This window comes from Cetorhinus maximus, chromosome 2 (assembly GCF_964194155.1).
Source record: "Cetorhinus maximus chromosome 2, sCetMax3.hap1.1, whole genome shotgun sequence".
Lineage (NCBI taxonomy): Eukaryota > Metazoa > Chordata > Chondrichthyes > Lamniformes > Cetorhinidae > Cetorhinus > Cetorhinus maximus.
The window spans coordinates 108,238,835-108,383,013 of record NC_135880.1 but is presented as its reverse complement, the minus strand read 5'-3'; the positions used below and the strand labels follow the sequence as shown (position 1 = coordinate 108,383,013).

The window sequence follows — 144,179 nt, the reverse complement described above, 5'->3', positions numbered from 1 at the left end:
GCTCTGGCTTGTATGGGACATCTGTGGTGTGCTAGCTGAAGGTTCGTTGGATTAAAGCCTGCCGGGTGTACCTGCCTCCTGGAGTATGCCCGGGTCAGCATCTACCCCGTCAGCGTACTCCTGTGCGTGCTCATCCTTGGACTCACTACTGGACACATCATGTGCATCCGGAGCAACTACACCTACATCTTCTTTGTCCAGTGCTTCCCCCCTTTCCAGCGCCAGATTGTGGAGAGAGCAGCATGCAACCACTATCAGTGACACACGATCAGGGGGCGATTGGAATGCGCTCCCTGAATGGTCCGGGCATCGGAAGCACATCTTGAGAAGACCGATGGTTCTCTCCACCATAGCCCTTGTGGAGGCATGGCTCATATCTGGTGAGAAGTGACTGAAGCATTCTGGGAGAAATCACCGTAGCCACTGCGACTCAGGAGGGAATTGAGGAGAACCCACTGTCAAAGAATGGAATTGCCCCAAACATTACATTGCTGTAGTGTTTCCATCCCTACCTCCTCCTCAAACCAAAAAAAAGAGAGAGAGGATGAGGCAGTGCCTTCAGGAGTGTACCAGATCTGCGAGGGACACTCTTCTGAAAGTGGATTTTAAAGAAAAAGCAGCGGATTGGTGAGTAAATCTTGGGAACAGACTCAGAGGGAGGAGCACCGGAGCGGTGAGTATAAATCTAGCTTACCTCAGGGATTCGCGGCCTTATCTCCAGGGAGCAGACTCGGTGGGAGGAGCACTGGAGTGGTGACCTCAAGGCACAGAGTAACTGAAGCCAAAACTGAAAAAGTGACGTCACAGGGAAGCTGTGACCTGATTGGTTGGTAGGAAATCTGCACCAAATTTGAAAAAAAAAACACTGCAAAGCTAATTAATAAATTAATTATCTAAGTTGAGTTGGCTGGGCAAGTGATGTGCTGCAGCTGTATGATGTGGGAGCTGGCAGATCCCATTGCGAGCCACAGTGACCACATCTGCAGCAAGTGTTGGTTGCAGGAGGAACTCCTGCTCAGAATTGATGAGCTGGAGTCCGAGCTCCGGACGCTGCGGCACATCCAGGAGGGAGAAAGTTACCTGGACGCTTTGTTTCAGGAGGCGGTCACACCCGGTAGATTAAGTACCTCAAGTTTGCTCAGTGGTCAGTGTCAGCAGGGTGTGACTGCAAGTGAGGCAGGTAGAGGGATCCTGTGTTCAGGAACAGAGGAGCCTCAGCTCTTGATCATGTCCAACAGGTATGAGGTACTTGCTCCCTGTGTGGATGAGGAACAGGGCTGTAGGGAGGATGAGCCAGCTGACCACGGCACCATGGCACAGGAGGAAATTCAAGAGGGGGAGCAAAAAGACAAGTGGTAGTTGTAGCGGATTCTATAATTAGGGGAATTGATAGCATCCTTTGTAAGCAGGATCAAGAGTCCCACATGGTACGTTGCCTGCCCGGTGTCAAGGTGAGGGATATATCTGACCGGCTTGAAAGGATATTGGAGAGGGAGGGGGAGGATCCAGTTGTTGTAGTCCACGTTGGGACAAATAACATAGGTAAGACTAGGAAAGAGGACCTGTTTGGGGCTTATCAGGAACTAGGAACTAAATTAAAGAACGGGTCCTCAAGGGGTATAATCTCCAGATTACTACCCGAGCCACGAGCAAATTGGCATAGGGATGCGAGAATAAGGGAAGTAAACACGTGGCTAAAGGAGTGGTGTGGGAAAGAGGGGTTCCATTTCGTGGGGCACTGGCATCAGTATTGGAACAGGAGGGATCTGTACCGTTGGGATGGTCTCCACCTGAACCGATCTGGGACCAATGTTCTAGCAAAAAGGGTAAATAGGGTGGTCAACAGGACTTTAAACTAGAAAGTTGGAGGGGAGGGAAGGGTAAAACTCCAAGAAGTATGACTAATGGGAAACAAAGCAGCAGGTTAGCGTGTGGGGGGGTGGATTCAACTTCATGGAAAATTATGAAAAAACTGAAAAGAAAGGAGAGCCCAGGAGAGGCTATTAAAGTCCCCAGAACATAAAATAGGACAGAGTATTTGGAAAGGGCTAGGATTCTAACTTCAAGCACATCAGATAAAGGGACGATAATGAAAAAGGGGACGGGAAGTACAGGACTGAAGGTGTTGTATCTGAATGCACGCAGTATACGAAATAAGGTAAATGAGCTTGTGGCGCAGATTGAAATTGGCAGGTATGATGTGGTGGGCATCACGGAGACATGGCTGCAAGGGGATCAGGACTGGGAGCTAAATATCCAAGGATATACATCCTATCAAAAAGATAGGCAGGTTGGCAGAGGGGGTGGGGTTGCTTTGTTAGTAAGAAATGAAATTAAATCGATCGCAAGAAATGACGTAGGGTCAGATGATGTAGAATCTGTGTGGGCAGAGTTGAGGAACCGCAAAGGTAAAAAAACCATAATGGGAGTTATGTACAGGCCTCCAAACAGTAGTCAGGATGTGGGGCACAAGATACACCAGGAGATAGAAAAGGTGTGTAAGAAAGGCAAGGTTACAGTGATCATGGGGGATTCCAATATGCAGGTAGACTGGGAAAATCAGGTTGGTAGTGGATCCCAAGAAAAGGAATTTGTGGAATGTCTACGTGATGGCTTTTTGGAGCAGCTTGTGGTGGAGCCCACTAGGGAACAGGCAATTCTAGATTTAGTGATGTGTAATGAGGCAAATTTGATAAGGGAGCTTAAGGTGCAGGAACCCTTAGGAGGAAGTGACCATAATATGATAGAATTTACCCTGCAATTTGAGAGGAAAAAGCTGGAATCAGATGTAATGGTATTACAGTTGAATAAAGGCAACTACAGAGGCATGAGGGAGGAGCTGGCCAGAATTGACTGGGAGATGAGCCTAGCAGGAAAGACAGTGGAATAGCAATGGCAGGAGTTTCTGGGAGTAATTTGGGAGACACAGCAAAAATTCATCCCTAGGAAGAAGAAGCATGCTAAAGGGAGGACGAGGCAACCATGGCTGACAAGGGAAGTCAGGGACAGCATAAAAGCTAAAGAGAAAGCATACAATGCGGCGAAGAGCAGTGATATTGGGAAGCCTACAAAGACGAACAAAGGACGACTAAAAAAAAAATGAGGGAGAAGATTAAATATGAGGGTAAACTAAGTAATAAACCAGTAATATAAAAGAAGATTGCAAGAGTTTTTTTTAGATATATAAAGGGTAAGAGAGAGGCAAAAGTGGACATTGGGCCCCTGGAAAATGACGCTGGAGAAGTAGTAGTGGGGAACAAAGAAATGGCAGAGGAACTGAATAGGTACTTTGCGTCAGTCTTCACGGTGGAAGACACAAGTAACATCCCCAAAGTTCAAGAGAGTCAGGGGGTAGAGGTGAGTATGGTGGCCATTACCAAGGAGAAGGTGCTAGGAAAACTGAAAGGTCTGAAGGTGGATAAATCACCTGGGCCAGATGGATTACACCCCAGAGTTCTGAAGGAAATAGCTGAAGAGATAGTGGAGGCGTTAGTGGTGATCTTTCAGGAATCACTGGAGTCAGGTAGGGTCCCAGAGGACTGGAAAATCGCTAATGTGATCCCCCTGTTTAAGAAGGGTTTGAGGCAAAAGACGGGAAATTACAAGCTGATTAGCCTGACCTCGGTCGTTGGTAAGATTTTAGAGTCCATTATTAAGGATGAGATTTCAGAATACTTGGAAGTGCATGATTAAAATAAGGCAAAGTCAGCATGGTTTCATCAAGGGGAGGTCATGCCTGACAAATCTGTTAGAATTCTTTGAGGAGGTAACGAGTAGGTTAGACAAAGGAGAGCCAATGGATGTTATCTACTTAGACTTCCAGAAGGCCTTTGACAAGGTGCCGCACAAGAGGCTGCTCAGTAAGGTAAGAGCCCATGGTGTTAGAGGCAAGGTACTAGCATGATTAGAAGATTGGCTGTCTGGCAGGAGGCAGGGAGTGGGGTTAAGGGGGTCCTTCTCAGGATGGCGGCCGGTGACTAGTGGAGTTCTGCAGGGGTCAGTGTTGGGACCACAACTTTTCACTTTATACATTAATGATCTAGATGAAGGAACTGAGGGCATCCTGGCTAAGTTTGCAGATGACACAAAGATAGGTGGAGGGACAGGTAGTATTGAGGAGGCAGGGAGGCTGCAGAAGGATTTGGACAGGTTAGGAGAATGGGCAAAGTGGCAGATGGAATACAACATGGGAAAGTGTGAGGTCATGCACTTTGGTAGGAAGAATAGAGGCATAGACTATTTTCTAAATGGGGAGAGAATTCAGAAATCTGGAGTGCAAAGGGACTTGGGAGTCCTAGTCCAGGATTCTCTTAAGGTTAACTTGCAGGTTGAGTCAGTAGTTAGGAAGGCAAATGCAATGTTGGCATTTATTTCGAGAGGACTAGAATATAAAAGCAGGGATGTGCTGCTGAGGCTTTATAAGGCTCTGGTCAGACCACATTTAGGATATTGTGAGCAATTTTGGGCCCCGTATCTCAGGAAGGATGCGCTGGCCCTGGAGAGGGTCCAGAGGAGGTTCACAAGAACGATCCCAGGAATGAAAGGCTTAACATATGAGGAACGTTTGAGGACTCTGGGTCTATACTCGATGGAGTTTAGAAGGATGAGGGGGGATCTGATTGAAACTTACAGAATACTGAAAGGCCTGGATAGAGTGGACATGGGGAAGAGTTTCCATTAGTAGGAGAGACTAGGACCCGAGGGCACAGCCTCAGAGTAAAGGGAAGACCTTTTAGAACAGAGATGAGGAGAAACCTCTTTAGCCAGAGAGTGGTGAATCTATGGAATTCATTGCCACAGAAGGCTGTGGAGGCCAGGTCATTGAGTGTACTTAAGACCGAGATAGATAGGTTCTTGATTGGTAAGGGGATCAAAGGTTACGGGGAGAAGGCGGGAGAATGGGGTTGAGAAACTTATCAGCCATGATTGAATGGTAGAGCAGACTCGATGGGCCGAATGGCCTAATTTCTGCTCCTATGTCTTATGGTCTATGGTCTATTGTACCGCTGCTCAGCTTCTGTTCTTGGATGGCGGAGAGGAGTCATGAGCCACCTTTTGAACTGATAGCCCTTGTCACCCAGCAGCCATCCATCAAGCCGGGCTGGAGCACTGAAGAGTCTCGGCACCTGGGAGTGACTGAGGATGTAAGCATCATGGGAGCTGCCTGGGTACCTTGCACAGACTTGTAGAATCAGCATCCTGTGATCACACACTATCTGCATGTTCAAGGAGTGGAAGCCCTTCCTGTTGACGAAGGCACCGGGCTCACTCACTGGAGCCTTGATGGCCACATGTGTGCAGTCTATTGCACCCTGAACACGGGGGAAGTCAGTAATCGTTGCGAAGTCTCTGGCTCGCTCTGTCTGGCTGGCCTTATCCCAGCGGTAGTGGATGAAAGTCAATGCACGCCTGAGTAGAGCGTCTGTCACCTGCTTGACACAATCTGGACAGCCGATTTGGGGACTCCACAGAGATCACCTGGAAAGAGCCGGAGGCATAGAAGTTGAGAACAGCCATGACCTTCAACGCCACTGGTATGGGGTGCCCAATCACACAGTTGGCGCAGATCTCAGGGCCTATTATCTGACAAAAGGAGGTCACTGTCTCCCTTGAGAGACGGAGCCTCCTTCGCCACTGCACCTCAGACATATTGAGGTTGCTGCATCGCCACCTGTATACCCTGACAGCAGGATAGTGGCATCTTCTGCGGCCCCTTCAGCCTTGGACTTCCTATTGGCCCTGTGCCCCTTGTGCCTGCACCTCTCCTCCCAACGATTGCTCCACTGGAGGCTGAATGTGGACTGCTGGCCTCCTCCCCCTTCTGGCTGTCCCTTCCTCTTCAGAGGAGGTGCCTCCAGTGGAGAGAACAATTCCCATTCCCAGGCTAATGGAAGGCTTCCTGAAACCAGCAAGGCCCCAGAAATGATGTTTACTGTAGAGTCCTGAATTGAAGCCTGTTACTCCTGTCCAAGTAGCTGTGAAGAGTTTTGAAGTATTCCTGCTCACACAGGCAAGTACCAGTAATTTTAAACATTAAATGTCTGACAAATAACACACGTGACCCACACTTGCCCCTCTTATCCCACCCATGGATGAGGTTTATAAAAATGTGGCCTACCCGCTTGCCCGTTACACCTGTGCGACAACCTGAAGATCTCACAGGCCCTGAAAAATCAGCATCAATTGATGCCTCAAGGGCCTTAAGTGGCCCGTTAATTAATGGCGGGCGCGCATCAGAGATCATCGCATGCCCGCACACCTAAATATCGCGATGATGCGCGGTGACATCGGGATGCTCGCCTTACATCACCACGCGTCATTTTATACGTTGATGTGCGATCCCGCCCCCACACACCGACGAGAAAATTCTGGCCATGTGTTTGGTCGGGTGAGGTGAGGTGAGGGTCTTCATCTTGTGACCAGATTTTCAGGCACACAGTCATCTGTAGTTAACAAAGTTAGTGGCAGCATCTGTTACCTTATCAGGTAGTAATGTGATATCTGGTGAATGACAGCTGTCCAGAGCATGTTACTGTACATGCCTGCATCACCAGAACAGGATTCTGATGATCTGATAAAATGTGAGAACAAGTTCAAAACTGTACTCCACCATTAACTTGTTATGGGGTGTGACATACTTTCCTAGATAAATCTGCTGAGTTCTGCCATTCAGGTTCACATCACTTAATACGTCCCACTCCTGAGATTTTAGCACAAAATCTAGCCTGACAACTGCAATGAGATCACCCAACTGTGACCTTTTCCACCAGTGATGGCTTCTAACTCCATTATCCTGAACAGGTGATTGGGACATGTATGCTCCATAAGACACTCTTAACTCCACGGATAACTGAACAGCCGATAAGGATAAACAGCGACATCAATCATGATCTTCGGACGAAGCAGCTAGGTCCCCATCATGGTAATGACATCCTGTCAACATACAGCAGTCTCCCATGAAAACACCAGTAGACTGATTCTAGTGGAGTCTTGTTCCAGGACTGAGAACCTGGAGAAGCCTGTTTGAGTGAACATCTAACAAATTTAGCAAGATAAATCAGAACTTTGTTCATTTGGGCGACCCTTCATACCGTGTCCCCCCTTAACACAGGAGGTTCAGGTGGACCCATCCTTCCTGACTTGCATTTTCAGCAGAGGTCACTAGATAGTGATCAGGAATGCGATCTCTGGCTGATTTTCACCCCCCCTCCCCCTCACCCAAGAATGCTACAGTGCACCTATCAAGTGATGGATGAGCAGAAATTTCCTTCGATTAAATATTGGGAACACCAAAGCCATTGTCTTCGGGCCCCGTCAGGAACTTCATTCCCTAGCCATCAACTCTATGCCTCTCTCTGGCCACAGTCTAAAGCTGAACCAAGCCTTTTACAAACTTGGTGTCCTATCTGACCCTGATGTGAGCTAACAATCCCACATCCTCTCCATCACCAAGGCTCCTCATTTCCATAACACTGCCTGACTCCACACCATCCTCAGCTCATCTGCTTCTGAAACCCCCATCGATGCCTTTATTGCCTCTATATTTGTCTATTCCAATGCTCTCCTGGCTGTCCCCCAACCTTGTACTCTCCGTAAACTTGATCTAATCCAAATCTCTGCTGCCTGTATCCTAACTCGTACCAATACCTTGCCCATCATCCCAAGCTTGCTGACCTACATCAATTCCCAGTTCAGCAACGCCTTGATTTTAAAATTCTCATCTTTGTTTTCAAGTCCTTCCATGACATTGCCCCTCCCTATTCCTGTAATTTCCTCCAGACCTGCAACTCCCTGAAATCTCTGCACTCCTCTAATTCTGGTCTCTTGACAATCCCCAATTTTAATCATTTCACCATTAGTGACTGTACCTTCAGCTGTCTAGACCTTAAGCTCTGAAATTCCTTCCCTAAACATCTTCTATTCTCTATCTTTAAGATGCTCCTGAAAACCTACCTCCTTTTCCCAAAGCTTTTGATCATCTGTCCTAATATTTCCTCATGCAGTTCAGTGTCAAACTTAGTTTGATCAAACTGATGTGAAGCACATTGGGATGTTTTTCTCTGCTAAAGGCACTATATAAATACAAGTTGTTGTTGTTGCACATATCACCACTCAAGATGAAACTAGTCAATTCAATACAGGCTGAAGACTTTTCTGGTCTGAACTACTCACCCAGTCAAAGGACAGCACTACTGAGCCATGAAGCAAATTGAAATCTTCTAATATGCCATTTTTAAAAGCAGAAAGTTGTAGCCCTGGATGAAGAACATGACGAATTAAATCACAACTTACTGCAAAATAAACCCCTATGAAGACAATCCCTGAGTTGAAAGGATGAGCTGGCAAGCAGCGGTTTATTTCACACAAACCACATCTCACCGCTTGTTTTAGCTGAGTTATGCCAGAGTATTCTGAAATGAGGTGTAATTCGTCTTGAAAAAAGTTAACTGCCATTTCCTTCACTATACCCATGGGGCAAAATTATTTCTAACAGCTCTTGAAGGCTAAAACCTCAATTTAAAAAGTTTGTGAAAACTAGAAATTAACTGAAGCAGACAACCTGCAATACAGTTAAAACATTGTCCTTTTTCTCTGGAACTTGGATCTGACTCCAGAACAGAGTGATGTGCTGAAAGTTTCCTCGCTGTTTTGTGTCAAAGTTCCAAGGGGTTAACCTGGGCAGTTATAACTAGTGCAATGAAGATGTGAACTCATGGCCTAAATGTGTTTACAATTTGCTCTGACTAGTATTAAATATGACACCCAGGGAAGCTGTAAGGATGACTGCTGTAAGAACTGCAATGTCTCATTGATACAAGTGGGGTGCTCCTCCAAGTTATGTTAATCTGGGAGTATAAAGGAAACCCTGCTTTGCATATGACCCCATTCTTGCTGTCTTGAGAGACCTTTGCAAAATTGCTCTTCAACAATAATGTCCTCTTCATTATTACAAAAAAATAAAATCAAGGATAAGCTTGTGTTAATATGGGGGTAGGGGTATGGTATAGTGGGGCTTTAGGAGGGGAGGAGGTTGTAGAGGAATAGTTGACCTAATGCTTTTTCCTCACTGCTTTGAAATGCAGCTGTTTCAGCTTAGGCAATACAGAGGGTGACACATACTGTAGTCAATTGTTCCATACACACATGTTATAGCACAGCTGGTACTGTTGGCAAACACTGCAAGCAGCTGGCTTCATTGGTCCACTGAGGACTGGAAATTTAGTTAACCTGTGGGAAACGCAGCAGACTTTCTGTCATGTATTTCTTCCACCTTGAAAAATAACACGGAGCAACAGGAGAATGAGTGGGCTTAATTCCCCCTGGTAGTATCTCTGTGTGCTATCTAACGCATTTATTTGCTCAATTATTTTAAATGAAGCACATCGCTAGTCAGTATGGACAGGTGCCATTAAAAGTAAAATGATGGCAAAGTCGCTGGAGACAAGCATTCAGACTTATTCTCTGTTCAGTTGTCTCCGGAGACGTAGGGAAATCACTGTACGACTTAGTATGAATTATAATTGATCCACCATTGGTGACCGCACCTTAGGCCCCAAGCTCTGGGACTGTTCTCTGGGAGAGCTCTGAGCAGTCCTCTCTACCTCAATTTCTTCCTTTATGACACTTCTTAAAACCTACCTCTTGGACCAAACTTTGGGTCATCTGAATTAATGGGCCATATCTTCTGGTCTGCAGATCATCAGAGACCAGGCATATGGTCTGAAGATGCGCATTAGGACTCTGTGGAAGTCCTGACCTTCAGGCCTCCGTGGGAATTGCCGATGAGGTTTAAACTACCGCTGGACAATTCTCCTGTTCCCCAGGACCCTGGACAAATTTCTCCGTCTGTGTGTCAGAGTTGGAGACTTGGAACAGTTCTGCAATACTTACTTCGGTAGTTTCCCAGGAAATGTTGCACAGATTAAAGCCTAGTCTAATACCTGGGTAACCCCACAACCAACATCCCTAATCAACCCTGCGATCTCACCATCACCCCCCTGGCCACCTGACTACCCCTCAACTCGACTTGACTTGACTATGCCTGCAACCACCCAGCTAACTCCCCGACCACTCGACTGCCCTTCCTGACTCCACCTACCACCTCATCCATCCTACCCACCTCACTCACCTACCATATCACCCACCCTACCTACCTCCTACCCACTTACCTACCTCACCCACCTACCCATTCACTTACTCACCCATCCACTTCATTCACTAACATTCAAATTTGGAGATTTAAACTTACCATACGGCAGTCAGTGCCATAAAAAAGGAGGCATGGCCTGCCTTCCCCCAACTCTACTCTGCTTCAATGGAGTTCCGATGGATGCTGCGCTATGCATTTCTGAGGAAGCGGGGTTTGGAAGGTCTTGGTAGAAAGGTGCAGCAACCTTGAGCTGGGTGAATTTTCCATCACAGCGGCAATTGAATGATCATTGCTGCTGCTTGGAAGATCTGGACCATTACCTCCTAGTAGCTCGGTGTCATACTTTATTTTATAATGCTTTTGTGAAGTGCCTTGGGATGTTTCATTACAATAAAGGTGCCATATAAATATAAGTTGTTGTCAGCGCTTCTAGAGGCAGCAGTATCACCTCAATTTGCCTTTCAGATAAACATTAGGAAATTCACTGGTGGTAATGCTGCAATGGAGAGGTAATATTGCTGCACATTGCATTTAGTTGAATCTATTGTAGATAATACAATTTTTATATTATTTTAAACTTTGAATAAGTCTGAGGGTCTTTTCACGCTTATTCCCAGCTTCAAAGGGTTATATACGTATAGGCTATCACTAACCAGGCTCAAACCACATTTTCCCAGGATCAGTCATTTGTTCAGCCACATGTTGAATCCATTAACAATAACAAGTAAAAGATCACTTTTACATACAGCTGTTGCATTTGACTTTTTAAAATTATTATAGTTAATGATCTATTAACAATACAGGGATAGCTTTAAAAATCAAACAACCTTTCCACAGTCATCATCTTCACTTCCTAGCTTTATTGTTTATTTGTTCTTTGTAGGAAGACGGTGACAGGGCAAGCCAGTATTTATGGCCCATTCTCAGTTGCCCTGAGGACATCAAGAGTCAGCCATGTAAGGCAGGCTGGGTAGGAGTGGAAGGAACCTTCCCTGAAGGACATTAGTAAACAAGTTAGATTTTTACAACAATCTGGCAGTTTTTATCGTCATTTTATCTCGTGCCAGTCCACAAATTACCAGATTTACTGAATTCAATTTCACAACTGGTGGGAGTAGACTCACAACCTGTGGCTTGTTAGTCCAGTGTCATAATTAACCTTGATGTATGTTATTTCTCTATTACACTTTACTTCTCTGTCAGCCAAAAGAGCATTGTAATAATGGAGTCTGGACGTGTCAAAGACATGAGTGGGAATTTCAGAAACAGCTGGGTTTAGGCAGGAGCAGATATGAACACTGGTGCAGAGGTGGAAGTAGGTGGTCATTTTGATGGAGTGATATTGGGGCGGAGTTCATGGTGGCCGGGGACACTAAAACGCAAAAGGCTGCGGTTATAACCGAGACTCGGCTGCCCGTGGGAAAACCTACCGCGCTCAAGTCGGAGGTAGGATGAAGTTTATGCGGACAACTTGCTCGCTAGCGGCAGTAAGGTAATTAGGCTCATTAATGAGCCTGTTAAAGCAATTTAAAAGTGAACCCACCGCAATTTACCATTGCCTTTGCAAAAGCCACAGATTTCCCGTGCGTGCTGAAACACGCCCAGGGGAACCGAGTGACTTTTAAGCGGTTTAGCTGACCTGTATTATAGTTGACTCTTTTGCTCTGAGCTTGTGTCCAGGCAGAAAAAATTGGAAGTGTAAGGGCTTGACCTGAGAGGAGCAGAGCCCCTTACAGAAAGCTGTCCTTTGTGATTCAGAGGGCCAAGCCCTTAAAGTGGCCATGCTCACTGAAGGAGCAAAGGTCCACCTCTTAAAGTGGCAGCCCACAACCTGGTCTGTGCGTCATCAGCTTGGAGGAATTAACAAGGGGAATCATACAGTGAGTAAGATTGAATCCACTGGCATTTGAAGGGATGCACGATGAAGTTGAAGACAATGCTATGGAGGCACCAGAACAGGTCCCCCACCAGCAGGCTGCAGGAGACAGGGCAAGGTCAAGAGACCAGGTAGCGGGGGGAGGGGGGGTAGACAAAGGCGCCCAGCAAAACCTAGAGTCTCCCCCACTGGTGTAACCTGCCTCCAAATGGCAGGGAGGCAGTGCCATAGGAGACTCTGCCTCTCTCAGGAGACAGGAGACATTAGTGCCCTAATGCAGGATGACTTGTGCCCAAATGACTATGGTAGTAATCTAATGCCAGTAGTGCTTAAAGTGACAGCCAGACTGAACTTCAACGCAACAGGTTCATTCTAGATATAAAAACAAAAAACTGCGGATGCTGGAAATCCAAAACAAAAACAGAAATACCTGGAAAAACTCAGCAGGTCTGGCAGCATCGGTGGAGAAGAACAAAGTTGATGTTTCGAGTCCTCGTGACCCTTCAACAGAACTAAGTAAAAATAGGAGAGGGGTGAAATATAAGCCGGTTTAAGATGGGGGTTGGGGGGAGAGAAGTGGGGGGGTGGGGGTGGGGGGTGGTTGTAGGGGCAAGCAAGCAGTGATAGGAGCAGATAATCAAAAGATGTCACAGACAAAAGGACAAAGAGGTGTTGAAGGTGGTGATATTATCTAAAAGAATGTGCTAATTAAGAATGGATAGCAGGACACGCAAGGTACAGATAGCTCTAGTGGGGGTGGGGTGAAATAAGACTAAAAGGGCATAAAAGGTATAGATTTAAAAATAATGGAAATAGGTGGGAAAAGAAAAATCTATATAAATTATTGGAAAAAACAAAGGGAGGGGGAAGAAATGGAAAGCGGGTGGGGATGGAGGATGGAGTTCAAGATTTAAAGTTGTTGAACTCAATATTCAGTCCCGAAGGCTGTAAAGTGCCTAATCGGAAGATGAGGTGCTGTTCCTCCAGTTTGCGTTGAGCTTCACTGGAACAATGCAGCAAGCCAAGGACAGACATGTGGGCAAGAGAGCAGGGTGGAGTGTTAAAATGGCAAGTGACAGGGAGGTCTGGGTCATTCTTGCGGACAGACCGAAGGTGTTCTGCAAAGCGGTCGCCCAGTCTGCGTTTGGTCTCTCCAATGTAGAGGAGACCACATTGGGAACAACGAATGCAGTAGACTAAGTTGGGGGAAATGCAAGTGAAATGCTACTTCACTTGAAAGGAGTGTTTGGGCCCTTGGACGGTGAGGAGAGAGGAAGTGAAGGGGCAGGTGTTGCATATTTTGTTTATGCATGGGAGGTGCCGTAGGTGGGGGTTGAGGAGTAGGGGGTGATGGAGGAGTGGACCAGGGTGTCATGGAGGGAACGATCCCTACAGAATGCCGCTAGGGGGGGTGAAGGGAAGATGTGTTTGGTGGTGGCATCATGCTGGAGTTGGCGGAAATGGCGGAGGATGATCCTTTGAATACGGAGGCTGGTGGGATGATAAGTGAGGACAAGGGGGACCCTATCATGTTTCTGGGAGGGAGGAGAAGGCGTGAGGGCGGATGCGCGGGAGATGGGCTGGACACGGTTGAGGGCCCTGTCAACAACCATGGGTGGAAAACCTCAGTTAAGGAAGAAGGAGGACATGTCAGAGGAACTGTTTTTGAAGGTAACATCATCAGAACAGATGCGACGGAGGCAAAGGAACTGAGAGAATGGGATGGAGTCCTTACAGGAAGCGGGGTGTGAGGAGCTGTAGTCGAGGTAGCTGTGGGAGTCGGTAGACTTGTAATGGATATTGGTGGACAGTCTATCACCAGAAATTGAGACAGAGAGGTCAAGGAAGGGAAGGGAAGTGTCAGAAATGGACCATGTGAAAATGATGGAGGGGTGGAGATTGGAAGCAAAATTAATAAAATTTTTCCAGGTCCCGACGAGAGCATGAAGCAGCACCGAAGTAATCATCGATGTACCGCAGAAAGAGTTGTGGGAGGGGGCCGGAGTAGGACTGGAACAAGGAATGTTCCACATACCTCATAAAGAGACAGGCATAGCTGGGGCCCATGTGGGTACCCATAGCCACACCTTTTATTTGGAAGAAGTGAGAGGAGTTAGAGGAGAAATTGTTCAGTGTGAGAACAAGTTCAGCCAGACGGAGGAGAGTAGTGGTGTATGGGGATTGTTCGGGCCTCTGTTCGAGGAAGAAGCTGAGAGCCCTCAGACCATCCTGGTGGGGGATGGAGGTGTAGAGGGATTGGACGTGAATATCCATTACAAGCCTGCTGACTCCCACAGCTACCTCGACTACAGCTCCTCACACCCCGCTTCCTGTAAGGACTCCATCCCATCCTCTCAGTTCCTTCGCCTCCGTCACATCTGTTCTGATGATGTTACCTTCAAACACAGTTCCTCTGACATGTCCTCCTTCTTCCTTAACCGAGGTGTTCCACCCATGGTCTTTGACAGGGCCCTCAACCGTGTCCGGCCCATCTCCCGCGCATCCGCCCTCACGCCTTCTCCTCCCTCCCAGAAACATGATAGGGTCCCCTTCGTCCTCACTTATCACCCCACCAGCCTCTGCATTCAAAGGATCATCCTCCGCCATTTCTGCCAACTCCAGCATGATGCCACCACCAAACACATCTTCCCTTCACCCCCCCAGCAGCATTCCGTAGGGATCGTTCCCTCCATGACACCCTAGTCCACTCCTCCATCACCCCCTACTCCTCAACCCCCACCTACGGCACCTCCCCATGCATAAGCAAAATATGCAACACCTGCCCCTTCACTTCCTCTCTCCTCACTGTCCAAGGGCACTTTCAAGTGAAGCAGCATTTCACTTGCATTTCCCCCAACTTAGTCTACTGCATTCGTTGTTCCCAATGCGGTCACCTCTACATTGGAGAGACCAAACGCAGACTGGGCGACCGCTTTGCAGAACACCTTCGGTCTGTCCGCAAGAATGACCCAGACCTCCCTGTCGCTTGCCATTTTAACACTCCACCCTGCTCTCTTGCCCACATGTCTGTCCTTGGCTTGCTGCATTGTTCCAGTGAAGCTCAACGCAAACTGGAGGAACAGCACCTCATCTTCCGACTAGGCACTTTACAGCCTTCGGGACTGAATATTGAGTTCAACAACTTTAAATCTTGAACTCCATCCTCCATCCCCACCCGCTTTCCATTTCTTCCCCCTCCCTTTGTTTTTTCCAATAATTTATATAGATTTTTCTTTTCCCACCTATTTCCATTATTTTTAAATCTATACCTTTTATGCCCTTTTAGTCTTATTTCACCCCACCCCCACTAGAGCTATCTGTACCTTGCGTGTCCTGCTATCCATTCTTAATTAGCACATTCTTTTAGATAATATCACCACCTTCAACACCTCTTTGTCCTTTTGTCTGTGACATCTTTTGATTATCTGCTCCTATCACTGCTTGCTTGTCCCTACAACCACCGCCCCCCACTTCTCTCCTCCCACCCCCCCACCTTAAACCAGCTTATATTTCACCCCTCTCCTATTTTTACTTAGTTCTGTTGAAGGGTCATGAGGACTCGAAACGTCAACTTTGTTCTTCTCCACCGATGTTGCCAGACCTGCTGAGTTTTTCCAGGTATTTCTGTTTTTGTTTTGGGTTCATTCCAGAGTTTGACTGAGGACTTGTTTGGGATCTCCCTGGCAACCATCCACTTTGCATAAAGGAGGTCACCAAGAGGGCTGGTGACTTCATTAAACACTGGACAGATGAAGACAGCCAGGCTGAGTAGTCAATGGGCTTCGCGGCCAAGGCTGGTTTTCTGCGGGTGCAGGGTGTGATCAACGGCATAATGACATCAAAGCACCATTTGATCTGCCAGAGCTTTCGTCAACAGGATGGGGTCCTACTCATTAAGTTTGAGTGTGAGCATTGAAAACATATTCTGCAGGTCTATGCAGGTATCCAGGCAGCAGCCATGACACCTGCATACTTCAACACTCACAGGTACCACAGCTGTTTATTTCACAGCAGAAGCTGAATGGATGGATCCTAGGGTATCAGGGCCACCCTCTCCACACCTGGCTCATAATGCCTGTGAGAAACTCTCGTCCAGGTTCCAGGGAAAGACATAACACTGTTGCATTCCATGAGGGCCATCAAGCAGACTAGTGGTCTATTCAAGATGCATTTTTGTTATCTGGCCAGGTCAGGGGAGCACTTAAGTATGATCCACACCTACTGAGACATCTAAACCCTGATGAGGAAGAGGCAGCACAAACCTAATCAGATGAGGACGATGGGGATGAGGAGATTGTTCAGGAAGAAGGACCAGAGCATCTACGTGCTACAGATGCCTGAGTGGTGGAGATGGATGCAAGGCAGGCAAGGAAAATTCCTCATCCTCCCTTGATATCAGCAGCTGGGTACAAAATGAGGGCCAGCCAGACAAAGGTCCTCCTCTGTGGCCATTGAAGTCAAATATCATTCAGCTCAAACCTCACATAGGTCTTTCATGTCTGGTGACCTGATGCTCACAACCATTGAAACAGCAAAACATCATGTCTGATGCCTGAGTACTCCTGGATGCAGACCATGCCACCTTCCCGCCTCCACCCCAATTAAGTCTGTGGCAGGAAGGCCCATGGACGGCCTTCCTGTCCTGTCATCAGTTGAGGCCCACTTAAGGGCATTATCCCACCGCTGCTGGTCTTAACCCTGCAGCGGGCAGAGGGCTCACCATGCAGGGAACACAAGAAGCAAACCAGTGCAGAGTTGCTTATGGGTCCCTGAGTGGGAGGGGGGCCCATGTTCAAAGGCACTCAGTGCCGGATCAAGGGACCTGTCATCGATAAAGGGCGGGGGCACACTGAAAGCCCACGTCTTTGCTGCTGACCCTTCTCTTACCTCCCCCCCTTTCCCTGTGACCCCCACCCCCAACAATCCACAACCCCCCTCCTGCCATCACTCACCAGCTTTGGGTCCCTCCCTGATCCGAGGCCTTGGGTTGGTGTTGTACCGGCAGCAACCACCTCCTCCCTGGTGGTACTACTGAGTACAGAAGAACTGCCAGCCTCTGGCCAGCAGCTCTTGGTAGATGGGACTTCCGCCCCTAGGGTCCTTGATGCCACAGGAAGACCCACTGCTGGCTTGTTAAATTCCTGAGTGGCAAAAGATGCGGCAGGCTTTCTCAAAAAAAGACAAGGGTCTTGTTGGCTCTCTAGTCGGCAGCCGAGACCCCTGTTGGGGTGTAAAGAGTTAACATCAGGAGTACCTGATGCTGATGTACTGATGTAACTATGACACAATGTCACATGATTAAGTGACTGAGACCTGGTGGGAAGCTGAAGTACAACCTCACATAGAATACTGAGGTGTATATGGATCTGTAAATAAACAAGAATGGTTTTTACAAATAACAGTACATGGTAGCATCCTTCAGGTAACAGGCAAACCCTAAATAAACACATCTAGACCCCGAATGCAAGATGAAACACCCATGACATCCACAAGATTCCGCCCCTCATCTCTCTTTCTACACATTTTGTTGGTACCCATATGGACTACAACCTCTGGCTGTTCACCTTCTCACCTCAGAATGTTCTGAAGTCACTCAATGACATCCTGGACCCTGTTAGTAGGGAGGCAATATATCCATCCTGGATTCATGTCTGTGTCCCCTGAAATGCCTGTCTGTTCCCTTAGAATTCCCTACCACTATTGCTCCATTTTTGTCATTGTAGCCTGGAATGGTGGCCTGCCCATAATGCCATTGGTTCAGAACCCCCATCTGCTTGCTGCATGCATTTCTGAGAGTTATACACTTACCCTCTTAGGTATCAAACAGGATTGTTGGTAAATATAAAGGACAGCGACCTCAGGACTTTAAAAAAATTACTTCTTGCATTTAAAAAGTCTATTCTGCACCAATATGGTGTATTATAGGGGCTTGGGATCAACAGATAATCTCATGACTGGCACTACATTATCAATTGGGCAGGATTATGTTGGTTTTTTGATATCATACTGCAAAAGATTGCACCATATTAATGTCCAACATGCAGCATTACTGGACATAAGTACAGTTTCTTTCACTACTTGATGCATAGCCTTCCTGAGTTCCTTTTCCTGATCACAAGTACTTTCAGTGCTGTTAAATGTCACAGTCTGCACCCATTTTAAATTTTAGATTCTGCATGGCAATGTGACAGATTGCATCATAAGAATGTAAGAAATAGAAGTAGGAGTAGATCATACGGCCCCTCAAGCCTGCTGCACCATTCAATACGATCACAGCCAATTTTCTGCCTTGACTCCGCTTTCCCTGAGAAATCAAAAACCAAACTATCACAGCCTTGAATATACTTAATGATGGAACATCCACAACCTTCTGCGTAAGATCATTTCAAAGATTCACAACCCTCTGCGTAAAAAAAATTCTCCTCATCTCAGTCCTAAATAATCTACCCCTTATACTGAGACTGCAAGTGCCGCCGTGTTCAAGATTCTGCAGCCCAGGGAAACAATCTCTTAGTATCGGCTCTGTCAAACCCCTTCAGAATCTTGTATGTTTCAATGAAATGACCTCTCATTCTTCTAAACTCCAAAGAGTATAGGCCCAATTTACTCAAGCACTCATTATAGGACAATCTTCTCATCCCATGGACCAACCTAGCAAATCGCCTTCAAGGCAAGTGTATCCCTTCTTAGATACTAAACTTAAAACTCTGCACAATATTCCAGGCGTTGTCTCATCAAAGCCCTATGCATATTTTAGGAAGACTACCTTGTTATTGCACTCCAGGCCCCTTGCAATAAAGGCCAACTTTGTTGCTATTTGTCTTTTTAATTGATTGTTGTACCTGCATGCTGACTTTCTGTGTTCCTTGAATAAGTACATGCAAGTCTCTCTGAACATCAACATTTAAAAGCTTCATGCCTTTTAAAAAGTACTTTGCTTTTCTAATCTTACTACAGTTATGATCCTAGCTGATGTTAATACTGGACAAGTCAGATCCCAAAGAGTGAAACCTGGCTTGACAGATCCTAACTTTTTGTTTTTTTTAGAAACCATGGATGAAAGTTACTGAACAAATTCACGGGAATCTGCTGATGAACTTTTAACACAAAGAATAAAATATTTATTAAACAAGAAAAATGGACTATATTACACCAGACAAAAAGGTTGGGAAGATTCCAATACAAACTCAAGAATGTGATTTAAATATTCACTATTCCTTCAACCCAGCAATATCTTTACAGACATGTACAAAGTCAGAAAGATAAAACAATTTACAATATCTAACTTGCTCTCTAATATTCAGGGTAAGCATGTGGTACATGTGAACCAACTGATGAACTGTGGTCAGACACACCACACTCCAAAGTAAATGACAGATGCAACCAAAGCAGATTCTATGGATTTCTCAACAACCCACCCAGATGCTTGTCACACTGTGAGTCAGCCCGGTCTCACTGGAACTCTGTCTTTCTCACAAGGGTTTCCAATCACCACGTTTGAAAAGCATGTCTTGGAATTCTCTCCAAATGTTGCCCCCACTCGGACGGCTTCAACAAGAACACACCTCAACTTTTTTTTTTGAAATTCAGTTTAATGTTGTGCCAAAACTTAACTTTCCAAAAATTTGCTCATCAGCCCCTTGAGAGAGAAAAAAATGGAAATGTGGCCCCCCCAAGTGAAAAGATTGGACAATCTGAATTAGATGAAGCCTGACAGGCTTGACATGGGCTGCCAGTTTGAACGCACATTATGGTTGCATTGCCACTTCAGTGGCTGAAACCAGATATAAGTGAATTTCTAACCCAAGGAATTTGGATACAGATTCATACCTGGCCACATGGGGAGTGGAATTTGTCTAAACAGGCTCATAACACATCAACAGACTGCCTTACAACACACCGAGATTTTCTTTTCCGTAGAATTCATTATGAACATGTTTTGTGCTGTCAATTTCACCCCCATACTGCCTCCACTTTTACACCAATGGATCTAGCTAAACAAAGCGAAGTGACTCAATGGCTTCTAATTTCCGGGTCTCACCTTCCGAGACTCCTTTCCCCCAGATCTCCGAGTACACTTACGCTTCACATTCCAACCACATTCAGATCTTCGGCTGTCCTAAGCAGAACACTGCTGCTCCAAAAGGGTACCTTTGCCCTTATGGCCTGCATCATGGAGTCACCAACTTTCAGCTGTCTCCTCAAATTTTCAGGACTTCTCTCAAGCCCACTATGCTTCAAGTCTGTTTCCCAGAGCTCTTTCTTTAACTTGGAGCCTTTTTCTCTGCTCTTGTCATTTATCTTGCTTCAATAGGATCTATCTACGATCCCTGTCTTTGTCCCTGCCTGAGACTTTCTCCTGGGATGTCTTTCTGTCCCACTCCCTGGTTTGGGACCTTCTTCTGGGTATGGGACCATCTCCCTGTCCCTCTCCCCATGTCCTGCTCCCTGGGTCATCTCCTCTGGAATGGTGCTCTGGTTCCAGGTCACCTGACTTGCAGTTTCACACCATTTCACTTCTTTGCTTCCTATTCTTCTATGCATCTGCGCAGGGCCAGTTCCCAGCCTAAAGAACATAAAAAGACTAACAGCGCATGTGTGGCCCTCTGCCAGCCGACGCATGAGCAGAAGGCCTGAGGTCTGCTGGGAACTGTAGTTTCCGAACTGCGGCGGCCAATTCAAAACCAATATCGGATTTTCGGATACCAGTATCAGATTTTGTTATACTACCAAATGCATTACCTCACACTTCCCCACATTATTGCAGAGTGAGGGTTAATAACAGGAAGACTAAATTCTCACATCTATTTCTTTTTTTGATCTTGTGTGATTGTTGTTGACAGAACATGCAATCCCATCAGTGGTTAGTTGTGTTTTGCCTACTTTTTTTCCTTCCCTCACGATAACCTAGTTTTCCACCCAGGGGCCCCAGTTGAGAACTGTCACCTCTCACTTAGCCAGGGCAAGTGAATCTGAATGATAGGCAGCCCTGGCAGGCAGCCTTGACATCTGAACTCTGTGATCTTCTGGTTGGGACACAAGCACTCAACCACTTGAGCTGCTAGCCCACCTTTAAAATCCGATCAGTACTTTAAAATAAAAAATATCTATAGAACATAACAGCAAATGTAAACTAGATAGCAAAATCAAACTTTGAAAATAAAGTTGGAAAAGAATTTCAAGGAATTTTAAGGTTCATTTGGTCTTTTGACTTTATTGAATGTAGGTTGCTGTCTTCTAGGCTCTGCTCCCTCAGTCACAAAGGATGGGGGATATTTTCTGAATCTGTTTGTGTCCAGTTATGTCAGGTATCCAGTATGAATACAATCATGAAAAACATCTGGGGTCCAGATTCTGCCTGTCATTTACAGTTAGTTCCAGCTATTAACTAAGGTTATGCAACGGCTTGTTTTCCAGAGGAAATATTTTTGATATTAACAAAATAAATCTGCAAAGTTTTCTTTGTTTAAGATTAGAAGCAATTGAGTCACTTTGCTTTGTTTAGCTAGATCCATTGGTGTAAATGTGGAGGCAGTATGGGGGTAAAATTGAAAGCACAAAACACGATCATAATGAATTCTACGGAAAAGAAAATCTCGGTGTGGTGTAAGGCAGTCTGTTGTTGTGTTATGAGCCTGTTTAGACAAATTCCACTCCCCATGTAGCCAGGTATGAATCTGTATCCAAATTCTTTGGGTTAGAAATTCACTTATATCTGGTTTCAGCCACAGAAGTGGCAATGCAACCATAATGTGCGTTCAAACTGGCAGCCCATATCAAGCCTGTCAGGCTTCATCTAATTCAGATTGTCCAATCTTTGCGCTTGGGGGGGCCACATTTCCATTTTTTTCTCTCTCAAGGGGCTGATGAGCAAATTTCGGAAAGATAAGTTTTGGCACAACATTAAACTGAATTTCAAAAAAAAGTTGAGGTATGAAGAAAAGAAACAATTGCTGAGCAAAAATAAAGCAATGTAACAGCAATAAATTGCTAAGTTAAAAAAAATAATTAATAAAAATGACCAGAGTGTATGAGGGTCAGAGTGTGTGTGTCAGGCTCACTCCCAGTCTCAGGGTGCTCACTCACTCACCCTCACCCACTGTGAGTGGGTGTATGTATGCGGTGGTGAGAGTGAATGAGAAACCTGAGACTGGGAGTAAGGCAAACACACATTCACTCTCTCGCTCCCCACACACACATTCAATGCCTCACTCCCCACCCCCCGCCCACTCACACACACAGACTCACACTTTCTCACTCCCACACACACTCTCACTCCCACACACTAACTTACTCTCTTCCTCTCACTCTGTCACTCCCACACGCACGTACTCACTCCCCTGTACACACACTTTCTCACTCCCACACACACACTCCCACACACACTCACTGCCATGCACACTCATTCATTCATTCTCTCACTCTCACACATATATATGCTCACTTACTCACTCTCTCACTCCCACACACACTCTCACTCTCTCATTCCCACGTGCACACACACACATATTCTCTCATACACACACTCACTTACTCATTCTCTCACACACACACACACACACACATACACTCTCCCCCACTCACTCACTTACTCCCCCATACACACTTTCTCGCTCCCCCCCAACACACACACTGATTTATTCACTCTCTCACTGACTCATTCACTCTCACTCCCACACACTCTCTCACTCCCACACACTCTCTCACTCCCACACACTCTCTCACTCCCACACACTCTCTCACTCCCACACACTCTCTCACTCCCACACACTCTCTCACTCCCACACACTCTCTCACTTCCACACACTCACTCTCTCACTCCCACACACTCTCTCACTCCCACACACTCTCTCACTTCCACACACTCACTCCCACACACTCTCTCACTCACTCTCTCACTCCCACACACTCTCTCACTCCCACACACTTTCTCACTCCCACACACTCTCTCACTGACTCATTCACTCTCACTCCCACACACTCTCTCACTTCCACACACTCTTTCACTCCCACACACTCTCTCACTCCCACACACTTTCTCACTCCCACACACACTCTCACTGACTCATTCACTCTCACTCCCACACACTCTCTCACTTCCACACACTCTTTCACTCCCACACACTCTCTCACTCACTCTCTCACTCCCACACACTCTCTCACTCCCACACACTCTCTCACTTCCACACACTCTCTCACTTCCACACACTCTCTCACTCACTCTCTCATTCCCACACACTCTCACTCACTCTCTCACTCCCACACACACTCTCACTCCCACACACTCTCTCACTTCCACACACTCACTCACTCCCACACACTCTCTCACTCCCACACACTCTCTCACTGCCACACACTCTTTCACTTCCACACACTCTCTCACTTCCACACACTCTCTCACTCCCACACACTCTCTCACTCCCACACACTCTCTCACTCCCACACACTCTCTCACTCCCACACGCTCTCTCACTTCCACACACTCTCTCACTCACTCTCTCACTCCCACACACTCTCTCACTCCCACACACTCTCTCACTCCCACACACTCTCTCACTCCCACACGCTCTCTCACTCCCACACACTCTCTCACTCACTCTCTCACTCCCACACACTCTCTCACTCCCACACACTCTCTCACTCCCACACACTCTCTCACTTCCACACACTGTCTCACTCCCACACACTCTCTCACTCCTACACACTCTCTCACTTCCACACACTCTCTCACTCCCACACACTCTCTCACTCCCACACACTCTCTCACTCTCACACACTCGCTCACTTCCACACACTCTCTCACTGACTCATTCACTCTCACTCCCACACACTCTCTCACTCCCACACACTCTCTCACTTCCACACACTCTCTCACTGACTCATTCACTCTCACTCCCACACACTCTCTCACTCCCACACACTCTCTCACTCCCACACACTCTCTCACTCCCACACACTGTCTCACTTCCACACACTCTCTCACTCCCACACACTCTCTCACTCCCACACACTCTCTCACTCCCACTCACTCTCTCACTCCCACACACTCTCTCACTCCCACACACTCTCTCACTCCCACACACACTCTCACTCCCACACATTCTCTCACTCGCACACGCTCTCTCACTCCCACACACTCTCTCACTCCCACACACTCTCTCACTTCCACACACTCTCTCACTTCCACACACTCTCTCACTCCCACACACTCTCACTCCCACACACTCTCTCACTCCCACACACCTTCTCACTCCCACACACTCTCTCACTTCCACACACTCACTCACTCTCTCACTCCCACACACTCTCTCACTCCCACACACACTCTCACTCCCACACATTCTCTCACTCGCACACGCTCTCTCACTCCCACACACTCTCTCACTCCCACACACTCACTCCCACACACTCACTCCCACACACTCTCTCACTCACTCTCTCACTCCCACACACTCTCTCACTCCCACACACTCTCTCACTCCCACACACTGTCTCACTCCCACACACTGTCTCACTCCCACACACTCTCTCACTCCCACACACTCTCTCACTCCCACACACTCTCTCACTTCCACACACTCTCTCACTCCCACACACACTCTCACTCCCACACACTCTCTCACTCCCACACACTCTCTCACTTCCACACACTCTCTCACTTCCACACACTCTCTCACTCCCACACACTCTCTCACTCCCACACACTCTCTCACTCTCACTCACTCTCTCACTCCCACACACTCTCTCACTTACTCATTCACTCTCACTCCCAAACACTCTCTCACTCCCACACACTCTCTCACTTCCACACACTCTCTCACTGACTCATTCACTCTCACTCCCACACACTCTCTCACTCCCACACACTCTCTCACTCCCACACACTCTCTCACTCCCACACACTGTCTCACTTCCACACACTCTCTCACTCCCACACACTCTCTCACTCCCACACACTCTCTCACTTCCACACACTCTCTCACTCCCACACACTCTCTCACTCCCACACACTCTCTCACTCACTCTCTCACTCCCACACACTCTCTCACTCCCACTCACTCTCTCACTCCCACACACTCTCTCACTCCCACACACTCTCTCACTCCCACACACTCTCTCACTCGCACACACTCTCTCACTCCCACACACTCTCTCACTCCCACACACTCTCTCTCTGCCACACACTCTCTCACTCCCACACACTCTCTCACTCCCACACACTCTCTCACTTCCACACACTCTCTCACTCCCACACACTCTCTCACTCCCACACACTCTCTCACTCCCACACACTCTCTCACTCCCACACACTCTCTCACTCCCACACACTCACTTCCACACACTCTCTCACTCCCGCACACTCTCTCACTTCCGCACACTCTCTCACTTCCGCACACTCTCTCACTTCCGCACACTCTCTCACTCCCGCACACTTTCTCACTCCCACACACTCTCTCACTCCCACACACTCTCTCACTCCCACACACTCTCTCACTCCCACACACTCTCTCACTCCCACACACTCTCTCACTTCCACACACTCCCTCACTCCCACTCTCTCACTCCCACACACTCTCTCACTCCCACACACTCTCTCACTTCCACACACACTCACTCAATCTCTCACACATGCCACCCAACCTCTCACCCACCACCCTCCCCTCCTCCGACCCCGGGCTCCACGTCTTCTCACATCCAGGCCTGGCAGCCAGCCTCTCCTTCCCCGGGGCCCCCAGCAGCCTTGTCTGCCGCCAGGCCCCAACACTCTGATCCACCCCCTGGAAGCAAATCTCTCTCCCCCAGCAAACTCACTGCTGCTGGTGTTCATTGCTCCTCCAATCCCAGGCTGTTCTCTCCCATATTTGCTGCTGATTTAAATCTCTGATCTCATGGCTGACATGATGATAGCTGATTGTGTGTGGACTTGAGTATTAGATACTATATGGTACTCGGATAAGATATTGTAAGGTACACTCTGCACTACATATGGGACCACCTGCTCTGGGGTGGAAGGTCAGATAGCACATGTTCAGAAGTTAGCCAGCAAGGCAGATTAAATCTGTGACTTTGAGTGTTGTTCTTTTAGCCCGAGATGTGACATGGGCGACGAGGATAATCATGGAGATATTCATGAAGGATTGTGTCATGGCAGTTTCTGGAGCTGATATGTTTGCTGTCTGCAACCTGCATGGAATTGAGTTGTATGATCCAACGAGTGATGCCAGTACCAACAGCATGAAATGGAAAGTGTGGTTGGAGGAGTTTGAAGGGTAGGCTGACAGTCGTGGTCTGTTTTTGGACAGGGTAATGCTGGCACAGAAAGCACAGCAATGGGCCTTATTGTTGTTCAATGCAGATGCTTCAGGGAGGGAGACTTTCAAGGTGTTTCCTGACACAAGAGAAAGGTTGGATTATGAACATTCAGTGAAGGCTTTGAAGGATCATTATGTGGTCACACCGAACGTCACATGCCAAAGGCAGATTTTCTGTCAGATGAGACAGAAAGAGGGGGAAACAGTAACCCAATTTGTGACCTGCCTGAGGCAGGCGTCAGATGGATGCAATTATGTTGTGACGGATCTGAATAATCAGATAATGGAGGTGGTCCAAAGTTGCAAGTCAGATAAGTTGAGGCGTAAACTGCTGGAAAGAGGAGGTGATTTAACATGGGATGACATTTTGAAAATAGCAGCTGCATTGGAAGCAGTGGATGGACAATTTCACAGCATGAAACGTGGTCTCACCTCTGCTAGTGGCATGACCAAAGCTGAGGTTAACTGAGTGGCACAACAGAATCCAGGTGTAAATGTAAACAGCAAAAGTCAGAGAGAGAGAGTGTGTTTCAGATGTGGCAATTTGAGGCATGATGGAAAAGATGCCTGCTGCCCTGCCAAGGGAAAGATATGCAGAAAATGTGGGGGCAAAGACCATTTTGTCAAGAAGTGCAGCAGCAAAGCTGAACAGAGTGGGAAGCCAGGCAAACCACATAAAGGAGAGACAAAAGTAGCACATCTGTGAGATGAGTTGAAGAACTTGCAGAGAAACAGGACAGTGAGGACACAAATAGCAATTTTCTGTCAACTGGAGCAACCACAAGAAAGTTCCAGTGATTGTTGGGCGTGTTGGAGTGAATATTATTATAGATTCAGGAAGTGACAGTAATGTCACCGACATAACACTGTGGGAGGAACTGAAGACAAAGAGAATCAAGGGCACATCTCAAAAATATGTCAAAAAACTCTATCCTACACATCTAAAACCCCACCTCAAACTGTTGGATGCTTCATTGCAGATGGAGAGCAGGGGATCGGAATGTAGAGGCAGAGTTTGTAGTGATTGAGGAGGAAGCTGAGCCTCTTCTGAGCAGAGAAACTTCCCAAGCCTTGTGGTTGCTACACATCAGATTGAAAGTGAATTCTGTGAAATCCTGTGCGAAGCTTCGGGTGGAGTTTGCACCAGTGTTTCAAGGAATTGGGAAGTTTTACAACTGCCTAGTGAGATTAACCATTGTCAAGAATGTGAAGGCTGTAGCTCAGTCTGTACACAGAACAGCTTTTGGCCTGAGAGGGAAAGTTGAGACAAAGACCAAGGAACTGATCGACCAAAGCATCATAGAGCCAGTTGAAGGACCAACACTGATGGTGGGCCATGTTGTGGTTGTGCCTAAACCAAATGGTGACAACAGACTCTGTGTTGATATGTGACAGTTGAATGAAGTGGTAGTGAGAGAATGTCATCTAATTCCCACTCTGGATGATGTCTTTCAAGAGTTGTCAACAAGCAAGGTATTTTCCAAATTAGACTTTAACTGGGGATACGACCAGCTGGAGCTTCACCTTGATTCAAAGAAGGTGACAACTTTTGTCACTCACTGTGGACTTTACCGATACAAGATTGCTATTGGGCATCAATATGGCACCAGAGACTTATCAATACGAAAGCCATAAGGTGAAACAAGAGACCCCCAGGAACAGCCAATATCTCAGATGATGTCATTATTCATGGAGCCAACAGGACGGAATATAATGAGAGGCTGAGATTAGCATTGGCTATATTGAAGTCAGCAGGACTTCCAGTAAATGCAGACAAGTGCTTGCTGGGCATGACAGAGCTAATGTTCATGGGGCATAAATTCATGAGCAGCAGAATCAATTCAGCCAAAGACAAAATAGAAGCAATAGCAGAAGCACATGAACCACAAAATGGTGACAAAGTGAGAAGTTTTCTGGGACTTGTGAATTATTGTGTAAGATATATCCTGGCTGATCCATTGGAGAAGTTGACCAGAAAGAATGAATGGTTCACATTCGATGAAGAATGGAAAACTGCCTTCAAAGCTTTGAAATACAATTTGACAAGTGCTCGAACCCTGGGATACAATGACCCAAATGCACCAATGAAAGTCATAGCAGATGCTAGTCCAGCAGGATTAGGAGGAATGCTGGTGCAAATGCATGCTAAAGGCCTGAGAATCATTACCTATGTGGACAGGTCTCTAATAGATGTGGAGAGGAGATATTCTCAGATGGAGAAAGAGGCCCTATGATTAATGTGGACATGTGAAAGGTTCCATGCATACTTGTTCAGCATTGAGTTTGAATTAATGATGGATCACAAGCCTTTGGAGATGACTTATTCTCCCAGATCCAAACTATATGCCTGAGTTGAAAGATAGGTTTTGGAACTCCAGCAGTGCAAGTACAAGGTGGTTCACATCGCTGGAACAAACACACAGATCCTTACTAGAGAACGAAACAGAACTGTTTGCGTGGTTTGTAACAGTTCATGCTACACCCAGAGAAATGGCAACTGGAGAGATTGAAACAGAGTCAGACAAAGATCCAGAATTGGATAACATCAGATAAAGAATCCAAGCTACAAACTGGGAGAATTGCCAAGTCAAGGCATACGTTGCTATACAAGGTGAACTGTCCACAATGTGTTCTCAGGGACAGCAGATTTGTAGTGCCACAAAAGCCTCGGCCTAGACTGGTGATGCTAGCTTGTGAGGGTCACTCTGGAATGGTTGGTACTTAGAAAAACTTACAAACCAAGGTATAGTGATCAGGGATGGAGAAAGATGTCTCATGGAGGTCAACTTGTCAGCAGACCCCATCCACTAGAACTAGTATGCAGCGCATAGTTCTGACTGGACCATGGGAGGATGTAGCAATTGATTTCTTAGGTTCATTTCCATCAGGAGAGTCCATCCTCATGGTGACTGACTACTGCAGCTGTTACTATGAGTATGTTGTGATGAAGTCTAAACAGCAAAGTAAGAAGTGTTTGTATTGCAAATATTTGCAAGGCACAGACTACCAGTCACTGTGTACTCAGATAATCATTTCACAGACCTTTTTCAGATTACATGTAAGTCACAGGAATTCACCAACAGAATGACCCCTAAATGGCCACAGGAAAATAGGGAAGTGGAACAACACAGCCAGTCCTTAGAAAAGTGGATGAGGATTAGGCAGGCTGAGAGCAATGATTGGAAGGAGGTGTTGCTATCATGTGTGACAATGTATAGAGCAACTCCACACATTACAACAGGAAATATACCAGCTAAGCTGCCATTTTTATACAAAATATGCACCAAGATGCCAGAGCTGAGGGACATCAGTGTTTACCAGGAGGTTCGAGATCATGATGAAGGGAAAAAGGGTGCAGCAACATTTTATGCAGACCACAGAAAGGGAGCTAGACAACCTGATCTGATGCTGGGTGATGAAGTACTGCTGAAATGAGAGAGCCCGAGTAGGATGGATACACTATTTTACCCCAAGCAGTACACTGTCATCTCCATGAAAGGAATCAGTGTGACTGTTCAGTCAAGAGAAGGAGTACTCTATGACAGAAATTCTTGTCAAAAAGTATCATGGTCACAAAGATACAGCAGTAGATGAACTAGATAAGGTTGAAGCATTTGCAACAATCTTCAGCCAGAAGTGCCGAATGGATGATCCATCTCCACCTCCTCCAGAGGTCTCCAGCAACACAGATGCCAGTCCTCAGCCAATTCGATTCACGCCAATTGATATTAAGAGATGGCTGAAGGCACTGAATACTGCAAAGGCTATGGGCCCTGACAATATTCCGACAATAGTGTTGAAGAATTGTGCTCCAGAACTTGCCTCACCCCTGGCAAAGCTGATTGAGTACAGCTACAACACTGGCATCTACCCAGCAATGTGGAAAATTGCCCAGGTATGTCCTGTACACAAAAAGCAGGACAAATCCACCCCAACCAATTACTGCCCCCTCAGTCTACTCTCATTCATCAGTAAAGTGATGTAAGAGGTCATCAACAGTGCTATCAAGCGGCACTTGCTTAGCAATAACCTGTTCACTGACGCCCAGTTTGGGTTCTACCAGGGCCACTCAGCCCTTGACCTCATTGCAGCCTTGGTTCAAACATGGACAAAAGAGCTGAACTGCAGAGGTGAGGTGAGAGTGACTTCCCTTGACATCAAGGCAGCATTTGACTGAGTGTGGCATCAAGGAGCCCCAGCAAAACTGGAGTCAATGGTTATCAGGGGGAAAACTCTCCGCTGGTTGGAGTCATAACTAGCACAAAGGAAGATGATGGTTGTTGGAGGTCAATCATCTCAGTTCCAGGACATCACTGCAGGAGTTCCTCAGGGTAGTGTCCTCAGCCAACCATCTTCAGCTGCTTCATCAATGAGCATCCATCCATCATAAGGTCAGAAGTGGGGATGTTTGCTGATGATTGCACAATGTTCCGCACCATTCGCGACTCCTCAGATACTGAAGCAGACTATGTCCAAATGCAGCAAGACCTGGACAATAACCACAAGTGGCTGACAAGTGGCAATTCGTGCCACACAAGTGTCAGGCAATGACCATCTCCAACAAGAGAGAATCTAACCTTGACATTCAATGGCATTACCATCGCTGAATCTCCCACTATCAACATCCTGGGAGTTACCATTGGCCAGACTCTGAACTGGACTAGCCATATAAGTATTGTGGCTACAAGAGCAGGTCAGAGACTAGGAATCCAGTGGAGAGTAACTCACCTCCTGACTCCCCAAAGCCTGTCCACCATCCACAAGGCACAAGTCAGGAGTGTGATGGAATACTCTCCACTTGCCTGAATAGGTGTAGCTCCAACAACACTCAAGAAGCTCGACACCATCCAGGACAAAACAGCCCGCTTGATTGGCACACAATCCACAAACATTCACTTCCTCCACTATCAATGCACAGTGGCAGCAGTGTGTACCATCTACAAGATGCACTGCAGCAACTCACCAAGCTAGCTTAGACAGCACCTTTCAAACCCACGATCACTACAGCTGACACATGGGAACACCACCACCTGGAAGTTCCCCTCCAAGCCACTCAGAATCCTGACTTGGAAATATATCGCCGTTCCTTTACTGTTGCTGGGCCAAAATCCTGGAACTCCCTTCCTAACAGCACAGTGGGTGTACCTACACTACAAGGACTGCAGCAGTTCAAGAAGGCAGCTCACCACCACCTAATTATGTAGTGTAGGTACAACAACAGTGCTGTTAGGAAGGGAATTCGAGGATTTGGACCCAGCGACAGTGAAGGAATAGTGATATGGTGCCAAATCAGGATGTCGTGTGGCTTGGAAGGGACCTTGCAGGTGAGGGTGCTACCTTTGCCTTTCTAGGTGATAGAAGTCGCCAGTTTGGAAGGTTCTGTCAATGGAGCCTTGGTGAGTTGCTGCAGTTCATCTTGTATATAGCATACACTGCTGTCACTGTGTGTCTGTATTGCAGGGAGTGAATGTTTAAGGTGGTGAATGGGGTGCCAATTATGCAGACTGCTTTGTCCTGGATGTTTCTTGAGTGTTGTTGGAGCTGCACTCATTCAGGTAAGTGGACAGTATTCCATCACACTCCTGACTTGTGCCTTGTAAAATGGTAGACAGGCTTTGGGGAGTCAGGACGTGAGTTAGTTGCTGCAAAATTCCCATCCCTGACCTGCTCTTATAGCCACAGCATTTATGTGTAATAATATATTATAGGTAAGGTTGCCAAATTTCCTTCCCTAAAGGACATTAGGGAACCAGATGGGTTTTTATGAAAATGGACAATGGTTTCATAGTCACGATTCCTGAAACTAGCCTTTAATTCCAGATTTATTAATTGAATTTAAATGCCACCAGCTGCCATGTTGGAATTTGAACCCATGTCTGCAGAGCATTAACCTGGGCCTCTGGATTACTTGTCCAGTGACAAGACCACTATATTAGCACCTTCCCCTAACTATGATATCATAGGACTATAGAAACAGGAGTGTACTACTCAGCCTCCCTAGCTTGCACTGCTGCCATTCAATTAGATCATGGCTGATCTATACCTCAATTCCATTTACTTGCCTTTCCCCTATATCCCTTGACACATCCACGAGCAAAAAAAAACTTAAGAAAAGGTTCAGAAGCTTGGAACCATGTCATCCCAATGTAATACACAGTCGTAAATGCTAGAAATACACATCAAATCAATCAGCATCTACCAGGGGAAAGGTGGCTTATGACGATTTGAGCATGCTGTGTCATTTAACAAACAGATAAGTGTCCACACATGAATTCCATAGCTCATTTTTCTCATTACTGATACCAGCTATGTACCTCCAGTATATGGGTGGGGTTTTCTGGCCCCGCCAACGGTGGGTATCATCACGGGAAGCATGGGAAAATTTGGAGAGTGGCCAAAAATCCCGTCCCACCCCCGACAATGACTGCCGCTGGCAGGACCGGAAAATCCCACCCGATACTTTTTCTGCTTTCATTTCAGATTTCCAACTTCTTCCTTTGTATTTTCCTTTCTATCTGAATGATGATTATTCAGTTGATCTGGCTCGCCAATGGAAGCTGGAGGAGTAGACTGGAGTAATTGGGGCCTGGGATTCTTTCCATTTGGCTCCAGATCACCCTGAAATCTAAAGTCCCAATGGGTAGGGTGGTCCTTGCTGGACAAGCAACAGGAAGCAACTTCAGTAAACTGTGGTTTCAGTTGGTTACATTCCAGCCATACGCTTCTGCACATTTGCCTGTCCCTCAGCTTTGGCCCTTTCAATCTAGTTGGAAGCAGCAGCAGGAGTGGACAGACCACGCATTCGATAAAACAGGGAAAAAATCAAAATGTTATATCATAGCAGAGCAGGTAATTGATTCGTCGGTGAGTATTTCATTTTTTTCACCTCTTTTTCTCTCTCCACTAAGGCATTGGTTTAAACTTGGAACTGTGAAATTAAAAGTTTCCACTGGGGTAAGCAAAAACAGTAAGTGAAATAATAATCAGAGTACTAGCATACAGCAGCTTCACTTGAGTGCAGGTTTCACCAGAGTGCAAGAGAATTTGGCGAGTGTTCTGGGAGTAAGAGGTGCTGCCTGATATGTAAAAATTTAATATAAACAAATAGGCTTAAATTAGGACTAAGTTACAGGAAAGACCTAAAGACAGTTCCGATCCACAGCACTGTGACCTCCACCTTGGGTAGGGCGAAGAGGCATGTCCCGAATCCATCCAGCCAGATTGGAGACAAACCCCCCCCCACCGCTATTGGTACCAACCTGACCCACACTGAATGTCCAGTTAACTGAGCTAGCTGGCCCTCCGAGGAGTCTGAGTTTCTGTACGTGCATGTTGTAGCCTGGCGCTATAGATAGTGATGATAGAGGCTCCAACGTTGTTTCCATCACAATGCTGATCAGGGACCTCTCCCGCTTTAATTGCCTGCCATTGGCACATGTTGTAAGGATTTACAAGTTGATACTCAACCTGTTTAGTGTTTCATCGTGTGTTCAGGGTCTAAATGGAGTTCTTTGGGGTTTTTCTATTCTCCCAAAGTAAGCTGTTCGAGACTAAAGTTTGTTAAAACCATTACTGTTTATTTACAGGTACTATATACATATTGAGAACTCTGCACGAGGTTGGACTTCTCCTTTCTCCAGGTCTCTGTTACTAAATCCTGTGGTTATTACATCATCATTACAGCAGCATCATGTGCTTCTGATGTTAATGCTTTACTCTACAACTCCCCCCAAGTCTTCATCCCAATTATATGCATCCTCCTACGTCTCTCCACAAAGTCTCAGGCTTCACAGGGTTAGTCTCTGAGGTGCCTTGATCAATCTCCCTAATCTTATCCTGATCTGTTTACGCACTCTCCCTTCTGCCATATGAGTGTTCTTCTCCTGGGTGGCTGTAGAACTTAGTCTTCTTTCTTCTTCTTTATATCCATCAGGATTGGAGTAGTAAGCCCAAGTTTCTATTAGCCTTCTTTCCAAGGATATTAAGGCACTGTGGTTTCTCCTTATAGTCCCCTGGTCTGTCCCAACCCTGCATGATCTTAATTGTGGAGCTCTTTCAATTATTATGTCTTCTTTCTGTCGATCTTGTACCCATACTCTCTCCCTGGGCTTCAGCACTGATTAGTCTCGTGCTCTGTGCCTGAAGTTAAAGTTACAAGCCTGTTTGGGAGGAGCGCTGTAGAGATATGCCCTTCCAGCTCCCTTGGGTGTCAGCCCTACTCTTTATTTTTGGTGGTGGACCTTCTGTCACACTTCTTTTAACTTGTTACATTCTCCAAAAATATTAGACATCTCCAAAATCCTTCCCCTAGCTTCACGACTTTTGAACAAAGGCACATGAGCTGATTCTAGAAATGCCAATAATGAAAATCACTTCTGCTTGTGGTCAGCCGCAATTTTAAATGTGCTGCCAGTTCCATGAAAAGTGCATTCCTCCCCTTTCCCCTCCGGGAAAAATAGTTTGTACCAGATACGGGGGCAGGACTTCTGGATCCAGGGCCCCATTGCCATTTTGGATAAGTTGTGGAGACTCCAAGACTCTGGGAAAATTCAGGACAAAGAGTATGCAAAGGGACTCCAAGCTCGCCGCCAGTGAAAGCAAAAGATTCCATCCCCTGACGTTGATCAGACAGAAAAGTACCCACTTACTTGTCTCCAACATCAGATCCACGATGCAGAAGAACTCGCTCAGCGCAGGAATCCTTGCAGAGAGCAGCAAAGAAAATCTGTGCAGAAGCCACGCTCCAATTTTATGGTACAAGCTGACGTATTCTGGTAAACATTTAAAGGTCCTCCAGCTTCTCAGTGTGTTTGTGAATGGGTAAATGAATGGGTAAGTGAATGGGTGAGTGAAAAGGTGAGTGAATGGGTAAGTGAATGGGTGAGTGTGTAGGTGTGTAAGTAGTAGGTGGGTGAGGTAAGTGGCTATGGTGACAGGTGGATAGGGTGGCATGCTGGTGGGTGGGTAGAGTGGCAGCTGGAAAGGGTGGAAGGCGGGTAGGTTGGCAGCTGGATAGGGTGTTAGGTGGGTAGGGTGTTAGGTGGGTAGGGTGGCAGCTGGATAGGGTGGCAGCTGAGTAGGGTGTTAGGTGGGTAGGGTGTTAGGTGGGTAGGGTGGAAGGCGGTAGGGTGGCAGGTGGATAGGGTGTTAGGTGGGTAGGGTGGAAGGCGGTAGGGTGGCAGGTGGGTGGGGTGTTAGGTGGGTAGTATGGCTGGTAGGTTAGGTGGTAGGTGGGTAGGATGGTAAATGGGTAGAGAGGTAGGGTGGCAGCTAGGTAGGGTGTTAGGTGGGTAGGGTGGCAGCTGGGTTAGGTGGTAGGTGAGTAGGGCAACAGTTAGGTAAGGTGCCATTTTGTGTGGGGTGGCAGCTGGGGGATTGGGTGGTCAGGGGGTATAGTCGGTGGGTTGGGGTTATCAGGGGGTCGAGGAGGGAATCAGACTGGTCAATGTGAGTGATTGGGGGGGGTCAGTTGTGTAATTACCCAGGAGTTAGACTAGGATTTTTCTCAGTAACATTTCCTGGATAACTATTCAGGTAAGTATGTCGGAACTGTCTGAAGTCTCCGATTCTAACTCAGAGTCTGAGACTTTTTTGGAGGGTTCTGGGGAGCAAGGAAATTGCCCTTTGGAAGTTCAATCTTCCCCAGCAATTCCCACAGTCATTGCACAGGACTTCTGTGGGGTTCTGAAGCACATCTTGGGCCATACATCCGGTCGCCAACTATCTGGAGACCGGAAGACCTGGGCCATTATTATAATCAGTTGATCCAGTTGAATCTGTCAAGTTTAACTTTATTCTCCAATTATGTGAACGAATGAACCAATCTTGGCAATTTTTTCCAGGATCACTGAATAGCCATACAAAAATAAGGGATAATTTTATCAGTTGGCACTCCTGGTAATGATAAATAAAATACTCTTTGGAGTGTGAGCTCAAATTCACAAGATGGGCTACAGGTGGGCAAATCTCTGAGTCTAGAGACCAAACACACCACATCCCACCTATTTGTTGTTTAATTCACCGAGTGTACTCTAGCTGGCCTGATATACCATTACATCATTTTAACATTGAAAACTTTACATATAGAAATTTGACAAAATTTTAAAAGTCTGTTTTCTATCCATACAGTTGTTCTTAATGAAAGAGGTATTATGATAAAATTTGCATCATGGGGGAGAATTTTCCCCCCGTCGGGGGGGTTGTGTGGGGACGGGCAGGAGCGGGAGCGAACCCGATCAGCGCCCACGGTCTGGTCCGCGCTGCCATTTTACATGGGCGGGCCAATTAAGGCCCGCCTAGTGTGACGCGTGCCCGGAAGTGCTGTGCACTCCCTGTGCGGGCTGGGGGGGGGATTCCCTGAGTCGGGGCCTGCGCACGAAAGAGCGCAGAAATATCCCTGAGGCACAGAGGTGCCTCAGGGAGATTAGTTTAAGGTTTAAAAATTTAAATAAAGAAAAGAAAATATTTTAAGACCTGTTTCCTCATGTGACAGTGTCACATGAGCTGGGACATGTCAAGGAACATCAATGAAAACATTTATTTAATTTATAAACCCTTCATGAAACCTCATCCCGCACGTGCATGAGGTTTCATGAAAAATGGAAAGGCTGCCTGAGCTCTTCGCCTGCCCGCCAACCTTAAGGTTGGATGGGCAGCTCAGTTTATTTGTTTAATTGATGTTTAAATGGCCTTAATAGGCCTTTGACAGTTCGGCGGGCGCGCAGCCGACTCGGTTGCACGCCCGCCGAACTGAAAATCTAAATGATGCGCGGTGACATCGGAACGCCCGCCCAACGTCATCCCGCATCGTTTTACACCTCGACGAGCAGGCCCCACCCCCGCTCACTGAGCCAAAAATTCAGGCCACGATGTTTGCAGTTATACTGGCTGATATAAAGGGAAATTAGTCTGAGACTGAGGGTGGTCTCACACCATTTTCTTCAATATAATTTGGGTGGCTTCACAATCAAGCTACAATGCACCGTTTGTGTGATGTGGAAGTGGAATTATTGTGCATCATTATAAAAATGTAATATAACAAATCTATAATATAATGTAATTAGACTTTACCCTTTTCCATGGAATTGTTTTTATAGCTAGATTTTAGGAATATTTAAAATAAAATCACCTGAAAATGTAAATTCAATTTACTCTCTTCATAACTGCTGGAAGCCTTCCTGACTGTCTGGATACACAGTTAGAAGCAGAGTGCCAGATTCGAGTCAGGGCTCAAATCCATCTAAAAAAAAATAGAATCCAGACATACACAACTCATTTCACTTGTGAAATGTATTTTCTTTTAATAAATGGTATGTGGCAGGAAAATATTACTGCAGATGTGAAGAAAAGTATGTGAACTATTGCCCATAATGCCAATCTTCTGCCAATCTTTCATAGAGAAGGCAGTGTACTGCAGTGATACTGCCTGCAGCATGAAGCAGAGATATTTAGGGATTGAGTCAGTGTCTATTCATTATGTTCGATTTTTGACTGTAAAATGTCTTAATATTGTAAAGACAGTTATCACCTAAAGGTCCCAAATGATACTGTAACAAACTATCATTACATCCAAAGGGAGCAGATGAGAATTTTGACTGGAAGTTTGAGAAGTGCATCTGCGACTTCAGCACCTGATTGGTAAGCAGACATTCACTGCACTGCTGAAATTGCAGGTATAAAATGCAACATGCTTTCCAATGAATAGGGGTCATGCAGGCTGGACAACCTGGTGTAAATAATCAGATATGCACACTAGGACCGTCCACTGCTGACCCCACCACGATATGAAGAATGAAATAAGCACTTTCTGGTTGATATACTTTGTACATGATCTTGTTTGGTACAGATGCAGTTTCCACACCAAACAAAGTTCCATGGAAATTGGCCCAGCATTTTTTGGTTCCAGCCTAATTCCTGGGCCTTTCCACTACATTCCCACTTGGATTATGGTGGGATTGCCAGCACCACTATGAGCGCATCTTGTACACCTACCACAGAAGTGGAGAAGCTATAGCAATAGAGACCCAGCATTAGGAAATGCGCAGACCCAACAACTTCTGGTCAAGGCCATATCTGTCACTATCTTTATTTTCCCTTTGAGGGTCTGGGCTAACACCCAGGCCTGGATCTTTGATGGGCCTCTCCTACCAGCCAGATGGCCAGTGCACTTCAGTCTCACCTGGCGTGTCGGCTGCCCAGCTGATTCCAGCCAGAAGATGTCGGAGCTGCTGGCCTGGGAACCTCCTCCTCCTCAGCTACTGGTCTTCTGGTGTGTGTGATCTTGCTTGAGAAAAATGGAGCTTCCATTCCAAACAGAAGCTGGCAGCAAAGGCTGGAACCCAATGTAATTACTGGGCCTTCCGCTGCATTCCCCTGGTTTATGGCAGGAGTGCATTGACAATCCATGACAATTCAGGGCCTACCTTCATTGAATTAAAGCTCTCTGAAGAAATGTTATAAGAATTCCTAAAAGTTAAATTCACATGTAACAAGATTGCCTTCCTCTATTCTTTGTCCAAAAGCAGGTGCAGCTCACAGCACGTAAGGGAAGGAGGCAAGTTCCAAATCCACCCCAGCCAGGACAGGGATTAAGCCCCATGCTATTGGCACCAATCTGATCCATACCAATCATCCAGCCAACTGGTCCCCCAAGTAGCTGTGGAAACATACACATTTACATGCATGTTGTAGGCCCAAGCTATGAATAGTGATGGTAGAGGCTCCAATTTTCTTTCCATCACATGGCTGACCAAGAATCTCTCCCATGCTTTCTATCTGCAATTGGCATGTGTTAGAAGGATTTACAAGTTAATACTCAACCTGCTCAGCCCTGTTATGAATGCACCTTCTTTGACCATCAAGTCCTGGAGTGGGTCTTGAACCCAGAACTTCTGGTTCAAAGGCAGGGATGCTATACCTACAGCACCACAAGACTCCAACAGTGCTGGCAACTATCCTGATGCACTTAGCTTTTGAACATTGCCCTCTCTTCCTCCTGATGAAGAATACTTCCTTCTTTCCATCATTCACCAATCAGTACAAGCAATGAAAACATAAATCTGCCTAATACAAAGGGGATTTGGCTTAATGGGTTTTGATCCATGTGGTAAAAAAATTCCTGTAATATGCAGGAATATATTGCTGCTCCCCATGTAATTGCATGTGTCTCAGAGCCGTGTATAGTCTAAATTGCAGCCTACAAGAAGAGGGGCAGGATTTCTTTTCCTTGTGAGGAACTCACTGTATCTTTAGAGTGGTAGGAGCTCCACCCACCCACGGAAATATTTTTTTTCTGACTTTTCTCACATTCACTTACAATATCCCTAACTACAGGGATTATGATGAAGTCAAAAGTTTATGATTAGTCAAATTATTAATTATCTCTCAATTGTGCCGAATTTTGAAAAAAGAATTGGAAGATTTCAATTTTCTGCAAGTTTGGCACATGAATTTGATTGACAAGTTGAAGTGTGAGCATCACAGGAATAAAAAGGGAGACTTTTTTATTTTTGGCTCAGCAAATTTCAGTACAAACTTCATTTGCTTTACTGTGGTGAATTCCATCAATTTTGAAAAAAATATTGGGAAACAACAGAACCAAAGTAAATACCTCTTTTCACCACATTTCCTTTCTCACCGATTACTGCTTTGCCCCTTACCCACAGCTCCAGCACCACTGCGGCCCAACAGCTTCTTCTTGGTTTAACTAACTGGCAGTGTCTCCTCTGCTTAACATTGATTAATGTGAAAAATCCCCATTTGATGATTATTGCTTATGTACACACAATAGTAAACCTACATAACTATTTAAAAATGTTCTTACTAATTTTTTGCCATGTTTTCTTTGAAACGTTTGGACTCATGTTGGGTGCAGTTTTACAGGTGACACAGGCCTCCTGTCATTCTTCATCTGTACACCTACATGTTGGGCTGACACACCTGTGTCCGTACATTTTCGCATTCAAGTAGCTGTGAATATTTTCTACTCACATCTTCTGCATTAAATTTAGAGACAACAGGAGTGTTGGCAGAATGAACAATATCTTTCTGCAACTGTTTGTCAATATTTCACCAGTAAAGCCATGGAGATTTCAGTTCTTCCTCCCAATCTTAACCTTTGGTTGAAATTTAACTAGAGACAGCAGCCTGACACACCGGCTGCAAAGAGGGTGGAGTGAGCCCACCTCCGCTGGCCTGAAGCCATTGTACAGTCATCAGGCAGTTGATTGCCTGAGTTCATGGCTTCCGTCCCCATGAAGGAGGATGTCTCGTCTCCAAGAGCTGCTGCAGCCAATCAGATGGCTGACAGCTCTCCAATCCCAGCAAACCACCGGGAGCATTGACCACTGCTGGGAAGTCAGTCGCCGAGCAACAGTGCTGCTGGAGGCCTGAGGTCAAGGAAGTGGGGCAGTCTCACAAGGCAAGCCAGGCAGACTTCAACGAGAGCAGAGTGTGCGACGACCAGGACATCATGGTGGGGGGTGCGGGTGTTCAACCAGGAATGGCCCTTTCTGCTGGGAAGAGCCCTCCATTGGGAACAGGGTGGTTGAACAGGAGGGATTCCCCATGACCCAACAGTCAAGCTACCACGATATACCTGGCGGCCTCACCAGATGGCATGGGTACCCTCACTGCTGGTAAAGTACCTGCAGAGGCAGGAGGAGGCCTTAAGTGACCATTAATCCTCCACTTGAGGGAATTGGCCCAAGAGTGGGCAGGCAACCAACACCTACCCCACCGCTGGTAAAATACCAATTTTACACCAACCCCACATATCAGCGCACTCCCAGTGGCACTGCTGGGACTGGAGAGCTGCTGGCCATCTGATTGGTTGGCAGCTTGTGAAGGGGGGCCATCCTCCCTCATGGGGGCAGAAGCTACAACCTCTGACAATTAACAGCCTGACGGGTGCAAAATTGTGTCATGGCTTCCTGGGTCAATGGAGATGGGCTTGCCCTCGAATTTCCAGCTGGGGTGGATCCAGCTCCAAGTTCAGCCCTGACCAGCGAGCAGTATCAAGAGACACAGATGGAGTCTCAAGTTTGCTGGTTTGATGCAGATGACGCCCGAGGACCAATTTCCAGAGTGCTTCGGTGCCTGTTCCATGCATAACACCCATTTTGCACTGATTTCTGGTGCTACACATGTCTCCCCCACCCCCCACTACATGTTTAAAAAAAGAAAAGTAACAAATATTGGGGCCAGATAAGAAATGGAAAAAAAATTCTAAACCTGGTGAACAGATGGAAAAATGTGCATCGTCTATGCTTAACAACAGATGAAAATTGAACTTCCCTCCTGAGGAATTGTTGGTGTTTTGCCAGAATCTGATTTAGGTCAGGTATTCTTTTCATGGTAATTAAGAGAGATTACATGTGTGTGCACAGTGTTACTGGCCACAGTAAATTGAAAGTCATATTCTTTGTAATCAATCCTTTAAAGCAGCAGGCTTTAACACATTACCCATTTCAAAGAGTGTTTGTTTACTGAGCTCCTTCAGTTAGTGTAAAACCAGATGGAATGGATTATGCGACTTTCCTATTCTGTTGAATTGATGCAGAAACATAAAAGGATCCAAGTGCATTTCAATAGACAATCTCCCTCTCCTGAAATACCTAGAAATAATGGATAAATCAATATTTGCAAGAAACATGCAGCAGGAGACTTCCTGGAACAATATTAAACAAGTGTCAATTTAAACAGAGAGCAGGAAGACAAGCTATGTCTCTAGAGGAAGGGAATTGTATTTACTGTGCATTCCAGTCTGGCTATTAGAATCGGAGGATGCTCATAGGCTCTAGTTCCTGTAGACACGACTTACAAACATTGGCTTGAAATCAGCATTGGCTGAAAAGATGAGTTAACATATGTCTTTTTTACTTTTTTTTATTCATTAACGGGATGCGGGCATCGCTGGCTAGGCCAGCATTTATTGCCCATCCCTTATTGCCCTTGAGAAGGTTGTGGTGAGCTGCCTTCTTGAACCACTGTGTTCCTTGTGGTGTGCGTACACCCACAGTGCTGTTAGGGAGAGAGTTCCAGGATTTTTATCCAGCAACAGTGAAGGAACGGTGATATATTTCCAAGTGAGTGGCTTGGAGGGGAACTTCCAGGTGGTGGTGCTCCCATCTGTCTGCTGTCCTTGTCCTTCTAGATGGTAGCGGTCATGGGTTTGGAAGGTAAAAACAAAAAGCTAAAAGCTACTGCGGATGCTGGAAATCCAAAACAAAAACAGAATTACCTGGAAAAACTCAGCAGGTCTGGCAGCATCGGCGGAGAAGAAATCAGTTAACGTTTCGAGCCTTCATGGCCCTTCGGCAGAACTGAAGCATAGTTAGAAGAAGGGAGAAATATAAGTTGGTTTAAGGTGGGGGGTGGGGGGGGGTATATTTCTCCCTTCTTCTAACTATGCTTCAGTTCTGCCGAAGGGCCATGAAGGCTCGAAACGTTAACTGATTTCTTCTCCGCCGATGCTGCCAGACCTGCTGATTTTCCAGGTAATTCTGTTTTTGTTATGGGTTTGGAAGGTGCTGTCTAAGGAGCCTTGGTGCATTTCTGCAGTCCATCTTGTAGATGGTACACACTGCTGCCACTGTTCGTTGGTGGTGGAGGGAGTGAATCTGATTTAAATTCAGTTCAACCTTATCGACCAATGGACTTGAATGTAGAATGCTGAAAATGCATGGTCCATATAGAGGCTACCGCAGGCCAGTACAAACAAGTTTCCAAAAAATCTTTTACATGAATACTTTCATGGGGCCATAAATATTCCCACCTTTGCCAGTCTCTCCACAGCCCCACCCATAAAAGACCATTCCACAACAGTAAAATATTCTTTCAGTACCGTAACAGTAGAAGGGCAGTTAGATAGCATGTGAACATGCTCAAAGATGCCAATGATGCTGAAACCAATGAAAAGCATGTGATATAGTTAATATGCTAAATTATTACTTTCTCTGAGAATTCATCATGGAAGACATAAGCAACACACACTCCTTAAACAGGAATACTCCAAGTAAAACTAAATGGAATCGAAGTCTTAGTCTGGCTAAGAGGGTTCAAAACATAAATACTCAACGTGGATGGCATCTATCTCAGAGTTTAAGAGAGATGAAGGAGGAGATTTGTGAGGCATTATTGATCATTTTGATTGTTTTGGAGAGCCTACCTAGAGGTGGATTCTCTGGGCTAGTGCTAGGCTGAGAGAGTGAGTGATTACACAAGGAACGAAGTACTGACAAAGGCAGAAGCAGGCCTGATACATTCTCTTCCCCACCCACCCTCACACCTAGACGGGGTAGCTGCAGACACCTCAAGTCACAGTCCTAATATTGTTTTATATAGCACCTGAGGAACATTCATTTTTCAGGCACTGAGAGAGCCAAGCAGGTCCATAATGATATATTACATTATTTTTGCAAGGAATCATTGGATGGTAAGGCCTCAGGGCTTTCTCAGCAGCATGATCTTAACATTATCCAGGACAGAGCTACTAGTGTGGGTTCTCTGCTGATCATTGTAGGCAACCTACACCTTGGAAAAGAGAACCATGAGACTTTTAAACAAAAGCTGATAACTTGAGCAGCATCGCAATGATCTTCTACATTGCATCTGGTGTGAAACATGAGCAGAGATCATGCTCTGGGAGCTATGGCATGCCTCAACAACACTCATGAAGCTTAACACTATCCTAGAGAGGTTATGGTGATATGCAGAGAATCCCTGAAGCAATTCACCCCAGAAATAGGGAAAACAAGAAAAGGAGACAGAGATAAGTTGGTCTTACTGCCCCCATTAACTCTGATGAGTCAAAAACAGAAAATGCTGGAAAAACTCAGCAGGTCTGGCAGCATCTGTGGAGAGAGAAACAGAGTTAACGAGAAAAAGGATAGAAAATGGGATAGAAGGGGTATAAAAAGGGGGATAAACCATGGATAATAAAAATAAGTAGATAAAAAATAAAAATGAATGTAGAAAAAAGGGGATTAGAAAAAGGGGTTGAGGATGGAGGAGAGAGTTCATGGTCTGAAGTTGTTAAACTCAACACTACCATTCCCGCTCCCTTTGTCCTTTAGTTCATGACATCTGTGTCAATCCCTCCTTTGTCCCCACCTATCGCTGGCCTTCTATCCAGCTCCACCTACCCCATCTCTTCAGCTTTGAAGAAGGATCATATGGACTCGAAATGTTAACTCTGTTTCTCTCTCCACGGATGCTGCCAGACCTACTGAGTTTTTGCAGCATTTTCTGTTTTTGCTTCAGATTTCCAGCATCCACAGTATTTTGCTTTTAACTCTGATGAGTCGCCTGCTTTAACTTCCACAAGGGCCTATTGCTGGGTGGCCAAAGCTCTTGCCTGAATCAGACAATACTCTGGTTTCCCATGCAAATTGGGATCCTAATGTTGTTGTTAGGACCCCAATTGCAATTCTAAGGGATTTGCAAGTGAACTTGTAATACAAACCATCCACCCGTAGGCACTGGCATTCCCATCAGGAAATGGCCAGAAAAACTACAGAAATTGTTCATTTTTTTGCGCAGCTGGAAGCAGGCGTGCTTCACCTGCTGAACAAAACTACTGAGGGCCACTGTCAGTCCAGCTAGCACTTCCCCTCCTCACACTGCTGTCTCTCCCCTCCACTCCGAGCACGTGCCTGCAGGCCTCTTCCGCTATCCCAGCCACCTGCCAGTCCTGCGACCGAGGAACAACAATCTGCTTCAGGACACCTGTTTGGCATCCGCAGTCTGCCTGTCAAAATCAAATGGGGTCAAGGCCACAAAATTGTGGTTCTTCTTCACCGCCCATCAGTTGTCCAATAATTAAGATCCTTGCTCAAGAAAGGATGAAGGGAGATTAGAGGAACTTTCAGCCACAGTGATAGACATGCACAGACGAACCATAGATACAGGTGGAAAGAGAAAAAAAAGAACCATAGACACACACCGATTAAAAACGTTATTTGCATTTATTTAACACAGTTCATGTCTTCAGCATATCCCAAAGGAAATACTTTTGAAATGTAGTCACAGCAAACACAGAAGTCAGCTGACACATGCTAAGTTTCAGCTGTGAGATAAATCACCAGTTAATGAACACAAGCAAAATACTGCAGATGCTGGAAATCTGAAATGAAAACAGAAAATGCTGGAAATACTCAGCAGGTCACACAGCATCTGTGGAGAGAGAAAAATGGAGTTAACGTTTCAGGTCAGTGACCTTTCATCAGAATTGGGAAAAGTTAGAAATGTAATAGGTTTTAAGCAAGTGAAAGGGGGGAATGTGAGAAAAAGAACAAAAGGAAAGATCTGTGTTATGGTGGAAGACAGGAGAGATTAAGCGACAAAAGAGTTGGTGGAGCAAGGGCAAAGGGAGTGATGATGGGACAAAACAGGTCTGGAGGAGATCTGAATAGCAGAAAGATGAACGGCTGCTGTCTGAAAAAAAAAGAGAAAAACAAATAAAATCAAAACCTGCAAAGAAAAGGGGAATAAAATGGGGGCAGAGATTACAGTCTGAACAATTGTTTTGCTCTCTTGAAGGAGCGCCCCATAATGCAGCACTCGCTCATTTCTGCACTATATTGTGGCCTGAATTTCCGTAAAGCCAGAAGGGCTCTGCCCCTCAACCAAAATGGTGCCAAGGTCCTGCCTCCGAACCACAATTTTCACTAGTCGGTGGGGGGACCGAGGGCAAGTTGAACTTTGCACATGTGTGATTCACAGAGGCAGCTGCACATTTAAAAGTTCAGCTGCCTTCAGTTTGATGTGATTTTTGTCAGCCAGGTTTCTGAAACACAACTTGTGGCTTTACACATTCAAGGAGAAAGTCTAAACTTACCAGAGTTCTTTGGAGAGGTCAGGTACCCTTTTTGATAGCGTTAAAAAGTTTTACCAAGTGCCAATGAACCTCCACAAATTCAATTACAGGTATGCAGCTGACACCCAAGGGAGTTGGAAGGTGGGGTCAGTGGCCTTGGAAGGGCAGATGTTTTTGTCCCTTGCGACTCAGGCATCCTGGTGAGTGGAGAGTGTACGAGAGAAGGGAACAATACGCATCATGGCAAAGAAGCTGCAAAATGGGGATGGCAAGTTTACACATTCATGTCTTGGGGAACATGCGTGTGAGCATCGTGAAGCCAGAGGGAAGGGACCAAGCCAGGAGTTAGAGGCAGTGCCATCTGCTTCTGGGAGCAGGAGGAAGACAACCAGGTTTCACCCTGAGATAAGGGTCTACTGACTGTGGCAGTCATATGACAATATGACTGAAAAGCAATGCAGAAAATGGCTGAGGTTAATCCAGGAATTGGTCACCTACATATGTATCATAGTCCAACAAGATCTCAAAACACAGTGAGTTGATCCTTATGTCCTGCCAGTGGCTTTCAAGGTCACCATGGCTGTGCATTTTTATGCAGCTGGCTCTTTCCAAGGCTCAGCAAGAGACCACTACGGCATCTCACAGTCAGCCACACGCTGTCACTAATGCCCTCTTTTCTTGGGTGGAGAAGCACATAAACTTTCCATTAGATGTGGCGTCTTAGACACAGAGAGCCAGGGAGTTGGCAGAATTAGCAGGTTTCCCTCAGGTGCAGGGGGCTATCGACAGCACCCACGTCACCACAGGGCACCAATGCATCAAACTGACACCTTAGTGAACAGGAAAACCTCCTACTCCCTGAATGTGCAAGTGGTTTGTGTCCACACGAAGGTGCTCCTGTAGTCTGTATACGGTGCCCTGGGAGCTGCCACAACTCATTTACCCTGAGGAATTCCCAACTGTCTCAGCTTTTACAAACACCTACACAGATCCATAACAAAAACAGAATTACCTGGAAAAACTCAGCAGGTCTGGCAGCATCGGCGGAGAAGAAATCAGTTAACGTTTCGAGCCTTCATGGCCCTTCGGCAGAACTGAAGCATAGTTAGAAGAAGGGAGAAATATAAATTGGTTTAAGGTGGGTGGGGGGGTGGGGGGGTGGTGGGGGGAGAGAGAGACATTGAGGGTGTGGTGATTGTGGAGATGAGCAGATAATCAAAAGATGTCACAGACAAAAGGGTCAAAGAGGTGTTGAAGGTGGTGATATTTGTCTGAGAAAAGTGCTAATGAAGAATGGAAGACAGGATATTCAAAGTACAGCTCTAGTGGGGGTGGGGTGGAAAGACTAACAAGGTTTTAGTTTTAGATTTAAAAATAATGGAAATAGGTGGGGAAAGAAGAATCTATATAAATTATTGAAAAAAAAAAGCGGGGGGAGGGGGGGGGGAGAATGGGGTGGGGATGGGGGGAGGGGGAGTTTAAGATTTAAAGTTGTTGAATTCAATATTCAGCCCGGAAGGCTGTAAAGTGCCTAGTCAGAAGATGAGGTGCTGTTCCTCCAGTTTGCGTTGGGCTTCACTGGAACAATGCAGCAAGCCAAGGACAGACATGTGGGCAAGAGAACAGGGTGGAATGTTAAAATGGCAAGCGACAGGGAGGTTTGGGTCTTTCTTGCGGACAGACCGCAGGTGTTCCGCAAAACGGTCGCCCAGTTTGCGTTTGGTCTCTCCAATGTAGAGGAGACCGCATTGGGAGCAACGAATGCAGTAGACTAAGTTAGGGGAAATGCAAGTGAAATGCTGCTTCACTTGAAAGGAGTGTTTGGGCCCTTGGACGGTGAGGAGAGAGGAAGTGAAGGGGCAGGTGTTGCATCTTCTGCGTGGGCATGGGGAGGTGCCATAAGTGGGGGTTGAGGAGTAGGGGGTGATGGAGGAGTGGACCAGGGTGTCCCGGAGGGAACGATCCCTACGGAATGCCGTCGGGGGGGTGAAGGGAAGATGTGTTTGGTGGTGGCATCATGCTGGAGTTGGCGGAAATGGCGGAGGATGATCCTTTGAATGCGGAGGCTGGTGGGGTGATAAGTGAGGACAAGGGGGACCCTATCATGTTTCTGGGAAGGAGGAGAAGGCGTGAGGGAGGATGCGCGGGATATGGGCCGGACACGGTTGAGGGCCCTGTCAACGACCGTGGATGGAAAACCTCGGTTAAGGAAGAAGGAGGACATGTCAGAGGAGCTGTTTTTGAAGGTAGCGTCATCAGAACAGATGCGACGGAGGCGAAGGAACTGAGAGAATGGGATGGAGTCTTTACAAGAAGCGGGGTGTGAGGAGCTGTAGTCGAGGTAGCTGTGGGAGTGGGTAGGCTTGTAATGGATATTGGTGGACAGTCTATCATCAGAAATTGAGACAGAGAGGTCAAGGAAGGGAAGAGAAGTGTCAGAGATGGACCATGTGAAGATGAGATCCATGGTTGGCTTCTGGGGATGAGGGAGGTGGATTATGGAGGTGGTTGATGACCCTCGCTAGGCAGCTGCAAATGGAGCCTGAACTGCACCATACAAACAGCCATATGGTGATCTGCAGTACAATAGTGCAGGCTATTGGCATTCTCAGAATGCGCTTCAAGTGCCTTGACTGTTCAGGAAAAGCTGGACAGTATTTGCCTGCAAAGGTTTCCTGAATAGTAGTGGCATGCTGCATGCTTAACAATATGGCACAGAGGAGGGGCCAACAACTAGAGGGGGGTAGAAGCCAAGCCCATAGCTACATCATCACCTGAAGACAATGAGGAAGATGAGGAGCACAAGGAGGAGGAGGACGCCCTTGGTCCTGGATCTGACACAGAGGATGAGGAAGAGGGTGGGAATGGCAGACCAGCTGAGGGGCAGGCCCATGAAGCCATGGCTGATTCTTTGTTGTAAGGAGTCACTGCCAGACACCTGTTAATCCAGAGTAGATTCACCTAGGCTTTTGAAAACTCACAATTTATATCAGCCAATCTTTGGTGAGCAGCTTCCACATAATTAACCTTTCACATGAAAGCTACACCCCTTCAGAGAAATGCCCATCCCCAACAAGAGAGAAAACTAACAGCACATACTGAAAGTCAGTACCATAAACATGGCTGAAACCCTGACCATCGTAGCTTTTGGCCTCAACACAGTGCACAAATACACCTTGAGAAGTCCTTCACAACCTGGACCCTTCACATATCTGTTAGTGCTTGCCAACGACCAACCAAGGTGTCGCACTGTGCCTACTCAAACCACACTGCTGAGAGTGCCAGTAGGAAGCAGGGCTTTATAACCAAGATCTACAGATATGATTGTATGTGCTAACAGTACTGCAACTAATGCACATTGCACAGGGTGAGGCCACAACTTTGTTAGAACAACTCCTTTAATTTCCTCCCACAATATCCAGCCACCACTCGCACCAGTTTCATCAGTATGCGACATCTGCAACATTAAATGCTGCAGGAAACCCCGGCCACTTAGAATCCACTACCTCTACCACCTGGAAGTCAAAGGCTTCCAATGTAGCAGGGAGACGGCACAAGCATGGTTCCCTGGAGCATAGGTGGCATCTTGAAATGTAGAACATCCACTTAAGTGTAAGTGTAACACTTACTTGCCAGTGACTGCCTTCGAAACAGCAGTCATGCTTGAAGTGCCTGATAAACTCCATCTGATCTTTGAGCCTGATCACTGATCCTTGATCCTCCCTTAAAGTCAATCATATATGTACAAGAAATGCTACTAGCAGCATCTCAATCTGCAAGCCTTTGTGTACTACTGCCTTATCTGAAGGCCTGGAGAAGGAAACACTGCCGGACATGCATGGGCACACCCTTGCTCTTAATGGCGTCAATGAGAGATAGATTTCAGCATGCAGTCTTCAGTGCCACTGGTAAGGCCTTGCTTCATTCTGTTAACATCCTCATTGAGGGTATTGGTGTACAAAAGCAGACCGAGACATATTTGACTCTGTGAAATGTATTACATAAGTGCTCATTTGTGATATGTACAAAGTTATAGTGTCACCGTGGTGAACTCATATAGTGATCATGGTGATATTGTGGCCTGGACTCACAAATGTTCCTATGAGTGCCCTCCATGCTGCCTCAGAGGAGGTGGAGGCAGACTGCTCAACTCTTGTTCTATATGGCATTGAGGAGCATGGTAGCCAGTCTCGTCATCCGTTGGGGACTTACTTCAGACTGCGGCCACTGAATTTCTGCAGAAGCAGCCACTGTCACTGGCACAGGTAGAGCAGATGAAGACTCTTGCAGAAGGGCTGGGGATTTGGAAGAAGATTAAGTGCTGAGATGCCATCAGTACCTTTACCTCCCTCACTAAACCTCCACAGCCCTAGGTTGGCCTTCAGGTGGGTTAGGTGGGGCTGGCTGCTGGGGTGCAGCAGTTGTCCATTCCAATAACCGCTCTGCCACCAGTGCAGCTATCTTGTTCAGGGAACACAGCTCCTAATGTATTCCGTGGATGTCAGCGCTCTTACTGTGAGTGGACTGATCCAGATTACTGAACGAGTATTGTACCCTTTGCAGGCAGTGACACTGCTCTTGCAACCATTCTGAGTGATGCTGCATGATGCTCCATGACATTGACCAATCTCATGGCTGGAGCTCATGCAGTCGAGTCCCTAAGACAAGGTGGAACTCATCACCGTGATGGAATCCGCCACTTGCAATGAGTGAGCTCACATTGTCTCAGGGAACACTTCCAGATGTCCACACATCTGCTGCTGATGGTCCAACTACTGTGCCCCAAAAGGTGACTTCTGGGGCCCTATAACCTTGCCCACTGGAGCATCATTGTGATTTTCCTCCCTCCCCTGAAGGGCATTGTGCACGAATATCTCTGACTCTGACATCTCCTCCTGCACTCTGGTGCAGTGCCCTTCACCCTGTGCCACCAACTCTACATGCACACTACATCCCTCTCATGTGCTAGTATCAATATTGACAGAGTATGGGCTAGTCAAATGAGACACTGATTCCTTGGACATCTCTTTCGCCTCCTGATACACGAGGGATGCGGTGGCCCGGGGGGTGGTGAGTGAGTGCTGCTGGGATCTGTGTGTGACACAAAAGGAGGTAATGAGATTTAGCCCTTTTCATTGTGAGAGCACGCTCTGATACACGCCATTGCCTTTAATCATAATTGCAGTGTCCTAATAATGCAACCCAACCTTTGCACACACTCTCATACCAACATCCCCTTGTGCTCAGTGAAGCAACAGGATCACATCCACCATTACCACCATGTTCCAAAGTGCCTCTACCACCACCTTTAGCACCTGCTGCGGGCAATTCACCATCCCCGACAACCAACCGGGTGGCACTCTGGCAACCTCTATTGCAGTCTCCTCCACATTATGGATCACCCATAGTCTCGCAGATCCACTCCCAGTCTGTGCCATCTCCCTGGCATTGTGTGCCCTCTTGTTCTGCAGACAGAACATAAAGGGTGCGGTTAGCCTAATATAGAGTGCCGCTAGGGACAAACATCTTGATTCTGGCAATGCAGCATGGTGTACATTCACATCTCCACTGTGTGCACTGACTGAAGCTGCTTGGCCAAGCCTCTGTGCTATAGGAGAGGAATGTGCCAGGTCTCCCATAATAGGTGCAGCATTCAGATGTAAACCATCACTTGGTCCTGTGTCTGGTTGTGCCAAACAACTCACCTTACTGGAGTGCAGCGATGGACCCTCTCCCTACACTGTATCCATGAACTTCCACGGTCCCCTGCTGCAACTGCTGTGGTGACTATCTTCTGCCATACCCTCTTAGTCTTAGTGGGCGGGTTGTGCCAGCCAAGGAGGGATAAAATGAAGTGCTGCCTCTGTACCTTATCCACCAGGATCAACACGTCTTGGTCGCTGAATCTGGTCGCCGACCCTCCCACTCCCTGGGCGGGATGAGGTTTCCTAAAGCAATTAAAAACAAAATAACAAATTTAAAATGTAATTAATAACATGTCCCTGCTCTGTGACTGAGTCACATGAGGGGACATGTTTTATTACATTATTTATTTCTTTTTTTTTGAAAATGCTTCATCTCTTTGAGGCAACTCTGTGCCTGAGGGAAATTATGAAGCGCGCACTCACGCACATGCACAAAGGTCGCGCTCACCCGACTCGTACTCCACCTCCCACCCGCACAGGCAGCGCTGAGCACTGCTGCTTGCATTTCACGCTGGCTGGGTCTTAATTGGCCTGCCAGCGTGAATGCGCCTTACAGCCTCGATCGCGGGCGGTGGTCGGCTTCCTGACCACCCCCGCCCGCCCCCACTGAGCCCGCCCAACAAGGGCAAGATTCTGCCCATAGAGATTTGCTACTTTATCAGTTGGATGACCACTATCATTTTCATTTAAAAACATTCCACATTCATTTATTTTTGATGACAAATAAAAACCTTAGGCCCATGAGTATCCAAGGAACTGAAAAAGCATAATTGATATGAATTCTGATCTCCTTTGCTTGCAATGACATCACGGAGTAACACGGTACAACTGCACATGCACTGCATTGGAGCAAGTGCAGCCTTTTAAGAAAAGCTGCTGGGTCTCTCACATGTAAGGGGCATAAACTAAAAAATTTAAAATTTAATTAATAACATATCCCTGCTCTGTGACTGAGTCACATGAGGGGACATGTTTTATTACATTATTTATTTCCTTATATATTTTTGAAAATGCTTCATCTCTCTGAGGCAACTCTGTGCCTCAGGGAAATTATGAAGCGCGCACTCATGCGCCACCAGGGATGCATGAAGAATAGCCTGGCCAAATTTGGAGGTTTTCAGGCGTCTTTTGGTCATAGTACATTGGTCCCTAAAATTGGGCCTCACATCGTGCCCTTATTTGGTGGTCCAACTTCTATCTCTAAGTTTCTAAATTATGATTATTAATGACTAATTATGCCATTCACTATAAACACTTGGTCAGTTTTCAAAAAAATCACACTTTTGTTGAAGTACCTAAAGTGAGGCATCAAAGCGAAAGATATTATTATGTAACTCATAACAGATTCAATTTTATGAAAAACACAAGGAGGCATCATTTTAACCCCTCCTGGATGGGTGAGGAAGGAGTTGGGTGGAGGCTTAAAAATAAAAACAAGGAAAAAAGTGGCATAGTGGTAAGGTTACTTGGCTCATAAACCAGAGGCCTGGATTAATGCTCTAGTGGAATCTAAATTCAATTTAACAAATCTAAATTCAATTCAATTCAATTAACTAAATTCAATTAATTCAATTCAAATATGGAATAAAAAGCTAGTCTTAGTAATGATGACTGCGAAACTACCGGCTTGTCATAAAAAGCTAATGTCCTTCAGGGAAAGAAATCTACCATCCTTATCCAGTCTCGCCTATGTGTGACTCCAGATCTACAGTAATGTGGTTGACCCTTAGTTGCCCTCTGAAATGGCCGAGCAAGCCTTCTCAAGGGTAATTAGGGACGGGCAACAAATGCTAGCCTTGCCAGTGATGCTCACATCCCATAAAACAAATTTTTAAAAATGCTCCAATCACCCCCTGCAATGTCTCATTTATCCCGTCTAATGCCACCCCCTTCTTTTCTCACCCCTAATTATCATGATCTGTGAGCAAATGGAAAGTAGTAAAGCTCCCAATCTCCCAATTCAACTTAACTGGCATAACTTTATTCTCTAAGAAAGATCAGACAATCCCAGTCCAATTCATTCAAATGAGATTTTCCTCCACCCAATAATGGGCTTTAATTGGTGTTCTAATAGGTATTCAATATTTCATGTTTCAGTTGAGATGTGTTCAATATTTAGTGTAAAGTGCAGAAAAATAGACACAATTATTGTGAATGTTGGACTATTGCCATGTGTACAGATTCCAATCACCATTAATTGTGCTATAATATGACACCACACAAGACGGTGCAATGGTTTCACTGCAAGAAGTATGTTATTCTGGGAAGTTTTTCTGCTTCATTCTGTTTGCCAAATAAAATGAAAACCTAGCCAAAGGCTGAAGACTTTTGGCTGTAAACTGAGTGGTTACTTATTGTTGGCAAGCAGTGAATAATATTCTCGGCTCCTCACCTGTCAATAACAAGTATAGAACTGCCATCAAAATAATCACACTAGAGGATTCAAATACTTGATTGCATGTCACGAAAACAACCACTGCCAATACTATTAAACCAAAGAATTTGAGCTGAGAGGACAATTGGAAATATGCTGTTGTGTAGGCGTGCCTGGGAAATGGATTAAAGCAGGGACATCTTTTGGTAAAGTATTACTTCTTTCTTCCTCCATTTCCACTACTGCCTTCTGCCAATGCAACATACTTAGCAGCCGAGAGAACAGCCAGACAGCCTGCCCTCACGTCTTTGCCAGTGCCAATCTGTAATTGGTGGGGCTCAAAAGCAGCTAGCAGTAACTCTCTTTTGATTTTTCCTTCCTCTGCTGTGGGATATGCTTTCTTTCGACTTGATCTTTCCCCATATAAGCTGGGATCTGGAACTGACCATTCAAAGAAATTTAGGCACAATCATATTCTACCATGCCATGACATAACATTGTGACCCAGAAACTGCATGGGTGTAGTGGTATTGTCACTGGGCAAGTAATCCAGAAACCCAAGGTAATGCTCTGGGGATCCGGGTTCAAATCCGACGACAGCAAATGGTGGAATTTGAATTCAAGCAATAAAAATCTGGAATTAAAACTCTAATGATGACCATGGAACCATTGTTGATTGTCGTAAAAACCCATCTGCTTCCCTAATCTGCTGTCCTTAGTTCGTCTGGGCTACTTGTGACTCTGGATCCACAACAAAATGGTTGACTCTTAAATGCCTTCTGAAATGGCCTAGCAAGCCATTCCATTGTATCAAACTGCTAGAAACTCAATCAGTAATGATACCCAACAGATCACCCAGCATTGACCCAGGCCCTGTCAACCCTGTGAAGTCCTCCTTCCCAAAATCTGGGGGGTTGTGCCAAAATTTGGAGAGCTGTCTTACAGACTAGTCAAGCAACAACCTGACATAGTCATATCATGGAATCATACTTTACGAATAATATCTCAGACACCACCATCACCATCCCTGGCTATGTCCTGTCCCAGCAGAGGTGACGGCACAGTGGTGTACACTCCAGAGGGAGTTGCCCTGGGAGTCCTCAACATCAATTCCAGACCCCATGAAGTCTAATGGCATCAGGTCAAACATGGGCAAAGAAACTTCCTGCTGATTATCATACACTGCCCACACCTCAGCTGATGAATCAGTGCTCCCCCATGTTGAACACCACTTGGAGGAAGCACTGAGGGTGGCAAGGGCACAGAATGTACTCTGGGTAGGGTCTTCAATGTCCATCACCAAGACTGGCTCGGTAGCACCACTACAGACCAAGCTGGCCAAGTCCTAAAGGACATAGCTGCTAGCCTGGGTCTGCGGCAGGTGGTGAGGGAACCAACTAGAGGGAAAAATATAATTGACCTCATCCTCACCAATCTACCTGCCGCAGATGCATCGGTCCTGACAGTATTGATAGGAGTCACGGCCACACCATTCCTGTGGAGACAAAGCTTTGTCTCCACATTGAGGATACTCTTCATCATGTTGTGTGGCACTACACTGTGCTGAATGGGATAGATTTCAAACAGATCTAGCAGCTCAAGACTGGACAACCATGAGGCATTGTGGGCCATCAGTAGCAGCAGAATTGCACTCGACCACAATCTGTAAGCTCATGGCTCAGCATATCCCCCACTCTACCGTCACAACCAAGCCAGGGGATCAACCCTGGTTCAATGAAGAGTGCAGGAGGGCATGCCAGGAGCAGCACCAGGCATACCTAAACATGAGGTGTCAACCTGGTAAAGCTACAACACAGGTATACTTGCATGCCAAACAGCATAAGCAACAAGCGATAGATAGAAATAAGTGATTCCAGAGCCAATGGATCAGATCTAAGCTTTGCAGTCCTGCCACATCCAGTCATGAATGGTGGAGGACAAATAAACAATTCACTTAAGGAGGAGACTCCACAGATATCTCCATCCTCAACGATGGGGGAGCCCAGCACATCAGTGTAGAAGATAAGGCTGAAGCGTTTGCAACAATCTTCAGCCAAAAGTGCCGAGTGGATGATCCATCTCAGCCTCCTCCAGAGGTCCCCAGTGTCACAGATGCCAGACTTCAGCCAATTCGATTCACTCCATGTGATATCAAGAAATGGCTGAAGGCACTGGATACCACAAAGGCTATGGGCCCTGACAATATTCTGGCAATAGTACTGAAGACTTGTGCTCCAGAACTTGCCGCACCCCTAGCCAAGTTGTTCCAGTACAGCTACAACACTGGCATCTACCCGACAATTTGGAAAATTGCCCGGGTATGTCCTGTACACAAAAAGCAGGACAATTCCAACCAGCCAATTACTGCCCAATCAGTCTACTCTCGATCTTCAGTAAAGTGGCGGAAGAGGTCATCAACAGTGCTATCAGGCGGCACTTGCTGAGCAATAACCTGCTCACTGATGCCCAGTTTGGATTCCACCAGGTTCACTCAGATCCTGACCTCATTACAACCTTAGTTCAAACATGGACAAAAGAGCTGAACTCCCGAGGTGAGGTGAGAGTGACTGCCCTTGACATCAAGGCAATATTTGACCGAGTGTGGCATCAAGGAGCCCTAGCAAAACTGGAGTCAATGGGAATCAGGGGGAAAACTCTCCGCTGGTTGGAGTCAAACTTAGCACAAAGGAAGAAGGTTTTGATTGCTGGAGGTCAATCATCTCAGTTCCAGGACATCACTGCAGGAGTTCCTCAGGGTAGTGCCCTCGGCCCAGCTATCTTCAGTTGTTTCATTAATGACCTTCTTTCCATCATAAGATCAGAAGTGGGGATGTTCGCTGATGGTTGCACAATGTGCAGCACCATTTGCAACTCCTCAGATACCGAAGCAGTCCATGTCCAAATGCAGCAAGACCTGGACAATATCCGGGCTTGGGCTGACAAGTGGCAAGTAACATTCGTGCCACACAAGTGCCAGGCAATGACCATCTCCACCAAGAGAGAATCTAACCATTGCCCCTGAACATTCAATAGCATTACCATTGCTCAATACCCTACGATGAACATCCTGGGGGTTACCATTGATCAGAAACTGAACTGGACTAGCTCCATAAATACTGTGGTTACAAGAGCAGGTCAGAGGCTAGGAATCCTGCAGCAAGTAACTCACCTCCTCACTCCTCAAAGCCTGTCCACCATCTACAAGGCACAAATCAGGAGTGTGATGGAATACTCTCCATTTCCTGGATGAGTGCAGCTCCCACAACACTCAAGAAGCTTGACACCATCCAGGACGAACCAGCCCACTTAATTGGCACCCCATCCACAAACATTCACTCCCTCCACCACCAACGCACAGTGGCAGCAGTGTGAACAATCTACAAGATGCGCTGCAGGAACTCACCAAGGCTCCTTAGACAGCACCTTCCAAACCCACGACCACTACCATCTAGAAGGACAAGGGCAGCAGACACATGGGAACGCCACCACCTGGAAGTTCCCCTCCAAGCCACTCAGAATCCTGACTTGGAAATATACCAGCATTAGTTTACTGTCGCTGGGTCAAAATCCTCAAACTCCCTCCCTAACAGCACCATGGGTGTACCTACCCCAAATGGACTGCAACAGTTCAAGAAGACAGCTCACCACCACCTTCTCAAGGGCAATTAGGAATGAGCAATAAATGTTGGCCTAGCCAATGACACCCATATCCCATGAATGAATAAAAAACAAATGGTCCTGCCCATTAAGCAGGGACTAAGTCCACTGATGACCCCTGGCACTAGACCTGCCCCTGTTTGTGGGGTTATTTGAATGGGCCCCGTGGGGCAACACATCTCAGGAGCACATCACTTTGCCCCATAGGCCAGAAGGTCCATCACAACTTGCCAAAATGGGGATGATGAAAAATAAATACATTTTTAAAAAAATGCACATCCTTAACCCCATGTTTGGCCCACCTCTGTTCTATGACTTCCTGGCACACCTGATCTCCACAGACATGCCCAGTGTAAATCGTAAGTCACGTACCTCTGAGAGCTGGAAGTGCCTGACATTGGAAGCCCTCATTTCCAGCTGCGCCAATTGTCTTGTAAGAGTTGGGTACATGGGGACATCCCATGCAAGGCAAGGACCTAGACTATGGTCTAGGTCCACCATCAGGTTCTACCAGATATGCAGCAGGAGTGATCAGGAAAGACAGAAGGTTTTCCAACCCTAATTCACCATGTCATCCCAGTCAGAATTGCTGAATGAAATGTTTGCCGCATGCCACATTCTCAGACATCCTTAGGGAAGATTATTTCACTGTTGGCAGCAAAATCTTTCTCCATTACCATCTACTTATTTTTAAACTTTACTCATAAACACAAAATTCAACCCAGCCTCACTGGCTTTTGCTAATTGCCTAGAAGCTGTGATGAACTCCAGGATGTTCCTGTTTGCTTTCTGTTTGCTCTTGAGGAGATGAAAACATCTTCCTATGTGATATTTTTGTGCACTGTCAAAAAACAAACGCAGCCTCAAAGGTATAATGCTGCAAATCTGATGCAGTGTTGTTCATCGTAAATATACTCTGTTTCACAACTAGTTATGGTTTGCAGTGACCTCCTTAAAAAAAACACCATCCTTCATGCTCAGCCCATTGCCCGCAATGGAGAGCTTGCGAATTTGCAGAGCTAGTCTTGACCAATGTTTTCTTGAGCACTCAGAAATTTGAATGGGATCTGGGGATCTTGCCATTGCAAGGGTTAAATGGACAGAGAAGAGAAAGGGGAAATAGTGGCCCACTCCACACCAAGCCTAACAGCAATGAATAATTTGGACCTCATTTTTATGAATCTGTTGGCAATGTACTTTATGCCGGGAGCTGGAGAGAAGATTGCACCCCTGCTCTGCTGGTTGTAAAGCTCCTGAACATATGGAATTCCTTACATTCAGTGTAGTAGGCATTTCAAGGGCAGCACTGTAATAATCAATCATCTGTTTCACATTTTCCCTGCTTTGTCTAATGAAGACCACTTTTTGGAATCTTGAACAACTGCCTGTCTCAGCCTTTGAAGTCTGAAAATTACCAGGAGACAGTGGTCATGTGTCGAAATCATTACCTGAACTTTCACTCAGGCCTTTTGTTCCTTTCCGCCACAACTCAAGTCAAATTAAGGGACAACATATAATTTTTTTGATTTTTCCACAATACCCAGCATGTTTCTTTTGGGAACTGAGGAAGCAAATGCCCATAAAAAAAGGGCAAAGAACAAACTATTAATGTATTGACCCATAATTGGCTATAAATCATGATTAATTAGAGTAAGCTGTAATCCTTGCACTGCTGGTCACCTGAAGAGTCAGCTTTTATTAGTACCAGATGCTTTTAGCGGCACAGCCTTTAATAATAACGGCAGTTAAACACAAAAGCCCTGTCATTTTGAACTTAGTCTTGTATTTCTGTGGGAAATAATAGATGTAAATGATATACTTAACGTACAAAACTGATGGAGAGAAAGATTACCTGGGGAGGTTGGCCTCCATTCGGTGTGAAGTGCCTACTAAATGTTGCACTGATTTATTGCCAGGAGATACTGCAACAGTATGGCAGGCACGACTTTGCTGCTGCAGTGCCCTGTCTCTGACCCCACAGCCTATGACGTGGTTTTCATTTTGATGACACGTTGGGTGAATTGTGTGAGAATTCAAACCCAAGACCTTCTGGCCCCAACTGCCACTCAGCCAACTGAGTTACCTTGCCTTGTCCACATTAATATTGTACCTAAAGTATATAAACGCAGAGTTTTTGCAGAGATTAGGAGGCTACTTTAAAAGTTTTTTATGAAGTGTTCAATTTACAGCCTGGAAATGTGTACATGTGGTTAAAGCATTTGTACAAAATGACTTTGTCTGCTGTTTTAATGGAGGCATTAATCTGAAATGGGTTAACATCTCTGTTAAAAGAGTATACAAAAACATTTCATACAAATGTCTTGGCCATGTATGCACATTTCTAGGCTAACATATTAAATGAACACTTAATAAAACCTCTTAACATAGCTTACCAACCTCAAAAGGGAACTCTGGTCCCTAGGATCCTCCATGTTTTTCAGGGTCCATTATACTTTGGATATTTATACTGTGAGAAGCCAATGTTTTATACCTTTATTCCCCAACTGGACACATTTCACTTCTGATTAAATTTAATTTATGGAATTTATTTCTTTTTTCATTAACCAACAAAATTTCATTTCAAGTAGCAGAAAGTGCTGTAGCTTTACAAACGCCTGTCTTTAATGAGTGTTAGGAGGTCTCACAGAATGCAATACAGTCAGTGTAAATAGTCCCTACAATTTTTTAAAAAGGTACCCTTGCCCCATTTTTAAATTCATTTTAATCTTTCATCCAGATCTCTGTCCCACTCATTTATTATAAAAGACAAGATCCAAAAGAGAGTTCTTCCCAGAGTCTCTTTCATCAGTGTGGATTGGGTGGTTAAACTGGCGATCAGACATTTTTCATTCCTGCTGCCATTTTACCAGCCAAGTTTCTGGCAGCCTCAGGGCTGTCCGCCTCAGGCATGTGGGGGCGTCATCAAGATTGACATTTCAGAGTCTGATCATGTCATTCAGACCCCAGCATGATCTGAACTGCTGACTGTGACAGTGATGAGAATGTGTCAGAGCCTGAACCAACAATAAAACCTGGCAGCTGGCAACACCATGGTCAAAAGAAGCCCACGTAAACTTCATTTTTTTAACTTCTTGGAAGTTTCCTTGTGGACCAGAAGAAGATTCCCCCTACGTTTGGGTGGGATTTCTCTTCAAATCATTTAAATGAGCCCCAGGAATTAAATTCTCCTGTGTCTCTCGCTGCAGGGAGTCAGGCAGTTTGTTGTCCACCTTGATTCCTGTATATCCCAATTATGCCCGAGTTAAAATGGAGGCTAATATATTAGTTTGTGCTGGAGAGTTAACCTATTATTAAGCCATATGGCATCCAAAAGGAAATAATGCAACATTACGAGGAAAGGAGAGAGAGTTTTTAAAAATAGGAAAAGAAAATAATGAGTAATGAAACAAAGTGAAAAAAGAGAAGCAAATAATATGATAAAAAAATTAAAGAGCGAAAAGTAAATGAAGCGGATACATAGACAATAACAGGAATAAATAAAGAGAATTTTTCACTTTTTACATTGAAGATGTTTCTCTACAAGGGAAAAATCAGCAAATGAACAGGAGATACAACAGGGGAGAAAAATTGACACAGAAAGGGGAAGGTGGAATCTTGCTACATTGAAAAATGATTCTCATTCTGGAGGGAAAGGAGACTAAGACAGATAGGTGGGAGGTGAGATAAAGCGAGGTGAATGTCACTAGCACAGGTAGGCCTTAAATTGAACTGCCATCAGCCCAGCACTGCATTATGAAGTATCCTTTTTTAAAAAGTTACGTAAAGTATGTTTGCCTGCCAGTTAAAGAAAAGCTTCTCACAGAGAGTTTCATGTGTAACATGAGAATGTGAGAACTACTTTGTTGAATTCTTCCCTGCCATTATTACTGATTAATAACCTGTATTCCTGTACCTGTATTGCTGTTAGCGTGACATTTTAAACAATTCTGTGACTTCCAAAACAAAAAGCTGTCCATTGTTACAACACCAGGCAATGAAAGGTGACTCTGCGATGCCATAAATCAAGCGAGATTGCTTGTGAAAGACAATATGCACTAAATGTGAGGGAGGGGACACTTTCTCAGTGTTGTACATATGTGGTATGCTGTGGAATGTTCTGAGATTTCGGTGGCAGAGGTACAAATACCTACCCCTATGATTTGGTGATAATCCGTACAGCCGTTGACACACAAATCTGTTTTCCCTCTCTCCAATCTGAAGCAGTAGTTAAAAACTACAATTATAATGATAATATTCAAGCAAGGTTTTAAATCAGAAATCCTCCTGTTCAAAAACACTTAGATTGCAAGCTCTGTCATTAAAACTAAAGAAAATATTTCTACAACAACGACTTGTATTTATATAGCACCTTTAATGTCCCAAGGTGCTAATTCACACAGCATCATAAAGCAATATTTGACACCGAGCAACACAAGGTGATATTAGCTTGGCTAAAGAGGTAGGTTTTAAGGAGCGTCATAATAATGCAACATTACGAGGAAAGGAGAGAGAATTTTTAAAAATAAGAAAATAATGAGTAATGAAACAAATTGAAAAAAGAAGCAAATAATATGATAAAAAAATTAAAGAGCAAAAAGTAAATGGAGCGGATACAGAGACAATAACAGGAATAAATAAAGAGAATTTTTCACTTTTTACATTGAAGATGTTTCTCTACAAGGGAAGAGAAACATCTAGAAATGTTAGATCTCGATCTAACATCTAGAGAGACAGAGAGATGTAGGGAGGGAATTCCAGGGTTTAGGGAAGGCACGGCCACCATGGAGCAATTAAAATTGCAGATGTACAGGAGAACAAGATTATATGACCACAGATATCTCGAGGGGTTGTAGGGCTGAAAGAGATGACAGAAATAGAGAGGGTCGAGGCCATGGAGACATTTGGGAACAGGGATGAGAATTTTGAGATTGAGGCATTGCTTAGCTAGCAGCAATGTAGGTCATGAGTACAGGAGTGATTGGTAAAGGGGGCAAGTAAGGATAGCAGAGTTTTGGATGACCTCAAGTTTAAGGAAGGTAGAATGAGGTAGGCCAGCCAAAGTGTGTTGGAAAGCCAAGTCTAGAGGTAACATACATGAGGTTTTCAGCAACAGATGAGCTGAGGCAAGCACTGTCTTGGGCGATGTTACAGGAGTGGAGATAGGTTTTAGCAATGGCATGGATATATGGTCAGAAGCTCATCACGGGGTCAAATATGACACCAAGGTTGCCAAGAGTCTCATTCAGCTTCAGACAGTTGCTAGGGAGAGGAACAGAGTTGGGGGCTGAGTAATGGAATTTGTAGCAATGACCAATGAAATTGCTTCAGTCTTCCTAATATTTAACTCGAGGAAATTTCTACTTATCTAATACAAGGAGTCAGATGGTGGAGAGATCAAGAGAGGTAGTTGTAAGGTAAAGCTGAGTGTCATCAATGTACATGTGAAAACTAATGCTGTGTTTTCCAATGATGTAGTAAGGGGCAGCAGATAGATGAAAAATGGAAGGATCGATCCTTGGGAGATACCAGGGATAATAATGCAGGAGTGTAAAGAGAAGCCTTTTCAAGCGATTCTCTGGCTACGATTAGATAGATACGAATGGTATCAGGCTATGCAGTCCCACCCAGCTGGGCAACAGTGGAGAGGTGTTGGAGGTGGATTGTATGGTCAGCCATTTCAAATGCTGCAGACAAGCCAAGAAGGACGAGGAGGGAAAGTTACCTTTGTCACAGTCATGCTGGATGTCATTTGTGACTTTGGTAAGAGGCATTTTAGTGCTTTGGCAGGAATGGAAACCTGATTGGAGGGATTTATACACGTCAACAGCTATGGGGAAAAAAACGTTTGTGACAGCAAAGTAGAAGATATGTTGCCAGCTTTATTCCTAGGATTCCTTCAACACAAATAAAAGAAAGGAAGAAAATAAAATTTGGCTTAGAAATTTTGTTAAAGCCAGTTTTGGATGAATGATGAGGGGAGGATCTGTAATTTGGGTCTCATTTCAATGTTGCCAGCAGAGCTTAATGAGCCCATCCACGAAGAGGGGTCCAGGTTTGGGCCATTGCTAGCATCACAGCAAGTCTTCATGTAGGCACTATCTGAGATTGGGTCCTGGGACACGGATCAAGGTCTGAATCAGGGATTGATTGTTGTGAGTTGGGCCTGGGTCAGGGCCTGTGTCGGGGCCTGGGCTGGGAGGCAGAGCCTGGGCCAGGGGTCGGGGCCTGGGTTGGGAGTTGGGGCCTGGTTCAGATGTCAGAGGTCAGAGCCTTGGTCAAGTATTGGAGGTTGGGTGCTGGTTTGGGGGTCATGGCCTGTATCAGGGGGCGGAGATCAGAGCCTGGGTGAAGTGTTGGGGGTCAGAGCCTGGTTCAGAAGGTTGAGGGTCATGGCCTGGGTTTGGGGTTGAGGGCTGGGCCTGGCTCAAGTGTTGGGCATTGGGGACTGAGTTGGGGTTGGGTCAGGGATCAAGTGGTCAGTGTTGGGGATTGTGGGGCTCAAGATAAAGGGTCTGCCTCTCTTTTTTGTTCTTATTCACTTTGTTAGGTGGCACATTTCCAAAAAGAAATGTGTGCACACATCCTGGCCAGCATATTGGGGCCTCTTAACCAGTATCCCCCAGAAAGGCAGCATTCAGACCAATTTCTAGACCATATGGTCTTGTTCAAGAGAAATTCTGAACAAGCTGTACTGCTTTCCTCAGGACATATCGGGGCCAATTTTCTTTATTTCACTGCACCAATAGCACCAGATTTGAAGGAACTATAGTAAAAACAGGCACAGGTAAGAGGTACTGTAAAGAAGAGGAATATTCCAAAAGAATAAATGGGTTTATGAATCTGATGCCAGAATAATAGAGTTAGATTCAGTAAAATAAGAATTATTTTCTCACCTTTGCACTCTTAGCAAAAGAATAGAGCAGCGTGTGCCAGAAACACAAATCATGACATAACAAGAAAGACCTGCAAACACTGGCAAAAAAGTTGGAAATTTCCAACAGGTTAATCAGCATTAGTTCAAAGAAAAGAAAGTTTTAAGATACACAAGAAGTGCTCTGCGACCACTTGTCATGATTATGCCCATAACTGCAGAAAATGGCATGACTCACTTGAACAGATGTTTGCAGCAGGTAGAACCTCTAAATGCTAAGTAGAACAAAAAAGGAAGCTTGAAAAACTCAGCAGGTTAGGCAGCATGTGTGGAGAGAAAAAGAGGATTTCAGGTCTCTTCACAGATACTGCCTGACCTGCTGAGCTTTTCCGGCATTTTTTTGTTATTTCAGATTTCCAGCATCTGCAGTATTTTCTTTTTGTAATAGCCTCTAAATACCAAGGTAGGTTGAAAGGATGTGGGTACATGAGAAGGCCAGGCTCATCATTATGCTGGACTGATCTTCCGCTGGTTTAGCAACTGGATCTGTAATAGTGATGCAAATGACTCAGGACATGCAAGCCTATTAACATCTCAGCACTCAAGCAGGTCTAGCATCATTAACCTTTTTAAGTAGCTTGGAAAGTTTTACTATGTTTAAAGGCTCTATGGCTCCATACAAATGCAAGTTATTGTTGTCATTTAGGCAATGAGATAGATCGTGAGTTTGTGCATCAATGTAAAATGGGTAATGGCAAATCGAAGGCCATTTAACATCTCTCATGATTTTTAATTCGATTAATGAAAACAAGCTGACATTTCAATACCGCCAATCTTACACTATTGCACAAAGTCACAATTACCCTCAACAGGTTGGAGGAAACGAATGAAATCTCAAGTTAACTGTAATCCAATACTTTTCTAGGAGTCATTTGTAGGAATCTGAATCTGACATCCACATATTGTTAAAGCTAACAAAAACAAAAATACCTGGAAAAACTCAGCAGGTCTGGCAGCATCTGTGGAGAGGAGCACGGTTAATGTTTCGAGTCCGCATGACTCTTCAACAGAACTAAGGAAAAATAGAAAAGGGGTGAAATATAAGCTGGTTTAAGGGGGGGTGGGACAAGAAGAGCTGGATAAAGGGCCAGTGATAGGTGGAGATAACCAAAAGATGTCACAGACAAAAGGACAAAGAGGTGCTGAAGGTGGTGATATTATCTAAAGGAATGTGCTAATTAAGGGTAGAAAGCAGGACGAGCAAGTACAGATAGCCCTAGTGGGGGTGGGGTGGGGTGAAGGAATCGAAAAAGGCTAAAAGGTAGAGATAAAACAATGGATGGAAATACATTTAAAAATAATGGAAATAGGTAGGAAAAGAAAAATCTATATAAATTATTCCAGTGAAGCTCAACGCATCCTGGAGGAACAGCACCTCATCTTCCGACTAGGCACTTTACAGCCTTCCGGACTGAATATTGAGTTCAACAATTTTAGATCATGAACTCTCTCCTCCATCCCCACCCCCTTTCCGATTTTCCCCCTCCTTTTTGTTTTTTCCAAAACCTTGAAGAAGTTTTGTTAAAGCTAACATTTGCCCTCATTTACTATCATTCAGTCCACATAAGAATAACTGACTCCTCAGCTGTCAGTTCATGAACAGGTCATTCATACCTAAGATGGATAGCTGTAAGTTTGGTATATGAGTATTAGTTACAGAAATATATGAATGACATGAATTTATAAATGACACACACAGAAAGGAACTAAGTTGGCTTGTCAGCTGTAACTTCATTCATTTCAGTGTGTGGCCTGCCATCAAGGTTGATTTGACAAATTGAGTCAACGGCTGGCAAGACAGAAGGCAGCTTTAATCTACACAAAATAAAAGCAAAGCTTTTGAGTATAAAGTCACATTTATGCTGGCATTGTTTAAGTTCACCTTCCAGTTAAATAAAATGGGTCTATGAATCCGCTGCCAGAATAAGGGAGCTGGATTCAGTAAAATAGGAATTCTTTTTTCACCTTTGCACGCTCAGTAACAGGGTAGAGCAGCACATACCAGAAACACAAATCACAACATAACAAGAAAGACCTGCAAACGCTGCCAAAAAATTTGGAAATGTCCAGCAGGTTAATCAGCATCAAAGAAAAGACAGGTTATGAAGTTTCCAGTGTGTCACCCATCATTGCTTGATAAAGGCTGAAACTGTATTTTCCCATTGCAAATGCCAACTGGTTCGCTGCGTATTTCTAGCATTTTCTCTCTTTAGCACATATATTATGAGGCATGTTTGCTCACTAAACTTAATGGACAGAAAATCAGATGGACTGCATCATGGGAATGCTGTCTGCCTCACTTGACATTACATTACCCATTCCCCATGCTCTCTGCTCTGTACTGGGAGTAAGCCCTCCCCGCCCCGCCAAGAACTAAAACAGCACCAGTGTACATGTGGCTTAATGGATGGTCCACATCTTTCAGATAAGATTGAATGAATTGGGGATGCATGAAATGGTTGTAATTATAGATGATTAGGTAACAGTCAGGAAGTAATCTATTTTTTCTAAAACTGAAGCATTGAAACAAAAGAACAGTTTGCAATATCCAAAGGTAGAATTTGAATATTGTAAGCATAAGAAATAATTGGGTCCACTAAAAGTTGGTCACCATCGGAAACTGCTGACCTGGTTTATTGGAAATGCAAGCTGCTGTATATACTCATGTATAATACTGTGTTATGCACAGCTAAGATACTTGACTAAATATGGGAGGCAAACTCCCGTTCATGTATGTAAGGCTAAAGTGGCTGGTGGTATTCAAAAGACTGAACACTAAAAGGCAAAATAAATTATTACAGTGCAACACTACATCTGCCCTGCAGCTCTATTGCATTAATACCCTTTGTTAGGCTCCTTTGTGTTCCTTCTTCATTTTTCCAGCAATCAGTTTTGTTCTTATTAACATGCTTCACACGCTGAATGGTCCATATGTATTTATGATAGGGTCAAATGCCTAGCTACATATGGTTTACAATCATATTTAAGTCAAATGTGAGTCTCTACTTGAGACTCTGTACTGTGTACTAAAAGCTAAATGTTAATACATGAATTAAGAGCTATTCCAGAAAGATTCCAATAGAGTGGGAATTGGAAGAGGGCAGAACTGCAGTGTGCATCCATCACTATTGGAATATTGTTTTCTCAGGATGACATATATAGACATTTTGCCTTCCTTGTTTTTGACCTTAGCCACTGACTGATAGCTTTTTTTAGAATTGCCCTGCGTGACCCCAGTGTTGTTCTGGAATTTGTATCGGACTATCACAAATGCAAACTACAACTGGTTACTCATGTAAGACTTTTCAGAGCACTAGTTTAATTTCAGGAAGTATGTGGGTTGAATGCTTGAGGTCTGAAACTTTCAGAAGTACTGCCAATGATGTCAATAAGTCACATATACAGTATTTCCAGCACCCAAGTATTGTAGGCTAACATCTGCACTCTAATGTGTGATTTGCAGGCAGTGCTCGACAGAACTGAAGGTTCATTGAACTCTAAGCATTTGCTAGAGGCCATTTAAAATTGTGCTTTGAGGGATTCTTTTGATTAAATCTTTGTGAAAATGCTTAGTCTACCTTTGTTTTGAGGGCAGGGGAGGGGAATGGACAAATAGTTGATTAAAAATCACAATTTGGAGCTGTAACACTACCAATTCATCATTTGTACTGGAATTGTTACCCTAGTTTAACCCAACTTCTGGCATCAATTGCTGTTGACTTGCATTTTCCTCAGTTAGGCAATCATAGGTTCAAAGCACTGCTGCACAAAAAAACACTAATAAATCAATTACCAGGGGATAGATTGACCTGAGTATGATAAGCCAAGTGCCCAGTTAATGAAATATACAATCATAGATATAGGTTAAGTGCAATTTAGTTGTATTTAGGCATGGATAATTGAGGGTGGAAGGACAGGTTGACAGGGCAGTCAATAAAGCATACAGCATTCAGAGTCTTTATTAATAGGAGCATAGAGCAGAAGAGCAAGGAAATTACGTAAAACTTGTATAAAATATTGGTTCGAGCTCGACTGTTGTATTGTGTCCATGCAGTTCTGGGCACCACACTTTAGGAAAAATGTGAAGGCATTACAGAGAGTGCAGAAAAGATTCAGAAGAATGGTTCCCGGGATGAGGAACTTCAGTTATGTAGATAGATTGGAGAAATTGGGACTGTTTTCCTCAGAAAAGAGAAGGTTAAGTGAAGATTTGCTAAAGGTATTCAAAATCATGAGGGGCTTGGACAGAGTAGATAGGGAATAACTGTTCTCAGTGGTGGAAGGATGAGAATGGGAGAGCACAGATTTAAAGTAATTGGCAAAAGAAGCAATGGAGACATGAGGAGAAACGTTTTCACACAGCAACTGGTTAAGATCTGGAATGTGCTGTCTGGGAGTTTAGTGGAGCCAGGTTCAATTGAGGCATTCACAAGGGAATTGGAATGTTATCTGAAAAAGAAGAATGTGCAGGGTTACAGGGAGAAGGTGGGGGAATGGCACTGGGTGAATTACTTATTCAGAGAGCCGATGCAAACACGACAGGCCACGTGGCCTCCTTCTGTGATTCTGTGAATCTTATGGCCATTTCATAGTTAGCGAAATGCATGCTTGGTAGCATCTACCTCACAGGAGCAGAGGGAGAACAGAAGAAGGAGCAGAGGAATATGGAGGATGAAGCATTATCCTTACAAAATAATTTACTGACAATTAAAAACAAATAATTGATGTGAAAAGAACAACAGTTTCTGTGCTGTGTTCATTCCCAAAGGAGATATGGAGGTGGGGGGGGGGGGGGGGTGTGGATGGGAGAGGTTGGCTAAACCCTGAAACAGGCACAGGGATCCCAGTATGTAATTAACCCGCATAAAAGCAAAATACTGCGGATGCTGGGAATCTGAAACAAAAACAGAAAATGCTGGAAAAACTCAGCAGGTCTGACAGCATCTGTGGAGAAAAAAAGATTTAATGTTTCAAGTCCGTATGACTCTTCTTTAGCTCTGAACATTAACCCGTGCCTGTTCATGGCATAGTAGGCAGCACATTAAATCCATGCTGCTTTAACTGCTTGCTGGCTGCAGCCACTGTTCATTGGTTGCACTTATCAGTGTGGGGCTCAATTTTGCAAGTGGACAGTTCTATTTAAAGGGGAGCTGCATTGCGGCTGCAAGAAGTGGGTGCTAGCCATTGGAAAACAGAACCTGTGCTCTGATACTTTGAGCAATGACTGAACATGTGAGCGTGTGTGCACCAAAGCTTTCACTCCACTTGGTGGAAAAAGTGGAAAGATGTGAGGAAGCTCTCCAGATAGATGCTGAAGAGGCAATGGGAAGAAGTAGCAGTGCAAGTCAGTGCCGGATGTGCAACTGCAAGAACAAGGATGGGTTTCAGGAAGAGATTTAATAATCTCACATGCATTGTGAAGGTAAGTGAGTTTGTCTTCAAATGGTGCAACCTACCAGCTGCAAGACTAATTTCATCCACTGATGATTTCACCCCACCCCCACCATCCACCTACCAAGAATCTCTACCAAACAATATTCAACCCTCTCAGTTTATAAGCTTTACCTCACCCTTATATACTGAGCCTCACAGACATTATTCATAGCTCACACAGATTGGCAGCTATTCAACCATGACAGCCACATAACCCAAATATATTTCAGAATGCTTACTGACAAACCTGATTCTCTCTTGCAGGAACAGGTGGCACATCACATGAGGCAGCACCAAACATCTAAAGAAGGAAAGGCAAGCCTTGATGTTTTAACCTCCATCATCTACAAGAACATTTACCACTCTGTGTGAAAGCAATGATGAGCAACACTGCCACCATGCATGTCTAATTCATTTGCTGTACTTGCAACCTCTGCCACTGATTGATTGTACAGGGCTCTTACTGTTACATTGCACTCATTATAATCACTAAAGCACTGCTAATGAAGGCTTCCCAGTACATTCATTTCCACAGGGTTAAGAAAGCATCAGGTAAACACTCAAAAATGGTATATGTTGTATAGTAATGTGGCAAGGCATAAAAAAATAGGCAAATACATGCACTTTTTTTAATCCTCTGGAGCAGCAAATTATCTCCTGGAGTGTGAGTTTGATAGCCTTATCCAAGGGCTATGTCCAAAGTACTGCCACTCCATGTGATGAGGTTCCTCTGGCTGCCGGTCCTGCTGCTGCTCCTTTGTTCCAAGACTGGACTTGGTGATGCAACCGGGAACTATACTGGTCTCAGAAAGAATCAGGAATTCCTACCTGCAGCCCAGGGTCCAATCGTACAATGAAGCAGCACCCCAGATACAAGCTTCTGCAAACACTGTGGAAAGAAGGTTAAACTGGGGTTTGGAGGAACGGGGGTTTGGACAGAGATGATGGCTTCATGAATTAGAAGAAGTGGCAGAAACAAAACATTGTATCTGTATTTTGGGTGGAACAGCTTAGAAGGAGAAAGTGGGAGTAATTTTAGCTCAGTGATAGTATAAAATGGGTGATATCAGATTGGCCTCAGTTTGCCTGATTTTAATTTCCACTGACGTTCACAGAAATTAGGAGAGATGCACAATGGGTGGCTGATCCAATGTTATCCATTTTATACAACCACCAAGAGTCAAAGCTGCACTGTGTGAATTGGAGGAGGGGTGGAGGGGAACACATTTCTGTGAACTGGGGGGTAGACGGGATCGACAGTATAGGCCAGGGAATGGGATGGAGAACAGAATTTTACTGACCTCAAAGTGGTGGGAACAGAGATTGGGGAGTTGCATTAAAATAGCAGGGAGCCACGTTGAGATGGCTGCCTGACAGCACCAGTGCTGGGGTAATAATAAGACAGAATGGCTAGCCACTCCAAAGAAGACTGTCGGTTTGCAAAATTAAAAGCCCTATTAAGGATCATCTTACCAAGTTGTGTCAGCATTTTGGTGATGGCAGGGCCCACCCCCACCCCGATCACATGGGGAAGTCAGCAGCTTCATGAAGGTGACCCCCCTGCTGCAGTCCAAGGGGTCATCAGAGCTAGGGGCTCCATGCCCCAAAGAGGGGTGCCATACGCAGGAATGGAAACCCTTCCCCACCAAGGCTCTAACCATCCCCAGAAGGTCTTGCCCCGCAATTGGTGGGGTATTCCCCCTCAGTCATCCTGAACTTTAATTTGTACTTACCTCTACGAGGGTGCCTCCAATTTTACCAATCTGCCTCAGCAGCACCCACATTTCCTGGTTGTGCTGCTGAGGCTACAAAGGCCTTCTGATTGGGTCAGCAGCATTAGGAGACATTGAATGGGATTACCATTACTGAATCCCCCACTAACAACATCCTCAGGGTTACCATTGACCAGAAACTGAACTGAACTAGCCATATAAACACTGTGGCTACAAGAGCAGGTCAGAGGCTGGGAATTATGCACATATAAACACTGTGGCTACAAGAGCAGGTCAGGGGCTGGGAATTATGCAGAGAGTAACTCACCTCCTGACTCCCCAAAGCCAGACCATCATCTACAAGCCACATGTCAGGAGTGTGATGGAACACTCTCCACTTGTTTGGATGAATGTCACTCTAAGAACACTCAAGAGGCTTGACACTACCCAGGACAAAGAAGCTTGTTTGATTAATAGCCAATCCGCCACCTTAAACATTCACTCCGTCCACCATCAATGCACAGTGACAGCAGTGTGTATAATCTACAACTTACCAAGGGTCCTTCAACAGCACCTTCCAAATCCACAACCTTTACCACCTAGAAGGACAAGGGCAGCAGACACATGGGAACACCACCACCTGCAATGTCCCCTCCAAGCCACACAGCATCCTGACTTGGAAATATATCGCTGTCGCTGAGTCAAAATCCTGGAGCTCCCTCCCTAACAGCATTGTGGGTGCACCTACACCACATGTACTGCAGCGGTTCAAGAAGGTGGCTCACCACCACCTTCTCAAGAGCAAATAGGGATGGGCAACAAATGCTGGTCTAGCCAGCGATGGCCACATCCTGTGAAAGAATGAAAAAAATAATGTGCAGCCAGGGAACTGGTGAATTGCTATCTGGCTTCATGACAGAAAACAATTTTGACACCAAATTGCGGGGAAAATAGTCAATACTGAGGGGGACTGCAATACGTTACAGATTAATAAACCTGCAGAATGGACAAATAACTGGCAAATTAAAGTTCAACATAATGTGAGGCCATGCATCTTTGTCTGAAGAATAGGTAGCAACTTATTACTTGGAAGGAACAAGTCTGAGTGTTGTAGAAGAACATTGGTATCTTGGAGTACAAATACACCAACTATTAAAAGTTGCACCAAGGTTAGCTAGGTCTTAAAAATAACAAATTAAGAGCTAGGTTTCATTTCTAGGAGGATAGAATTGATAAGTAAAGAAATTATGCTAAACCTGTATCGAAATTTGGTTAAACTATATTTAAACTACTGCGTGTAGTTCTGGTCACCATATTATAGAGTCATAGAGGTCTACAGCACAGAAAAAGGCCCTTCGGCCCATTGAGTCTGCACCGGTCAAACAAGTACCTAAGTATTCTAACCCCATTTTCCAGCCCATGGGCCCATACTAGGCCCATAGCCTTGTATGCCATGGCATTGCAAGTGCACATCCAAATACTTCTTAAATGTTATGAGGGTATCTGCCTCTACCACTCTTTCAGGCAGTGAGTTCCAGATTCCCACCACCCTCTGGGTGAAAAAATTCTTCCTCACATCCCTTCTAAACCTCCTGCCCCTTATCTTAAATCTATGCCCCCTGGTTATTGATCCCTCCACCAAGGGGAAAAGTTCCTTCCTGTCTACTCTATCTATGCCCCTCATAATTTTATACATCTCAATCATGTCCCCCCTCAATCTCCAGGGAAAATAACCCCAGTTTATCTCTCCAGCCCAGGCAACATCCTGGTAAATCTCCTCTGCACTCTCTCTAGTGCAATCACATCCTTCCTATAATGCGGATTCCAGAACTGCACGCAATACTCTAGCTGTGGCCTAACTGGCATTTTATACAGTTCCAGCATCACCTCCCTGCTCTTATATTCTATGCCTCAGCTAATAAAGGCAAATATCCCATATGCCTTCTTAACCACCTTATCCACCTGTCCCGCTACTTTAAGGGACCAGTGGACATGTACACCAAGGTCCCTCTGATCCTCAGTACTTCCCAGGGTCCTACCATTCATCGTGTATTCCCGTGGTTTGCTTGTCCTGCCCAAGTGCATCACCTCACACTTATCCGGATTAAATTCCATTTGCCACTGATCAGCCCATCTGACCAGCTCATCTATATCCTCCTGTAATCTAAGGCTATCCTCCTCACTATTTACTACCCTACCAATTTTTGTGTCATTTGCAAACTTACTGATCAACCCTCCTATAAAAGTGATGCAGAGGCACAGGAGAGGGAGCAGAGATGTTTGCATAGGTATTTATACCAGGAAAGGACTGACAAGCTGGGTTTCTTTTCTTTTGAAAAAAGGAGGCGGGGGGGGAGGGCAGTGACGTGGAGTGGCCCAATAGAGGTTTCTAATTATGAAAGATTTTGATAGAGTGGATACAGAAATAATGTTTTCTCTTGTGGGGAAGAGCATAACTGGAGGCCATCAATATGAGATAGTCACCAAGAAATTCAAAAGTGATTTCAAAAGAATCTTCTTTACCCAATGAGTGGTGAGAATGTGAAACTCGCAACCACAGGGAGTGGTTGAAGTCAATATTATGGATGCATTTAAGGGAAAACCAGACAAGCATATGAGGGAGAAGGGAATAAATGGTTACAATGATAGATTTAGATGAGGAAAGATGGGAGAAATCTCAAGTGGAGCATAAACACTGGCATGGACTGGTTGGGCCAAATGGCACAGCTGTTTCCTATGTAATTCTATAGAAATAGCACCTGCCTGTGTATCCTTATCATCTGCAACATGACCTCCCAGAGCAGCATTGATGAAGCAGGCTTCAGTTCTTCCCTGCCATCCATGTTCTGTGCAGGTCTCTGCTGAAAAACATCACCTCAGTTCTCTCAATGCAGCACCATGTAGGCTGCCAGCAGCCTTTTAAATCTTGTGCCCTCAGACTTGCTGCCAACTCAGTGCCCCACCCACAATCACTAATTGGACAGCAATCCCGGAGGCAGGATGTTATTTGGATACCTCCCAGAAGATCATACTAGAGGTTCTGCCAATTGCCCATGTGGGTTGCTGATCCGTAAATGGTCCTGATGTCCAAATATAAGCTAAGGTGGCGAGATTCCACCCTATGGAGGCAACAAGGGTTTCAGCTGCTAGCTAGAGAGTCAACAAGAACTCTGTATTGCCTCTTTGCAGGAATGCCCGCTGCATCTTGTGCCAGTCAAGCACTTACAGGCCAGTGACGGACATTCCCCAGATGCAGAAGTCTCACATGCAAAGAGCAGCCGGCCAATCAGAGACCAGCAGATATAAAAACAAAAAACTGCGGATGCTGGAAATCCAAAACAAAAACAGAAACAGAAATACCTGGAAAAACTCAGCAGGTGTGGCAGCATCAGCGGAGAAGAGCACAGTTGACGTTTCGAGTCCTCATGACCCTTCAACAGAACTAAGTAAAAATAGGAAAGGGGTGAAATATAAGCTGGTTTAAGGGGGAGGGGGGGGGAGCGTGAGAGGGGGGGTGGGGGGGTGCGGGGTTGTTGGGACAAGCAGCCAGTGATAGGAGGAGATAACCAAAAGATGTCACAGACAAAAGAACAAAGAGGTGTTGAAGGTGGTGATATTATCTAAAGGAATGTGCTAATTAAGAGTGGAGAGCAGGACAAGCAAGGTACAGATAGCTCTAGTGGGGGTGGGTGAAATAAGACTAAAAGGGCATAAAAGGTATAGATAAACGATGGGTGGAAATACATTTAAAAATAATGGAAATAGGTGGGAAAAGAAAAATCTACATAAATTATTGGAAAAAACAAAAAGGAGGGAGAAGAAACGGAAAGGGGGTGGGGATGGAGGAGGGAGTTCAAGATCTAAAATTGTTGAACTCAATATTCAGTCCGGAAGGCTGTAAAGTGCCTAGAGACCAGCAGATCTTCTGTACTCAGTAGCACCGCTGAGGAGGTGGTGGCTGCTGCCTGTGTGACACCCACCCAAGGCCTCGGATGGAGGAGGGACCCAGGCACAGGTAAGTGATGGTGGGAAGGGGTCGTGGGGTAGGGATCAGGCAAAGGTGGAGGTGGGTTAGCAGCAAGGCAGGGGTTGGCTCTCAGCAGGGCCCCTCCTTCTCAATGCTAAGTCCCTTGATCAGGCACTGAGTCCCTTTGAACAAGCAGTCCAATCGGGCGAACACACAAACACACCAGGGTTTGCTGGTCGTGCTTCCCACAAGGTGAAAACCCCCCACCCCCACCTGCCACTGGGTTAATACCAGCAGCAGTAGCTTGAGGTCCTTAAGTGGGCTTTAATTGTCAAGGGCCTCAATTAGCTGTGGGGTGCTGCTGCGGACTAATCAGGGTGGAGGCAGAAACATGGCGGTGTCCTCACCCATGTCTCTGGGAACTTGGATTGGTTGGAAGAGGAGAGTAGATTGCAGGGAAAGATAGTTGAGGCACTAGTAGTTTGGTGACAAAGTGTGTTTCTGCGAATGTGAGGGATGTTAGAGGGCAAGTGTCAATGTGAACTAGGAGGAGGGAATTAGAGGAAAAGGCGGCCTCTATGAAGGTGGAAGTTTTATATATGCAAGAGTAAAGTAACTGTTGATGCAGCTTTTGGGACTTATTAGTCTGGTTAGTTTTCTTAGTGTGGATAATCACAAATGTTGCTTTTACGTTTTTTAGATTGAGATATAGTGAGTGAAAAAGTATTTACAAGAATGTATCATTTTTACTGTAATAATATTTTATAGGAGCTTGTGCTACCTAAAAAATCAGCGTAGGCATGGAGGAGGGACACATCTGAAAGTAGTGATTATACATTTGCTGTCTGCAGCCCTGATAGTGTACTTTGTGCTATCAATTACACTTACATCAAGACACAGTCGTCAAAATCAAAACACCTTTAATTACGTACACAATTAAACATTCAACTCCACAAACACGCAGGTGGTTTGTATCAGTCAGTTAATGCCTCTAAGTAAAAATGTTCATCCTTGAGTTCAAATCTCTCCACAGCCTTGTCCCTCACTATCTCTGTATAATCTCCTCCAGCCCTCGTGCCCTCCAAGTTGGTCTAATCTAGTTCTGGCCACTTGCCCGATTTCTGTCATCCTACCATTGACGGCCATGCTTTCAGCTGCCAAGGCCCTAATTTCCAAAATTCCATCCATGCACCCCACCATCTTTCTGCCCCTCCTCCTCTTTAAGATACTCCTTAAAACCTACCTCTTTGGCCAATTATTCTAATATATCTTTATATGGCTCTGTGTCAAAGCTTTGTTTGATAACACTCCTGTGATATGCCTGGGACATTATACTACACTAAAGGTACCATATAAATGCAAAATGTTGTTGTTGTTTAGTGACTTGAACAGCATTAAAGCAGCCACCTACCAGTCCAAGATCAATTTAAAGAACGATCTCATGTATGCTCACTTAATACATAGTACAACACACAGCTACTACTTAGTTCAATCACAACTGAATGTATTGCAGGTCATGCCCCATATGCTCATTCCTGCAAAGCTAGATTCCTGAATATCATAAAAGCAAGTCATGGTGGATGCTATGCTGGCTATGCTGGTGCTTGGAGCTGAGAAATTGCAATTGCTTCCGTTAAAATCTGCTCGTCCAGGTTGATCTGCAAACAGAGAAATTAAGACCCCTTAGAAAAGTACAGTGCTTATATTACCATCTCTTTTTGCCTTGCACCATCATTAGTTTTGTCTTTTTATCGCTCCAGGCTTTTACCTATTATTGGCTTTATCTTTTGTTCTTTCTCCTTCACCCACCCTTGCCCCTCAAAATTTCTCTGCTTCTGTATTTAGTTAAAACCTGTTACATCTCAAGCTTTTTCTAGTTCTTATAAAAGGTTATCCACTTGAAACATTGGAAAGAATTGTCCCAGATTTGCACAAAGTGTGGGAAAAAGGATGTTTTGCCAGCTGGCCGCAATGGCGGGTTTTCGCACCATATCATCCCATTCCTGGTGCCTTATTCATAATGCATTCCTGGGAAACACGCCAGATCGCTGGCAGGGCAGCTGTTGATTCGCCCACCCCGCCTTCACCTCAGGCCTTCGGTAATCTGGGAGCTATATTTAAAGGGTGCCCCTGCACAGAGCTAGCACTCTCTAAGGGATTGGAAGCTGCTGCAAAGTCATGACTGCCAAAGTGAGGAAACATGCTGCCCCCCAATTTAGCGACGCCTCTCTCAGGCGCCTACTGGACCCAGTGCAGGCTTGGCGTGAAGTCCTCAATGCCCAATCTGGGCGAAGGCCAGCAAGCAAGGTTACCAATCCTGCATGGGAGGCGGTGGCAGCGGTGGTCAGTGCCAATGCCCTGAAAAAGAGGGCAGCCACCCAGTTCTGAAAGCGGATCAATGATCTCCTCCATTCCACCAGGGTAAGTCACTCTTCTCATCATTCTCAACTCACACACTCACAAACCCATCACACATCCACAGGGATCTCACTCACTGTCAGTTCAAGGGACATCACCATTCACTCTCTCACACACACACTTTCATCTGCCTTGTGAATCGTGTCCTCATCCCGTCCATGGCACCACTCACCACCCAAACATACCAAGCATCCTGCACATCTAGCCTGGCAGGTGTCACGCTTACACCCTCTCCATCTGTTCTCATGCAGGACAAGCTGGCACACAACAAAAGGGAATGGTCACAGGCTGGTGGAGGAATGCCCAACATCCAGGTCCTCACAGGTTTTGAAAATAGAGTCATCCAGCTGGCTAGCAAGGATCTGGACCAGTCCTGTGCTGATGGTGAGGTCGGTAGTGCTCGACCAAGTGAGGATCCAGCAGTGCAACATCCATCAGACAACCATGCTGTGAGTCAATTCCCCTGTTCCGCAATCCCCTGCCATGCACTAATTATCTCTCCCTGCTTTCATAGGCACATCTGGGAAGCAGCTGAGGGGGTCCACGTGCCAGGTCGTCGACTCAAGCCCTGAAGACACCTCAGAAGAAGAATCTGGAATCTGATGACACCTTAATTGAAGACCCTCCACCAGCGCAGAGACACACACCTCGGTGGGACCTAGTTCTAGAGTAGCCTGGGGTGAGGGGTGGAGGCGGGGGGGGGGGGGGGGGCGCGGGGCGGGGGGGGGGTGTGGGTGGGTCACAATCTGGTGAGAAATGTCTGATCCACAGCAGGTGAAGGCAGGGGCTTCCCAGGTTTCCGGCACTCAGAGAGCTGCTGGAGGCCAGAAACCTGCTGAGTCCGAGTCAGATGACGAGCCTCTGGACTCGGTCATACCTCAGTTGCTGGAGCTGGAAAGGCAAGCTCGGGAACATCAGGAAGGGATGTCCGCTGCACTCCTCAGATTACAAGGCACATGGAGGAGTCCGTCCGCCTTCAGTCTGAGATGATAGCACCAGCATGCCAACGTACTGAGGTCAACACTGGTAGGGTGGCAGTCGCCATGGTGACCTTGGTCCAAGACATCAGTCCTGCACTGATGGGTGGGCTAAACTCCATCGCTGACGGCTCCAACAGTATCAATGCAAGAGGGGTGTGGGACAGCTCAATCTCACTGAACCTTCCCCTTCTCCTCAAGGAGTCAGCCAGGGGTCCTCAGGCACGCATATGGAGGAGGATCAGCAGGTGCACGCCCCAGGGCCATCCATCCAAGTGACTCCAGGAGTGTCCGGCCCATCTGTATCCCCTCTTCCTGTGACCCCAGCAGCTTCAGCTCCACAGGCCGCTGAAGCCACTGCCACACAGCAGAACCCCGAATGCAGGCCGGGGCCCTCCAGAAGACTCCATCAAGGTCATCACAAACAGGGCGTAGCAGTCAGCAGGCTGCCTCCACCTCAGCTGTGGATATTGGGGAACACCAAAACGTAGCAGCAGAGTTAGGAAGGTTAAGAAAATATAGTTGCACAGCCTGGGCACGGGTGTTAATTGCTTGTATTTAATGTTCACTATTGTAAAAAAACTCCCAAGAGTGTCTCCCTGCCTATGGCTCCTTGTTATAATGAGCAGTGTTCGTGTCACTCAGTTGTGAAATCTTGGTTCCTGTAAACGATAAAGGCAGGTGCCTCAGTCCAGGGCCTTGTTGGATCCTGGTCCTTAGTTTAGTTGAACTAATGGATCCAGGTTGCACGCTTGTTTCGGGGTGACCGAGTTGGTACATAGGCATACCTGGATGTGCACTACATAGTTCAGTTAACAATGGCTTTCGTTCTTTTGGAGGAACAATCATTCAAGCTCCCCGCAATAAGAAACCATCCTGGCTGGTTATCTCATATCTTCTGTGAAAATATGGTTTCAATTTGTCAGATTCCTGTTCTTGTGACCAACCGTGAAGAACTTGTTCTCATACTTTGGATAAGACTGGGTCTCGACTTGTCCAATCTCTAATCTGTCTAGCACATACTGGTGATGAATCTAAGAAGTTCAATAATAAAATGAGTTCTTGAGGAACTGGAACATCCTCATCATTTTCTTTCAAGGGCAAACGATTAAGTGCATCAGCATTTTCAATCTGATTTCCAGGCCTGTGGTTGAAAGTATGCTCATATGCTGCCAGGATCAATGCCCATCTCTGTATTTTTGCTGATGCTACGGGTGGTTTAGTCTTGTTCTCACTGAACAATCCTAGCAAAGGCTTGTAGTCCGAAATGATAGTAAAATGACAACGGTGTACATACCGGTGAAACTTCTTGACACCAAAGATGATCGACAAGCTTTCTTTTTCTATCTGTGAGTATCCCCTTTCCGCTGTGTTGAGCGTTCTTGATACATATCCAATAGGCCATTCTGAAGCATCGTCCATTCAATGGGAAAGCACTGCTCCCACTCCATAGGGTGATGCGTCACATATCAAAACTAACTCTTTTCTTTGGTCAAAATGTACTAATAGGGTGGAAGAGTGTAACAGTTATTTCACCTTTGTGAAAGCTTCTTTCTGTGGTGTTTGCCAACACAAACACTGGTTTTTCTTGAGTAGGTAACACAAATGTGGTAGTTCTGTCGACAAATTAGGCAAGAAGAGCCCGTAGTACATGATCATCACCAAGAATGGTTTGAGCTCGGTGGTGTTCTTTGGCGCTGTTGCCTCTCTAATGGCTCTCACTTTTTCTTCAACCGGGTGAAGTCCCTGTGAATCTACTCTGCGACCTAAATAAATGATCGCTTTCACTTGGAACGTGCACTTTTCTTTTTTTAAACACACTCCCACCTGTGAAAAATGTTTCAAAACTTCTTCCAAGTTTACCAAATGCTCCTTTTCAGTGAGTCCTGTTACCAGAACATCATCTAAATAAACTACGATGTGAGGCAATCCTTGTAGTAAGCTTTCCATTGTTCTCTGGAAAATGGCGTATGCTGAGGATACACCAAAAGGCAAACAGGTATATTGGTACAACTCTTTGTGTGCATTAATTGTTACAAATTTCTGGGAGACCTTCTCTAACTCCAGTTGTTGATAAGCATGACTCATATCAAGCTTCATGCAGGCGGTTCCACCTGCCAGCTTAGCTTACAGGTCTTCAAATTTTGGTATAGGGTGTCTGTCCAACTTAGCCACTTTATTAACAGTCAATTTGTAGTCTCCACAAATTCGAACACTTTGGTCAGGTTTCGGTACGGGGACTATTGGTGCTGCTCATTCTGAGAACTGCACAGGTTTTATAACTCCCAGTTTCTCTAATCTATCCAATTCAGCATCTACCTTTTCCCACATTGCATAAGGTACTGGTCTTGCCTTCAAAAATCGGGGGGGTAGCGCCTGGATCCACGTTAATTTTTGCTTGTAGTCCCTGGATCTTTTCAAGTTCATCTTGGAAAACTGAGGAGTATTTTTGTAGTAGTTCAGGTAGCCACTGGCTCTCAGCTGGAAGATCTCAGTCCAATCCAATTTAATTTCTTTCAACCAGCTTCATCCAAGGAGGCTTAGCCCCTCACCTGCTACCACCATCAAGGATAATAAATATTAGTATCTGTTACTTCAGGCTCTTCTATGTTATGGATCTTATGGTTTTTTTTCTTTTGATTCAAAATCTGCTTGATTCAATCCTTGCAATGTCTCATGAGGTGTCCTTTTCAATGACAGTAAAATCATTCATTTTTTTTTAAACTTCCATTCGTTACAAGGTTGTCTGCTTCCACTTCTGTTACCATTATTCCTTGTTGTTGCTGCTACGTCATTTCTTTTTATGTGTCTGAAAGCGGTGGCTGCTTCCCACTTCTCATCAGAGCTGTGCATTTTCGTGCCCTTTTTGGCTGGGGCTCCCCTCCCAAAGTGGAGGATTGCGCCATTTTGCACTCCCGGTATGGCTTTCAAGTTCCTCACTGCACTTTCCATGGCCAGTGCTATTTCTAGCATCTTCTGAAAATCCAAATTTGTTTCAGGCAGTAATCTCTTCTGAATCGCATCTTCATTTAGAATCATAGAGTCACAGAGGTCTACAGCACAGAAAAAGGCCCCTCGGCCCATCAAATCTGCATCGGTCAAACAAGTATCTAACTGTTCTAATCCCAGTTTCCAGCACTAAGCCCATAGCCTTGTATGCCATGGCATCACAAGTGCACATCCAAATAATTCTTAAATGTTATGAGGGCTTCTGCCTCTACCACCCTTTCAGGCAGTGAGTTCTAGATTCCCATCACCCTCTGGGTGAAAAAATTCTTCCTCACATCCCCTCTAAACCTCCTGCCCTTACCTTAAATCTATGCCCCCTGGTTATTGATCCCTCCACCAAGGGGAAAAGTTCCTTTCTGTCTACCCTATCTGTGCCCCTCATAATTTTATACACCTCAATCATGTCCCCCCTCAATTTTCTCTGCTCCAGGGAAAATAACCCCAATTATTCCAATCTCTCCTCATAACTAAAACTCTCCAGCCCAGGCAACATCCTGGTAAATCTCCTCTGCACTCTCTCTAGTGCAATCACATCCTTCCTATAATGCGGATTCCAGAACTGCATGCAATACTCTAGCTGTGGCCTAATCAGTGTTTTATACAGTTCCAGCATAACCTCCCTGCTCTTATATTCTATGCCTCAGCTAATAAAGGCAAGTACCCCATATGCCTTCTTCCATATGCCACCCAAACAATTCTGGATCCAATTAGCCAAATTGCTTTGGATCCCATGGGCTCTTACCTTCGTTATCAGTCTCCCATGCGGGACCTTATCAAAAGCCTTGCAGAAGTCCAAGTAGACTACGTCAAATGCATTGCTCTCATCTACACACCTGGTCACCTCTTCAAAAAATTCAATCAAATTGGTCAGACATGACCTCCCCTTAACAATTTATGCCACACACCTATTCTACCTGTCCTGCTACCTTAAGGGACCAGTGGACATATACACCAAGGTCCCTCTGATCCTCGGTACTTCCCAGGGTCCTACCATTCATCATGTATTCCCGTGCCTTGTTTGTCCTGCCCATCACCTCACACTTATCCGGATTAAATTCCATTTGCCACTGATCAGCCCATCTGACCAGCCTGTCTATATCCCCCTGTAATCTAAGGCTATCTCCTCACTATTTACCACCCCACCAATTTTCATGTCATCTGCAAACTTACTGATCAACCCTCCTACATTCAAGTCTAAATTGTTTATATATACCACAAACAGCAAAGGACCCAACACCGATCCCTGTGGAACCCCACTGGACACAGGCATCCAGTCACAAAAACACCCCTCAACCATCACCCTCTGCATTCTGCCACCCAGCCAATTCTGGATCCAATGCCTTGGATCCCTGGGCTCTTACCTTCGTTATCGGTCTCTCATGCAGGACCTTATCAAAAGCCTTGCTGAAGTCCAAGTCGACCACGTCAAATGCATTGCCCTCATCTGCACACCTGGTCACCTCTTCGAAAAATTCAATCAAATTGGTCAGACATGACCTCCCCTTAACAATTTATACCACACACCAAACAATCTCTAAGCATATCTTTTATAGGTGTACCAAACTTGCAATATTCTGTTAACTGTTTTGGACTCGCCACATAACAAGCATGTCTCCCCGGGACTCTATTTCTTGAATTAAATTTGAACTGTTGCATCATTACTGAGGGCTAAAGCTGGTAATGCTCCTTCACAAGGTTTACTAAGTCAGCAAAATTTTTCAAATCTAGGGCACTGGATGCCGTCAAACTTCAAATCAATCCATAGGTCTTACTCCCACATATGGGTAAGAGGATCGCTTGCCTCTTCTCCTCCCCCGCAATGTCGTTAGCTTAGAAAAAGAAACATTATTTGAATGATGATAAATGAGACCAATCATCCGCAGCTGGGTCGAAAGAATCACCTCTTCCAAACTGCAGCATGCTTCAAGGGGACTGCTTCAACGATTAGAACATAAATTCAACTTACAACTATTGTGCGAGGTATGGCCCAATTTCGGTTCACTTGATTTCCTTCCTCGCTTTTTCTTGCTTTTTTCTCATCCTTCCTTGCATTTTCTTGCTTTTTATCTCATTGCCAGTCCTTAATTTAGTTGGACTAATGGATCCAGGTTGCACACTTGTTTCATGATGCCTGAGTTGGTACCATAGACAGAGTAGATTAGCAGACAGTTCTTATGTAGAGCACATTCTATCTATTTACAAAGGAACTCAGCAGTTACACTTGTGTGTTTAAAACTCAAACTCTGTCTCTACATTACTGACTCTAACTCTAGACTACTGACTACTAAGGTAGCCTGTGCTACTCTGCTATTGGATACTAAGATCATGTGATCTTCCATTATAACATTCTTCTTAAAGGTATATTACACATCAGATTACCAGAGGCCTCTTCCCTGTGCAGTGTGTAACCTTCGGAGCTAAGTGGTGGTCCAGCTCCAGACTCTCTGGACACATTAGTGATGCCTGCACCTCAATGGTGCTTGTCATTGCTGCCAGAATGTCGTGGGCGAGCATCACAGAGTTCCATCATTCTCTCTGTGTGCTCTCAGCACCTTTGAGGCGGGGCTGGTGCCCCACCTCTTCAGCATTTGTGACCGGTGACACTGTGCTCCTGAAGGGGTCAGGTGCTGAAGGCTGACAAATGATCAAGTGCATTTAAAGTTTCACGGCTGCATCTCCATGATATGACACTGATCACAGAGCGCAAGCGAGCTGCCCTTGGCCAGACAGGAGTCAGACATTCACAGAGACAGTATGAAGGTTTATGGAGTGTCCTCACAGCATATCATCATCATCCTCCTGGAATCTAGCGGCTATTAGGGCCTACACTGCGTCTGACAAGAGCCTGAGCATTGAGGGTCTGTACGCTGCCATCAACCACACAGGACTCAAACGTTCACAGCTGCAAGGTGAGGATGTCAAGATTGTCCTCACTGTAATTCATCATCATCCTCCACAAACCTTGCGGCTATGAGGGCCTCCCGAGCGTGACTGCCTCGTCTGACCAGTGCAATGGCTTCATCCTCGCCTTCAAGGACCTCATCATTATCATCCCCTTCAATGTCCTCCTCATCGGAGGAGACGTGCAGCTCCTCCATCTCCTCTTCAGCCAGGTCCTGCTTACTTTGCAGCGCCAGGTTGTGGAGCGCACAGCAAGCGAAGATGATGCGCGACACCCTCTGGGGAATGTATTGCAGTGCTCCACCAGACCTGTCAAAGCACCAGGACCTCATTTTCAAAATGCCTATCGTTTGCTCCATCAAAGTTCAGGTCGCGGCATGAGCCTCGTTGTATCGTCGCTCTGCTGCAGTCTGAGGCCGCTGCATGGACATCATCTGCCACATCCTCTGTGGGTAGCTCTTGTCCATGAGGAGCGAACCCTGCAGCCTTGTGGACCCTGGAAGATGTCAGGCATCTGGGATCTGCTAAGGATGTAGGAGTCATGGATGCTCCCGGGGAATTGTGCACAGACCTGTAGGATGTGTTTGTGGTGGTCGCACACCAGCTGAACATTCAGTGAGTGGAAGCTCTTGCAGTTGATGTAGTTGACAGCTTATTGCAATGGTAAGCGCCATGCTAAATGCCACGTCAGTGCAGTCGATCGCACCCTACACCTGTGGAAAACCAGAGATCTGGACAAATCCCAGTGCTCTTGCTTCCTGGCTTTCCTGATCCCAGGCAAAATACACAAAGTTTTGTGCCTTTCCGAAGATGGCATCCGTGACCTCCTGGATACACTTGTGCACGGAGATTGCAAAATCCCACACAGGTTACCTGTGGAGCCCTGGAAGGAACCACTGGCATAGAAATTGAGCGCCATAGTCACTTTCACAGTAGTGGATGCCCTCTATGTCCCCATGGTACCAAATCCTGCAGCAGGTGGCATATGTGACCAACCAGTTCCCTAGACATGCGCAGTCTTCAGTGGCACTAGTTCTTGGTCATCTGCAGGAATACGGGGAATACGACCCTGGGCCTAGCGAGGTGCCTACGAGCAATGGCTCTCTGTGGATCCTCAGCTGCGTGCGCAGCAGGCCCTGCCTCCCCTTCATCTTGAGGGAGGTGCTCCTCCCTTTGCTGAGCCAGGCGCCTCCTTCTTCTTCTCTGGTGCCTGTAAGCCATGAGACATACCGCTAAATCACCAGGCTCTATGATCCTGATGTTCTCCTCCTGCAGGATCAAAGAGAGAGATGAGTGGGCTAGCATGGGTGTACTAAAACCTTCCTTGGTTAAGTCTGAAGGCCTCTTCACTCGTGCAGGAGAGTGCTGGCCACCACTTGGATTGCCAGTGTGTAGTGTGCACATTGGCTGTCCGAAACCTCACCCACCTCTGCCCCATTCCACTTCACTGATTGTTGGCAGCTTCAGCCACTGGACTGCATGCTGTGCTCTCAGCTCAGGCACAGGCATTCTCCTAACCTGCACTGCAAGGCTGCACTATTAGCTTGAACCACAATGGACACCGGTCCACACTTTAATAAATACATTGCATGGGGCTATGAGTGTCTCCACCACTGACTGCACCAACTTTTACAAGGATATTGTACTACTTTCCCAGTCAGCCAATTGCTCTTCTGTCCTCTGAAATGCACATTAAGGGGTGAAAGGTTCTGGAGAATTTGGTGGCACTTTCATGCTTTTGCATCGCTTGAGTTGGCAGAAAAACTTCAGAGGCCCAACTCCAAGCATGTCAATGGAGCTTCAGCTGGAGGGTCTCAGCTGCGGAAGAATGCTCATTTGTGACAAGGTTTTCCAAGTCCGTGGCCACTTCCCTCACCACCCCCCTCCCCCCCAACCCCTAGCATGTGCTTGAATATTTCCTTCAGTCTGTCTGTGCTGCCTTGCCGTGGGCTGTAAATTTGATGTGGGGGGATGATTCCGGTGAGCAGGACTTATAATTAGCTGCAAACGTATTAAAATGACGTTCTCAACGTGCAGCAGCGGGAATCATGGCCCACCATTGACGGGTGGAGCGGACAATCGCAAACTGGTTTCAGGACGGCGTAAAACCGATTTTTGGCCTTCTCACCATATTGTCCCCCATCCTGCCCGCCATGACGCCCATTGCCAATGGGGCCAGAAAATTCTAGCCATTGACTCTGTTTCTTTCTTCACAGATGCTGCCATGCCTGCTGAGTATTTCCAGCATTTTCTGCTAATGCTTACAGATCATTACCTATAACGCCAAAGTCACATAAGATATCACCTATAAAACTGGTACCAAGTGGCTAATAGTTATTTTATTCCCCCACAGGAATGTGCTTTATTGCTTGTGCATATTTATATTTACTTGGAGTTGTCTTCCTAAAACAGTTCCACCATGATTACTCTGAGCCACCAACTCCCCGAACTGATACCAATACAAGGAGATCGAACCGGCTGTGTAAATGTCTATGCGGGTTTGCCACCTGGCATTAGCTGCCAGAAAAGAATATGGATGTTCAGAAGAAAGCCTGCTCATTCACATTGAATTTACAGTATTGAACAGTTATTGCACAAGAACACAGGCAAGTCAAAGACAATGCAAATTAGTCAAAAATAATAACATTGGGGAGATCTTCCACAAATATGTATGACTCATCTGTACTTATTGAAAACCAAGCCTTTTGTTCCTCTGCTTCTTTCAAACACATTGCCATATGCACTCTGGAAAACTGATGTATCTGTGCTATGTGGAAGCAATTGTGATTTCTTAAAAATGAAAGCTACAGCCTGATATGTTTCTCCCTTAAGTAACAAAGACTAATTTCCACCAAAGCTGACACAATGCTCTATAGATATAACATAGCTGTCCTGTTGCTATATTCGCATTAGAGCAACATCGAACTGCACACCTGTACCGAATTATAAAATAACCTGGTGCCAAGAGTCTGATGTCATGCATCGCTGATATCAGCCTGCTTGTATTAGCCTCACTAGGCAACAGAAAATCCTGGCAGTCAGCAGACTGGAGAGTCTTCAGGAGACATTTACACTGGCTCTACTCCAATGGAACCAGCTTGAAACCCATGACTGACTGCTAAGGTGGCCTTCCAAGCTGGTTTGGGTCTGAAGTTATTACTTTAAATGTCATTTACATTACCTTTAGTCAACAGTTGATTCTATGGCAAATTCACTCTCTCACTGGAAACAAAGAACTCAAATAAAGTCATGATGTGTTTAGCCGACAGCTCCTAGAGGATGATAAATGACTAGCAGCGAGATACAAGGCAGTAATTGAATTGAAGAGCTTCTCATGACATCATAAACTGTGAGGGTAGTTTTGAATGTTCCCAGAGCCTCACCTCACCCTGAAGGTCCAATTACTGCTGTAAAGACCTGCCAAGAATTTTAAAATTTTTCCAATATATCATGTTGTGTATCAATGTTTTTCTTGTTTTCTTCATCCTTCTGAAGGCAATGACTCATACTAAAATTAATATGAGTTCTTCACTCGGGCAGGAATAGTTGTTTCCATGGGGAATCATCTGTGCAGAGGAAAACCACACTTAAAAATTGCTTAGCAAAAAGACCATACGATCCCTTACGTCTTGCTGCTCCAGATCAGTCCCTCCCCGATTGCATTTAGCCAACTCAGAGAAAGGGACAACACGTAGCACTTTAGGGCTATATTTTACTCAACTGTCAGCAATTACTTAACCAGTAACTAAGTTTGAAACATATTACTTCACAAAATAACACCACATTTGGAATGCTTCCATGAATTTTATAGTAGCACTTTAATCAGGAAGTCTTGCTTGTGCCACTGGTGGGGCCTTGCACACAGAAAGGCTTGCATCAAAAAAGTCACAGATGCATAACCCATGATTATCCATTTATGGAAATCAATAGATGCAAATTGAGAGCAGTGCAGCCATAATTTGCCTGTATATAGGGGCTACATATGAAGGCAGATAGGGTGGAGCCTCAGAAAATCTACAGCATACTGAATTTTGGATGCAAATAAAATTGAAATCACAATTACTCCATGTGTTGAATATTTGATAGAAAAAATGGTACTGTGCACAAATAGCACCAGAGTGGTTCACTTCTGCTGAACATTTCTAATAGAACGAATAACATACAAAGCGGGGGGAATCTTCACTTTTGACAGTTGATGTCAATGGAAAGTGGGATTAGTCGTGGCATCTCATGTAGGGTTGATGCGATATTGCCCATTGTATACTATCATCAAAAGTTAAAATTACCACATTAAGGCTTAGCATAACCCTCAGCAACTCCTCACACTGGCTTGACTCAGTCGACTAAAAAGGGTACAAGTTAAAAGTACTTCCTTAACATATTAGTGTAGTATGCTGTAATTCTTGATGGTACATGTGAAAAGTACACAGGATCATATTTCATGAAAGAAAAAGGATTTTGGCTCCAAATTTACTTCAGGGCTGTACCAGATCTCCACAATACCTCTACCTTGTGTAACCCACCTGTGGAAAACTGGGATCTGGTTACACCACTGTACTCCAGGATCGCCTGGTAACCTCTGCCCATCCCTTACATAGCCAATTATATCAGAGATGCATCTCTAGATGGAAGTGTGGATCCCATTCAGGATTGGGGAGTGGGGTGGGTTCCAAGCGAGGGGACCAGCCAGAATGAATACAACAAAATCTGCATAATGGCACATATGTCAGAAATATATATTGGCAGTTTTATATTGCCTGAAAATAGAGATTTCAGAACTTTTTGGGTGATTCTGCTGTGTTAATGAGTTTCGCTGCTCAGTTGGCTCCTTGTGTTACAATATGCCTGATTTCGTTTGAACACAAGGTGAACAAATAAGATTCTCTTTAGCCAATGGATCATTATGTTTCAAGCTGTGTTACTTCTTATTGCTAATAATATGAATAGTTTCAGTTCAACAGCCACTAGAATCCAAGATACAGCATTCAAAACCCTCTCTTGAATACCCTCCTTTAATGAATCTAGCAGTCTTGTTGATGCTCTGCAGTTGACAATAAGATTTAATTATAATATAGTGCCTACATGATCATCGGTATTTCCTCCAGTTGTCTGTGTTTGAACTAAAATGAGCTCAGTCATTGTCAAAACAAATATCAAAGATCAAGGATAAGAAAGGTTTCTAAGCTTCTAGACCTTCTTTAACATAGTAGAGAAGATGGGGATGAGCATTTAGTTTTTGTGGCTGTTCATGGTAAGAATTCGTATAGTTCCATAGCTCCATCCAGCTGTTGGTACAGTTTGCACCACAGTCTCACAACAAACCTATCCATGTCCATTACACAATAAAAGACTATTATTAATCCTGTGGCATGAGATGTCACTGACACCACACAATGGAATTAATATTGCTTGGTAGACATCAAAGGCCATTCACTTCATTTTGGACAGAAAGCTTTAACCAGGAATGATTTTATTTCTGCTGCAGTGATTCTGGCTTACTTTGCAACTTGGAAATGGAGAGGCTGGATCTCAGTTTGTCATACAGATCTCTGGGGCTGGAGTTTAAAAGGCAGTGGGGTTTGAAAATCACAGTCCTGGAGGCCACCCCAGGATCTCAACAGCTCCAAGACAGTTTGCAATTTTCAAAGGGCCAGCAGATAGGGGGACGGGGGGGAAGGAAGGATTGGGAAACCCGCTTACCAGCAATTAATTGCCCCTTAAGCTCACTAAGATGCTTGTTAAATGCCCTGTCTTGTGTAGAATTGAATTTTCAAATTTTATTTAAGTGAATTTGAACAGTCTGTTGTGCATTGCGGCCAGGTTCACCAAGGGGCAAGAGGAAACTTTTGTTGTAAAGCAGAGTTATTGATAATCTGGTAATCTGCACTGGAACACGTGCTGTACCTCTGTTTGGCCCGGTCATTCTCAATCACCAGTAGTGAGCTCCATGCCCGTCTGCTGAGCTGTCTGCTCTAATCAGCAAGGCAGCAGCCCCAAACATGGATGCCACCTACCTTTGCAGCTGGTGCCAGACAGGCAGCTCCTGCCTCGTGGAGATGCTCAGTGCCTCCAACTGGATGACAAGCTCACTCACGGCCAAATTAGGGCGTTAGCATTTGAACTTAGCACCACGAGAGCAAAGTTGCTGAGGCACAAGGTCAATACTTGGAATTCATCCTGGTGTCTGGTTCCAGACCCCCTTTGAAAATCCAGCCCATGATGTTAGATTCAGCACAGATGTTCTAATTACCATAGGGGCTTCTCTATGAGAGGTTTGTTGTTGATAAACGCTTTCACTTCATTCTTCGTGACTTCATCTTGGCCAGTCTATCACCAGAAAGTCAATGTAATGATATTAGGATAACTTAGGTAATGTATTATTAATAATATAGGAGGGTGAATTATATGGAAAAGCACTACATAATGAGCCATTTGCACTCCTGCTTAATATTTATTTCACTTTCAGAATTACCTTACCTCAGGATTATTGTAGACAGCAGAAACTGCAATGTCAGATAGGTCATACAGCATAGTTAAATTTGTTTCAAGTTGCCCTGAGATAACGACTGTAATGCACATGTTAACCTTTAGACATTACTGAGCCCACAAGTTGTTGCTTAGCCTGCTAAAGTCTATAGCTAACACCACCCTGCCTACATCTGAGAGCACTTAAGAGCGAAATAATGAAAGGCTGCTCAAAATAAACCAGTATCTAAAATACTGGCAGTTACACGGAAATGTTAATGTGATGAAACTTTGGGTCTTATTTATTCACTTCAAAAACTCACTGATGTCTATCTTTTTCAGATGAATTCAAATGTATTCTATTGCTAGACCTTAACAGGGACTGATGAACAACAAACTGCACCAAGCAGTGTTTGCTGCAGCCTGGATGAAGAAGCTCTTAAATATTGCTTCACTGTAGGGGAACAAACTTGTTTGAAACGTTGGAAGAGACTATTTTTCATAAATCTGTTTATGGAGGAAAACCCTCCAAAACAGCCATAGCATTTTTAACTTCCCTGAATCTCTCTTTTTTTCTGACTTCTTCATAAGTCCTGCTTGACTAGCACCAAGTACCTTGCTGTCTAGCAAATGACAAGGTATTCACACACACTACTTTCTTGGGTAGCCATAATGTATACTCCACAGAAGTCTGATCGAATCGATTCTTTTCCAGATCATTTTATTTATAATACATGTAACACCAAACCCTGCAGAGACAGATCAGGTTTTGCAGACCACTTTTGTTCCTGTGAAACTATAAACCTAGGCAGAAGTTACTGCCAGCCGCCTTCGCTTCTCTGTCATGCAAGCAAACAGGCAGAATCTGACTAATTACAGGGCCAAGAAACACAAGGGATCAGGCATGTTAAAACAGCTTATTTTGATTGATTTGTAATGGCACAACTTGCAAAATGTCTCTGCAGCAATACTTTTCACCACTGATGTAGCAGATAATTTATTACAATCTGCCAAGTACTACCATTAAACAATACCTGGCAATCACTAAGAAAGAAATTGTAGAATTTTCTTCCCTCCTCTCCTGAAGGAGCTGACTTGTGCTGAAGTTCCACAGCTGCCAGAAAAGCTTCAGTCCCAAACCTAAAGATTATCCCACTGACAGTGACCTTAGTTCTAGATGAGCTCAGGTTAGAGCAAAAATCAGGGATCTGTTCTAGCATCCGCATGGCTCACACTGTACTGGGCAATACATTTACCTGATCAATCAAGAAATGATCCTGATTGGTATTTTGCACATTCTTAGTTTTATAAACTACAGATTTGGGATAGACATTTACTAAATGAAAATAAATCCAATATGACCGTTGTTTCAGAAAACTGCATCAGATGATATGAAGCAGTTAAGCTCTGTAGACATTGCACTCATAAGGATCCATATTACCTGTCCTGTATTACCTGTACGCAAGCTTCTATAGGATTCTTTTATAGCAAATAAAACCAATGATATTTTGTTACAGGCAACATGTTGGTATTGGAATGACAAATAAGATTCTCTGAAAAACACCAGTGTGTTTATAATGCTATTTTGTAACTAATAAAATTCTCGCTTGCCATACTTTTCCATAACTTAATATACTTTTATCATTTTTCTTTTTTAATCTGGGTAAAAGCCAGGATCATTTCTGCCCATACTGGTTTGCTCACAGAACCTTCCTTTTCCATAGCAGTATTCATCAAGAAATCTAAAGTTCCTCTCCCGTCATACCACAGCTTAGCTTGTGTGTTTACAGATTCTGTTGCTGGTATTTCTTTTTCGACACAACTGTATGATTCCAATTAACAATTCAGCTCCATTCCTGTGCACAACCCTTTTGCCTCTAGTCATATCTTATTTGCTGACTGACTAAATGCAGATTAATGCTTGTTTAAATTATGAGAAGTGGGTTTCTGAAGCAGATTCCCACTGACTGTAATCTCTGGAATGCTGACTCCCTCTGAGGTCAGTAATTGGACTTTTTTAGTGTTCTCCAAAGTGACTTGCCTATACCAGTCTCAAGCCCAGTCTAATTTGTTGTATCAATTCTACTTGACAGATTTCTTGAAAATACTAATCACGGGTGTGCAGTTTAGTTTTTAATTACTTAATCCAATGGCAATAATTTATAGGGTCTGTAATTGTAAAATAAAATAACAAAATCCATAACTATTAAAAATGAGCATCCTTAGAGATGAAAGACCAGAACATTTATGTGTTGCTCTTTTTAACCAAAACTTGTTACCACACATTGCAGCATTGGCCAGTTCTCTGACAATCATCCCTTAAAGGAACAAGTGAGTGACAATGTTTACCAGGTTTTTATGGGATCAGGAGAAGCATTCACAAAATCTTGCCATCAGCTGCTAGCCCACCTGTGCCTTTCCCATGATCCATTCCCCCTCCAGCAGTGGGACCTGCAAACACACAAACTAAGTTGTGGTATGACAGGAGAGGAACATTAGATTTCCTAATGAAGGCTGCTATGGAAGAGGAAGGTTTTGTGAGCAAACTAGTATGGGCAGAAAAGATCCTGACTTTTACCCAGGTTAATACAAGAAAAGCAATAAAAATATATTATGTTATGGAAAAGTATGGCAAGTGAGAATTGTGCAAGCTACAAAATTGACATATAGCTTGGCCCCATTATTTCGGCTCCAAAAATCATGTTTTTGCATATGCTCATAATTAAGCGTCCCCTTTTCAGCCACAACATGTAATACACGCATTAGTAGTCAGCCTCAATTTTTCACCCCAGTGAATGTTTTACTTAGCGGTACCTTATAACTGGATGCAAAGGATCAAGCAGGCAATAAGGGCTGTTTTGCGAAGATGCACAGGAATTTAAGACATGCCCACAAAGAGCAGACCCCAAGTGGTGAACAACAAAGATGGCGACCACCAAACACCTAGGCCAGTAGTTCACTTCTAATACTTGGCATGTAAGTTGACCCCCATGTTTGGAGGGAATTCTCGAGGCTTCAAAGATCAACGTTAAATCCTTAAACCGACAATTACAAAATAATACTTCAATGGTTACATTAGTTTCTGCACCCTAAAATTCTCTAAACATGCACTGGGGTGACTTTGAGGGCCTCAGTCAGCAAGAACAGCATGAACCCCAAAAATATTGGTTTGAGACTTGCTGCCCCATTCTGCACTGTGCGCGCTCCATCCATGGATACCAAGCATTCAGTTATCTGACTATCATCCCTTAAAGGAACAAATGAGTGACAATGTTTACCAGATTTTTATGGGATCAGGAGAAGCATTCACAAAATCTTGCCATCAGCTGCTAGTCCACCTGTGCCTTTCCAATGACTCACTCCCCCTCCAAGACTCTGCCCTGCCCTGCCCTTCACCCATTACTTCCTGCTTGTTTCAGTGGAGAACCCTCAAGATTTTGTACCCTTCTCAACCAGTGAGCAGTCCAGTGAGTACCGCAATAGCATTCACATCTTTCCCGGTTGGTAAGTAAAAGACTAATGCCTGATTTTCAAAACAGCTCCTGTCAAAGAACATTGAGTGGACAACACGGTCAGACCACCCACCGCCAACCCAATGTTCACACAAATTAAAATTTCACCCCTTTTGAGTGGTAAGTTGTGCGGGCTGGGTGTTGTGGGAGGGAAAGAGTCAGAAGTGTGACAGAGAGGAGCTTCTGTTTGTTTCTTAGTCAAAGAGTCAATCATATATAAGTAATGCACAGGAATGAAGTGGAATTGTTAATTGGCATCACACTGTTCGTAGAGAAAGTCCTAAATCATAGGGATGGAATCATTTGAATAATTAGAATGAGTGCCTGATGCTACAGCAATGTAACAGAGGTGCCTGCCATGTTGTGCCATTGGGATTTCAGGGCAGCATCCAGCCACTCTAAGAAGGGTTGCCCAAGGCCCTAATGGGGCTGAAGTCTGCTGCAGATTTGTTTTTATTCCATAGGAACATTTGCCCATTGTGTTTCCTCAATAGAAGGGGGGATTGGTTAGAATTGCGTGGAATCCAGAGAACACTCCAAATAATTCCTCCCAAGTGTTTCTGAGATGTAAGAGAAGTGGACAGAATGTGTGCTCCTCCAGGTGGAATTTGTGGGATAAGTTAGATGAGGCGGAATTCCAGTGGATCCAGATTCAACCCCAAATGTAGATTTCACACACCACCTCCAACCCGCACATCCTTCCCCGCCCCCCCACCCCCCCACCCCCACCCCGCCATCACAATTATGCCTGAACTCTGCACCACGGATTGCCATATCTCTAGTTGTAAGGCTTTGTCAATCTGAGTCTTGGGAGTTGATTTGGACTAGCAGTGGAATACCTGTAACCCAGCTCTCACAGGCAGCTCACCATTTGGAGGGAGAAGTGAGAAATCAAATAGCTCCTATGTGGTGCTGAGCCAGATGTAATGACTTAATGGGAGATGGTGGGAGAGAGGCATCTGCTGGAGAGGAGTAGTAAGTGGGAATATTTTTTTTACAGGTCACAAGGAACATTGATGTGCCTGCCTCCTGATCCGAGAAAAATCTATAAAACATTTTACTTTTGCCATTTTTCTTAAAACCTGCAGCAGTTCCTTTAAGGACCACTGGTTAAGCCATTCTCTGCTCATTGGTACCTAGAAAATGCTTTGGGAATATATGTCATAGCGTCTCAATTGACGTATGGTAATGAGGTGCCTGTCTGGTTCGGGCAAGTGCTCTAGCTGTGCTTCACAATGCACCGAACAAAAGCACAGAGCGTGTTATTTACAAGAGAACAGTTACTGGCAAGTTTCAAACAGACTGAAATGGGAGTGAAATAAAAAACAAGAATGCTGGAAAAACTCAGCAGGTCTGGCAGCATCTGTGGAGAAAGAAACAGAGTTAACGTTTGAAGTGCAATATGACTCTGGAACTGAAGAGATGCAGAGATGTGATGGGTTTTATGCTGTTGAAAAAGGGGGAGGGTCAGAGGGAATAAAAGGGAAGGTCAGGGATAGGTTAGAGGCAGGAGAGATTAATTAACAAAGATGTTATGGAGCAAAAGGCAAAGGGAGTGGTAATGGTTGTAGTAAAGAAACAAATCATTGGTCCAGACTAAGTGTTAATGGCAGAATAAAGGGCAACTCTGTGTGAAAGCAAGGCATGGAAACAATATACAGACTGGCACTTGGTGAAAAGTGAATCAAAATGGGAGATAGACTTCAGTCTGAAGTTGTTGAACTCAATGTTGAGTCCAGAAGGTGGTAAAATGCCCAATCAGAAGGTGAGATGCTGTTTCTCACGCTTGGGTTGGGCTTCACTGGAACACTTCAGCAGGCCAATGACAGAAATGTGAGCATGAGAGCAAGGTGGTGAATTAAAATGGCAAGCGACTGGAAGGTTGGTGTCATGCTTGCAGACTGAACATAGGTGTTTCGCAAAGGAGTTGCCCGGTCTCCCCAATGTAGGGGAGACCACGTTATGAGCAGTGAATACAGTAGACTAAATTGAAAGAAGTACAAGTAAATCACTGTTTCACTTGGAAGGGGCATTTGGGACCTTGGACAGTGAGGATAGAGGATGTAAAAGGGCAGGTGTTACATCTTCTGCGATTGCATGGGATGTGGCATGGGAAGGGGGACAAACAGGAAGGGCACCAGACAAAGGACTGCAAACAGACTAAGTGCTGTAACCTGTGTGGCGAGGCAGGTCACCTCTACAGGACCTGCCCCAAACGCTGCCTCACTTACGCACAGGCAGCCAAAGCCAACAAGGGGGAAGCAGAAGAAATGCTTCGTGTCACTACTACCAAGGACACTTGCAACACTCCAACCACCAAGGCCCCCAGTGAGAACAACGGGACAAAGGAGGACACAGAGAGAGACAAGGAGGAGGAAAAGATTGAGGCAGCAGACAGCCAATCAATGGCACTGCCCCCTGAACCTCCCACTCCTCAAGAGAGCGAATCAATGGAGGAGGAGGAAGCAGCAGAAAATCAGCAGGGGGAGTGGCAGCTGGTGAAGAGAGCCAAAAGGAAGAAGGGGCTAAGAAGGGGCCAAGCCACTTCTGAGACAAGTGGCAAGAGGCATCTCCCATCCAACACAGATGACAAGGGCAGCTGCTCTTCGGACGAAGAAGTGCAAGGGCGGCACCTACAGAAGAAGCGGCAAAGCTCTAGGGAGTTGGAGGACGAGACACCCAAGCTCCAGAACATTGCCAGTGCAGCGCATCCCAACTTTGCCCACAACCCGAAGAGGCCAGCGCACCCCAGCCCCAGGAATCTGGGAGCAGTGAGGCGCTCAGCGCACCCCAGCTCCGGGAAGCTGGGAGCAGCAACGCCCCAGAGGGGGAGAGGATTGGAGAAGCTTCTCCAACAGAGGTCATTTCAAATCCCGTTCTCGGCACGAACCCCAGATGCCACCTGAGCAGAACATTGCCAATGGGGAGGTTCAGGACAGTTTCCTCAGCCCATCCAAAGTGAGGCAATTTGTGAACACTATGGCTACGCAGGAGCAAACCAAAGGTCTGGGACTCTCAGAGGTAACAGGTTTGGTAAGAGACTAAATGCTTTAAAATGGGTGTAAAGATCGTATCTATAAATGTGCATAGCATTAAATCTACTACACGATGTGTGCGACCTTGGACTACCTTGCCAAGGTCAAAGCTGACCTGTTGTTTCTGCAGGAGTGTGCGATACCGCACCTCATCTCCTACAGGCAATGGTCACGATGGTGGTCCCATGGGCCATCAATCTGGTCGGGAGGAAACAACTCTCGTTCCTCCGGCCTGGGTATTCTGCTGCGGGGAGGCAACTTCACCGACTCCGAGGTTAAGGAGGTAGTGGGCGGGCGCCTCCTCGTAGCAGACGTAACGTACAAGAATGCTCCACTCCGGTTTATTAACGTGTATGGCCTGGCACAAAAGGCCAAGCAGCTGGCGGTTTTTTCAGCAGCTCCCACTGCTGCTGGCGACCTCCAGGCCGGTCAATCTGGGCGGTGACTTCAACTGCATCATCGATGCGGCTGGACGATCAGGCAGGGCCGACAGCAGATTGGACGCTACGTCCAGATCCCTGATGGAAACAGTTAAGGATGCCAAGCTGCACGACATCTTCAGCATCCCTGCAGATGGAGCGCAGCGTAGATACACCTGGTCGCGGCCAGACGGGCCCATCCGTTCCAGGATAGACTTCCTGTTTGTGTCCCGTGCGTTCGCAGTCAGATCCACCGATGTCAAGCCGGTGTTCTTCTCTGACCACTGCCTCCTACTGGCTGACTGTCATTTAGAGGAAGACCAGAGGGTGGGCAGGGGGGCATGGAAGCTAAACGTGCAACTGCTGACCCCAGAGAACATTGAGGAGCTCAAGAGGGATTACAAAGGTTGGAGAACTGTGAAACCCCTCTTTGAGTCCCTGACACACTGGTGGGAAGCGGTCAAGGGAAACATCAAGAGGTTTTTCATCCTCAAAGGCGCCCAGAAAGCTAGAAAGGAACAGAGGGAAATGTCCCGACTCTAGAAAAACATGCAGAATCTCCTCCGGCTGCAGTCGATGGGGGTCGATGTCAAAGAGGAACTCCAAGAGGTGAAGAGCCAGCAAGCCTTGCTCTTTGCCTCGGAGGCCTCCAAGATCATCTTCCATTCCAGAGTCTGCTCCTTGGAGCAGGATGAGACATGCTTATGTTTCTTCTTCCAAAAGGTACACAGAGAGAGCTCTGTGATCAGCAGACTGAAGGAAGAAGATGGCTCAGTAAAGTCATCGCAGTCCGACATTTTGAGGATCAGCAAATCCTTTTATGCCGGATTTTATGACGTGAAGCCCACATACAGCACGACCTCCCAGTCCTTCCTGTCCTCTATCATGGAGGTCTTAGATGACAGTACACAGGAGAGCCTGGACAAACCGCTAACTCCTGACAAACTGACTAAGGCCCTTGAGTCCTTCGAGAAGAGTAAAACTCCCGGAAGCGACGGCTTGCCGGCGGAGTTGTATTCGGCTCTGTGGGACTTGATCGGCCCAGACCTGCTAGGAGTGTACGAGAGTATGCTCCTGGCCGGCAGCATGCCAGAATCCATGAGGAAAGGCATCATCACCCTCATCTACAAGCACAAGGGGGAAAGGGAGGAAATTAGAAATTGGCGACCCATTTCACTGTTGAATGTGGACTATAAGATTCTGTCCAAGGTCATCGCCAATCAGGTCAAGTCCACTCTGGAATTGGTGATCCACCCTGACCAGACCTGCACTGTGCCAGGCAGGAAGATCTCTGACAGCCTCGTGCTGCTCAGGGATACGATTGCCTATGTGCAGGACAGAGGTGTGGACACCTGCCTCATCAGCCTGGATCAGGAGAAGGCCTTTGATAGAATATCGCACACCTACATGGTGCATGTGCTCTCCAAAATGGGGTTTGGGGAGGGAATTCGCAATTGGATCCAACTGCTCCACACTAACATCAGTAGCGCAGTCTCAATCAATGGGTGGGAATCAGATAGCTTTCCGATTAAATCTGGAGTCAGGCAGGGCTGCCCTCTCTCCCCTGTCCTGTTTGTGTGTTGCATAAAACCCTTTGCTGAGTCCATCAGGAAGGATCCAGGCATAAGAGGAGTGACAATCCCAGGCAGTGGAGGCACTCAGGTCAAAGCCTCCCTGTACATGGACGATGTTGCCATCTTCTGCTCGGATCCACTGTCAGTGCGCAGACTGATCCACATCTGCGACCAGTTCGAACTGGCCTCGGGAGCCAAGGTAAATCGTGGGAAGAGCGAGGCCATGTTCTATCGGAACGGGGCTGACCAATCCTTTGTCCCCTTCACCGTCAGGGCTGACGGCCTGAAGGTGCTGGGGATATGGTTCGGAGGGACCGGGGCATGCATTAGAAACTGGAAGGAGCAAGTGTCTATGGTGAAAAGAAAACTGGGCATGTGGGAGCGACGCTCCCTCTCCATTACGGGTAAGAACCTGGTCATCAGGTGTGAGGCACTCTCGCTGTTGCTGTACGTGGCGCAGGTCTGGCCCATTCCAGACTCCTGCACGATGGCGATCACCCGAGCCATCTTTCACTTTATCTGGAGGTCGAAAATGGATCGTGTCCGCCTCTAGCTAAAGGGGGAAAAAACGTGCCCAACATCGCCCTCATACTGATGGCCACCTTTGTGTGCGGCTGCATCAAACTGTGCATAGACCCTCGGTACGCAAACACCAAGTGTCACTACGTGCTGAGGTTCTACCTGTCCCCGGTGTTGCGAAGGATGGGTCTGGCCACGCTGCCGCGGAACGCTCCAAGAAGTTGGGCCGTGCCGTACCACCTGTCCCTGGTGGAAAAATTTATGCAGAGAAACACCTTGGACCACAAGTCGATCAGGCAGTGGTCGGCACGTAACGTCTTAGAGGCCCTGTAGGAAAAGGAGAGGTTGGATCCTGTGGGATGGTTCCCCGAGCAGACTGTCAAAGTCATTTGGCAGAATGCCTCATCGTCAGAACTTTCCAACAAGCACCAAGACGTAGCTTGGCTGGTGGTGAGACAGGCCCCCCCCGTCAGATCCTTCCTACACGCCAGGAGTCTCACTCGCTCTGCACGTTGCCCTCGAGGTGGCTGTGGTGGGGACGAGACCGTTGTTCACCTCCTTGTGGATTGTGCCTTTGCAAAGAAGGTCTGGAGAGAGATGCAGTGGTTTCTGTCGAGGTTCATCCCGAGCAGTTCTGTGACACCAGACTCTGTGCTCTACGGGCTGTTCCCAGGGACACACACCGAGACAAACATCAACTGCAGCTGGAGGATCATCAACTCGGTGAAAGACGCTCTTTGGTCTGCCCGAAACTTGTTGGTCTTCCAGCGCAAAGAGTTGTCCCTGACCGAGTGTTGCAGATTGGCACATTCCAAAGTCCAGGACTACGTGCTGAGGAACGCACTAAAGTTTGGGGCAGCCGCCGCAAAGGTGCAATGGGGAAAGGTCGCTGTCTAAGACCTTTCTGCCACAGTGCACCGAGGGACTGGGAACTGTTGAGAGCCCCTCGGGCTGTACAGCTCAAAATGAATGTACGCAGTGAATACTAATTGTATTACAATTGTATTGAAGCACCTCAGAGTGCAACATGATGTATGTTGATAACTCCAATACCATTGTCTGCATTGACCAGATTGAAATGATTGTAATATTCATTGATTGTATTGATGCACCTTGCGATACATGTGTAAAAGTTGAATCTGATTGTACTTTTGTGATGGTGATTCTGAAATGTTTTGGAATGTTCTTCCAGATATTTTATGAATAAAGTATATTTTTCAAAAAAAAATGGGAAGGGGGACAAAGTGTTGGAGTGATAGAGGAGTGGACCAGGATGTCATGAAAGGAATGATCCCTTCAGAATGCTGACAGAGGAGGGGAGGGGAATATATGTTTGGTGGTGGCATCATGTTGGAGTTCAGAGAAATTGAAAAGATGATCCCTTGAATTTGTAGGATGGTGGGGTGGAAAGTGAGGACAAGGGGAACCCAGTCGTGGTTCTAGAAGACAGGGGAAGGGGTGAGAGCAGAAGTGTGGGAAATGGGTTGGACACGGTTAAGGAGCCTGTCGACCATAGTGGGGGAATAATCCTCGGTTGAGGAAAAGGAAGACAATTCGGAAGCACTGTTGTGGAAGGTAGCATCATCGGAACAGACGCGATGGAGATGGAGAAACTGTTGCACTCTGTTCTCTCAGGGGGTCTAACCATGACATTTTTATCAAACCTGCTGACAAGAGTGGCACTGTTGTTATCTAGCACACCAACATCTAGTTTGTAGAGACTGAGCATCAACTCTAGGGCACCTCTTCCTACCTCCTTCTGGACCATGAACCCACCACCAAACATCAAGCCATTGTTTCCAGGACTGTCACTGACCTCATCTCCTCTGGAGATTTTCCCTCCACAGATTCCCATGTCATAGTCCCACAACCCCAAACAGTCTGCTACTACATCCTTCCCAAAATCCAATGTCCTGGTAGACATTTCAGCCTGTTCCTGCCCCACTGAACTTATTTCTTCCTATCTTGCCCATTTTTTCTCTCTTGTCTAGTCTCTTCCTACCTACATTTGTGATTCTTCTGACGCCCTACGTCAATTCACCAATTTTCAGTTTCTTGGCCCTAACCGCCCCCTCTTCACTGGACGTCCAATCTCTCTACACCTCCATTCCCCCGCCAGAACAGTCTGAGGGCTCTCCGCTTCTTCCTTAAATGGTGACCTAAACAATCCCCATCCACCACCACCCTCCTCAGCCTGGCTGAACTTGTTCTCCCATTGAACAATTTCTCCTTTAACTTGTCTCACTTCCTCCAAATAAAAGGTATGGCTACAGGTACCCACATAGGACCTAGTTATACCTGTCTTTTTGTGGGGTATGTGGAACATTCCTTGTACCAGTCCTACTCAGGCTGCCTTCTCCCAATTCTTTACCTGGTACATCAATGACTGTATCGGTACCGCTTCCTGCTCTCATCCAGAACTGGAAAAATTAATCAATTTTGCTCCCAATTTCCACCCTTCTCTCACCTTCACATGGTCCATCTCTGACACTTCCCTTCCATTCCTCAACTTCTCTGTCTAAAATTTCTGGGGATAGGCTGTCTATTCACTGACACAGGCGGGTGTTTGTTTTTAATTTTTAAAAGGGTGAAGGTTTAAATAACTTGACAGCCCGATAGTTCTACGGACCTTACCCACCCTTCATGAGCCTTTACTTCTCCTGCACTGTGGGTTAAAGCACCTGCTACAGCGAAAAGGGGGTCTGTTTGAACTCAGCACGTCTTGACCTCTTTCCCCTGTTGATGAAAATTGAATCTGTTGGAAATAGCCGGTAGGACTTCCAAGTCCAGGTCCCATCCACCAATTTAAAAGGTCCGTGATGTCTCCATGACTCCATGAAAGTCTAGCTCATGGTTCCTAAATCCGATTGGAATAATTTTTTTTTATTCATTCATGGAATGTGGGCATTGCTGTCTAGGCCAGCATTTATTGCTCATTCCTATTTGAAGAGTCAGGCTACAGCTGACCATTACTGTCACTGGATGTGCCAGGTCTTTGAAGTATTGTGGCTGCACATGTTCTTGTAGCAGCTGGCATCGCACTCCCTCTGGTTCTCCACTGAGGAGACAGTTCCTTATGGTCATTGCCAGGTAAGTATGCCAGAGGCTGCAAAAATGGCTGGTGGCATTTTGGCAGGTGTGACTAATCAGGCTACGCTGGCCCTTGATCATTTTGGCATGCCTTCCTTCACACAGTGCCACTGAAAGCCGGGGAAAACTGTTATTAGGTATCCAAACAATACAATTAGTTAGGCCATCAGTTCTGCTGTCTCAGCTTCATTTGGCAATAAGTGACACAGCACACATTAGCCAGCTGCTAAAATGAGATATTTTCACCTCAGTTTACAGATGTATAGGACCCGAACAGCTTGACCTTCCTTCATTGCTCCTTCCAAATATGCTGGATCTAGTCGTAAGTTATTTATAATAAACAGGTTTGTATGTACATAAAAACAAAAAAACTACTGAGGATGCTGGAAATCCAAAACAAAAACAGAATTACCTGGAAAAACTCAGCAGGTCTGCCAGACCTGCTGAGTTTTTCCAGGTAATTCTGTTTAGGTTTGTATGTACTATGTTCCACATGATTATATAGATAATGATGTATAAAACAGCAATGCACTGTATCTCTTTTAATAAGAAGCTGGCAGTTGATGCGCACCTTTTTGTTTACAGAATAATACATAATACACTGTTCATTTAGTCAATGTGCTGAAGTAGAAGAGGCCTTGGGGGAAATCTTTCTAATCTCACATCATGTCACAGCCCCTGAATAGCTGTCGCTGAGAACTTTGCTACAGACTAATGACTTCTGATGTCAGACTGGAAAGGTTTCCAGTGTTTGCAGCCATAATCCTGTGCCAGGGGCTGGTGTGCTCCGCTGGACCCTTCCTCACAGCTTCTTGCAGGCTGCAATTAAACCCACTCTAATCAGGTCTTTCAATACACAGAACCATGAGGTTAAATTATATGCTTTCTTTGGACTTTCTGTTGTCAATAGAAAATCTTTCTTGTGTGCTCTTCCGTGCTTCACCTCCCCCTTAATTACTACTTTAAGTGCATGTTATCAAGGCACTTCCCTAGATTCATTTTTAATTTGCTTTGTTTGTTTCAGAACTGCAGCCTGTTGAAAGTTAGTTTTCACTTGGGAAAGTGAATACCATTTATTAGTTTGGTTTTTCCAATTATCCCTCAGACTGGAACATGTAAAAAAAAAATCCTTTTTTTAACAAGCAGCTAAAACCTTTTTTCAATGCCTTTAAAAGGTTGAAATTTAAACATTAAGAAAATTGGATCCACACAACAATGTAACAGAGGGACATTCAATGAGAGAAACTGCGTTCTTACCTTTGCATTATGTGCTTAGGTCAGGGTAGTATGGGACAAATTATCCAAACAAAATTGCTGTTGTTATACAGAATAAAAGGCAACACTGACAAGCATTAGCCCTTTTTTTCCTTAACATCTGCTGAGTACACTGTACTCTCCTTTGTTCTGGTTCAGGTTCATCTCATTTCACTTTTGGCAATGGAAAATAATTCTTTTCTGACCACTGAAAAATTGCCTAAGGACTGGGAAAAGGCTGTTTGCTTGGCAGAGTTCGTTGCGAACCTTTTAAACTGATGAAATTTTCAGGTTCGAGTCTGCCTTTGCCTCATGAGTATTTCTTTGAGACAAGGCTCACAAGAGATAGCTGTGCTGAGCACAAAGCTAATTCGAACTAATCGGCAGGTAGGCAACCTGTCTCAGTGGGATCCAGTTTCTGCCACAACCCTTTTCCTGTGGAATCACTTCCCACAGGTTTCTACTAGCTTGTACTGTTGATTGCATTCTTGCTCCTTTTATATTCTCCTTTTATTTGTGTTCAGTGATTTATAGTACAATGACATCACTGGTAGTGTTGCTCTGCATAACCATTTGCTGTTTTGAATTCATAATGGTCTCACATGAACACTTGTTTCTATTTCAAATGTTTTCCATGACGGCCACAGTATGCTTTCCACTTTTAGAGACTGTACACTGTACTACTCTGCAAACCGACTCTGCATTCCTATTTCTTTTCAAGAAACATTTTCTCCTCTATCTTTTTCCTCAAGATTATCACTATTCTCATTCCTGTCATAAATAACCATAAATAGGTATTATAAAAAAACTGAGCTCCATTAAAATCCTCTTTCCTTGCAACAAGCACATTTCTTATTAAGCGAATGGCTTGGCAGACATATCTGTGTTCTATTGTCATATTTTTTAAATGATTGCAAAGCTCACCCATTGGCCATGGGATAAAGGTATCTCTTGGTGTAGTACTCAAGCATGTGACCGCAATGTTCCTGAATGGCCCTTGCCCCTTGCCTCAGGTGAGAAGGTGGGGTGGGGGTTCAGCAGGCAGAAGGTCTGCCTATTCTAATTATGGCCCGATATATAAAAGGGGACAGGGATACTAGGATGAGGTCACATGTCAGAACACCTCCAGTACCCCATCCTTTCCTCGGAATGACTTCTGCAAAAGACATTGACGCTCAGGTGAATGCTGAGGCAGAAGTACGGCACATAAATGTATCTAGGCCTAGACTTTGGCTTGGGTCATCCAGAAGATTAAAAGCCGTGCAGTATTTCAATTCATCCTCTGACACAAGAGGTGACCACTCATTGTGCTTTTAAAAAGAATAATTAAAAAGAATAATCAATGCTCAGGAGGCTGTTCATTTATCCATTCTGTCCCCTTTCCCCAGCAGATACCTCAGATGTACTCACATGAACACAATGAGGCAAATGGAAGTATTTAAATAACATGAACTTGCCCAGATCCTGAATACTCCAGCATGGTCAGAGGTGCAAATCATCCAGGGGTCTCACGTTCTCCTCCGTCCCCATAATTGCAATGGAGTAGGGTCAGGGAATTTAGGGACCTATGAGGGGGCAGCGTCAAGCTCAGTTGTAAAGCCTATACTATTGAATAGCCTATTAGCATTCACCATCGAAGCTCATATCTGGGTAGTCTTTTGCGCAAGTTACTGGAAGAATGTTAGTGCCTCTGAAATTCGACTGCAGCAAACAGGAGTCTGCAATCTTCAGGAGTGGAAGGGAGAAATTTAGAGAAGAAAAAATAATTGCCTAAGATATTAATCTGAACAAATCTGTAAAACAAAAGAATACCTTCTCTATATGCATTTATATTTACCAAATAAATTTCACCATCAGATTATGAGGACTATTTGGATCGAGTCTTCCTCCCCTCCTACTTAGTGCCACCCAGCCATCCCCCCACCAGAATTTAAATGATGACAATACTTTCTTTCTTGAGATCATTACTGTGTGAAAAGAAAGATCTTGTATTTACATAATTCTTGTGTCAGCCTCAGGACGTTCTAAATTGCAAATAAGACAATTTCTGCCTAACATGACTGAAGAAATACAGGTAACTTAGCAAGTTTTAACAACTTGACATGGCTTTTGCTCTGTCTATTTTGTGAACAGGTATTATCTGGGCTACATCACACTCAGATAGTTTCTGAGGGTAGAATTTAATGTTGGCTGAGGGAATGGGGAAAGAGGTGGGTGGGGGCCACTGAATAGCATGGGAAGCGTAGTGTCAAGTCCCCGACATTGGAGATGGAAGAGTGCCGAATTATCCGATGGCAGGGAGAAAGTGGGACAGCAATGCTGACGGCACACGGCAGTAAGCTAATTATAATGGTTTTGCATAAAATGAATACTAATTAAACCACAACTACCTGAGCAAATAAGTTGGCGGTGCACAGGATTCACGAGCCTTCATTTTCATGGTCAGTTAAATCTGACAATGAGCAGGCGAGTCAGTCCTCAAGGTAGAATGTGAGCAAGTTGCAGCTGCCCGTCATCACTCAGAGATTTTTTTTTGGAAGAGGAATGATGAGGCTGCAAAGCATCCAAGGGAACATTGAGTGTCATAGAGGGAAGGTCAAGGGTGACTGAGAGGAGGTCGAGGGTCACAGACAAGAGATTCATTCTGCCTCTGAGTCCAAGACCAGGGTGAGCTCCACCAAGACCAGGGTGAATACCATTCAGCCAAGGGTGCAAAGTGTTTGGTGAAGGCCAGGTCTCCATTGCATCATACACCCTCGCCAAGTTTCAACCCTCTATTGAACTTCTGGAAGCAAAATAGGTCTTGTCCAACAAGTGTTCCCTGAGTGTCGGGCAGGGGAGGGGCGATACAGAGGAATGATGGAACTCGAACCAACAGAGTGGCCAGAAGGGCAACAAGGAATGCAGTGGGACCAGATGCTGAGGGCAGTCAGGAGGGAGCCAACAAGGGCCCAGTCCAACACAGAGCAATGGCATGTCCTAGAGTCTACCACTCCTACCTCAGCTACTTGCTGGTGTTGGAAAGACAATGCCAACACTGGCTGAGGATGTCTAGGGAGGCAGTACCCGACCTGTGTCCACTCCTGCAGGACAACTTGTGTCCCATCGGACTGGAGGCAGGGGAACCCAATGCCAGTGGCTTTAAAAGTCACTGTAGCATTAAACTTCTACACCAGAGGTTCCTTCCAGGACTCCATGTGGGATATGTGTGGCATTTCACAGGCAGCTGTACATTGCTGCATCATAGAGGTGGTGAATGTACTCCAAGAGGGCCAGTGCATTTCAAGAGATTTGGAGAGCCCAGCTGAAATATCTGTGCACCTCGGGGCCACCGCAGGCTTCCCACAAGTGCAGGGGCAGAATTTGATGCTGATCAGGCAGGCACGCGCCACAACCGATCAGACGTGAAATTGCGCGAGATGACGTTGGGCGAACATCCGGATGTCATCCCGTGTTCGCGCGATATTTCGGTTGGCAGTCACACGTGGGTATCAGAGCTGTGTCTGCCATCAATCAAGAGGTCCGCTAAGGCCATTAAAAAGGCAATCAACCAAGATTTCATGTTGCCCGTGTGATTTTGTGCTCGTTGCACAGGCAAAACGGGCAGGCAGGCAGCCGATAATTTACAAAACCTCATCCATGAGTGGGATAAAAAGGGTCAGCAGCATTGCCTGTGTGAGTAATGAGGAATTTTGGAGATAGTTTGCTGCTGGTTGCTCATTGGCACTTGGCAGCTTCATCTCTGTTCAGGGCTTCATTCTTAGTATTTCTAGGCTTCATTTCAGGACTCATTGGTGTCTCCAAGGCCCTCGGAGGATTTTGACCGTGTGGACCCTTCCAGGTATCAGACAACCTTCTGTAACCCTGGTAATGGAGATTGTGGTCTCCGCTGGAGGCACCTCCTCTGAGGAGGAACAGGGGTGCAGAAGGGAGAAGAGGCCAGGTATCCCAATGCACCTTCCAGGGGAGCGACCTGTGGGGGGAGAGGTGCAGGTACAAGAGGCACAGGTCCAGCAGGTAGTCCAAGGCGGAAGGGGCCGCAGAAGATGCCACTATCCTGCTGCCAAGGTTTACAGGCAGCAATGCAGCTACCTCAATATGTTTGAGGTGCAATGCCAAAGGAGACTCCACCTCTCCAGGGTGGCACTGACCTCCATCTGTCAGATGATTGGGCCTGAGATCACCTCTGGCTGTATGGGTGACACCCCATCCCAGTGGGTCTGAAGGTCACAGTGGCCCTCAACTTCTATGCCTCTGGCTCTTTCCAGTGCTCAGTGGGGGATCTGTGCAGAGTCTCCCAATCAGCTGCCCATAGTTGCATCAAGCTGGTGACAGAAGCTCTGTTCAGGTGGGTATTGACTTTCATTCATTTCCGTACGGACGAGGCCAGCCAGGCTGAACGTGCCAGAGGTTTTGCAGCGATTGCTGTGTTCCCCGCATCCAGGATGTAATTGACTGGACACATGTGACCATCAAGGCATCAGCAGGTCAGCCAGGTGCCTGCGTTAACAGGAAGGGCTTCCACTCCATGAACGTGCAGATAGTGTGTGACCATAGGATGCAGATTCTGCAAGTGTGGGCAAGGTACCCTGGCAGCTCCCATGACATTTACATCCTGAGACACTCCCAGTGCTTGAGCCCAACTGGATGGATGGGTGACAAGGGCTATCCGTCGTAAAGTTGGCTCATGATGCCTCTCCACCACCCAAGAACAGAGGCAGAGCAGTGTTATAATAGGAGTCATGCCTCCACAAGGGCGATGATAGAGAAGACCACAGGTCTTCTGAAGATGCGCTTCCGATGCCTGGGCCGTTCAGGAGGTGCACTACAATACCCCCCAGAGCGGGTTTTCATGCTGCGCTCTCCACAACTTGGCAGTGGCAAGGTGGGACCCACTGGAGGAAGAGGATCTTGACGCAGCTCCACAGGCCACAGAGGATGAATCCAGTAGTGAGTCAGAAGAGGAGCACAATGAAGAGAACACTGAGGGAATGGGCGCAGGCCTCTGTAATTCCAGCGAGACAGGGACACCAGGGACGCCTTGATCCAACGTTCCTTCAGCTAGGCTGCCCAAGAACCATTCCCATCTCATGCCCGGGCTGCCGCCTCCATCCAGGTTGTCCGAAATGCCCCTGTCATGTGAACCCAAAGTCCATTCAGTGCCTGTGCAATAAAGTTTGGAGCTACCCATTACGTACTTGCATCACCTGCATCAAAAATAAAAGATGAAGCATATTCAGGCCACCTCAACAAAAGCAAATTTTATTTTATTTTCACATTGAAATCACATTGACATGACCATTACTGGTGTTAATGTCCACTCCAGTAGACATATGAAAAAAAAACCATGACTGAACAGACCCTCTTGTGTTCATGGTGCCTTTAACTTATCCTTGCAAGTGCTATGTCACCACTCTCTCATTGGAGGAGGCAGTGCGCTCGGCCATGAGGGTCAACACAGTGCTCAAGCTCCACATGGACTCCTCCAAAACGGAGACCATAACACACAGACCCTCATGGATATCCACCAGATCCTCTCACACATCCCGCTGGATGTCCAGCATCTGCTGCCTAATGGATGATTCCAGAGACTCATCATCTGCCTTCGACCCAGGATCATCCTGATCCCCAGCAGTCCTCTGACTGCCGGCGTCCTGGGCACTCTCTGCCTCCACCTGCACCTCAAGCAAGTGTGAAGTGCCCTCACCAAGGTGCACCAACAATGTAGCTGACGATTTAACACCCACTGAGTGCTGGTATCTGCACCAGTATCCGGTTCAGAGTGTGGGTGTGATGCAGGTGCAAATGAAGCCCGGCAGTCCTCCGGCATCCGGGGTGGCCCTTCATGGCCCAGAGAATGCGTACGTGCTGGCGAATCTAAGGGAGAACAAGGATATGTCATTAGTTTAAGTCATCACACGGTCACTGTGCATGCCAGGTACCCCAGTGAAACAATGGAGATCTGCAACAAGGTGCCATTGTCTTTCAATGATCAATAGGGACTCCAGGTTTGAGGCTTCCATCAATGAAGAGACGACACTAGAATGGTTGCACAATCTGAAACTTTCACTTCTTTGCACTGCGCTCTTACCATTGCCTGACATCCTGGTATCACCATGACCAGTTGCATGGGGAGCGTACTGACTCTCCAGCTCAAGGGCGTCCTGTTCAAACCTGGTCAGCAACAGCAGGTTGGGCGGATCTCCCCCTGAAAGCGCCCTCTCCAATTGGTTACGGCTTGCCTTAACCTGAAACGACAGGGGAGCATTGATTAGTCCACTCTCTACCTCCAGTGCCATTGCAGCCTGGCCAAACCCACCTGAAGAACACCTCGCAGGGAACATCTGAGTTGTGGCCCTCGAGCCGCAAGGCACTCAGTCCAAGCAGCCAGGGCTCACTCCCTTGGCCAGCTCCGGCATCATTGGCAGTTGGCACAGACTCTAACATCCCTGAGCTCCACGGTGGGACAGCCAGCCCTTAACACTTCACCACACCGATCCATACCAACATGGTACTCACCCTTCCTGAGCGCAGCAGGTCATTGAACCTCTTGCATAACTGCACCCATGTATGGCGTACCGTGTCATGGTTGCTGATCTGTGTTGCCACCTCCTCCCATGCTTTCATCATGCGGTGCAATGGCCTCCTCTTCCTATCTCTGGGAACAAGGATCCTCCTGGCAGCCACCTCCTCCAAGAGCATGGTGAGGCACTTATCTGATAAGCAGGGAGCTGAGTTCACACCCAACCTGCCCTCCCGCCTGGTGTCTCCAGCTGCACTTGATTCCCTAACTGTACTGCTGAAAACAGAAGATATGTTCTTCCATGGCAGCCTTCAAGGGGCTGCCTGTGCCGTTTTTAAGCCGGCCACTGGGTCGCCATTGGACCCAGTGGTAGACAGGCCCCTGCCCCCGCCTACCTCTTTTTAAAAAATCCCCCTCAAGAGTGGAAAGGTTTCCCTCCAGGAAATGTGATTTCCTTCTTAAATTGGTCTTCCATTCCATCTTCCTAAAGTTACCACCTGAAGTCTTGGGCTGACTTTCTGTTCCATTTGATTGGATGGATGAACATATTACAATGGAATCACAGAAATTTACAGCACAAAAAGAGGCCATTCAGTCCAAATGTTGGTGCCAGCTCTTTGCTACAGCAATAAAAAACTAACCACACTGCTGTGTCAGAGGCATCACAGCAACTATTAATAAAGGAAATTGTGCATGAAAAGAAGAGCAAAGGTTTACATTGATATAGCACCTTTTGCAACCGCAAGACATTCCAAAGCATTTTTTAACTTTTGAAGTGTAAATACCATTGCAATGTAGGGTGAGCACTCCTGATGGCTGCTGGTAATAGAGATAAGAAAGAGCAATTCAATCCCTCTATACTGAGATAGTTGACCTCAGCAGTGTGGTGGTAGAAGCACTACAAATGGTCTCTTCTTCCCTAAGCTTGGGATGGTTTAAAAAAAATCAACCACGGTCCCTGTTTTCACTGCCCAGTGAGCACTATTAGAAAGTGTGGATGTTAGAAAGGGAAAGGCTGGAACTTGGTCATGATATCCAGTGATTATTCTGCTGCCACTCACTGTCTGTGTTTGTGTTTTCTCAGGTTGTGTCCCACCATTTCAAAACACCTTTAGAATGAGCCCCAGCAAAATATTCCCCATTGCACTAGCCGTGTAGACAGACACAATCCCCAAGCAAGGTCGGGTTCTGCCATGATATGAAGGAGGATCAAGAGGACTGGCCACATGTCTCTCCCATATTTCCCCCTCTCTTGTCCTTGTAACTGTCATTTTCCTTTTTGAAATAAGCATAAACCCTAGAGTTGATTACGGTTGGTAGCATGGAAAATGATCGGAGATCTCTCCTAGATCAATGGGTCAGTCACAGGGCCCTGGTCCCAGATGCTGCTGGAAGGTGATTACACTTTTAAAATCTATGGAATCAGGAAAAGTTAGTCTTTACAATCATAAATCAGGAAAAGTAAATACGTATCCTGAGTTATAGAGCAGGAAGACGAACATTTTTTTTTTGTTTTGCTAATGTTGGCCCAGGCATGTGAAGGCAAGCTCTAATGGGTCTGATGCCATAAGGTGAGGGGCATACTCAAAAATATAAATACTGACTCTCCACAAGTCATGGGATTTCTGCATTGTATTGTGAGATTAGGAGTGACCTTGGAAAATTAGACATCATTGTGGGTTTGCACTCCTTGCTATATCCTTTTCACTGCCAATAACGTGCACCCCAATCTAATCTAAAATATAAATGAAAATCAACCAGGACAGAAGTATAGGAGGGGCGAAAATAAATTAAATAAAACTATTAAAGCTTTCACATCCTTGCTGTAACCCTATCCCACTTTTTAAAAATTGCAGGAAGTAAATAAACTATTCTTTTCGTAGATTTTCATATCAAGGTCCTCTTTGAGATTAGCGTCATTTCAAGCTGTTGCTGATGCACCCTCAGTAAATGCAAAAATTAGTTTAAAATTCCACAGATACAAGGCAGCAAAAGTAGTTATATCTGTGCCCTTCCCTTTCTGAAACTTAATAGAAATGCAGTACATGAATTATGTTCAATCAGATGTCAGTTTCTGAGTGGCATATTTCTAATTAGAATCTTCACAAGGGGTATCCATTCATTCAGATAAGGCAGCAAAACAATGGGCTCACTTTTCACCAGGCTCCAGCTGTCAGAGAATGCTGCACCACTGCTCACAATATTGTACAAAATCTGTTTTATCAGCCATTTACAGAAAAAAATGCATCATAGATTTAAGAGCCAGCATCCTATTTCGTGACTTTCATTCTACATTTGGAATTTATAAATGGAGAAAACATTATAAATCAAAGCATTTGAAACCCTGAAGTGGCACAAGTGGATAAATACTATAACAAACAAGTAAATATAAGAGCAGCAGAGAATTAAACCACTCCCTTTGCATGGTACTAAAGCACACTAGGACTGTTTCACTTGTCCCTCGATGTTAATTGCTATTGTTCCACCAAAGCATTGTAACTTTGTGTGATTATTTTTTATTTGTCTTGAAGGGAACATTCAATCTATACTGGAGAACTTTAAAAACAAAATAACTATCTAGGCAAAATTAGAATCACATGAGTTCCATGTGTATCCTTCAGGGCTAAAATTCAACTGCACCATTAATTGAGCACAGGGTCAAAATTTGCTACAAGCCAGCACTGGTTCTGTTGGAGGTGGGTAGCTTGTAAACTTTGCGATGCCATGATTTCTTCATGCAGCACAGCACAATCCACACTGGTGGCTGGCTGCACACACAACGGTGGGAGGTAGGCAAAGCACATGTGAGGCTATTACTTGTTCCAGCTAGTCTCCAGCTCTTAAAGGCAATCTGTCCCTCTTAGAGGAAAGCTGTACTGGACCAATCAATTCTGGAAATAACCGAAACAGAAAAATTCAAGGTGAAGGAAAATGGAGCACCAGGCTAGGGAGAAGGCTCCAAGATTCGCTGATGCTGCCCTGGGGGTACTAGTGACGGAGATGAATAGAAGGAGAGAGGCCATGTTTCCTGGGGACGGCCAGGAGGCACTTCCTCAGGAGAGAGTGGAAGCAGGTGGCCAGGGAGGTCAATGCCCGGAGTGTGGCCCTGAGGATCTGACAGCAGTGCTAAAAAATGATTAAAGACCTGACACAGGTCAGTGAATGCATCTCCACATCACATCTCATACCACCACTGTATCAATATCTCACACTGCTCAAAAGACCACATCCCCACCACTCACCCAGCAGTTACTCCCTGGCACTCAGGGCACTCGCCTACCATACACATATGTCACCTCACCCACACACACCTTCCAATGATGTAAAGCTCATATACTCAACTCTCACTCCAAAAACCATCACCGATTCAGCTAAGGTAAGTACATCATCCAGGCACGAGTTACACAATCATTGACATTTTGGCCTCTCTCTTGAAGGAGAAGGGCAGCCATAACAGGAAGGAGCAACAGAAGACTGACAGATGGAAGCCCACAAGCACACCTATTCATTCCGACAGAGGAGGTGGTGCTTCACACCATGGGGTTGGCAACAACAGAGCCTGTGGCAAACATCAAGTATAATGGTGAGTTACAGCCTTATGGCCCTTCTCAGCTCCCTACTCACCTTCAACCTGAGATCTGCCATAAAGTGAAAGCTACAGATGGTGTGACCATGGATTTCCTGCTTTTCTCCCCATCCCCACCCTCACCCCAACCCTCTCCTGCTTTTATGTTTCCAGACATCCGAGATCTGCCACCTGGCCAGCTTTAACCCAGCTAGGAGGAAGAGAAAGAGAACAAACCCAAACCACTGACACCATCACTTGCTCTCAAGATCCCAGCCGCCAGCTCAGATACTGGAACTGTGTGTAGCTTAGAGGTTAATATAGAGTCAGGAACAGTATATGATAGGTCACCGGGCAAGAATGGACCACAGTTCGTATGTCAGTTCACCAGAGGATGAAGTTGCCAAGGTTTGCTGCTGCAGGGGACTCAGATACGGACTTTGATGGACGGCATACATGAGAAGGCTAATAACAATGCACACAGAGAAGATGGTGCATTGGCAACCCTACTACTGCCTAAGAGCATGGAAGTGCCCCAACTCCAACATGGCACAGGGCATCACGTAGAGCTTGGAGCTCATTGTGTCCACCATGGAAGTGGTGACAAGCTCAATGGCAGCACTTCTGGACCTGAGAATGATAAGGCCATCTGCTGACTGCTGTCACAATTTTAACCACAGCACAGGTAGACAGCACCCAATGGCTCAGTTCTGTGCTGGGACTGAGACTGAGGCCCTGATATCCATGCATGATAGCATTTAAGCTGAGCTTGGTGCCATGCAATTTCAGATGCTGCCATCATCGCTGCAGATCCCTCACAGCAATCCAACAATCTGTCCTCCAACAGAATGCTAGGATTGCAGAGGTGCCTCCTTATGGGAGTGGTAGTGGCGCTGTGGGGCACCAATCTCTCTTGTGATGACAGCATTTGTCCTCCCACCATTGCCACTTAGCCAGTGCCCTTGCTGTTGCCTACCAGCCAGCCAGCCCAGACTATGGAAATCATTTTTTTCAGTAGGTTCCCAACAAAACAGCGGGTCTTGTTGACAGGCTGTGTGCCTGTCAGGTAGGAGAGCAACTTGGTAGTGGATACCTGGAGATCACAGGACTGAGTTGGGTGAGTATCTATTCACAGGAATGTGTTGGAGGGTGGTGTAGGAGAGTGGGCTGGGTGGGGACTGTCAGTTTGGGGGTGGGGGTTGTGCTGGCGGAGAAGTCAGAGACGGGAGGGGAGTCAGAAATCAGGGAGTTGGTGGGGAGGGGACAGAGATTAGAAGGAATTGGAGAGCGGGCGAAGTGGGGACAGTTGGAAATCAGAGAAGTTGGAGATCAGGGAAGTTGGAAATTGGACATGGTCAGGGAGTTGGAGGTCTGGGGAGTTGAAGATTATGGGGTGGAGGTGGAGGTTAGGAGTGGGAATCAGGGTGATTGGGTATTTGAAGGTTTGGGGGAGTCAGAGATCATGGTGAATCGGATAACTTGGGGAGGTGTTCATCCAATCAAGGAAACTGTAAACAGATAAGCGATGAAGGAAACATTCCTGTTCCTTCTGACAACAGCAGTGCTGTAAATGCAATTCGCTCATGAATCCGGCCCTTCTCACTTCCTTTTACTTCAATGGATCCTGATCGCCATGGATTAAAAATTTTAAAAATCTGTTAAAATGGAGGAATGCAGTCACAACAATACAGTATATTATATTCATATAGCACCTTTGCTGTAATAAATTGTCCCAAGGTGCTTCACAGGAACATTATAAAACAAAATATGACACTGAACCACATAAGGAGGTAAGGCAGTTGACTAAAAACTTGATCAATGAAGTAGGTTTTGAGGGGTGTCTTAAAGGAGGAAAGCGAGGTAGAGATGCAGAAAGATTTAGGGAGGGAATTCCAGAGCTTGTGGCCTAGGCAACTGAAGGCATGGCCACCAATGGTGGAGCAATTAAAAGTGGGGTGCTCAAGAGGGCAAAATTAGAAGAGCGAAGTAATCTTGGAGGGTTGTAGGACTGGAGGAGATTATAGAGATGGGGAAGGGTCCTGGCCATACAGGAATTTGAAAACATAGATGAGAAATTTCAAATCGAAGTGTTGTTTAACAGAGGGCCAATGTAGGTCAGCAAGCAGAGGAGTGATAGATGAACATCATTTGATGCGAATCAGGACAAGGGCAGCAGAGATTTGGATGACCTCAAGTTTACAGAGGGTGGTTAGAATGTGGGAATGTGGCCAGCCAGTAGTGTTAGAAAAGTCAGGTCTGGAGGTAACAAAGGCATGGATGTGGGTTTCAGCAGCAGAGGAGTTGAGGCAGGGGTGGAAATGGGCAATGTTATGGAGATAGAAATAGGCAGTCAGTGATGGTGCGGATATGTGCTTGAAAGCTCACCTTGGGGTTAAATGTGACACAGTGGATGCGAACAATCTGGGTCAGCCTCATAGGCACTTACCAGGGAGAGAGATGGAATTGGTACTGAAGGAATGGAGTTTGTGACAGGGACCAAAGACAATGGCCTGTACTTTCACCGTTGGAATGACTCAAGAGCCTTTAAAAACGGCGGCCGGGACCCAGCTCGGAGATTCTTGACCTCGTTCCTGGGGTTTCCAATTTTTGGGAGCTCCTTTTAAGGGTACAGGCTGGTTTAGATCAAAAAATCCTGCACCCTGACCTGCCAATGTGGCCAGCTCCGTTGTGGGGATAGGCATACCCTAGTCCTCTGCAAACTTTATGGAGTCGAGCTAGGTTTTCAATGAGTTGTCGTTCACTGCCCCTCAGAGGTGTCACGAACAATAGTCTGCATGAGGGGACCTTTTAAAAGGTAAGTTCTAAAGGTCTTCCTCATGGGCAGAATTTTTTGCTGAGTGGGCAGGTGTGAAGACGTCAGACGAGTGTCCTGACATCATTGCGCACTCATGTGATATTTTGGTCAGTGGGCGCATGTGTGTGCTGCAGCCATGCCCACCATTAATTGAGAGGCCAGTTAAGGCCATTGAAAAAGCAAATGACACCGATTTTTCGTTGTCTGTGCGATTTCGTGCTCATCGCACGGGCAAAATGGGCAGACGGCCAGCTGACAATTTCAAAAACCTCATCCACGGGTGGGATAAAAAGGGTCAGCAGCATTGCTAGTGTGAGTAGTGAGGAGCTTTATAGATAGTTTGCAGCTGTTTGCTTATTGGTACTTTGGCAGCTTCATCTCTGTTCGGGGCTTCATTGTTAGCAATTCCAGGCTTCATTTCATTGGTGTCTCCAAGGACCCCAGAGAATTCAGATGGTGTGGACCCTTCCAGGTATCAGACAGCCTTCTGTTATCCTGGTAGTGGTACTGGATATGAGACAAACAGTCTGACAATTTAGTGACATTGGATAGGTTGAGAGAAGTGGTGGTGAGGTAGAGCTGGTTGTCGTCAGTGTACTTATGCAAACTCAAGTTTGTGTTTTTGGAGGACATTGCCCAGGGGCAGCATTTGGATAGGAAATAAAAAGGGTCCAAGGATAGATCCTTGAGCAACACCAGAGGAAACTGTGCTGGAATTGGAAGATAAGCCATTGATGGCAATTCTTTGCTTAAAATTAGACATGTAAGTATGGAACTAGGTGAACATAGTCCCACCCAGCTGAACAGTGGAGAGGCATTGGAGAAGGATGGTGTGGTCAACTGTGTCAAAGGCTGTAGACAGGTTCAAGAAGGATGAGGAAGGATAGTTTACCTTTGAAACCTTGTGTCATTTGTGATTGCCATTTGTGACTTTGATAAGAGCCATCTCAGTATTGTGACAGGGGTGGAAACTGGAATCCTGAAGGGCGATTAAACCTACAAATGTCTGATTTAGTAACAAGAGTTAAGGCTAACACCAAACTTATCAAATTATTCAGATGACTTCTATGATACTCAGTAATTACAAAGATTAAAAGTGATGTGACCCATTCTCTTGAAAACTGCATTTACACGAGCAGCACCCAAAAGCACTTTTGCTTTGCATCGACAGTGCCGCTCTAGTATAAATAGAGTCTGAATCTGAACCAGGTCAGGTTCACCCTTGGAGGGAATCTCACTCTCCTTTACTTTGGAGTTAGTTCAGGTCCTGACACCCAATTTACACTACATAATTTCACTGTTGGTGTGAAGCTGAAAGCACTAAAACCACACAATTCACAATTGCACGCTCCTGCCATTTCATTACAAGGTTGCCAGTTATGGAGAAAAGGAGGCATTGTCTCTCTTTCATTAAAAGAGGAATTCTGGGCCCTTAGCATTTGGGCTATAGGTGTCTACTTTTTTCAAAAGAGAGAGTAATTTGAAGGGAATTATTTTTTCTCAGGCAAGAGAGTTAAAGTAACTAAACTTTCAGATTTGTAAGTTATAATTTTTAAAATTAAACACAGCAGCAATTACATAACCTGCATCGTCCCAATGAAGCAGCTGCTAGTGTGAACTGCAAAACAAAAATTCCCACGCAGCCATGGAAATCTATGTGCATTTAAAAGAAAGCATACGTACCTGTTTATGCCATTATCATCTCAGAATACTACTGCCACATAATTCAGTCAGTGTACAGCTTGTAAAACAGGCTGACCTTTAAAGCCAAACATTTATAGGACAGGTCCTCCTCCCAGCTGCAGCTACCAAAATTATACAGCTTTTAAATCAAAGTAATGTCACAAAGCAAAGAAGATCACACTGAAAGCACTGGGTTTGCAAATAATGAAGAGCATTTATTTTCATAGCTAATAGTACATCTAGGGCCTGAGTTTATATTTGGTATTAACATTGCTGTTGGTAGGAAAGTATTTTCTTTCCACTCTGAGGATGAAGTCATTTGCCTGCTGATGTTAAGTGATTGTGCTCTTCACGCTAAGGAGAAATCTGTCTTTACATGGCATTTTTGAAACTTCTTATTCACTGGTGAATATTTCTCCTTTGGCACTGAAGAATCAAAGGCATTATGGGATTGAAATTGCTCTTTAAAAATAATTAAAATAAGTGGGTCAAAAGTTACTATTAAAAGAAATTTCATATGTATGCTAACGGGTATAAATTATCAATATCACATAGCACCAGGAGCTGGTTTCCACCTTACCTCCCATAAACTGTTTAATTTTAACATAATCAGCCAAACATGATCATGAACTTTATTTCCTAAAGAAAGGTTAAAACTTGCTGATGTAAATGTCCTGAGTACACCTCCAAGTTTGTGCACATCATAAAATTGTGCTTGCTACGCTTCACAGAAATGTCAAATATGTTATTTAAAGAGCCTCAACCTCTCCCTTGGACAGAAAGAGCAAACTTCCTAAGCAGCAAGCAAATGGAAACAAAAGCAACATCTGTGATAGAACTGAAATGGTATCAGTGTCAAATTGGCTCAGTGGCATCTTGAATAACATAATCAGACCCAGAAACTTCAATATCAAGCCAATGGCATTTTTCACCCAAGCTACAGGGCAGTTGAACATTCCTTTTGTCAATTTGTTTAGTGCAAAAAGTATTGTAGAAGATTTTTTAAAAAGACTGAATTTAGTTTTGAGTCACACTATTGAGTGCAATTTGGCTTTAGAAAAAAGAAATCCCACTACTTTAGGAAAGTATTCAAATGCACACAAAACCTAAAATAGAAGCTAAGATTGAACTTTAAAGTTCTTGGGAGAAGGGCCAAAGCTTTTCCAAAACCCAACCCTTTGTGAGCTATTAGGCCTCTGTTGTATGTCATGTTGTATCTGTTTAATGTCGACATAAACGTTGAAAGAAAAGGGTAGAAGAAAGCTTTGGTACTTTGAAGACTGCACCACATCATGATTATGTAATTTAGCTGAAGTCCAAGTTGACATGTTTAGAATTTAAATTCATGGTTTGTGAAGGTTAATTCAAAACAGCCACAGAGGAGTATCCAGCACAAGCTGTTTGCTTCTTTCAGGCAATGTGGAATCCCTATTGTTTTTCAAGGGGTTAGGGTCAGCACATTTAGTGAGATGGTCACTTTTGTAAGCAAAGAAAAATCACACATTTCATGTGCTGTCCCATGACTACAACCAGGCAGGAAACATATCAGTGTTTTCAACACCTTCAAATCACCAGTCACATACAACAATTCTTATTGACGTATGGCTGGAAAATAGCAGGTTATTCGTAGACTAATAATAGAGGCCTGAACTAATAATCCAGTATGAGTTTAAATCCTACTATACAGTTTTAACATTTTAATTCAGTCAGAAAAAGTCTGGAAATAAAATGCTGATATCAGTAAAAGTGACATGAGCTATTGGATTGTTACAGAATCCTATCTCTAGACTTTAGCTTAAACTTCATGCCTCAACTCGGTTACATATACAGCTCAGAAACAGGCCATATGACCCAGATGGTCTTTTGTTTGGGTTTATGTCCAAAGTAAGCTTCCTCCCATTCTGCTTCATCTCACCCCATCAGCATAACTTTCTATTTCTTTCTCCCTCATACTTACCTAGCTTTCCCTTGAGCAGATAATAGTTCTATAAATTTGATTTTATCCATGAAAATGGTAAAAATCAGTCAAACAGCGAATGGCAGGATGTTATCAACCTCCATGCACATGGCAGCAGACAGATAGCAGCAGCTCAGGCTCCTCAAAGGAAAATCAATGTGACAGGTATTTTCCATTGTTAGCAGTCAAGCTGTGAACATTGGCTCCCCTTAAAAAGCAGAGTGAGGAAGACCAATTAAAATGTCTTTAAACATATAGATTGAACTTAAAGAGGGAGAGAAGCTGAATTAAATTCCCATCCAAAAGCGGGTGAGGGAAACCTTGACAACAGAAAATACTGAAAGTGAAGGGACAGGTGGTGTGAGAAAGGGCATTTCTTTCTGACAAGTACCTGTGATTGACTTTGTGGGTGGGGTGTTATTATGCAGAAACCGATTGCTGCTTAATCCTTTGAAAAACATTGGTATTCTAACGTTTTCAATGAAGAAATATCCTTCGGCAGTATAGCAAATATGAAGAGATCCTACTTCAGACAGTTTCTACCAGGTTTAAACAAACACTTTAGCATCACAGGAAGCAACACAAAGGATTAGGCATAAATGGAAGGAGAAGCTTTAAGGCCATTCATCATTAGCTAAACCAAAGAGTAAGCAAACAAGACCAAGACATGACAGGTGCCTAAAGGCACCCTAAGCTATTCACAGAGTATAGTTCGTTAATTTAATTGAGAATCGTTTTATTGAGTTATACTTTCAAAGTTTTAAAGTGCAGTTTAGGCAGGAAATGATATGCAATCTTCTAAAATGTTTTGGCAGTGATGATGTTGCCTAGCAATTATTGCAGAAGAGGGCTGTTTTTTAGGATAACTTCACCATTCTAAATTAGATCCAAATGTAACAATTGTCAAAATATTTTGTCAAAATGTTTTACTGCTAAAGACATGTCAAAGGCAACTGAGCAGATCATTTGGGATTGGAAACATTTTAAGCCTTAGTACAACACAACAAGAATGTCATTGACTGCTTATTACTGATACATACAGCCTCTCTTAGCACAGTTTATATTGTAGCTTGCCTTCATCCTGCATCCCTCAAGGTTATGCAGACATAATTGACACTAGGGGTTTTGCCCAATATTTTGATCCCGAATGCCTCTTGGCTGTTTGTATTTGATTTCTGTTCTACTTAAAAAAATGTTTTCTAGAAGATGAACATTAAGTTACCTAAATACAATTCTAACATTGCATGAGTTGGAAAACAATTTCTACTATTTACTGTGCTTACGCTGTGAAGTCATTTTCAAAGATTAGTTGGACCACATGGCATTGAAAGCTGCCAAATAAACAATTTCAACTAATATATAATTGGTTGACTTATCAAACAATCTGCAATATACTGTCATATGATAATGTAGAAAGTGACCAGTTTACAGCTTGGCAGTAAAATGTGCCTCTCTCTCATTGTTCATTAAAGTACTCTAACACCCATGCCCTATGTCCTACTTGCTTTAGAATTTAAAATGTGCAAAATGGCTAAAATCAATTAGTTGTAGATTATTTTTTTATGATATTAGTAACAAATGTGTTAATGTTACCTCTGATATGCATTTATCCCAGATTAAAATGTAGACAAAGGAACTTGTAAGAATATGTTAGTGTATTTATTAAAGCATTAATAACACACAATTCAATTTCACCTGTATAGTAGGAGCTGGTTCTGTACTCAAGAGAATGGGTGACCTCTGGAACAGGCAGCTGGCTTGTGTACTGAATGTTGATTCACTTCAAGCAAAAGTTGAACCTTTGGCTGCAGCAATGTTCACCTTGTACAAAAGCTAGATACTGCATAGAATTACTAGGGCCAGAGTGAACTCCAGATCTAGTTTTGATTGCCTAAGAGGATCAGAGAGGAATTTTCAAGGTTTTATTTCTCCAAATTGGCCTAGGTTATTAATCAGGGGTTTTTACCAGTCCCACAAGATCACATGATTTTAGGTGAGATGGATGGCTCATCATGTGCTGATCCCAACTTTATACTAGCCTGCAAGGTAAGTGCAATGCCAGTTTCTGAGCTGATGGCTGTGAGAGTCAGATCAAGTGACAAGGCCTCTTCATCAATGTTGTTGTCCTTTTCTCCTCCTGGTGTCACTGCGACTGGGAAGACAGTGCTTTGTGGGTGTCTGAAAACAGAAAATCAGAAGGGGAAGGTTGATGTGAGAGAACAGAGTGGGAAGCAGGAGGTTCATAATCGCACCGTTTGCAGCTTGCTCATCCTGTATCCAATGGAGTTTAGAGGAATGAGAGGTGATATTATTCAAACATAAGATCCTGAGGGGACTTGACAGGGTGGACGCTGAGTGGATGTTTCCCCTCGTGAGAGAGACTGGAGCTAGGAAGCAAAGTTTAAAAATAAGTGGTCTCCCATTTAAGATGGAGATGAGGAGAATTTTTTTTCTCTTAGAGGGTTGATGGTCTGTGGAATTCTCTTCCCCAGTGAGCAGTGGGAGCAAGGTCATTGAATATTTTTAAGGCTGAGTTAGATTGATCCTTGACAGACAAGGAAGTCAAGGGTTGTGGGAGGACAGACAGGAAAATAGAGTTGAGACCACTTTCAGATCAGCCATGATCTACCAGAGCAGGCTCAAGGGGTCGAATGTCCTACTCCTGCTCCTAATTTGAATATTTATATGTTCATTATGCCACATAGCAGGATGAGGGTGAGCTGGGAGCTGAAAAGGGGCATAAGTTAGAAGCATACCATCATTCTTAATGTTCTCGGTAAAGATGGATGCCATGAGCTCTGGTCCAGCCGGCCATGATGTGGAGAGCCATCTCCTCTATAGGCTCAGGAGATGCAGGTGCCCTTGCCTCCCCCACCAGTCCTGCTCTTTCCTTCTATTGTGTGCCACCTTTTCCTGTAAGAGAGAAGAAAGAATATTAGTGGTTGTGTAGCACTGTGTTTGGGTGATGGGCCTGCCATTACTGAATAGCTGGAGGTATGTGGGAGCAGTGAGCATTTGGATGTGAGGCTTGCAGCATTGGTAGATGTGTGAACATGAGGTGGATGTTAGGCCTGAGTCCTGAGTGCCAGGGACCTGCTGCTGGGTAAGTGATGAGGGGTACAGTGCATTGAACATCAAGAGAGTTTGGTGGTCTGGTGGATAGGAAATGTCACGTGAAGATGCAGTCACTGACCTTTGACTACCGGTGTGAGGTCATTTGATTCTTGTGGAATTGTTGCCAGATTGATCTCCCTGGCTGCCTATCCCAATCCCTTGAGCATGGTCCTTGAGGAATCCTGGCCCCCTGCAGAACCACGGTATTTCTTCTCCTGTCCACATTGAGTGCTAAGGCCACTGGCACCACATCAGTGACCCTCGACCCCTCTCTGTCTATTAGCATATGCTGCTCAGTTCCCTGCTGAGACAAACGTTTTAAGTCCTCAACTGCAAGTTGCATAAAGGCACTAGATTGGCACCTGCAGCTTGCCAGTTTTATGTAGATGCAGGTCCAAGGCCAAACTTGCAGTGAGTCTTGGGCCTATGGTGCACATTCCAGGATGCCCACTACACATCATTTTTAGCATTGGACCAATTTCTCCCCTCTCAATTTCAATTTAAGAACAACTCCAGTTTACTTGATGATGCTTATCAAAATAAACAAGTTCCAGTTGCTAATTAGCTATGAACATTGTATATATTTGAACACAGCAGCACAGGGCATAACCTCAAATCTTATTACTTTTTGATTTTACTGTTATGTTAATCTGCTGCATTTCTCTTCAGTTTAACCTGGTTTGAAAGAGACAGACTGGCCTCAGAGGGAATGAGTTACCTGCTGTGCTTAACCAAGCTTTTCAAAATGGTGCATCAAGCAGCCTAAGCAAGAGGATCTTGTCCAAGCAGACTGCAGGGGCTCTCTGCTTTACCTCCTGACAGCAGGAAGTAGCTGCAAGGTATAGAGGATGAAGAGGGAGCTTAGTGGCAAACAAAACAAACAAAAAGCCAACAGAAAATTGGATTTAACAACAAGCCCAAGGGATTAACAGTCTGCAATGACAATATGCAGACAGTATGACCATAAGGATTCGAAATGGGGAAGCTTCTCTTCAACCTGTTTTTACATTGGGTTCCAGATTCCAAAATTTGGCTCTTCATTGACTCAGCAGATCAAGCTGAGACTTAGAAAAAAGTAATTTAAAAAGTGGTAAATGTTGCAAACCTGAAATTGAAGCAAAAACTACTCAAAACATACAAGTCTTTCAGCAGCTGTAAAAACAAAAGATAAGTTAATATTCCAAATGCAGACCCTGTGGCTTCATTCTGACACTTGCATTGGGTTACAATCATCGGAGCTGAACTTACCACCTGGTTCTCCGTTATCTAACGGAACATCAGAGGAGGAGTCACAAAAACACCGGAAAATAAAATGTAAATGTTTACTGGGGACAATTTTCATCCACTCACTGCCCTGTTCATACTGACAAGCGGGGCAGGAGGCTGATTTTTTTATGGCACATTTTACTGCCCACTGGCTACCAAGCCAGCCTAATCCGATTCCCAAACAAGCTATGCTGGAAGTGGGCAGAAACTGCTCCCGCCTGAAAAGGGAGAAAACTGCTTCAAAATTTTCAAATTGGGGCTCTACATAGTTTGTAGGACCCCAATGCAATTTTCTGGTACCAATGGGTGGAAAATGTGTCGAGCACACTCTGCCTATGAGTACTGGATGTAGAGTGGTCCTTAAAAGGGACTTCTGCAGGCCATTCACACGACTGCCACAAAAAAGCACTGCTACTGATTTTTGTGGGGTCAGGAGGAGCATGATTTTCCATCCACATGATCAGTTTATCCCCACACTCTTTAGTTCTTGCAGCTCGCCTAAACTATTGAGGCCACGTGAAATCTTCGAGCCTCTCGCTGGTGTCATTGCTCCACCCACCACCAGCCCAATGTGTGTTATTAATGGCCATGCATTGAATAGAAATGTGATGAAACAGAGACTAAGGGTCAGATTTTCACTACCGAGGTGGGTAGCTTGAGTAGGGGAATTTGGCAGACCTGTCTCGGTTTAAAGGGCCCCGTTAGACCCAACTTTTTTTTGGTTTACGGAGGCAGGGACGGCATCGAATCGGACCCTGGAAGCAGATCCTAGGTGGTCACACATGTCCAGGTGGGCTGGTTATAAGGCACACCTGGGTTCTCTGGGACTTCTTCCCAGTTTTAACTGTTAGGCCCTTTAGCCCTCACCCCCTCCACCCATCTTCATAGCCCCTCTGCCAACTCTTGCCCCAACCTGTACACCATGCTCCCAAACACCCCCATGGACTCTCCATTCCAACACATGCCCCCACCCACACCCCATGACCCCTCATGCCCCCATGGCCCTACATGCCAACCCATGTCTCCTAATCACCTGTCCATGCCCCCATACCCCCAAATGGCCCCTCCATGCCACCACTCACCCATGCCCTCCCATACCTCCATGCCAATTCATGCTCCCCACCCATCCCCTTTTTACCTGCAACCAAGTATTCATAACATAATAATCACCCTAGCGAAATGTCAAAGAACTCTATTGAAACTGCATGAACAGATGGTAATTTTTTTCTAGCCTACACCAGATGGCCTGACAGTCAAAGCAGTGCAGCAGATGGTGTGTTTTTCTAACTCTCACTGACAGCTTAAACCTGTTTTGTTTTCAAGTTTAAAGTACAGAGGATTTTAAAAATCCTTCACACCATAACACTTAGAACAGATCATATCCACCCTTCAAGAGCATCTACATCCACTCCATCAATTTGTTACTCCCACACTGCAGATTAAGGCCCTTGGGCCAGCCAAAATGGGATCTGTCTGAACTCAGCACTAAGTTCAAATGGCCTCACTGAGGTTGGGTTTCCTGCCTGTGCGAATCACGCCCTGCCCTGTTCCCCCTGCTGGCAAAAATTGGATCTGTCGGAAATGGGGGCAGGACTTCCACACCCGGGTCCTGCACAGCATTTTTAAAGGTCTGCAGAGCCTTCCTAACTCTGCAAAAATCCACCCCTAATATTTTTAACCCAAAATACAAACAGCAAAGACATAAATAAAGGAGAGGTTTATAAAAATGTGGGTATATTGTTCCCAAGAAATTAATCCTTGTGAACATGGTGCCATTGAGTATCACACTGACTTCAACTATTCATCGCATCAAAATGCCATGCTGAGTGGCTTAGGCGGCCATGGTCTTCCAAACTTTCCAATAATAACAACAGTGGATGATTTTGTTGTTGGAGTTCTGGTTAAGCCAGTCTTTAATGTTGTCTAGCTGCTTTTTTTGCTGTTGGCTTCTTGCTCTTCTTCAGTTAATCCTTCCGGTGGTGATTAGGTACTCCAACCCTCCTTCACAGATAACGTATCAGAAAACAACAAATGGAGTTCTCTGGACATTATTTAAAGAGTCCTCGTCTTCTTCTGGCCTCACTCAGTACTTTGTTAGTTCTTTTCTCCACCCATCTTACCCTTGGGATCCTTCTTAAGCACCACATGTGGAAGCTGTTGATTTTCTTCATCTTCATCTTTCCCAATGCTTCAAGCTTCACGCCCATAATTCAATTATTAATCACCAATTTAAAAAAATATAAATTGATAGCAGTGTTTTGATGAAAAACGTGCAATTTTTATGTTCTGTGAACTAGTTCTCTGGTGATTCACAAATGCACAACGTTCAGAGCATTTTCTCAAGGTTTAGAAAACAAGCTGCTAAGTTTAGTCTCAGTGGGCGAGGTGATTTATTGGTGTTTTTCCCATATCTCCATTTCCTCCTAATTTGGGTCTCACTATCATGCATCATTCCCTACACAAAATGGTGCGTAAATTAGCACAGATATTAAAAGATAGGGGGCAATTTTAACTTGCCCCACCTCAGAGATGGCGGAGATCAGATTGTCCACCTCTTTTATATACTGCCCAATTTTACTTCCCATGGATAAAATCAAGTGGTGTGAGAAAAGAGCATTAGGTTAAAGTAAACCCCTTACCTTTTGATATTGTTGGCCTCAATAGTTAGGGGGCTGGAGGGTGAGGTTGAAAGCAGGGTGCTGGGTAGATCTGTAGCAGCGAGGAAATCCGAAATACAGTTAGCCATGGCAAAGCTAACGTCAAGACCTAATTTAAATATTTTGGGTGGAATTTTCTATCCCCGTTGGCATCAGGTGTCATGGTGAGCGTGATCGGACAATATGGCAGAAAGGCCAAAAAAAAAAAATAGGTTTCATGCCGTCGCAAAACCAGTTTGCAATAGTCCACTCCAACCCGTCAATGGCGGGCTGCATTTCCCGCTGTCTGACATCAGGAATGTCATTTTAATACATCCGCATATTATTATAAGCCTTGCTTGCTGGAATCATCCCCCCACGCTGGATCATCTGGGCACGTTGGTATGATTGCACATCGACGGGTTTCACAACAGCAATGATAAAGCGTGCACCTGGTGAGCTGAACTTGGGGGTGAGTGTATGCTAACACTGCACAGCACCCGTGAGGGTCATTTGTTGGGCTTCAGGGTTGAGGTGCTGTGATTCAGACATGGGCACTGGCAAGTTGCTTTTCCAGGCTAGCTGACAGTGTGGTGCCAGGGCAAGGGCTGCACTGTGGGTGGGGCGAGTTGGGGGGGTGGGGGGTGCGCAGCAAGGCTGCCCGGACTGATGGTAGTGCACAAGCACATGTGGGGTGGGGGGGGCGCAGCAAGGCTGCCCGGACTGATGGTAGTGCACAAGCACATGTGGGGTGGGGGGGCAAAGAGGGAAGAGGCCACACAAGGGAAACCCTGTATAAAAGTGACCATTCCTCTGCAGCTGAGATAGTTCAGGCGCAGCCACATTGACATCTTGGAGTCGAGCCTGTAGCTTATCTGCCCACTCAGGAAACGCAGAAGCATGAGAGTGCCACCAAATGCTACAGAGCTTTTCATGCCTTGGGTACAGACTGTAAACTAATGAGCGTTTCAATGGGCTGCAGAACAATTGGCTGACTGTACGGTGTGCCCAATCTCCTTGTTAAAGCTGGCCGTGGAGTAGTCACGGGTGGAGGTGCTCACAGCCCCTTGCAATGTCATCATTCAGATTTGGATCAATCTCCCACATGGTTCAAGCTAACAGTGCAGCTTTGCAGTGCGGTTTAGGAGAATGCCTGCACCTGAGCTGAGAGCACAGCATGCAGTCCAGTGGACAAAGCTGCCACCAATCAGCCGGGTGGAGTGGGGTGGGGGTGGGTGGAGTTCTGGGCAACCAAAAGTGCACTAAACTCTGGCCATCCAAGTGGTGACCAGCACTCTCCAGGATGCATTAAGGGGCCTTCAGACTGAACCAAGAGAGGTTCCTAGTACACCCATGCTAAGTCACGCATCTCTCTTTCATCCTGCAGGAGTGCAACATCAGGAGCATGGAGCCTGGTAACCTAGCTGTAGGCCTCATTGTTTAAAGGGAGCGGAGACAAAGAGGAGAGAGTGACAGGTACCTGGCTGGACAGAGGGAGGGGCAGCACCCTCAAGAAGGGCAGGCTGGGGCTCCTGCATATGCTGCTGAAGAGCTACAATGAGACATCACTGTTTGGCACCTAGCCAGACCCAGGGTCTATAGATGGTACTTGTCAAATACTGTGCATTTCCAGGGAACTGGTTGGTCACATCTGCCACCTGCTACAGGATTTGGCACCAAGGGGACTTGGGAGGGCATCCACTGCCAGTGGCCGTGAAAGTGACAATTTTTACGCTAATGGCTCCTTTCAGGAATCTACAGGTGGCCTCCATGGGATATCACAAGCCTCACACAAATGCCTCCAGGAAGTCACAGGCGCCATATTCACCAAGGCACAGAACTTTGTGCATTTCGCCTGGGATCAGGAAAGCCAGGAAGCAAGAGCGCTGGGATTTGTCCAGATCTCAGGTTTCCCCACAGGTGCAGGGTGCGATCAACTGCACTCATGTGGAGCACAGATCCCTGTAGCAACAAGTGGTCAACTATATCAACTGCAAGTGCTTCCACTCACTGAACATTCAGCTAGTGTGCAACTACCACAAACACATCCTACAGGTCGGTGTAGTTTCCAGGGAGTGTCCACGACTCCTACATTCTTAGCAGGTCTCAGATCCCTGACATCTTCCCGGGTCCACAGAGGCTGCAGGGTTGGCTCCTCAGGGAGGAGGGCTACTTGCAGAGGACATAGCTGATGATGCCCATGCAGCGGCCACAGACTGCAGCAAAGAGAAGATACCATGAGGCTCATGTTGCAACTTGCACTTTGGTGGAGCAAACCATCAGAACGGAGCCCTGCAATACAGTCCATAGAGGGTGTCACGCATCATCAAAAAGGTGAGGATGACGACGATGAGGCCATTATACTCGTCAGACAAGGTAGGCATGCTCGGGAGGCCATGAGCTGCTAGATTCATGGATTGATGATGAAGACATGCAATCTGAGGATCTATGGTGTCTCCTCACTGCATCTGAACGTTTGACTCCTGTCTAGCTGATGGAAGATCGGTTGCAACAGGGTCATATCATGGAGATGCAGCAGGGAAACTAACTTCTTGAGATCCTATGACATCCTTTGTCAGCTGAACCCTTCAGGACCACACTGTCACTGGACACAGATGCTGATGAGACGGGGGGGGCGGGGGGGGTGGGGGGGGGGGGGGGCAGTTGCACAAAGGCACTGTGGGCACGCAATGACGGAAATCTATGCTGCCAACCCAGGACATTCTGGCAGCAATGATAAGCCCCATTGAGTTGCAGGCATGACTGAGGTGACCAGTGACAGTGAAGGCACACCATCAGTGTGCTGGGAAGGTTTCACAAAGTGCAAGGAAGAGGCTCTGGTGAGACACCTGCCTTTACCTTGTGCAGGAACCAAGGTTTTACATCTGAGTGACACGAACACTGTTCATCATAACAAGGAGCCATAGGCAAGGAGACATTCTTGGGAGTTTATTTACAATAGTGAATATTATGTACAAGTGATTAACACCCATGCCCAGGCTCTGAAAGAGTTACATCTAACTTCCTTAACCCTGCCGCTACGTCTTGGTGTTCCCCAGACATCCACAGCGGAGGTGGAGGCAGCCTGCTACTCCCTGCTTGTGATGTCCTTGGCAGGCATCCTCTGGAGGGCTGAGATCTGGAGGGTCCCAGACTGCTTTCAGGGTCCTGCTGTGTGGCAGTGGCACCCTCCTCCATCTGTGGAGCTGGAGCTGCTGGTGTCACAGGAAGAGGGGATTCAAATGAGCTAGACACTCGCCGAGTCACCTGGATGGATGGCCTTGGGTGCGCACTTGCTGATCCTCCTCCCTATGGGTATCCGAGGGCTCCTGACTGACCCCTTGTGGAGAAGGGGAAGCGGAAGTGAGATCTAGCTGTCATGCACTCCCCTTGCGTTGATACTGCTGAAGACGAAATATGGCGTTAGCGTTGGAGTTCAGCCTGCGCAGCAGTACAGGAGTGATGTCCTGGACCAAGGTCTCCATGGGTGCCGCCAGTGAAGACCTTGGTGCATTAGCATGCCATGGCTATCACTTCATGCCATGGATATCACCATAGCTTGAAGGCGGACAGACTCATCCATTATGCCTTGCAATCAGAAGAGTGCAGCAGACATCTCTTCTTACGTTCCTGTGCTTGCCTTTGCAGCAACTGAGGTATGACCAAGTCCAGAAGCTCGACATCTCATTCGGACTCAGATTTCTGGTTACCAGCAGTCCTCCAAATGTCGGAAACGTGGGAAGCCCCTGCCGAAGCCTGCTGTGGATCAGACTATGTGATGTGCTCACTAGATTGTGACCCCAAGGCTACTCTAGAACTAGGTCCCACCGAGGTGTGTCTCTGCATTGGAGGAGGGTGTGGATGAGCACTGTGATGGGACTTCATTTAGGGTGACATCAGATTCTTCCAAGATGTCTTCAGGGTTTGTCTCAAGAACCTGGCTCATGGACCCCATCAGCTGCTTCCCAGATGTGCCTACATAAGCAAGAGGAGATAATTAGTTCATGGCAGGGGACTGCAGAACAGGGGAACTCACTCACAGCAAGATTACCTGATGGATGTTGTACTGCTGGATCTTCACTTGGTTGAGCACCGCCAACCTCACTGTCAGCACAGGACCGGTCCAGTGTCATCAGCCAGCTGGATGGCTCTGTTTTCAAAGTATTGAGGATCTCGATTTCAGGCATTCCTCCACCAGGCTGCAACCTCTCCCTTTTGTTGTGTGCCAGCCTGTCCTGCATGAAGACAGGTGGAGAGAATGTAAGTGGGATGCCTGCCAGGCCAGATGAGAAGGATGCCTAGCATGTGTGGGTGCTGACTGGTGCCATAGGCAGGCTGAGGACACAATCTGCAGGGCAGATGAAGGTGTGAGAGAGATTGAATGGTGATGCCCCTTGAACTGGCAATGAGTAAGATCCTGGGAATACTGGTTCACAGCCATCACATTTAAAACTGCAAAAATTTGAGGAACACAGCCTCATTTAAATATTTCAATGTGCCCCTGGAGAGCTGGTTGGTGGTCCAATTACCAATTCACCTCCCTTAAAACTGGATCAGGTGGGTTAGAGTCAGATTTTTAACTTTTTTGGCCCCTTTCCTGTCCATCCTGGGCATTTAAAATTCTCCTTTTATTGCTATAAGGTTTACCTCTCAACCACTTTCTAGACTAAAGAGCCCCAGTTTCTCTAACACACTGTCATTGGTCAGTACTAGTGATCAGCTTCATGGTTTTTCTCTGAACTCAGTCTTGAATGTTTTATTTGGGGTAAGTTTTCATTCTAATAGGGTGTTTTATGCTTATGTTTGGGTGCTAGGTGTGCCCCTGGAGCTCCAAAATGGCATCCTTAGGACAAGGGTACACATTTTGCACAAAATCATTTTGTGTGTGAGGGCATTAGGGATGCACACAGTAAACATCTGCCTTAAGTATGCAGAATAGGCTGATCATGGCATCAGTGTGTAATGCAGCTCAACAGTCCAGCTGACACCCTCCTTTAATCTCTGACAGCTGAACACATGTTCAACGGCAGGAAGGAGCCCCCACCAATGCTATTTAAAGCAATCAACTACCTACAGGTTTGTTGCTGGTTGATTGTTCTTAGCTGTTGCTTCTACAAATGTTTGGCATTTTCTATAGTTGTTTTAAAGTTGCAAAAGTCCACAGGGAATAGTGTGGCAGGTGCTGAAGGAGTTTTGGCAGACTTCAAAGCTTCTGTGCAAACCAGTTGCTCCCAGATATGGTTACACTAGCAGGCATTCCCCTTGGAATACAGCATGACTTTTGGAATGAACTCAGGGATCGCAGGACAAGCTGCTGGAGGAGTCAAGGGAAGAGGGCTATACCCATTGAAGTTAAGAGTGAGAGGTGGCCTTATTGAAATCTATAAGATTCTTTGGATACTTGATAGGGCAGATACTGAGAGGATGTTTCCCTTTGTGGGAGTCTAGAACTAGGGGACAATTAAAAAATGTTCCCATTTAAGAGATATGAGTAGAATCTTTTTCTCAGAGGGTTATTAATCTGTGGAATTCTCTGCCCGAGAGCAGTGGAAGCTGGATCATTGAATATATTCAGGCCAAGTTAGATTTTTGATCAACAAAGGAGTCAAATTATGGGAGGTAGACACCAATCTGATCAGTCATGATGTTATCAAATGGCAGAGCTGACTTGAGGGACTGAATGGTCTACTCCAGCTCCTAATTTGTGTGTTCTTGTGTTGAGCAGAAGGGCTCTCAGCATGAGACGTTATCTGTTTCCAGAACACCCTGGACAATGTATCTACCCAAGTCCCTGTGAGAAACAATGGGCATAATTTAATGCCCCCTGCACCCCACTCCAGGAATGAGCTGGGAGACAGGATGTTTGTAAAATGGGGCAGGAAGGCTTGGGGTGGAAAGCCCATCATGTTCCTGACCCCTGCCAATTAAGTCTGGAGCAGTAAGGGTCAGTGACTGCCTTCTCACCCTAGGCCAGTTGAGACACTCAAGTGGCCAATTAAGAGCCTCAGCCTATTGCCACTATTCTACCAACTGCAGTGGTAAGATTGGGAGGTATACATGTTGGATGCCCCACGGGCCTGCCAGCAGCCAGGGCAGTGGGAGGAGTGGGGGTGGGGGGGGGGGGTCCATTTGTACTTGGGCACCCTGGAGGGAATGGTCAGCAGCAAAGGCCGACCCTGATTCCAGTATACAGTCCAAGTACATGTGTACAGCTGCCACATGAAATGTGAAAGAGCAGGACCAACCCTGCAAAGCCCTCCTTACTAAGATCTGGGGGTTCATGCAAAAATTGGGAGAGCTGTCCCACAGACTATTCAAGCAATAGACTTAGAATTATACCTTACAGCCAACATCCTAGACACCACCTTCACCACCCCTGGTGTCCTGTCCCACTGACAGGACAGATGCACTAGTGGTGGTGGCACACTAGTATACAATCAGGAGGGAGTTTCCCTGGAAGTCCTCAACATTGACTCCAGACCCCATGAGGTTTCATGGCATCAGGCCAAAAATGGGCAAGGAAACCACCTGATTACCACCTACTGCCATCCCTCAGCTAATAAAATCAATATTCTTACATGTTGAATACAACTTGGAGGAGGCCATTCTGCAAGAGTGGCGAATGTACTCAGGGTGAGTCAATTCAATGTCTATCACCAAGAGTGGCTTAACACCACTACTGACTGAGCTGGCTAAGTCCTGAAGAACATATCTGCCCGATTGGGCCTGCAGCAAGTGGTGAGGAAACCAAGAGGGAAAGTCTACTAGACCTTGTCCTCACCAATCTACCTGTCACAGATATACTGTCATGGACAGATGTAGGTAGGAGTAAACACTACCACATTGTCTTCACAAGGAAGAAGTCCCAACTTCACATTGAGCATATCCATCATCACATTGTGTAGCACTACCACAGTGTTAAAAGCAATAGATTCAGAAGAGATCTAGAGGCTCAAAGCTGAGCATCTATGAGGCACTGTGGGTCATCAGTAGCAGCAGAATTATATTCAACCACAATTTGTAACCCCAAGGCCAGGCTAATCCCTCACTTTATCATTACCATCAAGCCAAGGGATCAATGAAGCGTAGAAAGACAAGCACCAGGTATATCTAAAAATGAAATGCCAAACCAGTGAACTACTTGCATGCCAAACAGCACATGATAGTTAGACCTAAATGATCTCATGATCAACAGATCAGATCAAAGCACTGCAGTCCTGCCACATGCAGTTGTGAATGGTAGTGGACAATTAAACAACTAATGAGAGGGGAGCAGGTTCCACAAATATCCCCATCCTCAATGATACTCTTTCGAGTTATCAACAGTCACAGATTGCAACTCTTTTTTTCAAGTACAATCACAGTTCTTGGTTTCCGGGAGTGGGACATGAACCCACAACCCTCTGATTCAAAGGCGAGGGTGCTATGAACTGAGCCACAGCTGACACCTCCATCCTCAATGATGGGGGAGCACAGCACATCAGTGCAAATGACAAGGCTGAAGCATTTACAATCATCTTTAACCAGATGAGCCAAGTGGATGATCCATCTCAGCCTCACCCCAAACCCCCCTGAATCACAAATGCCAATCTTCAGTCAATTCAATTCACTCAAAGGTGATATCAAGAAGTGTCTGAAGGCACTGGATACTGCCAAGGCTATGGACCCTGACAACATCCCAGCAACAGTACTGAAGACTTGTGCTCCTGAACCAGCCATGTCCCTAGCCAAGCTGTTCAGTACAGCTACAACTGGCATCTACCCAAAAAAAAAATGTAGAAAATTTCCCAGCTATGTCCTGTCCACAAAATGCAAGATAAATCCAATCCAGCCAATTACTGCCCCATCAGTCTAGTTTCGATCATCAGCAAAGTGATGAAGGTGTTGTCGACAGTGCTATCAAGCAGCACTTACAGCAATAAGATGCTCATGGATTTTTCAGTTTGGGCTCCGCCAGGGCCACTCAACTCCTGACCTCATCACAGTCCTGGTCCAAAAGTAGACAAAAGAGCTGAGTTCAAGAGGTGAGGCAAGAACCCTTGACTTCAAGGCAGCATTTGATCAAGTATGACATCAAGGAGCCCTGGCAGAATATGGTTGTGGTTATTGGAAGTCAATCATCTCAGTCCCAGGACATCACTGCAGGAATTCTTCAGGGTAGTGTCCTAAGCTCAATTATCTTCATCTGATTCATCAAAGACCTTCCCTCCATCATAAGGTCAGAAGTGGGGATGTTCACTGATGATTGCACAATGTTCAACACCATTCAGATACTGAAGCAGTCCATGTCCAAATGCAGCAAGACCTGGACAACATTCAGGCTTGGGCTGATAAGCAGCTAGTAACATACATGCTACACAAGTACAAAGTAATGACCATCTCCACTTGGCATTCAATGGCATTACCATTGCTGAATCCCCCAACATCAACATCCTCAGGGTTACCATTGATCAGAAACAGAACTGGACTAGCCATATAAATACTGTGGCTACAAGACCAGATCAGAGCCTGATATTTTGAGGTGAGTAATTCACCTCCTGGCTCCCCAAAGCCAGTCCAAAATCTACAAAGCACAAGTCAGGAGTGTGATGGAATACTCTCCACTTGCTTGGATCAGTGCAGCTACAACAACACTTAAGAAGCTCAACGCCATCCAGTACAAAACATTCCGCTTGATCAGCAACCCATCCAATGCCACCACCAATGCACAGTAACTGCAGTGTGCACCATATACAAGGCATTACCTCCTTCGAAAGCAAGCATTTGGCAGAGGCAGAGAGAAAACACATGGAGAAGAAATCCTGAGCCAGCAACTCATCCAAAACTCAATCAGCTGCAGTACCCTGCCCTATTTGCAGCAGAACCTTCCAAGCACAAATCAGCCTAAGCAGTCACCTGTGCACCCAGCAGAACCCTACCAAGCACCCCAATGATGAACATGGTCATCTTAACCTTGATGGATTAGCAAGAAAGATCTGCTCCCATTGCTTCCTGAGCATGTGTGTCTGCAGAGCCTGCAGGTACAGGACATCTCTCCTCCATTCCACCTCCTCTACCAAGTCTCCTGATCCAAAAACCTTGGAATCAGTCTCTCCTACATTGTTTTATTCTTCAATGTTTCCCAGGTCATATCCACTTCTTGCATGGCTGTAACACTTACTCCACCAACAATTTCCCTTCCATTTTAAGAAGCGCAGGCTAGTTTCAAATGAAGCTAACCTCTCTCACTATTGGTCCACTGCTAATGCATCCAGCCAATTAAGAACACAGATTGTACTGGTTGGTTGCTGAAATAACTGAAATGAGCAGCCAGCATGAAGTTGGTGTGCTGCCTGCAATGCAATGCAATCAACGAGCAAGGTGAATCATGCATCAATCTCTTTAGGATCACATTGGATATATGGCAGAGAAACAGGCCATTCGGCCCAACCAGTCCATGCTGGTGTTTATGCTCCACTTGAGCCTCCTCCAATCTTTTCTCATCTAAATCTACCATCCTAATCCTTTCTCCCTCAAATGCTTTTCTAGCTTCCCTTTAAATGCATCTATACTATTCACTTCAACCACTCCACGTGGGAGTGAGTTCCACATTCTCACTACTCTTTGTGTAAAGAAGTTTATTTTGAATTCCCTATTGAATTTCTTGGTAACTATTTTATGTTGATGATCTCTAGCTATTGTCTTCTTAACAAGAGAAAATATTCTCTCTGTATCCACTCTTTCAAAACCTTTCATAATTTTAAAGACCTCTATTAGGTCATCCCTCAGCCTTCTTTTTTCAAGAGAAAAGAGAACCAGCCTGTCAATCCTTTCTTGACATGTATACATACACATTTCTAGTATCATCCTTGTAAATTTTCTTTGCACCTCTCTACTGCGTCTGTATCCTTTTTTATAATATGGCAACCAGGACTGCACACAGTACTGTAAGTGTGCCCTAACCAAGGTTTAAGATGGGTTTAGCATAGCTTCCCTCCTTTCAATTCTATCCCTCTAGAAATAAAGCCAAGTCAGTTCTTGGTTTGCTTTTTTATGGCCTTGCTAACGTGGGGCAACTTTTAATGATTGATGTATTTGTACCCCAAGATCCCTTTGTTCCTCAATCCCCACCAAGACTTGCACCTTCCAAGTAATAAGTGACCTCATTATTTTTCCTACCTAAGCATACTACCTCACAATGATTTGTGTTGAAGTTCATTTGCCAATTATTTGCCATTAATGTCTTCCTGTAAAGTGTTGCACTCCTCTTCAGTATTGACTATCCCCCCAATTTGGTGCTTTCCGGGGCTATTGAATGTAGCCTCCATATTGTATAGCTTTGTGCACCTGAAGTGCATGTAAGGAGAGAATGGTTGAGTCTTCTCCCAGCGATTGGTACCTCACATGCTGGGAATACATGGTAGGAAATCTAAGGGCCACCCTTGTGATTTTCCATCCATTGAAATTAAAAGTAAACTGCTTGTGTGTTTGGCTTGATGGCTATTACTTTAAATCCAGTCACAGTACATAAGCAATTTGAAAACTAACCATAGTTAAAATTCTGGTACCAAGTTTTAACCAATAAAAAATTTTATTTCTGTTTTTTACATGATTACAGTCTTGAGGAAACAACCCAGTGACATAATTTAAATTTAAATAATGTGTGATTTGTTCAGTTTCCCTGTGATTGATAGTATATTTCTGAATTTGAATAGTCAGTTATTTAAAATCCATGCTGTCTCAGGACTTGGAAAATCCATCCCACTGGGATTGGGGGTATTAGACCTCCCTCAATTTTCCATCTTTTAATTTTCAAGTATGAAAAAATTGTGGCAACACATGTCGGAATTCCCAATATGTGCTGTTGTCACACAAACACAGCACCAGCATCATTGATGTTGAATGTTTACTACATTGTGTCCTGATGATTAAAGCTGGATATTACGCTCAAGGTGTAGTCTGGTCTGACCAGAGAATTTATGTAGGGGATATTTTTATTTACCAACATGCTGGAAGCAGGATGTGGGAAACCCGCAAGTCAGGTGCAGCTGTTGGCTCGAAGTCAGCCTGTCTGACCTGATTGGTTTCCAGTCGGGTGGGGATAAAACTGAAGCAGTCCTTAGTGATTCTGGTTTTCTTTCGCAGTATCCCTTTAAGAAGCTGCCTCTCACTTTGCCCCTTGCTTTTCTTAATTTAGTTTAATTTGTTTCAATCAAAAGAGTAAAACCATAGCAGGACCGGGTAGGTGTGTTACCTGAACCCAGAGTTGGAGGGGGGGGTCCAATCTCAAAGTGTTGTCTGATCTCAGAGCGTGTGGGCCTGATCCCAAATCCTGGTGTGTCAGCGACAAGGATGAGGAGGGAGGGGGCATTCCCCAATCCTGGAGATGGGTGGTTGGAATCCTGGTGTGTGGTGATTTGTATGGGGATGGGGCGGGGTTGCTTCTGATGGTAAGGGAGCTTGCGAGGTCCAGGAGGAATGATCCCTGTTCACATGCTCCTCCTGACCCACAAGAAGTGAAGGCACTGACCTGCAACCCGAGGCTGCCTGGACTCACTGTGGTTGTCGTGCTTTCCGAGGCCCAGAAAAACAAGCTAAATCCAAGGCTTCCATTCTCATTAACACATTTAAAATGCCAACCCTCCTCCTGGGAGTAGGTTGGCTGCCTGCCCCTCATCCTGCCTCAATAAAACCCAGAAGTTGGAAGGTTGGAACTGGATTCCCAATGCACTCGGAGTTTTTGTCCATTTGACTACACCCGCCCCCACATATTTCCAGCCGCTCACCCATATTAAAATTATCCCCATAGTTTCAGTGTAACCTTCTCTGACTTGTACCCTACTGATCTGGCAGAGTAAGCCAGCGTTTTGTTTACGTTGTTAACTGCTGCTTCACAATAAAGCCTTGACATGCCAAGTGCGTAGGATACTAACATCCACAGAGGTTATCGACCTTCACTTAGATTTCTTAATTTAAAAAATAATTCTTCCCAGCCCAAAGGTTACCACAGACTGCTTTCCAGATAAATTTGGCAAAGGAAAGAGGGGCGGCTGCACTTCTCTCGTAAGGAAAAGCTCAAGAAACCTCAGAAGAAAATTAAAACAACATGTGAATGATATGTAATTTTTTCAAATGGCATCTTTAGCCCATTTATTTTAGTGGTTTCAGTAATCACTAAATTGCCATAATAAAAGCAAAATACTGCAGATGCTGGAAATGGGAAATAAAAACAATAAGAACGGCAAAAATTCAGCAGGTCTGGCAGCATCTGTGGAGAGAGAAATAGAGTTAACGGGCAGAATTTTGCCCTTGGTGTGCGTGTGGGCCCCACTGGCTTGGCGGCAGGCGGACAGCCGACCCCCACCACCGAAACGGGGCCCACTGCCATTTTGAGTCGGCGTGCCAATTAAGGCCCGCCCAGCGGCCTGCCCAACAGGAAGCGCTATGCTCTTTCCGTTCAGGGGGGGAGGGAATCCCCAGCTGTCAAAGTGCGCTCTTTCGCGCGCATGCTCCCTGAGACAAAGTGCTGTCTCAGGGAGATTACTGACAGTCCAAAAAACTTTAAAAATAGAAAAATTTAAAAATTATTGACATGTCCCCCTCATGTCACAATGTCACACAAGATGGGACATGTTAATAAATATCACCATAAAATGTATTAAAGTTTTAAAAAACGGACATGAAACCTCATCCCGCCAGTGGATGAGGTTTCATGTATTATCAGAAGCCCGTTGGGGCTCCTGGCCTGCCCGCCAGCCTTAAGGTTGGACGGGCAGGCCTTTAATTATCTTAATTACTCTGTCAATGGCCTCAATTGGCCATTGACAGGTTGGCGGGCGGACAGCTGATTTTGCTGTCCACCCGCCTTCCTAAAAATTTAAAGGGACCGGGATGACGTCGGGGGTTCCTCCCGACATCATCCCGCATCAGTTTCCCGTCGGCAAGCAGGCCCCGCCCCCAAATCGCCAACGGGAAAGTTCAGGCCAACATTTCAAGTCCAATATGACTCTTTTTTTGGAACTGCGTTTGCCATGTTATATAAATGGGGAAATGTGAGAGATTTAGGGCTGTATTTAGTCCCAACGACAGGGGTCCTGTCGCCAGGCCCAAAAGTGAGGTTGCGGGGGAGGGTCAGCCCTGCTTTGGCAATCAGCAGGACCCAGTGCCTGTAGGCTGTTTCCTTTCAGATTGGCGCATAAACAGGGTCACAATACCAACAGTGTTGAGGTGAAATGTCGAACTTTAATGCAGCCACCAAAACAACAGCACAATACAATGAGACAAGATGGCTGTGCCCACAAGGGAACCCTGGGTTCCCAATCACCAGAGGGCGATAACCTATATTGTCATGACCTCTTTCTTTCACCCTCAACATCACATACCCATTTTGTGCTAACTAATAATGCCTGAAAAAACAACCAAGGTGAATACATGTATAAACAGCAACCTCACATCAAAATGCACTCACAAGTGAACGCATGTGACCAAAAAAAGCAGCATCATAAATGTAAGAAATAAAAATGTCTTTGGAAAAGTCCAAACAGTGAACAGGAATTGCAACAAATAATGTGTATACTGGGCATGTGAACACATTTCACAGGGTTGAACTACCCCTAGAGTCACTGGGTTTACTCAGCACTCAAATACCAGCATCAATCCAGAATTATGAGATCTGCCAGATGGTCTGGGGGATGTCTCTGAAAAGTGGAGCGTCTTAAAACAGGCTTCAAGGGAACAGGGCTAGAGGTAGATGGCTGGCTAGGTATGCTACAAGCTGGTGCTGTAGAATCAGGAGCCTGAGCTGGAGGCTACAAGACTGGAGTAGGAAATAAAGACTGTGGACCTGGATCAGATAACAGTGCTTCCACATCCGGAAGAAGCTCAGGGATTTATCCCGAAGGCAGTGATTGAGACAGGACCATGGGATCCACCATAGGAATTTGCATGGTGGACCCAATAGCTGGGAATAGAGCAGGTTGCAGAGCCAATGCAGAAAGAAGGGACCTTGTAGCATTCAGATCTCTGAACTCGACAAGTTGTACTACGTAGTTGGGAACTGATGAATTTGCGAAAATTGCACCAGCTGTCATCGACGGAGATAACAAGTAGTGTTGATGGGCCTGTGACTTGTTACAATCGGCCAACATTAACTGAGGTAAATGTTGGCTGCACTCCTAGGGGGCCTTGGACTTCTGACTATGCAGTGTTTGAGCTGACAGAGCTGATGTTGAGTCTCAATAACCCTGTCATCATACAGAGGAACCTGAACATTGGCGAACTGGTTTCTGTGTCCATAATTCTCTAGCAGAAAAGCCCGACGACTGAAGACGTGAGTTGAGTCGTGCAGTGGCAGTGGACAGGAAAAAGATGTGATAGGGCCTCTGTGTAGTTCGTGAAGAAGGAGCTCGTCCTTCAATTCCCATACTGCCTTCTCTGCTGCCGGATTCTTGTTGGAATTCTTCAATCTCCCAAGCTGAATCACAATGTGATATCCCTGAAGCAGTGTATCACCCAGGGGCAGGATCAGTCCCCATGACAGCTGGGGGATCATCCAGTGAATGAAGCACAATGCACAACTGGAGGAGAGCGTCCCTCAAGGTATTATGTTGTTCATTGGCAATGATGCAAACGGCAGTGTAAGAAGTGACGCACTGTCGTTCAACAAAAATAAGTTATCGCTCACTTTTGATAATGTCTGCAGCAAATGAGGTGCCAACCATCTCTGGAGGGATACATGATGTCTGGGGATGATAGTGTGTGAGATGGTCTGGAGATCAGCACAAGTATGACAGCTAGTTGTAACCCGTCCATTGGAGATAATCATGTGAAGTGCATATATCAGTTGATCACCAATTTGAGTTGATGCCGTGACGGATGACCAAGACATAGGTGGAAAGCAGTGTTATGCCTCCCAAACCATCACGTGGGATGATAATGCATTCCCTGGAGGTGGAAAGGGGCTCATTACACTGAACGATGAGCAAACCATCCCGTGCAATGGCAGCAACCTGGAGGTAGCATTTGACATCGCAAATGTTGGTAAGTTTCTTTTGAAGGGCAGGTGCCTTGCAACAGGTAGGTATGGGTATGCATGTGATGAAGAAGGGAACATTCAGACTGGATAGCTAGCCATGCCGGCCTATTGTCGGCCTTATGGAGCCTGACACCATTTTGTTAATGGATACCAGGTGAACAGTTAAATGGGAGGTCTGGTTGATGAAGGAACAGACTTGGCACCTGGGGCCTTCACAGTCAGGTGCACTGCAACTTGCAAAATCCAATAGGATATTCATAGCTTCAGCTAGGTGTCTGACAGAGGTCTGGTAGCGACTGACTGTGCAAAGGAAGATAGTGACACAGGGACTGGCAGAAAATTCTCCGCTGCAGAGTCTCTCAGAGGCCTGCGCACAAGGTTTTCTGTCTGTGAGGATACAAGGACGATGCTTGGACTGCAAACTACATGGGTTGAAGTGCTTGATAGAAGCTGCAATGGACAACTTCACAGGGTAACCAGGTGTTTTGATGAACACGCAGT

The 144,179-nt window shown here is 45.5% G+C and overlaps 1 long non-coding RNA gene across 3 annotated transcripts; it reads left to right on the top strand.

Moving 5' to 3' along the window:
- The first annotated feature begins 33,118 nt into the window (after nucleotides 1–33,118).
- On the top strand, nucleotides 33,119–70,751 carry LOC144696630 (uncharacterized). 3 transcript variants are annotated; one of them, XR_013580213.1, is made up of 3 exons: nucleotides 33,119–33,202; nucleotides 37,913–37,975; nucleotides 70,519–70,751. It is a non-coding gene; the product is annotated as an uncharacterized LOC144696630 (long non-coding RNA). The 3 variants fall into 3 exon arrangements; XR_013580215.1 differs by having other exon boundaries at nucleotides 33,137–33,187; XR_013580216.1 differs by lacking the exon at nucleotides 33,119–33,202 and adding an exon at nucleotides 33,924–33,978.
- The last annotated feature ends 73,428 nt before the right edge of the window (nucleotides 70,752–144,179 follow it).